This window comes from Bos javanicus, chromosome 3 (genome assembly GCF_032452875.1).
Source record: "Bos javanicus breed banteng chromosome 3, ARS-OSU_banteng_1.0, whole genome shotgun sequence".
Lineage (NCBI taxonomy): Eukaryota > Metazoa > Chordata > Mammalia > Artiodactyla > Bovidae > Bos > Bos javanicus.
In genome coordinates, this window is record NC_083870.1 from 102,987,758 (window position 1) to 103,124,637 (window position 136,880).

Consider the following 136,880-nt stretch of genomic DNA (forward strand, 5'->3'; position numbering starts at 1 on the left):
GTGCCTGTTTTGCTAACCGTGGTGACCTCAGCAGCCAGCACTGTGCCTGGCACCTGGGAAGTAATCAGTAAACACTTGCTGAATGAATGAATGTGCGAACTGCCGGATGTGGAGTTTTTACGCAGGGAGCTTGTAAGATGAAGCTGGAAAGACAAGTTTGGCTCAGGGGCACAAAGCCTTGAATGCCCTGGCGAGGCATTTGGACTTACTCGAGGTACTCACAGAGGGTTCTGAAGTATAACAAGAACTTTGGCAGGGCTCTGCTTCTGATGGGCGAATCTGGCACCACACACCACATAATGGGTGAGGGGGGCTGGTTGGAAGTGGCTTTAGACTGGATTGAACCCCCTGTAATACCTTCCGCTCTCTCTTCCTTCTGGTGTGTATGAAACACACAAGAAAGACAAAATCAACATTTTCTTTCCATCATCAGCTCACAAAGTCATTATGCTGGACCCGTCCATTGCTTTGTCTGTAGAGATCATTGGGGCCTGGTCATAACTATACAGCAGCATCGTCCAGTAGAAATATAACACAAGCCACATATGTAATTTAAAATTATCTAGTAACCACGTGAAAAAATTAAAAAGAAACAGGTGAAATGAACACATTAAAATTTTTATTAAAGCCCCAGATATTTTCATTTTACTACACAAGTGATTGAGCTATTTTAATCTTTTGTCTGTGTATTTTATACTTAGAGTGCACCTCAGCTCAGACTAGCCATCTGTCTAAAGCTTTCCAGGTATGGCTTGCAGATATTTTACTGGATGACTTCCCTTCAAGGAAAAAGGGGAAGGGGCAGGCTGAACCTTGGGACAAATATGTGGTTTTACTACTTCGCAAAACATTACAGAGTTTCCTGCCCTGGGGTGGGCATGCAGCAAGGGCCTGGCAGGGCTCAGTGGCTGTGTATTCCTCTTGTTCCTCTGACATTCCTTTTCTTCCTGGTTCCAGGGAGGGGCCAGTTCCAGCCAGACCCATGGTCTAGCTGTCCTGAATAGAGCTAGACAGGGTAAGTCATGAGATTCGCCCCCTGCCCAACACCCTCCCCCCCGCCCCTGCCCTGCTTCCTCTGGGGATTTGAAGGGAATTTTTCTGGGCGGAGGGAGCAAAGCCTAAAAGCTTCTTCAGTTTAAACATTGGTCAAGTGACACTCTGTTCTCATTATGGGTCTATCGAATAACTTGGAGTTAAGGTGGATAGGCAGGCTCCTCGCAGGGCTGTTGAACTCTGTCCCCAAAGCAGAGGCCGCTGGGACAGCTCAGATGGGTGGTAACTGAAGGCAGGGGAAGGAGGTGACAGTGGGCAGAGAGTGCAGGTGTAGATCCTAACTGATCCCTTAGCCAGTGGGAGGACCCAGGAGAAGGCAGAGGCCCTGCAGCCCAGCCTCCCTGCTTGGGCCAAGCTCCCACCTCAGACTATTCTTCACCAGTAAGCTGCAGTGATACTGTTATGGTTCGAGCAGATAATGTCACTGGTGTGCCTCCAATGTCACCCCCTCCAATGGCCTATCTTACCCAGAGAAATAGCCAGAGTGATGACTTCCCTTCAAGGAAAAAGGGGAGAGGCAGGCTGGACCTTGGGACCATCTCTAACACCTTCTCTGACTTCATCCCCTGCTGTCTCTCTTCTGCCTGTGCTTGCTCAGAGCCTTTGCACTGACTGTTCCCTCTGCCTGGAACACTTTCCTCCTTTGGGCTCCCTCCCTCACCTTTCTTCAGGAAGGTGCTCAAATGCTCCTTCTCAGGGAGCTTTCCCCCCCTGCTATCCTGTCTAACAGCACAGCCTTCCCACCTGGGGACTGTGGTACTGAGGGAAGTAAGACAGAGAAGGAGAAATATTGTATGACACCCCTTAAATGGGGAATCTAAAAAGTGATACAAATAACTTATTTACAAAACAGATACAGACTCACAGACTTAGAGGAGGAACTTATGGTTGCCAGGGGAAAAAGATGGAGGGAAGGGATAGTGAGGGAGTTATGCACCTTATGAACAGTTATATTTAAAGTGGATGATCAACAAGGACCTACTATATAGCACAGGGACCTCTGTTCAATGTCAGGTGGCAGCCAGGATGGGAGGGGAGTTTGGGGGAGAATGGACACATGTACATGTTTGGTTGAGTCCCTTTGCTGTTCACTTGAAACGATCACAATATTGTTAATTGGCTATATTCCAATACAAAATTAAAAATTAAAAAAAAAAAAAGAAATCACAGCCTTTCACATACTTCCTATCTCCCTGCCCTTAGTTCTCTGATTTCCTTTATTCTCTCATGTTTCTCCTTAGCTTTTTGCTGTCTAATATGCCATATATTCTTCTTATCTGTCTGGAATATTGTCTGTCTACCCCACTAGAAGATAAGTTTCATGAAGAGAGAGATTTGTGTAGAGAGATCCTAGCCCCTAGAACAGGCCTGGCAAATATAGGTGTTTAGAAAACACATGGACAGTAGAGAAAATTCTGGTTTCAAAATTAGATTGACCTTGAAGGTCCCAGTCCCAGCGCTAGTTGTGCAACCTTAGAAAAATGGCTTAACCTCCGTGTGTCCCAATCTCTTCATTTACAAGACTGCAAAAAGCGGACAATAGTACTTAGTCTAAACAGCTGCGGGTGAGACTGAAGAATATAATTCATCCAGCAAACATTTACTGTTTCCCTTCTCTGGATCAGGGATTGTGTAGGTGCTGGAGCCAGCAGTGAGCAAAAGCAGTCCTGTCCCTGTTACCCTGAAAGGCGGTGGGAGGACGAGGGGCTCAAAGCACAGGTCCAACAGTAGGTCTTTGATGGCTCCATCCCCTCTGCCCTTACTCCAGATGCCATGACTGACAGTTGCCCCAGATAGACATTTTTTGGAGTATGTACCCTGCTCACAATGACCAACTTCACTCTGGGAATGAACCCCGGTAACCAGGATTCCATTCTGTGACCCAGCACTACGGGTACAGTTGATTGGATAGAAGTGAACTCCAGACTCAAGCTGTGTGTGTGCGCTAAATCGCTTCAGTTGGGTCCAATTCTTTTCGACCCTATGGACATTTGCAACCCCATGGACTGTATCCTGCCAGGCTCCTCTGTCCATGGGATTCTCCAGGCAAGAATACTAGAGTGGGTTGCCAGTCCTCCTCCAGGGGATCTTCCCGGCCCAGGGATCAAACACTAGTCTCTTGCGTCTCCTGCACTGGCAGGTGGGCTCTTTACCACTAGTGCCACCTGGGAAGCCAAACAGTCTCCTTTGGCAATTTGAAGTCAGAGTAGAGACTCCATGTCAGCTTTATGGCATGTACTCACAGGATGCTAAGGGTTCCCTTCTGCCAGCTGAACTGGCAATACGAGGCTGGTCTGCAGAGAGCCGAGAATAAGAGAGGGGGTGATTTTAGCTACGTCCTAGGTCTTAGTTCAAGTCCTTCTCGAGACCTGGCTGTATTTCAGCCCTGAGATTCCATGACACACCCCCAGGGCTAGACAATAAACTCTCCTTTTTGCTTAAACTGGCTAGAGTTGGTTTCTGTTTTTTGTGAACAAAGAAGTGCACCCATAAGTTCTCTGTTCCGAACTATAATCTCATGGTCCCAATTTTACTACGTTTAATACATTAGGGCATACATTTTAATACATTAGCAATACTAGTCTACACATGCTGCCCCACCAAATCCCACCATGTGACGTATACTAGATGAGCAATAAATACAGATTCTTTTACGTGACTGGTCATCATAGGTGATCAAGAATGCTAGCCCTTCCTGCTGCCTGGCACACAGCACATTTCCTTCCTTGAGAATCTGCTCCCCAGTTTTGCTCAGCTGTGGGGAGTCTGATGGCATCTCAGACATGCCCTGAGCATAAGCAGGCCCCAGAACCTCCAAGGCCTAAGGAAGCTCACCCCAACAGAGCTCAGGGAGAATGAGCCCCAGAACCCTTGGGGTTCATTCATGTTCAACCCTGAAATGCCTCCTCTCTCATCTCTCACTCCAGATCCTGAACAGTGAATGTTGGGGGTCCAAGCTGAACATGCAGATATTCCCAGGCTCCCCAGTCCCCCTTCCACACTTGCTGGGACCTGCTGGTTGGTAATGGCTTGTTACACTTTGTAAGAAGCAGTGGAGAGTCTGTGCCTCCTCTCTTTGGATCTGAGTGGGTCTTTGGCCACTTTGACCACTTTGATCAACAACATGGAAGAAGTTATAATAATGCCAGTTTCCAAGCCCAGGACTAAAAAGAAATAAAATGTACATTTCTTAGGTGTTGAAACCATCTTCCATTATGAGAAGGTCCACACATTTCAGCGCAGAGGTCCTTGAGTTTCCCAAATGAGCTTGGGGCTGACAGACAACATTGTAAGTCCTCTACATGCCAACATCAAGTTGCAAACTTTCAAAGATGCAAACGTGCATTTGGTTTCAGCAAGGAACCAGAACCTGTGCCATCAACGTCACCCGTGAGTGAAAGTGCGGTTTGCCCTCTGTCTCCCATTGCTGACCATCCTTCAGCTTTACTATCGCCCACCGCCTCTCCCTCCTCCAGTCAGTAACTCTTCTTGCCTATTGACTCAATGCCAGCCTCTGTATGCCAGCTGTTATACTGTACTACTGTACTTTTCAAGGTATTGTAGATTCAGTTCAGTTCAGTCGCTCAGTCATGTCTGACTCTTCGCAACCCCATGGACCGCAGCACGCCAGGCCTCCCTGTCCATCACCCTCCCAGAGTTTACCCAAACTCATGTCCACTGAGTCAGTGATGCCATCCAACCATCTCATCCTCTGTCATCCCCTTCTCCTCCCACCTCCAATCTTTCCTAGCATCGGGGTCTTTTCAAATAAGTCAGCTCTTCGCATCAGGTGACCAAAGTATTGGAGTTTCAGCTTCAACATCAGTTCTTCCAATGAACACTCAGGACTGATGTCCTTTAGGATGGACTGATTGGATCTCCTTGCAATCCAAGGGACTCTCAAGAGTCTTCTCCAACACCACAGTTCAAGAGCATCAATTCTTTGGCACTCAGCTTTCTTCACAGTCCAACTCTCACATCCATACATGACTACTAGAAAAGCCATAGCCTTCACTAGACAGACCTTTGTTGGCAAAGTAATGTCTCTGCTTTTCAATATGCTATCTAGGTAGGTCATAGCTTTTCTTCCAAGGACCAAACGTCTTTTAATTTCATGGCTGCAGTCACCATCTCCAGTGATTTTCGAGCTCCCCAAAATGAAGTCAGCCACTGTTTCCCCATCTATTTGCCATGAAGTGATGGGACCAGATGCCATGATCTTCGTTTTCTGAATGTTGAGCTTTAAGCCAACTTTTTCACTCTCCTCTTTCACTTTCATCAAGAGGGTCTTTCTTCTTCATTTCCTGCCATAAGGGTGGTGTCATCTGCATATCTGAGGTTATTGATATTTCTCCCAGCAATCTTGATTCTAGCTTGTGCTTCATTTAGCCTAGTGTTTCTCATGATGTACTCTGCATAGAAGTTAAATAAGCAGGGTGACAATATACAGCCTTGACGTACTCCTTTTCCTATTTGGAACCAGTCTGTTGTTCCATGTCCAGTTCTAACTGTTGCTTCCTGACCTGCATACAGATTTCTCAAGAGGCAGGTCAGGTGGTCTGGTATTCTCATCTCTTTCAGAATTTTCCACAGTTGATTGTGATCCACACAGTCAAAGGCTTTGGCATAGTCAATAAAGCAGAAATAGATGTTTTTCTGGAACTCTCTTGCTTTTTCCATGATCCAGCGGATGTTGGCAGTTTGATCTCTGGTTCCTCTGCCTTTTCTAAAACCAGCTTGAACATCTGAAATTTCACAGTCCATGTATTGTTGAAGCCTGGCTTGGAGAATTTTGAGCATTACTTTGCTAGCATGTGAGATGACTGCAATTGTGGGGTAGTTTGTGCATTCTTTGGCATTGTCTTTCTTAGGGATTGGAATGAAAACTGACCTTTTCCAGTCCTGTGGCCACTGGTGAGTTTTCCACATTTGTTGGCATATTGAGTGCAGCACTTTCACAGCATCATCTTTCAGGATTTGAAATAGTTCAACTGGAATTCCATCACCTCCACTATTGTAGATTAAAAATATTTATTTTTAATTTTTTCTGTATTATTTGTGTGAAAACTATTATAAACCTATTAAAGTACAGTACTGGATAGTTGATTGTGTTAGTTGGATACCTAGGCTAACTTTGTAGGACTTACAAACAAATCGGACTTATGAACCTGCTCTCAGAATGGAACTTGTCTATATGAAGGGGACTTACTGTACAAACACTTGCCAGCCATGTAAGTGAGCCATATTCCAGCCTCAGTCACCTTTCCTAGCTGATACCACTTAGAGCAGAGATAAGATATCAAGGGAAGTCCTTCTTGAACTTCTGACCCATAAAGTGATAAACAAAATAAAGCTGTTGCTTTAAGCTGCAAAGTTTTGGTGTAGCTTTAGATATAACAATAAATAACCAAAACAATTGATGATCCACAATTTTCTAAATAAGGTGAGGGGATTTCATTCTCGCAAAGGAAGGGACTGTTGAAAAGAGGGAAAAAAAATCAGACTAGAAAACTATTCTAGGCTTAAAACCAGTCACACTACTCTCAAACACCTGCAAATATTTTCATAGCATAGTACTTGCTGTGAAATATTGATGATATTTATTAATAATTGATAAGCAATAATGACCATAAATATCTAATATAATGCAACTTTTATGATTTTGGGAGTAATAATTTTAGAATATTTAATCCTACATTATAAGAGACAAATACAAGTAATTTAAATCTCATTCTTGTAAATTGGTTAAAAATTTTAACATGGCAAGTAGTAAACGGAAGCAATAACCTATGACTATTTGCATCGCTGAGATGAATTTTAATAGAAGAGCAAAATAATAAATATTATCTTTGAGGGAAAGTGGGAGGTTAAATTCAGCAAATCCTCATATTTTCCTACAGAAAAACCTTTTAGAAAACAGGTTTTTAATCACCAAAAATAAATGTATTCCTTGAGTGGGTAATATGTAGGAGGTCAGCTATTCCTTAATCACACTGGTTTTTTTAATTTTGAGAATAACAACAGGGATTCTGAGAAGCCCATCCTTTCCCTTTTTTCTAAAGCAACATTTGGTTTCTGTGATGACTCCATCCTTAATGGCAATCTTCCTCTCTCTGACTCTGCAAGAGTGACCCTCAGGTTTTTCCATTTTTCTCAAATATGTTTTTCTAGCAACTCCATGTTACTGAAATATTTTTATGCCTCTAGGGTTGCATTTCCATTAATTGCCATGTTTGTGTGTCTTCTCACAAGACCAGGTTCAGTGAATATAGAAGTGCCTATGAATGCTGCAGTGTGTCTCTTGCCCCATCCCCATGCTGCCTGAGACTCTAATAAAACCTAATGTTAATTTGTAAAACAAGCAAATGAAGCAGTAGGGAGAGGTAGACACCGATGTATGAGCTCCTACAGGGCAGTGTCTTCAGTGTTGGGAGAAGAGGATGGCAGAGGTGTCTCAGCTGAGCAGCTCACCCTGTCTGGCCACCACTGATGCTAAGACTCCAGATGAAGGGGAGGAGAGCCAAAGGATGTCTGGGATCCAGAAAGAGGGTAACCCCCAAAGGCACAGCTGTCACACCAGCATTGAGTGGATCCCCAGTAGACTGTAACCAGAAGAACAAAAGCAGAGTCCATATGCTAATGCCTAGGCGCTTGGGTGACCAGCAGAGGTGACTGCCAGGCCCATTCCATCAGTGAGAGCTCAACTGGCTCAAGGGAGCCTGTGAAGGAGAAGGTGGCACCAGTGGGGTGGGAACCTCCCCATGGAGTCAGCTTAGGCAAAGTGAAGGGAAGTCTCAGCAGCAGCAGCAGCCACTCAGCAATGCCACCTAACCAATGCCACCCAACAGTCTGGTATAGAAACATGGAAGACAGAACAGAGAGACGTTGGAAACAACGTCTGCCAACAGACGAAAGGATAAAGAAGATGTAGTATGTGTATATACACAATAGAATACTACTTAATCATAAAAAAGAATGAAATAATGCAGTTTGCAGCCACATGGATGGAGCTAGAGGTTATCATACTAAGTGAAGTATTTCAGGAAGAGAAAGAAGTATCATGTGATATCATTTATAGGTGGAATATAAAATATGACACAGATGAACTTATTTACAAAATAGAAGTAGACTCACAGGCATAGAAAACAAACTTATGGTTACCAAAGGGGAAAGAGGCTGGGGGAGGAATAAATTAGGAGTTTGAGACTGGTTGATATGAACTGTTATATATAAAACAGATAAACAATGAGGTCCTACTGTATAGCACTGGAAATTATATTTAATATCCTGTAATAAACTATAATGGAAAAGAATAAGAAGAAGAATATGTATATATATGGCTTCCCAGGTAGTACTAGTGGTAAAGAACATAACTGCCAATGCAGGAGACTTAAGAGACGTGGGTTTGATCCCTGGGTCGGGAATATCCCCTGAAGGAGGGCATGGCAACCCACTCCAGTATTCTTGCCTGGAGAATCCTGTGGACAGAGGAGCCTGGCGGGCTATGGTCCATGGGGTCGCAAAGAGTCGGACACGACTCAAGTGGCTTGGCAGGCACACACACATGTATAACTAAATCATTATGTTATACAGTGGAAACCAACGCAACACTTTAAATCAACTATACATCGATCAGAGAACAACATGGAGACATAAACAAGATTGTCCTTTTGGTCCCAAATTTGCCAGCAGGAAGCTGTGCTCACCCCTGTGCGGCTGAGAAAGTGCCCTGCTGACTTGGTGGCCGAGGTGCCAGGCTCTGCGTGTGGGTGGGGCTCTCCCTCGGCCTGGGATTTCCCCACCTCTTCCTTCCCCAGTGGACCACAGCCAGCCATGGGCTTAGGTGAGTTTAGCGTCGGAGTCGTCTGCTCCTTTGACTTCCGCGTTAGACGCTATGGGCCTCAAACTCTGTAACCTCCACCGCTTGGCCCAGTGTTCTGTTTGGGCACCTCTCCAGTCCCAGGTTGAGAGCATGGGATGTGGATGCCTCTGGACAAACCAGGCTGTAATCCTGACCCTGTGCCAGCTACTTCATCAGTAACATAAGACCCATCTTGTAGGTGAAATGTGACATCTTCATCCTAAGCCATTTTTAAGGTGAAAAAATTGTCACCTGAACGTTGGGACACTCTAGCCAGTGACTTTCCTTCTGGCCCTCAGAAGAGCCCCAGTTACCCCTGCAGGGTCCTTCTCCCTCCTGCTTTGCCTGGATAACTCCCTTTAGTCCTCAAGTCAAAAGAACTCTCTTCTCTGAATGTCCATGGTCACCATCTTGGTCCCAGCAGTTGTCCTCTCGGTTGGTCATGGAGCCCACCTAATGGTCCCTGCCACCACAGTTGGGTCCCTTAGCCAAAGCTCTGCTCTGGAGTGAACTTTGAAAACAGACAGCCCCTGCCCCATGAAATGGAGAGCCTGGGGAGGCAGCATCACACTGAAGGGATATGTCATAGGGAGGGCTAGGGGGCCTTCCCTAGCGGCTCAGATGATCAAGAGTCTGTCTGCAATGCAAGAGACTGGGGTTGGATCCCTGGAGGAGGGCATGGCAATGCACTGCAGTATTCTTGCCTAAAGAATCCCATGGACAGAGGAGCCTGGTGAGCTACAGTCCATGGGGTCACAAAGAGGGCACATTGGAAGAGGACACAACTGAGCAACTAACACTTTTCTCACTTTCACTAGGAGGGAAGACAATGGAGCGGGGGAGGAAGGGATCAGGGAAGGTCTTTCTCAGGTGGTGACATTTCAGCTATGACCTGATAGATGAGGAGAGGCTCACTGAGCGAGGGGTGGAGGTGGCAAGATATCAGGCAGAGCAAACAGTATGTGGAAAGACCCAGAGGCAAGAAAGAATTTGGCAGGGACTGAAAGGAGGCCTATTTGGCAAAGCTTGGGAAGCAGTGGGGAGTGACTCTCAGTGGCTCAGCGGTGGCCTCTGGATGGTCCCCGACCTGTAAGGTGCCTTCATGATCCCCACCATCTGGCCCTACTGACCTCCCCAACCTCATTCCGAGTCAGTTTCTTTGGAAGAGGGTAAAGCTAGTTTGGGATGGAGAAGTCTGAGTTCCCAGAAGAGCCCGTCTACTCGGCATGATAATGTTCTGGGCCTGGTCTCCCTGTGGGCAGGGGACATTGCTGGGTGAACCCTGGTCTGGAGGGAATAAGCTGGCCCCTGCAAAACGGTGTGGGCTAGGGGTGGGGGTGGGGAGTCGCTCAGGAGAGAGAGAGATCCATGCAGACTTTGCTTTGGGGCCTCTGCTCTGCATCTCCTTTTGTTGTTCTCAACCTTCGGGAGAGCCTCGGCAAGCTTCACAGTTCTGTCTCAGCTCTTACTTAGGAAACTAACTCAAGAGCAGTGCCCAGAGTTGGGGTAAAGCAGATTGGGAAAGATGGGGAGATGCCTTGGAGATGCCAGATTTAAGACAACCAGTGGGGCAGCAGAGACTGGGGGCTTAATATTTGTTATTTGGGTATTAGAAGGGTGTCTTCTCCAGGTGGGAGAAGACATATGGGTTCTTAGTGCACAAAAACCCACCTTTCCTGGTGCGTGCGGCTGGACCAGCCAGTGTAGGGTTGTGGGGAAAAGGCATCCCCCAGAAATGGAGGAGCGGGGCAGGGCCCTGCAGACTGAGGATGACAAGTGCAGAGAGGCATGGGGGGTAAGAGAAGGAAGGGCAGAGCTCTGCGTATGGTCCTACCACCGGGGTCTGCAGGTGATGGAAGACGTCGGGGAACGCTACCAACGGCGCCGTGCTCCTAATGCTACTCTTTCACACAGATGTGAAAATCCTCAGAAAACCTCGATAAGTTTCATAAGTGAGAAGAAAACATAGGAAGGTTTGTCTGACCCTGATGCATCTGGCAGAGGAAAAAGCAGGTCAGAAGTAACAGATAGCCCTGCCCTTGAGGCGTGGTGCGGGGAGGGGCATGGGATCTCTGCAGGGGTGGGCAGCCAGGTGCCTGGACAGGGGTTGGCAGCGGCAGCTTTGGGTGAGCAGAAGCCCCCTGGGCCTCAGGGTCCCTCTTTCCCTTCCCCCCTCCCTGGCTCCGTGGCTAAGCGGAGAGTTGGACGTGCTTGTGGGCCAACACCTTTATTCTGCCTTGTCCCAGATTCCCCAGGGCCTGGGGAAGAGGCTCGTGTGGTCTGGGTTGCAGCCCAGAGTCAGTCCAGGACAGGCACATGGAGCACCTTCTGGAGAGGCTGGAGACGTCTCACCAGAGGGTGTCACTTGGTCTGGGCCTTTAAATCTGCTTCTCCACTGAGGGACGGCAGCTGCATCCAGGCCAAGGGGTGGAAGCCGGGGACCTGCTCTTGCTCTTGGATCTGGTCTCTCAGGCGCTGGATCTCCAGGCGCTGCATCTCGATGATTCTCCCAGTTTCTTCCTGCACATTCAACCTCATGGTGGGAGGGACACTGGGCAAGTCCTCGCTGGACACTGCAGGGGACAGGGCAGGGTTAAGGTTGGGAGGTCTGTCCCCGGACTGCTGTAAAGGTTTTCAGACACAGCTTATCCTTCCTTCCCCCACCAGCCCCGACCCCCACCCCTGTACTTGTTCATGGAGCACCTATTATGGGGTAGACACACCATCCCAGACACTAGGAATAAAGAGAGGAGCCATTTCACCCTCTAGCAGTGGAGAAGTGAAGAGACATGCTTTGGAGTGATACGGCAAATGAGGAGCCTGACCTCAGCCCGGCCCCTCTTCTGATCCCCCCAGTCTGCCTGCTCTGAGGTCCCTCCATGCGCGCTGCTCATCCCCCACACCCCCACAGAGAGAGGGTGCTGCTCTCCTTGTTGACACAGCTTGGCCTCGAAGCTGCCCGTCCTCATGTAAACCTGCTCCTGGAGATGCCTCCTGCTGTGGTCACCCACGCATGTTCCCTGAGGACATCCCCGGAGACCCTCAGCCCTCCTCCTGCCTCTGTGCTGCCATCCTCCTGAGCAATGCCGGTGTCCATGGCTCATCCTACTGCCGGGCCTCACAAGGTCCAACTCTCACCATTAATGTGCTTGGCCTGCCCGCCAGCTCTGTGCCTTCCCTTCCCTCGCCACGTCCAGGGTGTTTCAGTCCAGTGCTCCATTCACCTCTTCTTTGGCTGAATTTAGAGCTCATCTTCTTGGACAGCTCCATGTTTTACCCACCAAATGGGCGCCTCTTAGATTCACTCCCTTTTCTGTCCAGTTAGACCCACGGTGAGTTTCTTCTGTCATCATGACAGCAACTTTGGTATACTAGATGCCTTGTTGCTCTGCTCCCAGGTACCCTGCCTAGCACAAACCCGAGATAACCCGACCATCCAGGGTCTCCACTTTCACATCTGGCCTGCTGCACACTACCTGTAAAAGTAACATGTGAGATTCGAATTCTTGGTTTCCAAAAGATGGACTTTATGTACATCAGCAAACTCTCATATCCTACAGTAGCACTCAGGAACTTCAATCCCTACTCTAACTCCTTTCTCCCACTTAGAAAGAAAATTGTGATAAAGTCTATATGACATCACATTTACTCTCTTAACCATTCCTAAATGTACTGTTTAGTAGTGTTAAGTACATCCACACTGTTGTGCAACAAGTCTCTAAAATTCTTCTCATCTTGAAAAACTCAAACCTCATACCCATTATATAGCTCCGCGACTTCCTTGCTTGCAGCCTCAGCAGCTACCATGCTGCTTCCTGTCTTTCTGAATCTGACGACCCTAGGTACCTCAGATCAGTGGAATCATGTGGTACTTGTTCTTTAGGGTCTGGCTTAGCATAATGTCCTCAGCTTCATCTATATTACATGTCAGAATTTCCTTCCTTCTTAAGGCTGAATAATATTTCATTGCATTCTATACCACATTTTGGGAGAAGGCGATGGCACCCCACTCCAGTACTCTTGCCTGGAAAATCCCATAGACGGAGGAGCCTCGTAGGCTGTAGTCCATGGGGTCACTAAGAGTTGGACACAACTGAGCGACTTCACTTTCACTTTTCACTTTCATGCATTGGAGAAGGAAATGGCAACCCACTCCAGTGTTCTTGCCTGGAGAATCCCAGGGACGGGGGAGCCTGGTGGGCTGCCGTCTATGGGGTCACACAGAGTCGGACACGACTGAAGCGACTTAGCAGCAGCAGCAGCAGCAGTATACCACATTTTAGGGCTTCCCCAATGGATTAGCAGTAAAGAATCTGCCTGCAGTGTAGGAGCCATAGGAGACTCGGGTTCGATCCCTGGGTTGGGAAGATCCCCTGGAGGAGGGCATGGCAACCCACTCCAGTATTTTTGTCTGGAGAATCCCATGGACAGAGGAGCCTGGTGGGCTACAGTCAAAAGGGTTGCACTGAGTCGGACACGAGTGAAGCGACTTAGCATGCACGCACCATATTTATTTATCCATTCCATCTATTGATGGAAATTTGGGCCGCTTCCACCTTTTGGCAGTGAATAACACCACTGTGAACTTGAGTTTACAAATATCTCTTTGAGACCCTGCTTTCACTTCTTTTGGGTATAAACCCAGAAGTGCAATTTCTGGTTCAGATGGTAGTTCTATTTTTAATTTTCTGAGGAAAACACCTTACTGTTTCCTATGGTGGCTGTACTGCTTTACGTTCAGATCAACAGTACACCAGTGTTTCGGGTTCTCTAGACCCTTGTCAGCACTTAGTCTTTTCCAGGTTTTTTTGTTTGTTTGTTTGGTTCTTTCTTTTTGGTTTGGTTTGGTTGACAGTAGCCATCCAAGTGAGTGTGAGGCAGTATCTCACTGTGGCTTTGATTTCATTTCCCCGATTGTTAATGATACGGAGCATTTTTCATGTGCTTGTTGGCCATCTGTGTATCTTCTTTGGGGAAAAAAGTGTCTGTTTAAATCCTTTGCCCATTTTTCAGTCAGGTGATTTTTTTTTTTTTTTTTGAGTTGTAGGGGTTCTTTATATATCCTGGACATTGACCCCTTATTAGACTTATGATTTGTAATGTTTTCTCTCACGCCATAGGTTGCCTATTCACTCTGTTGATTGTGTCCTCTGATGCCCAGAAGTTTTAAATTTTGACAGTCTCGTTTATTATATTTTTCTCTTTTGTTGCCTGTGCTTTTGGCATCATATCCAAGAAATTACTGTCAAATCCACCCTCTCCTCTGCCCTTAACGAATGACTTTGCCACCTTCTTAACTGAGAAATGATGTCTCCAGCTCCCGTACCGCAGTCAAGCTTCTCCCTCTCAGTGGGAGAGGGGTCTCCTTCCTATCCACTGCCGACCCCTTCCCTGGAGGAAAAACTAGAAATGAACAGATGATGATGGCCAAGGAAGAGAGAGATTGCTAACCAAAGAGGAAGTGGTTGGCAATGGCCAGTGGGCAGCCTTGCCTTGGACCTCTAATTGGTCTGATGGGGCCAGCATTCGGCATTCATCCTTTCCAGGTGAAGTCTGGCTGCTTCTCTTTCTGCCGCTGCTCCTTCTGTCTTCTCTTTGCTGCAGTTCTTAGGTTCTTGATCTTTCTAGGCTCTCTATTTCTTCTAGACTCTTGACCTTTTATCCTCCCTGTGTTACTCAGCGTTCCTGGTAACCATTTCCTCAGTCAAGCCCTGGACCCTGGGGAGAGTAGCAACCCTGTGAAGGTACCGCACACAAAGGCCTATCAGCCTATCCACCTTCTTGGGCCTGCACCGCTTGCCTTTGCCTAGTTTAAAACTATTAATAAATGAACTGGTTAATTTTAAACAACTTGGGAATGTGTATTTGGGGCTAACTTGTTTTGCTGGCCTCATGTTCAAAATCAGAAGCCAGCCTTCTTCATTTCAAGGCAGACAATTGGTAATACCTGTCTTCAACTAGGAGAGATGAAATCTCCCTTGAGTAAAGCTCTATGAAACAAGTGACATGATGTTTGATTTGCTCCAGAAAAACCTACTGTGGAAAAGGCAGGAAATAAGTGGGTTGGGGCTGGAGAGACCAAGGAAGCAAGAGTGACAGGAGCTGACCCTTGTTTGAGTTGGGGAATGGATTTGTGGAAATCCATTAGACTTTTCTCTCAATTTCTGTCTATGTCTGACAGTTTCTACTGTATTGGGTTCGCCAAAATTTTGTTAAGAGTTTTCTGAAGCGCTTATGGAAAAACCCCCGAAAAACGTTTTGGCCAACCCAGCAGCAATAAGAAGAACCTGGCTGTATCATACAGCATCCTGAGGAGGTCTCAAGTGGTTATTTGCTAGACTGCGCGGGCATATTTGAAATATTTTTTAAAAGAGAAGTTTTGCAATTATTCACAGACGCATCTATGCATCACTTCTAACTGAAGATGGGTTCACCTCCAAGAAGTCAGGTTCTCAGCCATGTTGACACATGTGGTACGCTCATGTCAGTTCTTTACAGTTGATACTGTTCTTCCGGTACTACTCACAGAGTTGACCCTCTCAACTTCTCTCCAACTCGAACAAAAATGGCATGTGAGACAAGTCTATATATATGATCATATATATGGGCTTCCCTGGTGGCTCAATGGTAGAGAATCTGCCTGCAATGCAGGACCTGTGGGAGACGTAGGTTCGATCCCTGGGTAGGGAAGATTCCCCAGAGGAGGGCATGGCAATCCACTCCAGTATTTTTGCCTGGAGAATCCCATGGACAGAGGAGCCTGGCAGGCTATACAGTCCATAGGCTCACAAAGAGTCGTCATGACTGAAGTGACTTAGCATGCACACACAATTTTATATCTATTATAAGGCTTATGTATTATATATAAGGCTTATGTATTATATAAAATACATAAGGCTCCATGTATTAAGTTTCTCATAGAATTTTGTACCAGAGAAAGGTTTGCTTCTCCATAAAAAATGTCCTTTCTCCATACAAGAGGTATATAAACTATTATATTTTTCCCCTTTTTGTCTTGGCTATCAGAAATTCAGAGGAACTTTATAACTGCAATAACTAACTTGTTTAACATTTCTAGGGTCATTCTTCCTGCTCTACCTTTAAATAGTTTCTGGTCCTTCTTTTTGCCTTTATTTTCTTTGTACAGGTCCACAATCCCTTACCCACAATTGTAAAATGCTAAAAACTTTAAAAATGGAAAGCATTAAAGATTCATGAACTTGAGTGTGAATATTCATATGTTTCTCTACAGAAAGACTAATATGTTTGATTTCAGGGCACTGCCCCAGACTCCTCTAGGGATGTTATATAATGTATAGTATACTCACGTATAGTATATATAGTACATTCTTCCTAAGATCTCAAAGATCCTGAATTCTGAAACCTTATCTAACCCCAAGGATTTTGGGTTTGTGAGTGTTTGAATGCAGTAGGGTCCTCACAAAGCCTTTGGGGAGCAGGCACGTGGCAGAGGTGCCCAGAAGGCCGTGGGGTGGATGTGGCCTGATGCAGGAGGAAGCTTGGGAGAGGCAGCTTTGGAAGCCAAGAGGAGACCTGTTTGTGGCTGCCTCTGTCCCCTGGATCCCAGTGCCTGTCTTTCTTGGCCACTGATGATATTACCTGTCTCTGAAACCTCTGGTCGAATTTTCTTGGTCAGTTTCAGAGCTGCTTCAAGGTCATAGACTTGGGAGCGGGTGAACTTCAGCTCTCTGCGGAGCTCATTAATCTCCTTGATCAGGGAGACATTTTCCTATTGAAAAGGAGGAGGAGAGAGTGAGTATAGATGGATAAGTGATCAGTGGGCACAGGAGCTCCCCTGGCCTGGGGCTGAGGGTGTAGGGGAAGGTCAGGGTTGGTCCTGGCTCTAGATTACATCTCTGGTTCCTCTGGTGGCATGAGTCTTTATTCTGGCTCGTGGATTGGTCTCTTGAGGTTATCAGTTGACTCACCTTCAGGTGGACTCTGGCAGTGTAAGATACAGACAGTATGCACCATTCCCATCCATCCAGGCTCTTCCCATCAGTAGCGACAACAATGCTTTTCATGGGTTCGATGCACTGAAGTTTCATAATAACCCAATGCATAGATTCTGTTATGACCACAGAATGCCGAGAAAACCAAGGCACAGGGAGGTGCTATAATTTACCCAAACTATATAGATAATATGTGGCAGAGCCAGGATTCTGACCCAGTTTGGCCCCAGAGCTCAGAGCTCTTCAGTGCTGTACTACACTTTGCTTTTTTCCATTCATTACTTGAAGAGCTTAGGGTCTGGTGAGGGGTCTGGGCACACTTTAGTGAGGTGGCCACCTTACTGGGATGGAGTAGCGGGACGCAGCAAAGGCACTTAGCCCTGCCTGAGTGACCAGGATGGATTCCTAGGAACTGAACTGAACTGACGCAGCAAACACTGGCCAAATCTACCTAGGATGGACCAGTTCTGGAAATGCTCTGTGCTTCAGCTGGGGAGTCCATCTTCAGAGTGGCGAGTGGGGAGTCCGAGCCCAGAGGACAGGGTGATCCTGAGCCAGTGGGATAAGCCTTCTCTGTTAGGAGGATGTGAACGGCAGACACCCTGGCAGGCCCTCCCTCCAGCGCCTCTTCATCTAAGCAGGTCAGATCTGCCTTCAGAGTTATAGTATATCACTTAATTTCACTATTCCTCATTTAAAAAAAAAATGTTCTTTCTCTTGGATGAAATGCCCAATTATTGCCACTTCTTTGTTCTCTCAGGCTCAGCTTTGTGCCTATTTTTCGATAAAGTCAGCAGGTTTTCTCCTCATTTTTAACCCCTTTAAACAGCCCAAACCTTGAAGATGCACAGCCCACATTTTCTTTCAGATGCTCTGTTTCTTCCCTGCTGACTTTATATCATGACATAATGAATTAAATATGTATTCATTGGATTCTAAGACCTTGGACTCTGCCTGACCCATAAGGGGTTCTTAATAAATATTTGTGGAAGGGATAAGCAAATGAATAACTAATGCAAGATGCCAAGTTGAATAAGATGAATGTTCCTAATGAGGAAATTACAAATCAAGGGGTAAAGTCAGGGGAGACCAGGTAGAAAGGAGTCTTCAGAGAGCCCCAGGGAACCCCTGGGGACACCAGCCTGCTCAGGGGCTCTCTCCACACCTCCTCTTAGTTGAGGTCACTTAGTTTCACGTCCTCTGCCTCATTCAATAAAGTAATAGTTATCAGAATAAAGATCAGAGACTAAAAGTGCCATTTCCACAGTTCTCTTCAGAAACATTTTAAGGTACTTCTTCCCAGGCAATCTCTATTCATTATGTCACTCAATCCTGATGACTTTGTGTTTGAACTGAATTTCGTGTTCATTCATCACCAGCTCTCAGCATGTCTCCTCTGCCACTGTGGTGGCCCCACATGGAGCCCCTGCCAATTCCTCCACCCCGACAACCTTGTGGCCATGACTGGGACCTCTGGCTGCAACCTTTTGATATACGCATTTCTGACCCCACTGCCATCCCTGGACAGCTCTATGGCCTCCTAGACGGGTCTCCAGAACATGGCTCAGTCCTCACTAGAGCATCACTGAGGCCCAGGACTCAGCGCAACCTGATTCCTCTGCTCTGTTCATTCATTCACAAAAATGGGAAGCCTATTAGGTGCTTATTATGCCAGATGCGGGGGTCCAGCGTGGACCAATGTAGAGAAGTGAGGGGGGGGTCACCAGTGTAAGGAAGCCTCCTTGTGGAGGCAGGGGATAGGGAAGAGTATTTCAGGCCCAGAGCTAAGAGGGAGCAAGCACTGAGCCACCCAATTCTTTACCAGCTGAGCCACGAGGGAAGCCCAAGAATACTGGAGTGGGTAGCACATGCCTTCTCCAGCAGATCCTCCCGACCCAGGAATCGAACTTGGGTCTCCTGCATTGAAGGTGGATTCTTTGCCAACTGAGCTATCAGAGAAGCCCTTGATGATGATAACAACAAGATAATAACTTCAGGGCTGACTAGATTCCTGCACCATATCAGATACTTTGCATACATGACATCATTTGATCTATCTAACCACCTTCAGAGAAAGTTGTAATGAGATTCAGTTTCAGAAGAGGAATCCAAGGCTGTGCATGGAGGGCAGAGCTGGGATTCAGATTTGGTTGTGTCTGCCCACAGGCGCCTCCCAGGCTCTGCTGCTCTCACCACTGATGTACATCACCTCCAGCCACACCTCACACAGGATGATGGCCAAGGAAGCTCACAAAAGTACAAGTGGGGCTGTCTTAGTATAAAAGTACCAGAGGGCTTTCTGGTGTGGCCCATGTTCTGAGGAGTCCAGAGGTCACACTGAGGTCAACTGTATATACCTTGAGTAGTTTTGTGAAATTACAATGTGAATGCAACAGACTTCCTGAGCCTTCTGTTCCGGATCCCTCCTTGGTCAGGATGGTCTATAAAAACTCCTATAATCCTTCAGAGCTTCCCCCCTCCCCCACCTCCCACAGCTCCTCTGGCAGGGAAAATCTAACCCTGATCCCCTGAGCACCAGGATTTGGGCTATGTGAAAGAGACACACTCAGGGATGCCAAGGTCTGTTTAGATAGAAAGCCTTCTGAACGAAGAGGCTATGCCAAGCTGTCCAGGACTGCCTTTGGTTGAGGACAATGCCAGAAAGCTCCAGATGGGAATGACATTGAACTCCAGACTCCCAGGAAGAAGGGCATGGAGAGGAAATACCTAGAGCACCCCCTACTGGCCTACCTTGGGTTGACATCTTTAAGAATACAGCAGCGTCTGGTTAGCGTGCAAAAAGTAGGCAACAGATTTATTCCAGAAACTTGGGAGCCCCGCATCCAGTGGTGTCCTTCCTGAGCCCACAGACTGGTGGGGTCACCACTTGCCTAAATGCACAAGTGAACCATTTCTTTGTTTCTCTTTCAGCCTTCCTCTCATATCCAACCTGACATTTCTACGCATCATCTCTACTCTGAAATGTCTTCTGACATCACAACCTTCCCTCCCAAGGCCTGGCATCTCTCTTTAACATGAGAGTCATCTTCTTAAGGGTTTTCCTGCCACCTGCCTTTCCCTACCGGTATTTCCCTTCTGCCCATAGAGGTAACATTTCCAGAACAGATAACACCCCTACCTACTTAATAAAACTTGGGTGGCACCAGCTTATAAGATAAACTGCGTGCTTCTTGGTGTGACACAAAAAGCCCCTTCAACGTGACCCTAAGCTACCTACCATTCCAGGAGGCCCCCATGCTCTAGTATAAAGTTAGGTCAGAGAATTCCAGGGTCCCCAAACACCCCAAAGGTCTCATTCTTCTCTGACTGTTCTCAGGTTGTATCCTTGGCCTGGAAGGTTCTTCCTCCATTGCTCCCTGACCCCCTCTACTCACCATTCAAGGCCTAGCTCAAATGCCACACCCCCTAGCTGAAGCCCGCTTCTCCAGTGCGCTGGCCAGACTACATGCCTGGTGTGGAGCAGTGATTGCTTGTGTCGGGCTCCACTCCCCTAGGTGAGCCCCATGAGAGTAGGCAAGTCTTCACATTCATCTGGGAATCCTCCATGGTCAGCTTGTAGCTTGGCATGTGAGAAGCTCGCAAAACATGTGCCCTGAATGAATAAAGTATGTTTCCTAGATATTTGTTTTCTATTGCAAATCCTATTTTCATATCTGCAAGCATGCATGAGAATAAGTGACAAGTGCTCCTGTCTGAACATACAGATGAAACAGCGACTTCATTCTCCGTGTCTTCTAACAAGTTTCTCTCAGATGCCATATCTGCCCCAGCCTTCCTCGGCCCTTTGAGACTTCAGTGTCAGGGCCTTGGTTCCTGTAGATGCAGTTCCTTACAAACATGTATCAAGGCAGCGGGTGCCCCAGGCCACCAGCTGGGAGGTCTGGAATTGACTGCACCATCCTATCTCCATGTCCCCAGCTCACAGGTACCCCCAGTCCATGCTGTGATGGACTCCTAGGCTCTCCTACTGGATTTTGCCTTGGTTTTTGAGTAAGTCTTTTGCTCAGGAGAAGGGAAGGAAAACTGCCTTTTTAGAACCCCTGTTCTGTACAGGGCCAGTGCCTGATGCTTTACGTTAGTTAGCTCATTCAATCCTTGCAGTCACTGGCTGAGGTTGGCATCTTCTCCTCTTTGTACAGATAGAAAGGTGGTTCCTGGAGAATTTGAAGTCATCTCCCCTCCCCCGAACCTGCCAGCAAGAGTGGCTAGCAGGAGGATAAACGGGCTCTGAACTCAGGCAAAGCTATGCTTCGCCGCCCCAACACCTTGCCTGGCCCTTAAGATCAAAGAAGGAAACAATTTTTATCATCTAGAATAGAGGTTTTCAAAGTTTCTTTTATGTCCTCCAAACAAAATCCTACACAGAGCCCACTGAAATAAGCAAGGCGTCTTCCTGGTTGAGGGGATGGTGGGGCCCCAGAGCCTTGTATCCTGACCCCTCTCTTGCCCCCTGTGGTTGTCTGCAGCACTTCTATGCATCTGCAGGGCTCTGCAGCACGCAGGTTTACGATGCCGCTGCAGCAAACACTCTCCAAGGAGCTCCTTGTTGACGGCTTCTTCTGCCTGCTGTCAGAGTCCCCTGCTTGGGTCAACTCTGCTTCTGCTCCCCTGACTCTCACCCTGGCTCAGCAGGAGTGGGCAGGCAGTCCCTGGGGGATGGGGGAGCCAAAGGGGGACCTTCTGCCAGCCCTGAGCAGCCTCCTGCTGATACTTTTACTCTTATCTATCCTGTAGTCTCCGCCCTCTTTCCTTTTCCTTCTTCTCCTGGGATTGATACTTGCTTTGGGGGCCTGGTTGGCACAGAGAGAGGAACACAGCCCCTGGAGGACCCCTTAGGCCTGTGCTCTGGTGGTAAATCACAGATGAGAGTTCAGCAGTGTCTCTAGCTGACAACCTCTCCTGTAGTCACCTGGTCCCCCTGCCCTGCATGCTGCATTGCAGCATCCACGGGGCCTCTCCACGCTAGGGAATACTCAAGACCCCTAGCAATGGCTCCTACCCCTAGCAATGGCTCAATACCCCTAGTGTATCAGCTGCTGTGAAGAGTCCCATCTGTTGGATCCGCTTCCATCTCTGGGCCTCTGGCTGCTTTCAGGACTCAGGAGCTGGGCCATGGGCAGGGGCATGGTGGCATGAGGCCCACCATGCCTGGGTCTGGCCTAGATGGCACCGTGCTCTTCCCAGCTGTGTTCGGAACTGATTTGTTATAGTCCAACTGCAGTTCATTCCCATTCTGGTATTTAAATTATAGCATTAAGGAAATACAAATGTTAAAAGATATGTGCCTTATAAACGTAATTCTGATGTTTTCTCTTACTATTAATTCACATTAACTGCCTCAGATGATACTGATACCCAGATAGAAATTGGCAGCAGAATCCTGCCTGGCAGTCCTGATAGTGTACTTGAGTGGAAGCAGTAGTAATGGGGTTAGGCTCTCTGAATAGCCAGAGGAAGGGTCCTGGGAGGCCTCATTAAATCAGGGGGAGGACAACCCTTAGGGTTGGTGTAGTTGGCTCCGGACCCAAGAGAAGAGTTGGGACCTGAGGCATCAGAAAAGCCAGAGGAGATGGGAGGCGACAGGCATGCTCCCGGGAGAGGACAAAAGACTTGGCCATGCTCCCGGGAGAGGACTTGGCCAGCAGGGATCATATGATACAGGTAGCAGACTAAAAACAGCAAGGCAAAGTAAGGTGAAACAAGAGTTGGAAGCAGAAAAGAGGAGATGGAAGGGAGTGACTTGGAGAGCTAAAGTCATGTGGATGCAGGTCCAGGGGAAACGGGGTCAAGGAGAGGCCTGAGGCAGGGTGCAGGAGTGCTCTGCATGAAGATGAGGGGGTTGAAAAAGGAAACAGGTGCCTGGTGAAGAGAGATGGGGCAGAAACGAATGGGCCTTGGAAGTGCAGGAGTAGGCATGAAAATGCTGAGAAAACCTCCTTGGGCGGGGTTCTGGGCCATGGTCACCGCCAGGATGAGCTCTGGGAGGTTCGAGGAGATGAGTCAAAGAAGGAACTTTGGAGAAAGCTAGTGGCTCCCTCGGACACTGGGGGAGCCCTGAGGACAGTGGTCTCGGAGGGGCCCTTGGCAGACTTTCTCATCTCTGATGGCTTGGTCTCCAAGGGCGCGTGTGGGTACCTGCATGATGCGGACATAATCTGTGCGGTGCAGCTCACTCTCCTTGACCACCTTCTTCTTGAGAGTGGCCAGGTTCCTCTCCAGGTGTTCCCGCTGACGGGCGTACTCCTGCTGCAGGTCTGAGTTCAGCCCCGCGATCTCCACCTGACAGGGCAGAAGGGGTTAGCCACGAGGGAGGGGAGAGCCCAGAGGACAGGGGAGGGCAGGGGTGGGAGGCAGAGCTCACCATATCTGCCCGCTGCACGTACTTCTCAAAGAGAGCGCGGACCTTCTCCTTCAGCTGCCGCGGTTCCTGGATGTAGGCCACGCAGTTGTGGAGGTCCGTCTTGAACCGTTTGACCAGCGCCTCCAAGTCCCACTCCTGCGAGCAGAGGCATTTACTTCTGGCCCTGCAGGGACTCTCCAGGGACAGGGGCTGCAGCCTCGTGGCTGCTTAAAGGGACAAGAAACAGCTCATCTGGGACTCATCACTGACTGCCAGGGGCCACATGGGGCCCAGAGATCAGGAGGGGCACACGAGCCCGCGGGGAGGCACTGAACTCCCATGCCCCTGGCCTGAATAGTTTCGCATCTTTAAGAGGCTGCACACATGGATTTCTTTATTGGCTCTGGATTTCTTCCAGGACCACAGGCCTTAAAAGACTAAAGGAGATACCACTGGTCACCTACTCCTTTCAGAGCCAGGATGGCGAGCACTGATTCCCTCATGCAGATCCCAGGCCAGGGCTTCCCTGCCCCCTAGTTAGCTCATCCAGTGCTTCTCCTTCCTAAGGGTTGCTATGAATGAGTGGGTAGGGAAGAGAATGACAAAATTGGGCAGAATGGTTCATCTGGAAATTTGGGCTCTTCCACCATACTGTCTCAGGTACCCATCTTCCCCTACCCATGACCTAGAGAGCCTCTTTTCTCTCTTTGCTCCTACAGCCCATTTAATCATGCTCCATAATTTTCTACCTTGCACAGTTAATTATTATGCACACATCATAAATCACCTGTTAACCTCTTCAGTTTGGAAAGGGCAGGATCTGTGTCAGTTCACGGTGATAGCTCTGCAGCTTCTAGTATTATCAAGTCCAGAGTCAAGGCTTGATGTGGGAGATGGAAAAGTTCCATCTGATTCTACCAACACTATGAGGTGCTCTATGCCGGGGGTGAAAGTGAAGTGAAAGTGAAGTCGCTCAGTTAGGTCCGACTCTTTGCGACCCAATGGACTGTAGCCTACCAGGTTCCACCATCCATGGGATTTTCCAGGCAAGAATACTGGAGTGGGTTGCCATTTCCTTCTCCAGGAGATCTTCCCAACCCAGGGATTGAACCCAGGTCTCCCTCATTGTAAGCAGACGCTTTACCGTCTGAACCACGAGGGGGTAGGGGTGCAGCCAAGTCCTGGCCTAGGACCAGAAGACTGGGTTTCCAGCACTGGCCTCTATGTGCTAAATAGCTATGAGTTCTGGGTGAAGTTTCTAATCTCATAATCTCTCTGACCTTGCTTTCCTTGTTTATTACAGAGAGACCAGAATAGGTGATCTCTGAGGTCCCTTGAACTCACACTGTTTTGGTAGTCAAGCCTTTAAAAACCTACTACAGAGGACCTCTCTGAGCATGCTCCTTCCCAGGATGCACAAGCCAGTGTTGTAAGCATCCTTATAACCCTGCCTTCCACCTCCTTGATTGCTCTACCCAAAGCTATTTTATAGTCTCAGATGGATTCAGTCACGTAAATTTACATGAGCCTCAAATAGGCCAGGGTTGTGAGCAAGTAAAGAATGCAAGTTAAAATGGGAATGTATCTTAGCGATGGGCTGGCTCTGTCTCTTGGAAGCCAGCTGCCCATTGCAGACAGGTGCCAGCTCTTGCATCCAAGAGCTGCCAGACTCTGAAAATCCTCATACCTTCTGTCTCTCTCTGCGCATCTCCTGATCAGTGGCTCTTAATTTCTGCCACAGTTCTGTGATGTTCAGCTCTAGTTGTGTGTTCTGTTTATGGAAACGCTCCAGTTCAGCTTCCATCTATAGAAAGCAGTGGGGAAAGAGTCAAGAATAAGAAAGTAAGCCACAGAAGACATACAGATGGCCAATGAGCATGGTAAAAGATGTTCAACACCACTAATTGTTCAGTTCAATTCAGTTCAGTTCAGTCGCTCAGTCGTGTCCAACTCTTTGCGACCCCATGAATTGCAGCACGCCAGGCCTCCCTGTCCACCACCAACTCCCGGAGTTCACCCAAACTCTTGTCCATCGAGTCAGTGATGCCATCCAGCCATCTCATCCTCTGTCGTCCCCTTCTCCTCCTGCCCCCAATCCCTCCCAGCATCAGAGTCTTTTCCAATGAGCCAACTCTTCGCATGAAGTGGCCAAAGTATTGGAGTTTCAGCTTTAGCATCAGTCCTTCCAAAGAACACCCAGGACTGATCACTAATTGTTAGGGAAATGCAAATCAAAACCACAATGAGATATCACCTCATGCCTGTTAGAATGCTTATTATCAAAAAGGCAAGAAACTATAAGGATTAACAAAGATGTGGAGAAAAGGAACTTCTTGCGCAGTATTCATTGGAATGTAAATTGGTACAGCCGCTATGCAACACGGTATGGAGATCCCTCAAAAAATTAAGAATAGAAGTATTAAAAGAGGGCCCAGCTATCCTACTTCTGGGTACTCATCCAAAAAATACCAAAACAGTAATTAGAAAAGATATGCATCCCTATGTTTACTGTAGCATTATTTATAATAGCCAAGATATGGAAGCAATCTAAGTGTTCATCAACAGATGAATGGATAAAGAAGATATATATATTATATATATATATATACACACATATACACACACACACACATATACACACACACACACACACACACACACACAATGGAATACTATTCAGCCATAAAAAGAATGAAAATTTGCCACTTGCAATAACATGGATGGACCTTTAGGGTATTATGCTAAGTGAAACAAGTCTGACAGAGGAAGACAAATACTGTATGATTTCACTCGTCTTTGGAATATAAAAGACATGGACGCAACTTAAATGTCTATTGACAGATGAATGGATAAGGAAGATGTGGTGCATATGTAAAATGGAATATTAGCCATAAAAAAGAATGAAGTAATGTCATTTGTAGCAACATGGATGGACATAGAGATTATCGTGTTAAGTGAAGTAAGTCAAACACAAATACCGTATGATATTGCTTATATGTGGGATCTAAAAAGAATGATACACATGAACTTACTTATAAAACAGAAATAGACTCACAGACATAAAAAACTTACGGTTACCAGAGGGGATATTAAGGGTTGGGGGGGGATAAATTAGGAGTTTGGGCTTAACACATAAACACCACTATGTATAAAATAGGTAAACAAGTATGTATTGTGTAGCACGAGCAGTTATACTCAGTATCTTATACTGTGCTGTGCTCAGTCGTGTCCAATTCTTTATGATGCTATGGACTGTAGCCCACCAGGCTTCACTGTCCATGGGATTTTCCAGGCAAGAATACTGGAGTGGGTAGCCTATCCCTTCTCCAGAGGATCTTCCCAACCCAGGGATTGAACCCAGGTCCTCCACATGGCAGGCAGATTCTTTACCATCTGAGCCACCAGGGAAGCCCAAGAATACTGGAGTGGGTAACCTATCCCTTCTCCAGAGGATTTTCCTGACCCAGGAATTGAACCAGGGTTTCCTGCATTGCAGGTAGATTCTTTACCAGTTGAGCTACCAGGGAAACCCATGCATGTGTGTGTGTGTGTACACACACACACACACACACATCACTGAATGACTTAAAGTATACACTTGAAACTAATAGAACATTGTAAATTAACTATTCTTCAATTGAAAAAAAGCAAAAAACAAAGTAAATGGACAAACCAAGCACAGGATACAGAAAGCAGAGGCGTGGTTACCAGAGGGGGAAGGACAGGGGAGGGCAACATGAATAAAGGGGAGCAGCTGTGTGCTGATGGGTGGAAACCAAGTCTACATGCTGTAGTGCACGCAGAGGTAGAGATACAGTGTGGTAACATGAAACTTACATGACGTTACAAACCAACGGTGCCTCCACGAAGAAAGTAAGGGAATGAAAATTATATTTGAGAACTGAAGTCTTTCAGTGGGAGTATTTCCCCTACTACCAGGGCACCTCCCTTCTAGTTCCCTTTTTGGAACGAACCTTTCCTTTTATTCCTGGCCATCCTCGAAGCCCCCGACCCCCTTGGCTGATACGGTAGCCCAGATCATGTGTTTCTATAGCCAGGCTATGAATTTTTTTTTTTTTTTTGAGATTCGAGTTTTATTTACAAGTAAATGAAGACTGTCCCCTGTAGCTGCTCATTTGGGGTGAGAAGAGCAATGTAAAGAAGTAGCTGTTGGCTCCACAGTGATGAGTGAGAGGAGTCCATGCCACTATTTCTTTAAATGATGATTTTGTAATTAAAATGAAAACAAAAACAAAAACAAAAACAGAACACATGATTTCTTCATGTTGCATCTGTGAAAGAATTAAAAATAAAAATGACTTTTCAAAACTCTATAGAGTTTCTCATCACATGTGTGAGGTGACCAGGCTGTCACTTCGTTTAGTGACAGCCCTGCTCCCCAAGAGCGACAGTCTCTGTGCAGAAGACTTAATACTCCTCGAGAGTTTCTGCCCAAGGGATGGACAGGCCTCGATCCTTTAGGGCCTGGACTTTCAGCTTCTCGGCTTCCAGCTTGGTCTGCTGTTCCACCCTCTGTTCTTCTAAGATTTCTTCAATAGACACTTGCTGGAGAGGTGTGTCACTCTCCTTTTCTAAGTCTATTTTTCCTAGCAGGACCACATTTTCTCCTCTGACCACAAAAATCCCTCGAGGAATATCACCGTATTTTTTGCCCACATGAATACGCTCCACAGTCTGATGTAGCACTAAGTTAGCAAATTGATCAATGTTTCTCAAAAAGCCTGTAAGTGTCCTTCCATCTCGAAGCAGGACCAAGTGCTTTTTCACTGTCGATGTCCTCGATGAGGCTGGCAGTGCCAGGCATATAGTTCATTTTGAGTCGAGATGGAGCTGCAGCGTATAGCGGCGGTGGGCCAGCGCGTCCCACACCTCCTTCCTCCCACCGCGGTCGCCGCCTCTGCGGGACCGGGACAGGAACCCGGACCCGGACCAACGCCGCCCCCGCGGCTTTCAGCAGCCGGGGCCTCTGGGCTATGAATTTTTTTCCCCTTAGTTTCTCTGTTCCTTCAACCTTCTTTTCTTGAGTTCCTTATAAATTGATGACTCCTGACTACTGGAACCTGGAGCCTGAGGCAAGGTTCTGCAGACAAGCCCCTTCCTTGTCTACTCTGTGAAGTCGCGTGAGTGAATCTTGACTCTGCGGCCACAGGTCAGCAGGGCCGACTGTAAGGCAGAAAGTTTTGACGGGACCAGCAGGCAGGCATCCCCAGTCTAAAGCATCAAATAGGAAAGAGGAGGCTGAGAAGGCACCTTCCCTCATCCTTCTGTTGAAAAGTTCTTGAAAAGTACAACTCAAGAGTGTCTTATTTTCAAAAGAAAAAGAAGCTATCCGCATGCTTCTGAAAGACTATTCACTGTTGCGTTGCTATTAACCAAAGACCTGTGAGTGACGATCAGACCTAATTAGGAGGAGACCAGCTGTAGGTGAGCGCTTCACGGATTTAATTCCTGCCAAAAGCAATGGAGTGCAGTCTGATTGACAGGCCAAATCTGATGGACACCAGCATTCCTGTCAGAGAAGGAAATGGCAACCCACTCCAGTATTCTTGCCTGGAGAATCCTGTGGACAGAGGAGCCTGGAGGGCTGCTGTCCATAGCGTCGCACAGAGTCGGACACGACTGAAGTTACTTAGCAGCAGCAGCAGCATTCCTGTTATTAGAGAGGTTTGCTAACTATTATTTTTGGAGGGGGGAGGTTGGGGGAGTTTACAGGGTTTTTTCATGACTGAATGGAGTAGCCCCTTTCCTCTAACCCAGGCCCTTTGGTCAGATTTCAAGGCTCCCCAGTCATGTTCTAGAGTACCAGCAAGCCCTAAGGAACCACATCCTGGACAGGGAGGGGCAACGTTTAGAAGAATGTCAGCCTAATTACTGGAAGCATTTTGTATGGACAGAGGAGCCCTTTGACCCAATGCCTGGCATAAAGGTGGTACTCGGTAAATATTCATGTGAATGAATGAATGCATCGCAGATGTAGAAGGGCAAAGGGGAGCGAAAGAAGGGGAAGGGAGGGGGGCCTGAAACAACCTGCCTCTGGAAGAAGAATGATAAGATAAACATTCAATGTTTGCAGAGCTCTGTGGAGCTGCCTCATGGAGGACACAGAGCAAGTGTGGTTATTTGCACAGCTAACCAAAGAATGTATCTGTTAGAAAGGACTGGCCGGCTGTCAAGGGCATAGGGGATACGGACCTGATTGAGAGGCAGTTTCTGTCTTCAAGAAGCCCTGGGTCTAGGGGGATTAGTGGGAAGTCAATGAGAAGTTCAGGTGGAGCAGGATAAACATCGTCTGCAGTCAGGATAGAAAGAGCCCTGTGTGTGCACAGTGGAGAGTGGGGGTGGCCCCCAGGGAAGGGATGCTCAGTCGGGCTTTGTAGGAGGAATAGGGTTTAGAGGGCAAGTTGGGAAGGAGAAGGTCAGGCAGGGAGAACAGCCGTGCACAGAAAGGACCTAAAGCATGGGAGTCTGGCCCATCTCTGCAGGCTGCGAGTGGTTCAGACACCCTTGGACCTTGGAGGGGTGCATGTGAGGAAGGGAGAGAGGGGGCTGGACAGGTCAGCTGAGCTGGGTCATCCAGGGCTCTAGGGCTCAGGCTCGAATGGCGAGAAGCTCAGACTCTATCCTGGCCGGAAGTTTAAACTGGTCAGAAGCATGGCCTCTATCCTGAGAGTTCAGGGAGCTGCTGACAGGTCTCACCCAAGGTGTGGCATGGCCTGATGTGTACCTTAGAAGGTTTGATGGCGAGAGCTAGACTGGAACCAGGCAGCCAGTCAGGAGGCCGCCACTGTGGCCCAGGTGGGAGGCTGCTGCCCCAGACCAAGGAGATGGCCGCTGCGGGAGTGAAAGGGGACGCTTCCCTGGTGGGCCAGTGGTTAAGAGTCTGCCCTGCCATGCAAGGGACAGAGTTCAATCCCTAGTCAAGGAACTAAGATCCCACATGCCTCAGGGCAACTAAGCCCATATGCCCCGACTACTGAGCCTACACCCTGCACCTGAGACCCGACATAGCTAAATAAATACTTTTTAAAAAGAGAGAGAGAAAGGGGCTTCTCCAAGGTCTATCTGAGTGCCTGTAGCTGGCTGTGCCTCTTTCTCTACAATCTTAAAGTCAGCAATGGCAGATTAGGTTAGAAAGGAAGTGATATGAGCAAAGCCTCAAACCACGCTGAGAAAAAAAATATAGCGCACGGAAAAATTGTGAAATATGTTAAATTTGAGTCACTGGCTGGACAGCCAGGAGACTAGCTGGTATAGCGGAGCAAGCATCCTGTTCCTGGTGGGGAAATTCCATCTCCTTGTCCTGTGTTACTCATCCAGTTCAGAGATTCTCAATGGGGTGGGGCGCTGGGGAGAGGCAGCTTGCCTCCTCAGGGGACATGTGGCAAAACATCTAGAGACATTTTTGGTGTCACGTCTTGGGGGGGGGGGGCGTGTGGGCTGCTACTTGTATCTAGCTGCTAAATATCCTACGAGGCACAGGATAGCCCCCTTCCCCCCCAACAAAGACTTATCCACCCCAGAGTGTAATTAGTGCCGAGGAGAAAAAACCCTGCACTAGATGAAGAAACAAATATATGAAGGAAAATAAGGTTCTGGAAACTCCTGCCCTAGGAAGGAGATAGTCATGACTCATCAAAGAGAAGCTGGAAAAGCATTTGGGGTGGAGGAGGGGTAGTATTCTCCTTCCATGCACAGGTCTCAGCTCTACAAAGGCACCAAGGACTTGCAGCTTCCTTCTTGCAGGGAAAGGAACTTCCAGGCAGGGCTGCAGCAGGTGGGCCAGAGGTATCTGACCCCCGGATGGAAGCCCCTGGGTCATAGGGCCCTGGGGAAGGAACTGGGCCCAGATATCAGCCGTGGCAGAGACTGGCACCTGTGGTGGGGCTGAAGGGGTCCTGTTTGACTCATTCCCAAAGTGAGGGGGGCATATTCCCTGCTGAGGATCAAAGTCATGGTTGGTCCAGGTACTGAAGGGAAAGTGAATAATCTTTCAGGTGTGTGGCAGTGCAAGACAACTGACCCAACCTGAAATGCACTTAACAAATGTCAGATGAAGTGGGGGGAGAAGGGAGGCAGTGATGGTCTGGGGCCTGCGGCACATCGACCTTCCAGGCAGGTGGGGCCCCTGCTCTGTCTTATCTGCTCAGGCTGCCATTCTTGGGGCCTGAGGTCATTCAAGAATGACAGGAGGGCACCAGGAAGCCGCTCTGTGGCCAGCTGGGAACACTCTTCCTTATCCCGGAGGCCAGGGAGAAAGTCACCGTCACAAGGACAAGTCCTCTCTGGATGCATCAGCCCTGGACCTGTCACACCATCTGGCCTCTTTTCTGGGCCTCCTGGAGAAGAGGCTTTGCTTTGCTCCACCACAGCTATTGTGGAGCCAGTCCTAATGGGGCTGTCGGTACATCCTATACCTTTTACGTTTAGCTTTGCTCAGCACAGTTAGAGAAGACGGAGGGGGAGCAGGAGGCTGTTTTGGATAGGATGGTCAGGGAAGGCCTCCTTGAGGAGGTGACACAGGAGCCGAGATGTGAACAACTCAAAGCGGCCAGTTAGGTGATGGTCATCCTGAGAGCCTTCCGGGCAGGGGGAACAGATCTGCAAAGGTTCTGGATGGGGAAAGTGTGGCTCGTCCGCGGAACCGCCAGAAAGCCTGCAGGCTGGAGCTGGAGAAGGAGCCTGGAGATACGGCTGGAGGGGCAGGTAGAGAGGGGATCACGCGGGGCCTCAGGGGCCTCGGCAGAGTCTGAATTTTATTCTAGGTGGGATGGGATACCACTGGGAGTTTGCTGTGGTGTCGATGCAGGGACCAGACTGGAGGCTGGGGTCAAGTCCGGAAGAGAGGAGGGAGGTGTGGACTGGAGTGGTGGGTGGCAGCAGAGGGCAAGGAGGGTTGGATCTGAAATATCATTTGGAGATCAATCAGACAGGCATCAGTGATTTGGATACGGGGGTTAACAAGGGAAGACCTTAGAAAGTGCCCAGAGTTCTACCTTAAGCACCTTGGTGTGGGTCTTGGTGCCACTGACTGAGAAATGGGGGAACTGGACTGGGGGGATGTTGCTGCTGCTGCTGCTGCTGCTAAGTCGCTTCAGTCGTGTCCGACTCTGTGCGACCCCATAGACGGCAGCCCACCAGGCTCCCCCGCCCCTGGGATTCTCCAGGCAAGAACACTGGAGTGGGTTGCCATTTCCTTCTCCAGTGCATGAAAGTGGGAAATGAAAGTGAAGTCGTTCAGTCGTGTCCGACTCTTCGCGACCCCATGGACTGCAGCCCACCAGGCTCCTCCATCCATGGGATTTTCCAGGCAAAAGTACTGGAGTGGGGTGCCATCACCTTCTCCTAGGGGGATGTTAGGAGTTCAGTTTCAGATCAGCCATGGACCCCAGGCAGCTGCTCTCTGCCCAGCATGGGCAGGCTTCCGGGTAAACACTGCCATAAGGAAAGGCAGAGGGGCTGAAGGGGAATACTTGTACCCCACTGGACTCTCAGAAGCCCTCTCTTTTCTCTGCCTTCATCCTGTTTGTTTCCCAGAACACACACTTCATTTTGCCATTCTCTTGCTCAAGAGCCTCTGAGGATTTCCTGCTCCTTATCAGATGAAGTCCAAACACCGCCGCCTCCCGTAGGGCCCCCACCAACATGTTTAGTCCAAGAAAAAAATGTTGAATCCAGAGGGATGTACTTTCTGGTGGACAAGCTGGTTGCTGAGTTGACATCGCCCCCTGGTGGCTGAAGCCTCAAAGGCTGCGGTTTCCCTTTGAGGGCTCAGAACAAGGGCACAGAAGGGAGTCGGGGGAGGAGCAGGGTTAAATCCCACCCAAGGGCCCGGGGAAGCCAAATCTCAAAGCATTTTGCTTCTGCACCACTGGACCCCTCCTCAGGCCTTCCCTTTGACTTCCTGTGCAGAGTGGAGGCTGGTGTGGACCTTGGGAGCAGAGAGAGGCTGTGAGGAGAGCTTGCTTTCACCTTCGCAACACCAACCCCAGCCAGGAATGGTCGGGACAAAGGCCAGGGTGTCCAGATGGCCTCTCACCTCTTGAATCTGTTCCTTCATCACCTTGATCTCATTCTCTCGAGGTTCTATTTGCTTCTTCAGCTCCTTTATCTTGTAGTCGAGCACAAACTTGAATTTCTCTAGTTCCTGATTTTTCTTTTTCAGATCATAGATTCGCTTCTCCTGTGGGTGAGAGCAGGGAGGCGTGAAACAGCTATCCGGAGGCCCTGGTATGGAATCCCTGTAGGCACAGAACACAAATCCTGTGACCTCCTGAGGGGACACAAACAGGGGCTCCCCCACCAGGGGCACCACTGACTCCCCAGCTTCTGTGCCAGACTTCAGTCATTTACTCACCCATCCGGACAGGTTGTGGTCGATTGCGTGGAAGAAAGCTCACCTGGACAGCACCTCTCATCCTAAGCGTTCTTTTACAATATGACCTTATGCTTCTCCATCAGGAGGCAGGGTCTAATCCCTTCCCTTTGCATCTGGCTGGATTTATGGTCTCCTTGTAACCCAAAGAATGCAGCTCAAGTGATGCCGTGTGGCTTCCCAGGCTATCTCGGAAAAGACCGAGCGGCTTCCACCTGGTTCTCTTGGAACACGTGCTCTGGGGGAGGACACCTGTTATGTCAAAAGTCCCACCACTCTGAGACCTGTAGGCTGGACAGCTGCTCTGTCAACAGTCCCAGCTAAGCCCAGCATTCCAGTCATGCTGGCCAAGGGGCTGGATAGGGGGCTAAAGAAGCCACATTGGCTGTTGGTCTTCAAGCCCACTGCTGCTGGAGTCACCCAACTGAGGGCCCACTAGGACCCAGACATCAAGGACAAGGACAAGCCATCCCATTGTACCCTGTCCGGATTCTAGACCTACACAACTTGCAAGCATAATAAAACGGTTGTTTTTCACCACTAAGTCTTGGGGCGATGTGTTGCAAGGCAATGACAACTGGAGTGTAGATCTATCTGTTATTGCTAAACAGAGATCTTTTGCCAAGGTTACAAATTCCAAATAGAAATATGCACAGTCCCTACCCTTAAGAGAAAATATACTAGCTGGGAGAGCAGATGTGCCAACAAGTGTAAAGCTACACTGTGACAGGTGTCATAGAAGAGGTTGGCACACAGAAGGCATGGTGTGTACTGAGGGTGCTGGGAAGAACTCACATGAGTTAGGGTGGTGGTACATGGAGGGAGTGAGAAATAGGGCTGGAGGGGAAGCGGGGAGGAAGGCAAGGGTCTAAATAGTTGAGAATTTATCCAGGAGGCCAGGAGCTGGTTAGCTATAGCCCTCAGGTCAAATCTGACCTTCTGCATATTTTCATAAAGTTTTATTGGAACATAGCCAAGCCCATTCATTGATGTCTTGTCTATGACTGATTTTATGCTACTGGAGCGGAACTGAGCAACTGTGGCAGAGAGACCACACTGCCAGCAAAGACAAAAATACTTACTACCTTGCCCTTCGCAGAAAAAAAGGTTGCTGACCCTTGCCACATGCAGTTGAGAGTTGTGAAAGAATTTAAAGTGGGAGACTGAAATGATTACAGAGTGTGGAGGCAGGGAGCCTGGATGGGAAGTGGGATGGAAGGCTGTTAGACCCGTTAGGCTGGTGCAATTTTCTAGAGGTCTTAACCTCTTTCTTGTCAAACCCCCCTTTAAATAGTGGGGGGGGGGGGACAAAAAATCAGTAGATTGGGGTTAATATATATACACCACTCTATGTAAAAATAGCTAACTAGTAAGGACCTACTTATGGCACAGGGAATTTTACTCAATACTCTGTAATGACCTATATGTGAAAAGGATCTAAAAAAGAGTGGATACACACATATAGATAACTGATTCACTTTGCTGCACACATGAAACTAACACAACATTGTACATCAACTATACACCAATAAAAATTAATAAAAAAAAACACTTTAAGAATCTGCAGAGAGCTTTGGCTCCTACCTAAAAAAATGCCCAGATATAAATGCAAATGCTCACCTGCAGAAATGACATGTAGGCACGGTCTCATTTTGTCTTTGTCAGACCCCCTGAGCGCCCCATTCACAGGTGAGAAAACAAGGCTTGGATCAGTTGCCGGAGGCTGCCATGTGGCCAGCGGAAGAGGCTGCCCGGGAACCTAGCTCACTAGGCGGAAACCCAGGTCCTCAACCACCTGGGAGTTGCATCCAGCTAAGGCAACAAGGGCAGAGGGGACGAGAGGAGGGCGAGGAGCCTGGATTTGCTCAGGAGGAGGACATGCGATGTTGGATACGGAGGTGGTGTACCTCACAACAGGTGATGTGTCTCTTACTGTTTTGTGAGAAAGCTATCCAGAAAAGTGATTTCACTTTCTGCGGTCCCCAGTGGTTACAGGGCTCACCGCAGGGGAGTTCCTCTCTGATCAGGGGGACCACACGGGCGATGCGCTGGGCGAGCTGCCCCCAGTCCATGAGATGGTCACCCTGGGATGCCTGGCACAGAGGCGAGCCGGGGCCTGGCAGTCAGCACTCAGGTTCTTACCACAAATCTGTCACCTATAAACTGTTACGACCCTGGGTGAGACACTTCACCCTGGGAACCAGCTTCCTGAGCTATATAACTGGGTTGCTCACGGTCCCTGGCGTTTTGAGGGGAATTGAATGGGATGAATTGACAGCACTTAGCTCCGTGCCACCCACACAGTAGGCACTTCACTGACAGCTCATCCCCCATTGAGGTCAAAAGGCAGGGAGTCTGCCTTGAGCTTTGTCCTCATGGCCTGTGTCCAGCTGGGCTGGAGTTGAGGAGGGACAGAGGATGTGCCTTTACCTTATCTTGAATCGTCTCGTCTCTCTCCTGGATCTCCCGCTTGAGGCCCATGATGTCCTTCTCCAGGGACTTGATGACCCCTTGCAGCTTCACCTGCTCCCCCTTCAGGAGCTCAATGTCATTGGTTCGCTCTTCAATCTCCTTCTGCAGGCTGCTGAACTAGGGGAACAAACAGCAACAGCAGAGAACCCCAGAGCCTGTGAACGCACCTCCATTCCCCCCCACTGCCTGAGGATTTTAGGAGTGCCTCATCGGAATTTGGGACTATCAGGAATTTCCCAGGCCAAATGGGCGATGTGGGCTTCTGGGCAAGAAGATCCAGTCCCATCCCTTATGTGAGGAAGGACCAGCTGCCGTGAGAGCCTCCAGAGACCAGTTCCCCTGGCGGATCCAGAGTTTTCCATGACTGCACAGACTTCGAAAGGTTGGGCTCCATGCTCCATCAAGGTCACAGATGAGTGACCTAAGTGATGAGCCATCTTAGTCATGTCCAAGAAGGGAAGGCATGACTGCCCCTGGATTGGGTAGTAGTGTGATTTCTAATAGTAAAGAATGTGAACTGGCTTTGCATTTGGCTTCTTTCGAACTGTGGTGCTGGAGAAGACTTTTGAGAGTCCCTTGGACTGTGAGGAGATCAAAGAAGTCAATCCTAAAGAAAGTCAACCCTGAATATTCATTGGAAGGATTGATGCTGAAGCTGAAGCTCCAATACTTTGGCCACCTGATGCAAAGAGCTGACTCACTGGAAAAGACCCTGATGCTGGGAAAGACTGAGGGCAGAAGAAGGGGATGACAGAGGATGAGATGGTTGGATGGCATCACCAACTCAATGGACATGAGTTTGAGCAAACTCTGGGAGATAGTGAAGGACAGGGAATCCTGGCATGCTGCAGTCCCTGGGGTCGAAAAGAGTCAGACATGATTGAGCAACTGAACGACAACAAAGGCTAAATGTTTGGGGGGGGAATTGGCAATTCTGTAAGGATCTGTGAACTGAATGCCTCCTTGCCTGGCCGTCAGTGACTACAAACATCTCCCCCGCCTTGTAAACTAAGTACTCTCTACTCCCAATCCTTCTCCCACCCCCAGTGTGCGACCAGGAGCACCCCTGACTCCCTACACTGAGAGCCTGAGGACACCTCCACGTCTATCTCACGTCCAAAGACCTCATTTCCACTTTAAGGTTTAACTCTGAAAACTCTAAATCCCACTTGCCAATAAAGGGAAGCCCAAAGGGTTCACCAGGGCCATGGTGAACCTCCCTGTCTCCTGTAAACAGGAGAGAGGAGGACGAGCCCCAGTGGTTACCCCATCAGAGGGTGTGGTAAGGATCTGTCTGCCTGTCTGTGCAGGGGGAACCTTCACACTGGCTGGCGTTGCTTTCCAAACCCACTTGCTGGAGATGAGGACATTCAGGTGGGAATTCTGCCAGTCGCCCCACTCCCCACCAGCCCCTACCCTGGGCAGAGCCACTGTTCGCTGACTCCACGTCCGTCCACCCACCCCATGCTTTCTCTGCAGTGCGGTCCAGGCCTGCCCCCCACACCTCTCAGAGACCAGCCCGGTACCTTCTTCCTCATGATGCCTGTTTCTCCTTTGAGTCTCAGGTTTGATTCCTTTTCATCCCGAAGCTTCTTCTCATATTTAGTCTTGATGTCTTGGATCTCACGGTCTTCATCTTCTTCAATCTGCTTCTTGGTCTCTTCAAACTCCCGCAGCTGCTGCCTGACATCCTCCTGTGCCTGGCATGGAAAGAAGAGAAGAAGAGTGTGAGCCTGGGGAGGTGGGGACAGGTGGCACTTTGGAGCTCAGAGAGCCCAGGGCAAGGTGAGCATCGAAGGCCATCATGGGGATGAAAGACCGAGTGTTAGCACAGAAATGGAAAACAAGGCCATGGGTCCCTTGGCCCTTCCACTTTCTTCCTGTCCTGTCTGTCCCTCTCTCCCTACCAGATCAGGCCTCACGCTCCATTGCTTTGATCACTGTCCCATCAGAACACTCGCCATTCCACCTCTGGCTTTCTTCACACTGACACCAGCACCCCCCTCTATCTTCCTTTCACTAAACTTGTGATACTTACAACTTTATATTTATTTCTAGAATTACTTGATTGTCTCTCCCATTAGATGTTAAGTTCCCTGAGGGTAAAAACCTAGCCTATCATGCCCACCATGAGTTCCCAGTGTACAATGCACACTGGCCCACAGCAGGTACTCAAATACTGAATGAATGAGTGGCTCTTTAATTTCTCCCCCTTCCCTAATCCAATCAGTACCACCCTTTCCACCTCTTGAATCCAGCCACTTCTCTATGCCTCTGCCTCTGCCCAGGCCATTATCTCTTGCCTGGACTGTTCTCAGCCTCCTAGCTGGCCTCCTGCCTCTGGTCATGCTTCCCTCCAGTCTGATCTCATCCTCTAGTCTAGGGGAGCTTTCGAAACCACACACCTGGTCATGCCGCCCCTAACTTGAGAGCCTTCTCTGCCTCACCCTTGTCCTCAGGGTAGAGCCTGGACTCTTGAACCCGGTCCACAGACCCTCAGGAGGCAGGCCTGGCTCACCTCTCCAGCCTCAGCCATCACTCCCGCCCTGAGCTCTTGCCAGTGTGAACTAACTGCAGTTCCCCCAGTGTGCCTGGTCCTCAGCTACAGGTGGTACTCACTGTACCTCTGGTTCTAGCCTCTTCCCGTGGCTTTCTCTGACATTTCCTCCAGCTCTTGGTTGAGGTATCATTTCCTGTGTGAAGCCTGTATATCCCCCATCACATAATAAATGCCTGTTTGACATGGAGGCTCCATGATGGCAGGGCCACATCTCTCTACCGCAGTGAATACCCAGCACAGTATATGGTATAGAGTTGGTGCTGAATGAGTAAAAGCCTAGAGCTCAGATGCTGGGAGAACAAGCTCTGCCTGGTGGAGCATGGGGTAGGACCCCTCCTTGCTCACTGCTGCCTGGGGGTGGACACTGTAGATCTCAGCAGAATCAGTGGCTTTCTTCCGATTCTGACCCTGGCATTCTCCCAGGTTGCATATACCATCCCTTGACCGAGTGTTTTGGAGATTGAGAGAGGCAGGTGTTTTAAAACTGAGCTCAATGACTTCCTGACAAAGGCTTCTCTTTGCCAGACTCTTGCTGGATGGAAGTCTGCCCAGTGGACTCCGTCTGTAACCTAGAGGGGCCCACAAGCCCCTGCTCTTGATCTAAGAGATGTTGCTAAAAAGTAGAAGAATCCCAGTCAGCTTAGTAAGATGACATTTGGGAGGCATCTCTCTAGCAAAGTTCTGAGTTGAAATCCTGCTGACTCAAAAGAAAAAAAGCCTTGTCATCACTATGAGAGGTCTGGGGAGGAAGGCTGGCCTTGCACTACTCTGGGAGGATCCATTCACCCTAAAAGCAGAGCCCGGCAGACTGAGATGTTGTTGTATAAGCCACAAGGACAAAAGGGGTCTGGGGGCCTTGAGAACACAGAGGGATGCTTAGCCCTGTAAAAGGGGGAGGACGGTGAGTGGTTGGGGAAAAATTGTCAAGGAGTTGGCTCTTGTCCTGAGTCCCTGAGGGTGCACACCAGCAGCCAAGTGAAGAAGCATCATCCTGAGCAGGGGCTCAGAGGTTGGTATAGAAGAATTCCAGAGGCTCCACATCACTGGATGTGGGAAGCTGGATGGGGCAACCGGAAATGGGGCTGGGCAGGTAGGCAGGGCAGCTGTAGAAATGGAATCAGGTGGGCTTGGGTCGGGGTGGAATTCTCTTGGCTCTCTGCTCTCTGAGCTCAGCCTCTGCCGAGTAGAGGGCCTCCACCCTCTACTTCCCACTGAGTCCACCCCCACCACCTGGGCAGTGTCCCAGTTCACCGAGGACTTCTGGATGCCGACTCAGCAGCTTCCCTGCCATCATCAGGGTGGTTACAGAGGACCCTAGGATGTCTCCTGGTGCTGTGACCCTTATCTTCCTGCATCCACTCTCAGGCCCACCCCCTGGAACGGTGCCACCTCTGAGTCTTAAAATACAGGCCCTGTTCCCTGAGCACAGGTGACTTTTCTGTTAGATCCCAGGTATGCCACCCTGGCTCTCAACCTCACCACGTTCCCTGGCCCAGTCTTGATTCATCCACTGTCTCTTGGTTCCTTACTGACTTTCTCTGGCCTGGACCCAGTGGCTGGTTCCCAGCCGACCATTATTTTCACCAGTTGGTAAAGCCCTGGCTCTGGGTCAGGGCTGCCCTGTGCCTTCCTTGTTCACACATTTTCTTGCAGAGCCCTGCTGTGGAAAAGCACACAGCCTGGTGGGTCACTGCAGCCAGAATTAGCCTCAGGCAGCTAGGCCTTCAGCTACAGACCTGCCCATCCTCTTCTTGGTCATTCCCTTCAAAAATCACTCCATATGGGACTTCCCTGGTGGTCCAGTGGTTAAGAATGGGCCTTCCAAAGTGGGTTCGATCCCTGGTTGGTGAACTAAGATCCCATATGCTATGAGGCAACTAAGATCAGGCACCATAATGAAGATCCAGAGCAGCCAAAAAAACACAAAAAACAAAAACTAAAATCACTCCACACCTTCATGACTCTCCTGCCCCGTCACTCTCAGAAGAACACCATCTGCCAGAATTTTGTGCCAAAAAGGAGACCATCTGGCCTCCTCTCAATTTTCTCTTCATCTCAGGAAATGAGATATTGCGGCAACCCCATCTGCTGGAACATTCTATGACTTTGCTCTGCCTGGATGCTCTCTCTTAACCTCCTGCATTTCCCTGTCTCCTGGTTAATTCCAGCTTCCATGCCTCCAGGATCTCTGTAGCTCCTACCAGTCTTTCCCGACCTTGCAGGCCAGTGGCAGGGGATGTGGGGGGCGGGTGGTGGGTTAGCAGGTGGAGGGGGCAGGTGCTCTGTGTCTGCGCCCCACTGTCCCGTCTACATTTTGATGAACATTAGTCTGTGTGACCGCCTCTCTCACCCAACCGAGAACCTGGCCCCACATTCACTTTGCTTGATCACCCAGCACTTATGCTGCTAAACCTGTAAGGCAGGTCTGCTTGTTCAGTCCGTGAAGGAATGATTTCATCTTGTGAGACATGAGAAGCTACGAAGGGTTTCAGGCAACCACCTTCCCCATGGCTCAGGTACCTTGTTCGTCTCCAGGTTCTACAGGCTTCTGCTAGAAAGCTCTCCCCAGAGAAGATACAGTTAGAAGAGAACAATGGGGATGAACTTAGTCAAGCCAAGGAACTTCGGTCTGAAAAGCTGAGCACCTCCGCCCTCAGGGAGGCCCCTAGCTGCCAGGGACACAAACACAGAAACAGCACAAAACAAGGCCACGAAACACACTCAGGAAGGAAGGTGGGGAAGGAAAAGGAGGCCAAGCGGGGCTCCCCACGGCTCTCAGCGCTGTTCCCAGGCCAGGGCTGCAGGATGGCACTGTCAACAGGAGGCACAGCTCGGCTTCCTGTGAGTACCTCTTCCAGGAGGGTGGTTTTCTCCTGCAGTTTGGCCTCGTAAAACTCAGTCAGCTCCTCCAGGGCCTGGCTCTTGGTCTCATCGTTATCCCGAAGCTGCTTCTCGTACTCCTCTTGCATCCTCTGGGACTTGAGCTGCAACTCCTGGTACTTCTCATATTCCAGAAGCAACTTTTGGTTGTTGCAACATTCTGGAGAGAAGCAAGAAAGGTTACTTCAGGAGAGACGGTAGCACCAGCCCCGGGGACACTCAGGAGCCTTGGCTGCTTTTCTGTTCCCTTCCAGCACCAGCTAGAGCCTCTGCTTCGACAGGCCAGATTCAAATGCACACCCATCTTCCTTACAGGGCCCCCACGCTATCGTCTTATAAGGCAACCTGATTCCCTCCCTTCGATGTTAGGCAGAAAGGTTTCCAGGAAAGTGCAGAGGGATGTTTGGAGGTTCAGGGCCAAGAAGAATGTCCTGAGTATGCAAAACAGGTGCCAGTACCCCCATCTTATGGAAGAGTAAAGTAAGGCTGGGGGAGGTTTGGTGACTCCCTAGCGCACCCAGCAAGTCAGGGTGAGTCTGGAACTCAATGCAGTCTGTTAGGTTCCAGACCCACACTTTTTTGTATCTCCTACTGGCATGCAGTAGGTATTTAACCTGTGTTTAAAGAATGAGTAAATACACAGGAATAAAAACCACAGTGAGCTCCAGGGGATAAAGGCAGGCTGTTTATAGACAGGGTTGAATCCAGAGGGCTGTCGGACTTTGCCCCCAACCAACGGCCCTCTGCCCAGGGCCCTGCACGGGTGGCCTCACCTAGGTCCTGCAGTTCCCGGCTCTGTTTGTCCAGGAGGTCGTCCATGCGTTCGCGATGGAGTACATCCTGCTTTTCTTTTTCCGTTTTTAAAACCTAAGACACAGAGTCAAATATTCGCATTTCTACACGTCTGCTGAAAGCACCACTGTGAGAGCACCCATTGTATAAGTAATAGCCTCCTTCACTCACAAACATTTCCCAAGCCCTTACTTTGCACTCTTACTTTGTTCTATGAACAACATTCAAGCTATCATTTTTATTTGTATGATAGTCTGCTCTGAGAGTTCTATATTATCTCTATACAGATCCCTTCTGTGAAATGGATCTTGTCAATCATGAGTTCAGTTTCGGACAGGCACCAAATGGATTTTTGGGTGGAAAAGGTAAGGATTGATTTGAATCCTCTGTTGTTAGCACGTTGCTCTCAAAGGAAATCCTTGGATATGTTAATGTGTCAGCTTCCGAGAAAGTGTTTTCTTTAATGAAGCAGCAAAGCTCTTTGCAGACAGGGGAGGGACCTACCTGTGTACTCTGTGTACAGAGGGCACCGATGTTTGTTGATTAAATGAATGAAATACTAAAATTAACTGCCAGGGTGTTTTTAGACCCATAGAGATAACATAAAAGAACCAAATATCACTTGAGCAAAAAATTGGCAGCATTGAAAGAAGGACCAGGCAGGTTTGTACGGAATAGAGGAATCATTCCAGGAGAATCTTGGACCAATGTTAATGACTAATTTTACTTAACTTACTGACAATCTGGAGATCAATATTCTGTACGCTTTCTCTTTACATACTTTATTTTTCTTGTTACTTTTCATTTTGCTATTAAGTAAGTTTCTCTTGATCAGAAAGGTAATATATTCTCCTCGTGGAGAATCTGGAAATTATAGAAAAGCCTAAAGAACTAAATTCAAACTATCCACAATTTCAACTTCCAGAGATGGTCATATCATTATCTATTTTCTTAAAAATTGTTCTAGGTGTGTCTGTTTTACCTCATTAGTAGCATTCACCATAAAGAGTTTTTTATATTCTGCTTTTTTCTCTTTTTTCACTTAGCACTTTGCTGTAAGCATTTATGGTGTTATCAACATGATCATATGTCTTATTGTTTGAGCGAGTGCTGGTTGTTTTGAGTGAATAGGAAATTTCTTATTTGCGGCTGTTGATTCAACAGACCTGGTTTTTTGTTTTCAAGGACTCCATTTCCTGGAGGAACTTGTCTGTTAGCTCCTTAATCTTCTCAGAATAGTTCATATCCTTTAGTCGAAGCTGATACTCATTCTCCATTTTTAATTCTTCCACACGAGTCTTCAGCTCCAACATAACCTGAGCCTTTGAAAGGAGGACACAGAATCAAGAACATTCACAGTGCGGCTGAATCGGACTATTTAAACCCCGTGGCCTTGAGCTCTCTGGGGCCTGCAGCTCTGCTCAGAGCATGCGTCATCTTTCCACATAAGACACAGATCAGACACTTGGAGACACATGAGCTTCTTCCTCTATCTCCAAAACACCTATTCAGTGTGGCGCTCCACTGAGCGACAGGCATTATGCTGATAACTCACATCTCTCCCGCAGATACGCCTAAAGGTCACCTGCTCAGTCAGGTCTACATGGACCTGATTTTCCTTCCCCTTGCTGTTCCCATTCCCAGCACTCTGACTCCCCACCTCTTACCCTGCTCTATTTTTCATTATCCCCTTAGATCTTGGCACTTTTAAATGTTATGTATTATTTTGTTTATTGCCTTTTGGCTTCATCCCCGCCCCAGAATTCAATCTCCAAGAAGGCTGAGATCTTTGTTGGTCTTGTACACTGATGTATTTCAGGTACCTAGAATGGTGCTGAACACACAGTAGGCACTCGAAAAGTATTTCTTGAATCAGGATTCCTGCCTCCATGGAACTTACAGCCTACTGAATCAGCCAGGTAGACACATCATTACCAATTGTGAGAAGTGCCCAAAGACAGGCAGTGTGCACCCAGGCTGGGTCAGAGAAGGACTGAGGGCAGATGCATTGGTTGAGGGGCCCTGCATGGTCCTGCTGCGGGATGGTAAGAGCCTGGCCAGAGGTCGGGGAGCAGAGCGAGTGGAAAGATGTCGGAGAGGTTTTAGGGAATGGTACCTGATGTGGTGAAGATGAGTGAGAGGACTATGGGTGAAGCTCACCTCCCCTGACCGGACCTTCCCTGAGGGTTGCCCTGGCCTGGCTTGCTTCCCTGCATGATCCTGGGAGCCCAGCACAGGACCAGCAACAGAGTCAGCACCAAATAAACACTTATCAGATGAACACATGGCCCTGGCGGTCTGCCGGGGACGAGTGGGATATGTTTATTGGCCGGAACCCCCGGTTCTGACGCGCTGCACTGGAAGCATTTGCTCATCCTCCTGCCTCTGTCCTACTCCACGTGGCTGCTGCAGAGAAGTCTCTCCAGATGCAAGTCTACCAAGTCACTGCCTAACTCAGATCATCAATGGGGCCTTAGGAACCGTCTCCAAAGTCTGAAACCTGCTATAGAAGCCCCCTCAGCACCTTTCTCTCCTTCACCTCCAAACTTTCTCTCCAGCACCCCCTCCACTCCAGCCCCACTAGCTAGGGGCATCCTCCTCAGAGCACCTTCCCTCACCCATCTGCACACACTCATGTTCTGGAGGCTCTGTTCAAGGCTCACTTCCTCAGACACCAGTCTGCCTGGGTCAGGGTCCCTTCCCTGGGCTCCCACAGCACCGTTTCCTTCATAACACTCACTACACATTTGATTCCCTTTAAGATTTTACCTAGGGAATCCCCTGGCTGTCTAGTGACTAGGACTCCATGCTTTCACTGCCAAGGGTGTGGGTGCAATTGCTGGCTGGAGAACTAAGTTCCTGCAAGCCATGTGGCAGGGCCAAATAAATAAATAAAATTTTAACCACACCTTCTCCTGTGATATAAACTCCAGGACTGTCTATGTCCTTCATTTCTGTAATCCCAGATCTAGCACAGTGTCTGGCACGTGGCAGATCCCTCTGCAAGTACTAGTTGGATGCATGAATAAATGAATGACTAAGTGGCTGGGTGAATCACAGAGTTACATACAATGTCATAAAGAGTATAAAGACAAAGAAAGAGTTGGGAATTCTGGGCAATGTGACTTTTAAGGCCGGGTGAAGGAAGGGCCAGGAAGGTTGCTGGGGAGGAACAGTCAGTGGCTTACAGGCAATGATAAGAGTGTGGGCGCATGGAGCCGAGAAACAAGGGAATTTCAAGAAGCGAGGGGAACACACACTGGTCACTTCCGGTTGGCAGCAGCGCTGTCAGGCCTAGCTGGGGGCGGGGTCAGGAGGCAGCCCAGACACCTCAGGCTTCGGTGCAGCCTGGTGTATTCTGCTCGGGGAAGAAGAGAGAAGAGGGAGGAGGAGGAGACACAGGTGCCTGCCTGCAGGAGGTTAGACCCCAACTGTCACAGGCTCTCCCTCAGCCTTTCCTCCCACTTCCCTTTCCTGCAGGAAGTTCCAGGGAGCTCGCGGAGTGATCTCCGGGAATCCCCTGGGGACTATCATCCTACTACGGGGCCCTTCTGGCATTGCGGTCCCGCTGCTTTCACTTGTCGCTGTTCCTTGCGTGACCGTGAGTTTCCTGATCACAGGGCCCCGCCTGTCTTTCCACACATGCAGCCCCAGTGACCAGCAAACAGCAGGTACTCAGCGAATGCACAGTAAACTCTGCATGAACGGCAGTGAGTGCATAGCTGTGCATGCTCTGTACGCCCTGAGAGAATACCACCCACTGGGCTTCTTCCTCGGGGAGCACAGGGCTCAGAGCTCTCCAAACACATGTGATTGGACTCTTGGCTGCCTCAACAGGAGGAAAGGTGCTCTGAGGTCATGATGATGGAGTGGGCTGTGGACGAAGTCTGGATTGGTGCTCTGGGCCTTCTCCTAACTAATACTCTATGTGTAGTAGCACTATGGACATGCCACTCGACCTCTCCAAAAGTACTTCCTGAAACATGGGGGAAAACAATAGTATCTTCTCCAGTTGTGAGATTCAAATGAGAAAATACTTATAAAGTAATTAGCACAGTGTTTGATTTGTGGCAAACCTAAAAAAAAGGTTTGCTGTTGTTTAGTTGTGAAGTCGTGTCCACCTCTTTTGCAATGCCATGGACTGTAGCCCACAAGGCTCCTCTGTCCATTGAATTTCTCCAAGGCAAAAATATTGGAGTGGGTGCCATTTCCTCCTCCAGGGGATCTTCCCAACCCACGGACCAAACCTGTGTCTCCTGTATTGGTAATTAGCACAGTGTTTGGTTTGTGACAAACCTCAATAAAAGGTTTGTTGTTGTTTAGTCACTCAGTTGTATCCAACTCTTTTGTGACCCCAAGGACTGTAGCTACCAGGCTCCTCTGTTCATGGGATTCTCCCAGCAAGAATACTGGAGTAGGTTGCCATTTCCTCCTCCAGGGGATCTTCCTGATCCAGGGATCGAACTTATGATTCCTGCATTGGTAGGCCACTTCTTTACCACTGAGCCACCAGGGAAGTCCACCCCTCCCCCCCCCAAAAAAACGGTTGGTTACTGGATATTATTACTTTAATTGTTTTATTATTGAAAGCAGTGAATTTCAGGACTGTTTTATAAATATCTTTTTCTTTTTTTTTAAAAAAAAAAGGTTCCAGATACCAGCTGTTATTTAAGTTTCACAGATACAACTGGAATACTCAGTGTGTCACATTAATTTTGTAAGTATTTACTGACTGTCTCCCGCAGGCCTGGCATGTGCTGGAAACTGCTGGTCATTAAGTATGTCACAATAATTATGCGAATTATTTCACAGTCCCTGCTTTTAAGGAGAAGGCAATGGCACCCCACTCTAGTACTCTTGCCTGGAAAATCCCATGGATGGAGGAGCCTGGTGGGCTGCAGTCCATGGGGTCTCGAAGAGTTGGACACAACTGAGTGACTTCACTTTCACTTTTCACTTTCATGCACTGGAGAAGGAAATGGCAACCCACTCCAATGTTCTTGCCTGGAGAATCCCAAGGACGGGGGAGCCTGGTGGGCTGCCGTCTATGAGGTTGCACAGAGTTGGACACGACTGAAGCGACTTAGCAGCAGCCGCACCTGCTTGCAAAGAGTAGGAGAGGAGAACTAGGTCACAGGCTGAGAGCACAGCTCAGTGTAAGTCAGAATGACTACATGGCAGAAGCGCAGGCGGGTGGGAAGGACACAGGATGCAGTGGAGGTAGGGGGTGGTCTGCACTGGGCACAGGTGAAACCAGGCTGGGGAGGGGCTTTATGCTGGTCCCAGGACACTGGACGTGGCCTGACAGGCAATTTCCCTGTTGCTCTTCATCAGGTCCAATTCTTACCTTCTCTTCCATGTCTGTCTTGGTAACGAGCACCTCTTCAGCAAAGCCCACCTCCCTCTCTCGCTTGATTCCCCGACCATCCTTATCAAAGACCTTCCAGGTGAACAGGCAGCCATCCTCGGCAACGCTCAGCAGGAACTGGTCGTCAAAGGTGAGCGACATCTGAGGAGAACGAGCATGGTGAGGAGGCTTTCATTCTCAGGCCGTGCAGACCAGGACTGAGTCAGTGGTTGTGCAAGATCCCCACCCCACGCAAGCCCGGGCACAGCCTCCCTGGGAGGAAAATTTGATCTTAGAAAACAGTGAGACAGAAACCCTCACGGGCTTCTGGGAATGAATGAAAAGACAAGGCTATATATATGTTCTCTGTGGATTTGGAATATTTAGAGTCAATTATTAGGTACACAAAAGTATCAACAGTTAAAAAAAAAAACAAACCAATAATCCAGTTACGAAGTGGGCAAAAGATACAGAGACATCTCATTGGAGAAGTAATACAGATGGCAAATAAGCACATGAAAAGATATTCAACATTATTAGTCATTCAGTTCAGTTCAGTTCAGTTCAGTAGCTCAGTCATATCCAACTCTTTGTGACCCCATGAACTGCCGCACGCCAGGCCTCCCTGTCCATCACCAACTCCCGGAGTTCACTCAGACTCACGTCCATCGAGTCAGTGATGCCATCCAGCCATCTCATCCTCTGTCGTCCCCTTCTCCTCCTGCCCCCAATCCCTCCCAGCATCAGAGTCTTTTCCAATGAGTCAACTCTTCGCACGAGGTGGCCAAAGTATTGGAGTTTCAGCCTTAGCATCATTCCTTCCAAAGAACACCCGGGACTGATCTCCTTTAGAATGGACTGGTTGGATCTCCTTGCAGTCCAAGGGATGCTCAAGAGTCTTCTCCAGCACCACAGTTCAAAAGCATCAATTCTTCGGCGCTCAGCTTTCTTCACAGTCCAACTCTCACATCCATACATGACTACTGGAAAAACCATAGCCTTGACTAGATGGACCTTTGTTGGCAAAGTAATGTCTCTGCTTTTTAATATGCTGTCTAGGTTGGTCGTAACTTTCCTTCAAGGAAATGCAAATGAAGACTATGATGAGATGTCACTATATACCTATTAGAACAGCTAAAATAAAAAAAATAGTGATAATACTAAATGCTGGCAATGATGCAGAGAAACTGGATCTTTTGTGTATTGCTGAAAGGAATAGAAAAGAACCTGGCAGTTTCTTGAAAAACTAAATAAATATACTTGCAGTATATGATTCAGCAACAGTATTCCTGGGCATTTACCCCAGAGAAATGAACTTATGTTAACATAAAAGCCAGTATGGAATTGTTCATAGCAGTTTTATTTGTAGCAGCCCAAAACCTATGGGGAAAAATCAAATATCTTACAAGGGGTAGACAGTTAAACAAATCACGGCACACCCTTACCGTGGAATTCTACTCAGAGAAAACAGAATAAAGTATTGATATATGAAATAACTGACATGGAGATCAAAGGTATTACACTGAGTGAAAAAAAGCTCCTCTCAAATGGTCATATGCTGTATGACTGTGTGTTAGTCACTTAGTCGTGTCTGACTCTTTGTGACCCCATGGACTGTAGCCCGCCACGCTCCTCTGTCCATGGAATTCTCCAGGCAAGAATACTGGAGTGGGTCACCATTTCCTTCTCCAGGTACTGTATGATTATTTTCCACTTCTATAACTTTGACATTTTGATAATTTCATATTCATACTGTTAGGATTATTTACATAAAATGATCAAGATGTCAAAGTTATAGAAAAGGAAGATAAATTAGCGGTTGCCGAGGACTAGGCATGGTGGTGGGACTGTGATGGGGGCAGGAGGGAGCTCTTTGTGGTGCTGGACTGGTTCTGCGCCTTGCGTGCAGTGGTGGCCACACACATCTGCGCATGAGAAACAGTGACGTAGGGCCCCCCTCGTGTGCCACTGTCAGTGTTCTGGTTTGACGCTGTGCATCAGATATAACTACTGGGGGAAGCTGAGTGAGGAGCACCAGGACCTTGCTGCTATCTTTTAGATTTCTTGTGAATCTATAGTTACTTCAAAGTAAAAAATGAAAACTGAAGTATGAACTATGGAAACTCTCTTCTCACAATCACCAAAATGTGTCAAGAACTTTAAAAATGGCCATTCTCTTTCCCTCAGGATTCACTCTCTGTCTAGACATTTAGTCTTAGGAAATAATCAGAGATGCTCATAGCAATCTGCAGACGAGGATATTCATGAGCTCATGGGATAATTTAAATGCCCAGTTGTAAGAGATGAGTTAAATAAGTTATGATCCATCATTATCATAGGATATTTGAATAGCTACTAAAATCATGCTTTTGAGGAATATTTAATTGTACAAAAAATGCCTACAATAGCACAAATTAAAAAAAAAACAGCCAACAAAACAGTACATATAGTATGATCTTAATTTATTTAAAGCATATGCACAAAAATGTAGAAGAAAATGCATCAGCATATTAATGATGCATAGTCAAGGCTATGGTTTTTCCTGTGGTCATGTATGGATTTGAGAGTTGGACTGTGAAGAAAGCTGAGCGCCGAAGAATTGATGCTTTTGAACTGTGGTGTTGGAGAAGACTCTTGAGAGTCCCTTGGACTGCAAGGAGATCCAACCAGTCCATTCTAAAGGAGATAAGCCCTGGGTGTTCTTTGGAAGGAATGATGCTAAAGCTGAAACTCCAGTACTTTGGCCACCTCATGTGAAGAGTTGACTCATTGGAAAAGACTCTGATGCTGGGAGGGATTGGGGGCAGGAGGAGAAGGGGACGACAGAGGATGAGATGGCTGGATGGCATCACCAACTCGATGGACATGAGTCTGAGTGAACTCCGGGAGTTGGTGATGGACCAGGAGGCTTGGTGTGCTGCAATTCATGGGGTCGCAAAGAGTTGGACACAACTGAACGACTGAACTGAACTGAACTGAACTGATTAGGATTTTTATTCCTAAAATAAACATGTCCTGCTTTTATAATCAGAAAAGTAAACATCCACAAAATTTAGTGGTTCTAAAGCAAAGCGGGGAGATATGTGATAGTAATTTACTTTGGACCCAAGACTCAGGTTCAGTACAGGAATGTTCTGGTTTATAATGAAAAAATCCTTTCCTAATAAGGATGTGTCTGCAGGCAAGCCAATTTAAAGTTTGGGACTTAATGAGAAACCTCAGGGGCTGGTATTGTTCAATTGGAGTTGAGAGAGGGAGGAGGGAGAGAGAACACATTTCCCAGAGGCTGTTCTTCAGGATCCCATTGTAAACAGGGACACTGCTTTTTTAGAAGGGGGGATGGAAGGACAGTTTACAAAAGTGTGCTCAGGTTATTGCCCCTGGGGAGGGATGGGGGCTCATCTCCCAGGCTGTCTCCTTTTAGTCCAGAACAACCCTGTGGAGAAGGACAGCTGTGAGCCATTAGCAGCTGGGACAGGAGGGTGCTGGCCTGTAGAGAACAGCTGAGCAGGGCCCTTCAGCATCTCTCAAATGGCCCATGTTATTATGCAAAATAATATGATGAACAACCTTGTACATACATCTTCAGGAGCACCTCTGACCACTTCCTAGGACAAATTCCTGGGAGTAGTTCAAACAAAGAGCATTAAGAGCCAGTGAGTGTTTACTAAATGCTTGGCTGGATTAATAAATAAGGGGAGAGACAAGGTGCTGGGAGGGGGAAGGGATGAACCAGGTATGCCACAGGCAGGACCAGGTGGATCGCTCAAGACCTGAATCTGGGACTGAACCCCAGGGAAAGTCCCCCTCACCTTGGTGACAGGACCTGCGTGGGCCTGGTACTCATTGAATTCTTTCTGCAGAGGGAGCGGGTACTTCATCGCACGGATGGTCCCCACTGAGGTGCCCACAAACATCATGCGCCCGGAGTGGGAGATGACGACGGCCGTGTAGGTGACGTCAAATGCTGACATCTCTCGAATTACCTGAAACACAGCCAGCTCTGTTCAGGGCGAGGGGCTGAAGCGCGTCCCCAGTGTCCCCAGATCACTCTCCTTGCTTTTAATAGCAACATTAGGGCAACTTCTGGATTTTTAAAATGTGTGTTTTCCATCCCTTTTAGCATCTGGCTTAGTGTCTAGCACATAAAAGGGCACAAACTAAATATTTCTTGGCGGCTTGACTGGTGAGCAAACAGTTCTAGGAGTTAGGAGTAACACTAGGGAAAGTTTCCTAAGATACCCAGAAGCGCTCTCCCGCTTTTACAGGTTGTGACTCATTTAACCCTCACAAAACCCCTTAAGGTAGTTACTGCCATCCTTATTTTAAAGATGATGAAACACAGGCACAGAGACACAGGGAGGCTAGGTCAGTTACCTCAACTCACCCACTGCACTCAGGCTCCCGAGAGTATGCTCTCAACTGCTACTCTTATCGTGTATCTCAAACTAATAATGGGATGTGGATCATAAATCTATCCAGCAAATAGTTATTAATGTCCATTATAGGAACAAAACTACACTCTCAGGGAATTACTTCATTCCTTCACTCTTTAATTCACTCATCCACCCACCCATCCACCTAGCCACCAATTATTACTGGGTGTTTTCTGTGGGCCATGTGTTGTGCCACCTAGTAGGGATACCGTGAGATGTGAACCATGGCCCTCCCCTTAAGAAGCTTTGTTCTGGTGCAGCACCGTGGAAACCACCACGCTGGGGGCTACCTGGGGGTATACTGGAGAGATACCCTCCTCTCGGTTGGACTCGTGGAGGAGGACACTGCTCCTTTTCCAGGAAGTGTCCTTGCCAAGCTCTTCTTTCCTCCCTTAACTATTTGGGAGCCAAGGTGCATAATTTTAAAATTTCAGAGTTTGGGGATTTCCAAACAATTATGGAGGCAAGCTTAGGTGATAGCAATAACTACGGTTCTGTTTTTAGCCCACGGAAGTACATGCAAATCACGGGTTAGAGCGCCATTTAGAGATGCTGCTGACCTCCTTCCCTCCAGGGTGAGAGACAAGTTACAGTCAGCAAGCAAAGGAGGAATGGAAAAGAGCCCCACAACTTAAGCGAGTCAGGTGGGCACTGAGCAGGAAATTCCAGAAGTAACAACTACTGAGCTGATCCTTTAGGGATGAGGAGGCAGGTGTTCTCCCAAGAAGAAGGGCCCTGTTCTCAGAGAAGCCCTTTCTGCTGTAAACACAGGAAGCTGTCTTCTGCAGATCGAGGCAGCAGCCCAGAGGAGGGACAGGGGCAGACTCACTGAGGAATCTGCAATCTCCTTGAGAGTCTGGTCTGACCCAACAGCAAAGATGATTTTGCCGTCAGGGGAGATGGTGACGCAGTTGTAGCTGCAGGACTTGAGCACGCACTCGGTCTCTCTCTTTCCTGTGGACAGACTCCATTCGTACACAGCACCGTCTGTGCCACAGGAAATCAGCTTGCTGTCATCGGTATTCCACGCAACTGAACGAATCTACGGGGGAGGAAGATGCGCCCAGTTGGGAGTGCGCATGTACATTCTCACACACACACACACACACACACCTTTCAAGGAGAGGAGGAGAACCCCTTATGTGATTCACTATGCTGAGGCAGAGTGTCCTTTCCTGGAACATACCCTTCAGTAAACACAAATCATAGCTTTGTAGGAAAGTTAGCATTCTATTTCCTCAGACGTTTGCAAAATACTGAAGATTAAATATTCTCATTTCTGTCTCGCTTTATGAATGTAAAGACTGAATCATAATAATTCCTATAATGCTGCAATCAATCACTGCTATGTTTTACAAAAGTTTTTTATTTTGAAATAATTATACATATATATATATATATATATATATATATATATATATATATATATTCAAAGGGAGTTGCAAAAATTGCATAGAGAGAGTACTTCCAAATGGCAGAGTAAGAACTTCAGCTGGCCTATCCCTTACATAATAGGTAACTTAAAAATCATAAAAACAGTTATTTAGGGACTTCCCTGGTAGTCCTGAGAATCCACGCTTTCACTGCAGGGGGTGCAGGTTTGATCGTTGGTTGGGGAACTAAGATCCTGCACGCCTCGTGGTGTGGCCAAAAAGTTTATAAAAACAGTTATTTAAAGTCTCTGGCAATTGTCTTAAGGGCATAGAGAAAATGCAGAAACATTCACTCAAGAAAATCTACTCAATCTCAGGAGGAACAGAGACTGGGGGAGATAAGCACTGATCTGCTGCTTTACCCTCCTCATCTTCAAACACTTTATTCCAGTGTACTCTGGGCAGCTGTAGCCAAAAGGTGGGGCTCCCTCTCTCCCCCAGAGCTTAGTCATTGGCTATGGTTTCATCCTGGGAAACCTGCTGGCATTTCTTATCCCCACCCAGAAGCTCTATTCCAGGCAAGTGTGGCCAAGAGGGCCTCATCTCCCTTCCCCTAGCCGGTCCCCACCTGCTGGGGAAGCTCTACTCCAAGTGCAGAAGCCTGAGAATACTGGTACCCCAGTTGCCCCTGCCCCAGTTAACTCAATGGGTGGGGGTTCTACACCATGAGGGGAGAGCTGAAGAGACGAGGGATCCCACCCCCTTTCCACGCACAGAGTAGGGAGGTCACTCTTGGGAAAGAAAGTCGATACCCCTCACCCTCCACTCTGGTGCAGTGGAGCAGAACTTCTTCCCAGGGGGATGTTGGTCATAAGACAATGAGCTCCACAGCTCTGCTGGAGGAGACTGACTTATTTGGAACAGAGCATGGAGAATTTCATCCTATGGACATCATCTAAATTGGTGGAGATCTAGGTGGAGGGCAGTTAAGAGAAGGCTGGAAACTCCCTGATAGAAGCAAAATGGCAGAGCAGTAACAGAATTAGAACAGGAAGAAGAAGGGAAGGGGACAGTTGAGAGAGCCCTTCCGGGATGAGAGGCAACTGTGGGGATCGGGAAGGCTGATGTGTGTGCTGTGCTGCACACACTCAGGAGAAATCAGAGCAGGATGTGGGGACACTTGAAAGCATCTCCTGTGCTGTACAAAACCCCACTGACACAGGGTGGAAGCTTCACAGGCACGAAGGGTTTAAATACAACATCTGACCAACACCAACTGAATAATAAGCTTCTGACCCAGGGGCATTTCCCAGGAAGTCAGGCTTAGAAATAACATCATGCTTATGCCTGGCAGCCTGGAAGGTGGGGTGCATGGCTGAGGCTGCACCCTCTCAGGTATAGTCAGAGAGGGAACCTCAAAACTACTAGTTTCTGGCTAAACATGGAGCAAAAGCATAAACTCCATGAACTGTGACAGGAAAATCACAGTTTTCTGTTTTCTAAACAAAAATCCAACAGTGAAGGGTGAAAATATAACTGGGGAAGGGGGCTTAAGCATAATCTATGACTAATTAAGTGGCTTAGGTCAACCCAGGGACAAGCCCTAGGTAACCAGGCTAAAAGATCAAGAAAGAAAAACATCTGAGCAGCGACATCTGAGGCTGCCCACTGCAGGAGAAAAAAAGACTTCTCAGAATTAGGTTACCAAGTCACTGAACAAAACTGCCAAATAACAACATTCTAACTTTTTCCCTTTTCCATATTTGTAACTCCGTTCTCCAGTAGAGCGACTGGCTCCCATAATCTCCAATACATTAATATCTCCGACACATTTTCTCAATCTCCTCCTATGTAGCCAACCTCCTGACCAACTGGACACCTTTTTGGGTGTTCCCATGACTCCAGTTCTTCCAGCCACATCCTTAGCCATGTCTTAGCCCGAGCTCTACCTTTTAAATGACATTTTTTGATCGTTTGTCACTATTATGTAAAAAGGGACTTAAATATAATAATTTCCAACAATATTCCCAGATTCACGAATTTTAATAGTTTATCTGCAAATTCTCTAAATTTTCTACAAACTCAGTTATGCTGTCCGTGGCAATAGCTTTATTTCTTCCTTTCCAACCCTCATGCCTCTTATTTTGCTATGGTCTGAATGTTTCTGTCTCTCATCAGCCCCACCTCAATTCATGTTGAAATCCTGACATCCCAAGGTGATGGTATTAGGAAGTGGTGCCTTTGGGAAGTGATTAGGTCCTGAGTTCTCCCCTCACGAATGGGATGAGCGCTCTTAGGAAAGGCCCCTGAGTGCTAGCTCGCCCCTTCCACCATGGGAGGCTACAGGAAGTCTGAAACCAGGAAGAGGGCCCTCTTCTAATTGTGCTGGCACTTTGATCTTGGACTCCCCACCCTCCGAACTGTGAGGAAAAATTTCTGCTCTTCATAAGCCATCCAGTCTGGGCTATTTTGTTATGGCAGCCCCATGGACCAATGTTGGGCTTCCCTGGTGTCTCAGGTGGTAAAGAATCTGCCGGTAATGTGGGAGACCTGGGTTCGATCCCTGGGTTGGGAAGATCCTTTGGAGGAGGGCATGGCAACCCACTCCAGTATTCTTGCCTGGAGAATTCCCATGGGCAGATGAGCCTGGCAGGCTACAGTCAATGAGGTCGCAAAGAGCTGGACATGACTGAGGAGCCAACTAAGCATGGACTAATGTATATTTCCGTTTCGTACCTTATTGCACTGGATAGAACTCAGTACAAGGCTAACAGAAGGCATCATGTTTTGCTCTCTTTCACAATTTCATAATCAAGTGTGCTGATTGTTGTAGGTTTTTAAAATAAATGTCTTATATAAGATTTTTTTATAATGTACATTCCCCATTATTTTAAGTGCTTTTTAAATCTGTTATGTTATTGATACACTGTCAATGTTATTGATTATTATATTTGGATTTATAGAGATAAGCATATGCTTTTTAATCCTTACTATATTAATGTTGTATACACTAATGATTTCAAAATCTAAAACAATGTTGTATCTATGGGGTCGTACAGAGTCGGACACGACTGAAGTGACTTAGCAGTAGCAGCAGCAGAATGAATCAACATGGTCATGTTGTATTATCCTTTTAACATATTGATGGATTGGTTTGATGACAATTTATTTAGGACATCTTTATATTCACACACAAGACTGGCTTGCCATTTTCCTTTCTTGTGATGTCTTTGATAGGTTTTGGTATCACAACTATGCTGGCCTCCTAGAACAATGTTGGAAGTATTTACTTTACTTTTTAAAAAAAATTCTCTAGAATTTCCCCCCCTCCCCAAGATTAGTGTCATGCTTTCCTTAAAATTCGATCTACTTCTCCAGTGATAGTTTTCCTTGTCAGGTTTTAAATTACAGATTCAATTTTTCTAGGAATTTGTCAGTTCATATATGGGAATACCAGACTACCTGATCTGCCTCTTGAGAAATTTGTGTGTTGGTCAGGAAGCAACAGTTAGAACTGGACATGGAACAACAGACTGGTTACAAATAGGAAAAGGAGTTCGTCAAGGCCGTATATTGTCACCCTGTTTATTTAACTTCTATGCAGAGTACATCATGAGAAACGCTGGACTGGAAGAAACACAAGCTGGAATCAAGATTGCCGGGAGAAATATCAGTAACCTCAGATATGCAGATGACACCACTTTATGGCAGAAAGTGAAGAGGAACTAAAAAGCCTCTTGATGAAAGTGAAAGTGGAGAGTGAGAAAGTTGGCTTAAAGCTCAACATTCAGAAAACGAAGATCATGGCATCCAGTCCCATTGCTTCATGGGAAATAGATGGAGAAACAGTGGAAACAGTGTCAGACTTTATTTTTCTGGGCTCCAAAATCACTACAGATGGTGACTGCAGCCATGAAATGAAAAGACGCTTACTCCTTGGAAGGGAAGTTATGACCAACCTAGATAGCATATTCAAAAGCAGAGACATTACTCTGCCAACAAAGGTTTGTCTAGTCAAGGCTATGGTTTTTCCTGTGGTCATGTATGGATGTGAGAGTTGGACTGTGAAGAAGGCTGAGCGCCAAAGAATTGATGCTTTTGAACTGTCGTGTTGGAGAAGACTCTTTGAGAGTCCCCTGGACTGCAAGGAGATCCAATCAGTCCATTCTGAAGATCGGCCCTGGGATTTCTTTGGAAGGAATGATGCTAAAGCTGAAACTCCAGTACTTTGGCCACCTCATGTGACGAGCTGACTCATTGGAAAAGACTCTGATGCTGGGAGGGATTGGGGGCAGGCGGAGAAGGGGACGACAGAGGATGAGATGGCTGGATGGCATCACTGACTCGATGGACGTGAGTCTCAGTGAACTCCGGGAGTTGGTGATGGACAGGGAGGCCTGGCATGCTGCAATTCATGGGGTCGCAAAGAGTTGGACACAACTGAGCGACTGATCTGATCTGATATTTATTCAAATTTATTTACATAAAGTTGTTCATAATACTCTCTTATAATCTTTTAAAATGTCTATCAGACCTGTAGTGATAACGCCTTTTTGTTACTCATGTTGGTTACTTGTATCTTCTCTCTCTCTTTTTTCCCTTAAACAATTGTGCTAAAGGTTTGTCCATTTTGGGCTTTCAAAAAACAAAGTTTGGGTTTGATGATCTTCTATCGTGTAAATGTTCTCTGTTCCATCCTGCTCTTATCCTTATGATGTCTTTCAATTTGTTTTCTTCGAATTAATTTGCTGTTCTACTTCTTATCTTTTTCAATGGATGGTTGTATCACTGATTTTCATCTTTATCATTTTTCCAATACATGTTTAATGTTAAAAATTTCCCTATATGCATGGTTTTGGCTGCATGCTCCATCTATATTTTTTGTTTGTTTTTGTATTTTCTTTTAATAGCACACCTGTAAACCTAACATATATCCCTGATTAGAGACAAGTGTTATAGATTCTGGTAAAGTGATGGAACAAATGGCTGCTCCCCGGGTTGGTGAGGTGGGGCTTCCTATGGGGATGTGCACGGGTCTAGAAAGAGCATCACATTCACCTGGTATGCTTTCCTCTAAATTTCTGCAACACACTGTTGGAGTGGAGGACGCTCAGTAGCTCTCAATACACTTGTTCTTAATAGCACGTACACTTATGACCTGTTAGTTGCTGAAGTCAATGGTCACTGACTTCTTTATCTGTCTGGAAACTAGTTCCCTGGCTGCTTTGATACAATTCCTTGATTCCAGGTTCTCTCTGCACCTTCATTTGCAGTCTCTCTCTTCTTACCAGTCCCTTACATGTTGCTCACCTGTCTCCTGACCATGATCTCAGATTCTGCACGAGTGCTTAGTGATCTAATCTACGCCTCTGACTTCCACTAACTACCACCTAATTCCCTGAATTGAAATTTTTAGCCCAGACTTCTTTCTGACGTCTACTCTCACATACCACACTCCTGGACACAGCAAACATAACAAGTCCAAAATAGAGCGTAATAGGTTTCTTCTCTCTGTCCCTACTATGAAAGCCATGGTTTAGTTCCTAGTTCCTCGCTCACCCTCACTTTCTAGCTGACCTCTTTCATTCCAGCTTCCCTTCCCTCTAAACCATTTTCAGTACTGTCTGGAAAATTCTCTTTCTGATCCCATTACTTGTTTTCTTAAATCCTTTCAGTTATTTCTCATCCCCTACAGACTAATGTCCAATTCCTTGGCACGGCACACACACACTCCATGATGCAACAAACTTCTCCAGCTCCTCTTTGTATCACTTCTCAGATGTGCTCAGTGTTCCAGCCTATAAACCACAGACCACCGTCCTGTTCCATACTCCCATCCCCTTACCTGTAACATGTCCTGCTGCCTAGAATGCCTTTCTTTTCCCACTGCTTTTTCTATCTAAATTCATCTGCTGACTTCTTACCCTTTCAGTCTTTGGTGTCTCCCTTTTCTTCATGCTCCATATCCACTTTACCTTCAGGTGCTACTGGTTTAATTTCCTAAATATCTTTTGAATGCATACATTTCTTCCTATTGGTACCAGCCCCATCCTGCTCCAAAATACTATCATTACGTAGACAACAATCTCCTTACCACTTCTACCCTCATCCCTTTCAATACAGTCTTTACTCTGAAGCCAAAGTAATCTTGTAAAATGCAAATATGGTCATATCATTTCTTGGTCTGAGAGTCTTCAGTGATTTCAAGGAAAAAGGAGGATAAAGTATATGCTGTGCTTAGTCGCTCAGTGGTGTCTGACTCTTTGTGATCCCACTGATTGGAACCCTCCAGGCTCCTCGGTCCATGGGGATTCTCCAGGCAAGAATACTGGAATGGGTTGCCATGCCCTCCTCCAGGGGATCTTCCCAATCCAGGGATCCTGCATTACAGGTGGATTCTTTACTGACTTAGCCACTGGGGAAGCCCAAGAATACTGGAGGTGGGTAGCCTATCTCTTCTCCAGGGGATCTTCCCGACCCAGGAATGGAACCAGGGTCTCCTGCATTGCAGGTGGATTCTTTACCAGCTGAGCTACCAGGGCCTATAAGGTTCCATGAACAAGATTTCAAGAACTCAGGCCCTGCTAACCTCACCAATCTTAGCTCACGCCAAGTTTCATTCTTGATACCTATGTTTCAGTACCACAGATAGTTCCTCCTCTACCCCTAGCCATCTCCATCTCAGGGTCTTTGGATCCCTGTCGGCAATTACTTGACCTATTAGGTCTGTCTGGTTAATTCTGACTCACTCCTTAGGACCATGCCTTTGTGAACATCCCAATCTCCATCATGTCAACTCCTCATCACTTCCTCTTCTAACAACCCATATTTTTCTTTCATTGAGTTTTCTGCAGTTAGTACTTAAATCTGTATGTGCATTTGTTTTATTGTCTTTTCCCTCAACTAGACAGGGACCTCCGAGAAGAAAAGAATCACCTCTCTTTGGTTCTCTTTTATCCCATTGGCCAGCAGGATGTTTGACTCTGTGCCCTTGTTTCCCTGGACACTGCTCACTCACTCACCTTCCCTGTGTGTCCTTTAAGGTTTGAGATATTCTCTAGGCTTGTGGTGGAAAAAATGTGAATCACGTTCCCATTGACTGCAGCAAACAGGTGACCTCCATTGCTAAAGGAACACTGCAAAGAAATATAGGGAGAGCCCAATAGTGAAAGAAAGAGCGGTTTACCTGGAGGTTGTAGTTGAGAGCTTCTTTTCCCAAAGAGTTCATGCTGATACCACGTGCAGGACTGGGAATTGGGGGAAGGTGTAAATAGGACTCAGAATTGGCCTATTTGATGTCACTATTCCTATAGCTCATACTGGCCAAGATGCTGACACTACCATGCGCATGAATCATGAAGCTGTTTGGATTAGAGAATAGAATACTCATTTTGCCTGTAGAAGTTTCAGAGTGGGACAGTGATCTTTAAAACTCTGTCTTGTTTCTGTAAGTCATCTTCGGGATGGGGATGGGGGAAATCAGATAGGCTGCTACTGTCTTTTTGGAGAAGGCAATGGCACCCCACTCCAGTACTCTTGCCTGGAAAATTCCATGGATGGAGGAGCCTGGAAGGCTGCAGTCCATGGGGTCGCTGAGGGTCAGACACGACTGAGCGACTTCACTTTCACGCATTGGAGAAGGAAATGGCAACCCACTCCAGTGTTATTGCCTGGAGAATCCCAGGGATGGGGGAGCCTGGTGAGCTGCCATCTATGGGGTCACACAGAGTCGGACATGACTGAAGCTACTTAGCAGCAGCAGCAGCTACTGTCTTTCACTGTTGCTCATTTTCCCTGATCCCTCCCAATTGCCAACCCTGTCCTCCCAACTGTGACTCTGAATATGTGATAACTTTCTTTTCAATGCTTAAAAAAAATTACTCCACAGTCACAGAGAGGACAGATTGCAGGTGGGATCTCACACGGTTTGGTTCAAAGGTGAGCAAAAAAGAAAAGGGACAGGACCAATACACTCAGTAACTTTGGTGGAAAAATTGGATTTTTTTAAGCCACTAAAATTCTCTAAGACATTCTCTGGTCTACCTCTTCAGCTGTGTTAGTTCATGATATTTCAACTCTGACTTTCCAAGATACTTACCTCCAGAAGCTCTTACCTCTTTGCACCCTCTGACGGAGTATTCCTTGAAAGAACGTATATCATCAATAAGTAGGTTCATAATGCGTAGTTTGTCAGCAAACCCTACTACAATGTAGTGTCCAGATGGGTGAAGGCTGATTGTATAAGCTTCTTCTTGGTATTCCTTAAATAGTTCCAAAGAACTGTGAAAAAGATACATTACTGAATAAAAGTCTAGCCCACTAAGTCCCTTGAGCATTCCATTGTATCTGGTATGTATTTTTATAACGGCATTTGAGATACTTTATTACTTGTAATTACTGGTACCTCTTTTTCTAGATTTTTGTTATTTGAGGATAGTGTTCAGCAATGAGTATGGCATGTGAAGGGACTGATCAAGGGGTGTTTAGGGATGTGGAAGATACAGCTCCATTCAGATCTCCAACTCAGAAGTATTGCACAGTTTTTTCCCTAGCAGCCCCAGCAGCTATATGTAAAAGCAAAGAAGTTATGTTCTGGGGCCAATCGAGGCTGGAGATTCTCAGGGATTCTGTGCCCGGAGGATAAAATCACTGGAAGTTGAGGGTTGTTGGGGCAGTGATCAGGATTGAAAGGAGGAAACAATGATCTGGACAGCTCCATGAAACAAAGAACTGATCCAGTGGTGGGGCAGTGGTGGTGAGGGGACAGGAAAGGCCGAAGGACACAGGAGGGTATGGAAGGAGGTGAGATATTGGTTCCTTTCTGTCCCCAGGGCCAAGCATAGTGTATGGCACATGGTAAACACTTAATAAAGTACAAAGTGATTTTCTAGCTCATGCAAGAGTGAAAAGAGAAAAAGGAAGTCTGACGGACTTGATTTTTTTATAAACGGTTTCCAGCTGAAAGCTTCTAAGTAATTAAAATTGAAAACTCTCTAAAATAATTTGCATGGAAAAATTTAACAACCAGAATCTTGCATACCGCAGTAGCAAAGCCTTTCATTTCTTACTTTGATTCGTAATTCCAGATGCGGACGGACCGATCCACAGAGCAGGTGGCAATGAGGGGTTTGCGGATGCAAGTATCTAGACCAGTGATAGATGCCGAGTGTAACGGGTACATCAGATACTCAAAGTGGGCAGGCTCCCCCTAGAGAAGTCACACAGAATCAGACTGAGCAGAGGAAGCAAAAGACTGGCCAGGCACGCCAGCTCTCATTACTGCTTATGGATGTTAATTAGCCCAGATGCACAGAAATCAGGCTGTGGGCAAGTTGTTTTAACATAATGCATATTTTCCCATGCTATTATTATTTTAAAACATTTTAATGGCAATAAAATATTTTACTCTATAAATATACCAGGATTTACTTTATCCATTCTTCTACTGTGGGAACATTTAGGTGGTCTCCAATTTTTTGCTATCAAGGCGTTACATGGACTAAATATTCTTGCAAGTAAGTCTGTGTACCTCTCTGATTACTTCTTTAGATATTGTAGAGTAAGTGCCTGACAGTAAGTTTTTGAATCTCAAGGCATCTATCTCAAAGGACCTCCAGCTTGAATAAACATATTGCAGTTGTATGACGCAGTTACCAGCAAAACAACCAGCTAAAGAATTGTTGCTCCCACCCTTGAAGATCCCTTTCGTAGAAAGTCCCGGATACTTAAATAACTGACTTCATGAATGATCCCACTCTTTCTGTACCCTAATTCCCACACTCATGGCTAAATGAGCATTAAATAGTGAACTCTCAAAACCCTGACACCCCATCCTCAAACACTGATAAAGGCAGAGCCCCCAGTCCACCTCTCTCTTTACGCACGGCCTCACTGCATATGGCCCTTGGGCAGCTATGTGCCCTCCAGGACCTGTGAGTAAGAAATCTTGTTCCTCAAAGTTGCCTGATGGATTTTGCTCAAGTGCATCCTTCAATTGTAATAAGAACCAAAAGGGCCTATCTGGCCCCAGCACTGGCCCTGGTCGGGGAAAGTGTGTGTGGGGCTTGCTGGGAGAGACGCAGCTGTGGGTGAGTGCCTCCAGCGTTCCTAGCTGATGGCTTCACTACCAATAGTTTGGGCCCCACACAACAGATACATTTCTAGAAATAGAATACAGGGCAAAATGATCTGAATGGTGTTAAGGATCTTAATGAGTACTCCCAAATTTCTCTGCAGAGAGACTGTATGACTCTGTCAGCTGCAGCTAGGAGAACTGGGTGAATGATTTAAGTTAAAATGTATCCTATTGCACTGGTCTGCATGTTATGTGTAGATTTCAGGTGTTTGTCATCAGAAGCATTATACCTGGGACTTCTGCATGAGAAGTGATGATTGGGAAACTCAATGAGGTGTATATACTTTGCTCACAAGCCAAGACAAAGGCTGAACTGTCAACTCCCTCAAATTCAGACCCTTCCCCACTTAGAAACTACCTGCATATTCTACCCGCCTCTGCTATATCAGAAAGAGGTGCTGGGCTGTCAGAAAGAGGGGGTGAAAAGTGAAAGTGAAAGTCACTCAGTTGTGTCCAACTCTGCGATCCCCATGGACTGTAGCCTGACAGGCTCCTCTGTCCATGGGATTTCCCAGGCAAGAATACTGGAGTGGGTAGCCATTTCCTTCTCCAGAGGAATCTTCTCGACCCAGGGATCGAACCGAGGTCTCCCGCATAGCAGGCAGATTCTTTACCGTCTGAGCCAACAGGGAGTAGGCACAGATTATTCCCATTCTCCGCTTGCTTCCCATACTTTCTCTAATATCTTCAACGACCCTGTCTCTACTAGCACATTCCTGGTAGCTTTCTTCCCCCTCGAAGGCTGAGCAAGAACTAACAAGAACTAATGTTGGGGAGAGGAGGGTACGAGTGTCCCAGGCAGAGGCAGGAGCGCTGATGCCTTTTGGCAGAAGGAACATGCAGACTCCCAGTGATCAAAGGGCCCATTCTATCGGATGGAGTGATGGGACGGAGCTGCAGAGAGCAGCCCGGGCCAGACATCACCCAGCCCCGTGCTCCTAGCTCAGTTCTTCTCAGAGCACCCGAGGGTCACCGAGGGGTTGAGGCTGTGACAATGGTGGAGGTGGTGGAACATGTGAATTTTGTGACAACCACATCTGGGTTTTGAAAAGATCACTCTGGCGGTCGAACCGAGTATAATTCGGGGGCCTAAGGGCAGAGTGTACATGTGGAGACAGGCAGGGGACTTACACATCCTGGAAGTGAGAGTGAAAACACCCCACTCTACGGAAGATCCTGCTCTCTGGTCTGGTTCTCTCCTTTCCAGGCAACCTTCCCTCTGAGAGGCACGCCTAACAGCAGGGAGAGAAGCTCTATGCAGTGAACTCACCCCTCTCCATGGAGAAAGAGGACAGACTGGAGATCCAGCCATCAAATAAGTCCTTTCTGAGTCCTTGTGAATGAGGTCCCCCCACGTGAAATGATAAAAATGTCTTAGTCTGGGGTATATGACAGAATGATTTACATATTAGCCTACAAGCTTTTAAATACACTCAAATCTCCCTTGTGTTGAAACAAAAGCAACTCTCTCTTTTCCACCTTATCTCTTCACCTCATTCTGTGAGGTCAGTATTACCCCAATACCAAATGCATCACAAGAAAACTACAGACCAACCGCTGTTATGAATGTAAATTTAAAATCAGATAAGAATAAGTGCTGACAAAAATACGGAGAGATTCGAACACTCGTACACAGCTGATGGGAATATAAAACAGTTCAGCACTTTGGGAAAGCTATCTGGCTGTTCCTTAAGTGGTTAAATATGGAGTTCCTACTTGACTCAGGAATTCCACTCCTAGATACATACCCAAGAAGAATAAAAACATATTTCCACACAAAAACTTGTACATAGATGTTTATAGCAGCAGTATTTAAAATATTCAAAAGGTGGAAGCAACCCAAATGTTCATTAACTGATAATTAGACCAACAAAAATGGTATATCCATGCAATGGACTATTATTTGGTTATGAAAAGGAATGGAGTACTGATACAAGCTCGAACATGAATGAAACTTGAAAACATTGTGCTAAGTGAGGGAAGCCAGTCACAAGAGTCTACATATTGCTATGAAACATTCAGAAAAGGCAAATCTATAGAGACACAGACATTAGTGACTGGCTAGAGCTGGGGGGTAGAGAAGGCAATGGCACCCCACTCCAGTACTCTTGCCTGGAGAATCCCATGGACGGAGGAACCTGGTAGGCTTCAGTCTTTGGGGTTGCTAAAAGTTGGACACAACTGAGAGACTTCACTTTCACTATTCACTTTCATGCATTGGAGGAGGAAATGGCAACCCACTCCAGTGTTCCTGCCTGGAGAATCCAAGGGATGGGGGAGCCTGGTGGGCTGCCGTCTATGGGGTCACACAGAGTCGGACACAACTGAAGCAACTTAGCAGCAGCAGCAGCAGAGCTGGGGGGAGGCAGATGGGATGATGGGAGCATAATAGCAGGTTTTTTTTTTTTTTTTTTTGAGTGAAGAAATGCTCTAAAATTGATGGTGGTAATGGCTGCATAACTCTATGAATATACTAAAAAACATTGAATTGTACACCTTAAGTAGGTGAATTGTATAGTGTATGAATAACTCAATAGTGTTATTATTTTAAAAACCATCATTGCTGAGAAAGATATATTAAAACCTCCTGTGATTGTAGGTGGTTTATTTTCCTTGTTGTTCTGCCAAAGTTTGCAGGCTATATTTTGAGTCCATGCTATTATCTGCATACAAATTTAAAACTGTAATGTCTGCTTGATAAAATGAACCTTTTCTAAGTACAAAGTGCTTTTTTTTAATCCTTTTTGCTGCAATATCTACAGTGTATTCATACTGGCTTTCTTTATTATTTAAAAACAAAAGCAATGATAAATCTTTACACATAAACATCTTTGTGCACAGGAGCAGGTACTGCAGTACATTAAATACCTGAAGTACACTTGCTTGCTGAGGAAAAGATAGGTACAATTTAAATCTGAGAGAGACCTTCAAGGTGTTCTTCAAAGAGGCTCAGTTCAGTCATTCAGTCGTGTCTGACTCTGCGACCCCATGGACTGTAGCACGCCAGGCTTCCCTGTCCATCACCAACTTCTGGAGCTTGCTCAAACTCATGTCCATTGAGTCGGTGATGCCATCCAAAGAAGCTACAACAATCAGATTCTGGTGTCCCCCACCCTGGCCCCCTGCAGGTGTTGGAGTGCTCCTACAAGGACAACTTGAAATCAGAGTTTCTTTTGCTTTATTATGAAGGGGTGCATGGGCCTATTCTCAGGAATTGGATTAAAATTTGCCCAGTGGTGACCCGTCCCCAGGCTGGCAGGAAGCGCTGCTGGCGAGACTCACCTTGCTGATCTCCGTCAGGGACATGGTGATGCTGTAGAGCTGGTTCTTGCTGGTGCTGGCGATCAGCGTCTCCTCGGAGGGGCTGAAGCACATGCAAAGCACGTCCTGTTTGTCCGACTGACTTGGGTCATTGCTCTGTGGATCCACAGGAATCTGCCCGAGACACAGGACAGCGGTCAGCAGGCCTCTGCATTGTCAGGTGTCCTTGGGCTTTAAGATGCTTTTGGATACTTGCAGCTTCCAGACTCCTGATCAGCCTGCGTCCTGGATCTCCTCAGATGCAGAGAAGGGAGGGCTTGAGGTGTCTCAGTTTCTGTGGGTTTCCTATGCACCTTTAAGTGACTAGCGGCTGAATAATAAGCAGCGGCACAGGTGAAACTGATCCATCTGTACATCTGCTTGAGATCCCCCCTCAGAACAAGCATTAGTCTAGCCCCACGCTCGCCCAGCGGGTGGGAGCTCAGTGCAGGCGCCTATCTGCACCAGGTACACAGCGCTTCAGGGCAGCGGAGGGGAAGGTTGAGGTCTTTCTATCACGTGGGGTGGGTGACAGGGCAGAGAGAAGAGAAGGGGTCCCGCAGCTCCTGCAGCAGTCTCAGGGGCCTGGAGTTCCCAGTGGACAGTATTAAATGAGGTTTCCTCCTCCCTGTTTTTCCTCTCCTTCCACGAACAACCAAACTTACTGAAATCTGGTCTGCATATACCACCTTTGCATCCTCACTACCCACTCAGTTCTTAATTCCTTATAACGTGGCTTCCACTGCCTCATTTACTGAAACTGTCCTCCTGAACATCAGAACTTCCCTTATCACCAAAGCCCGACGCCCTGCTCAGCCTCATCTTCTGGGCTTTCCTAGAGCCTTCAGCCATGACCTGGGCACCTTCCTCCTCTGAACATCCTGGAATCTTGTGCTGCCCTCCCACTGCGTGGAGTTGTCTTCCTCGGCACCTTCTAGCCCGTCCTCATGAAGTCTACTCCCTCTGCTCTCTCTGGGCAGCGAGGACTCTGGGAAGCCTTCCCTGACTGCCCTGGGCTGAGTGGGCCCTGACAGTCCCTCAATGTGCCCACAGTACCCAGGACTTCCCTCTGTTGTCCCAGGTGTCACACTGCATAAAGGGGAACAGGAGCCTGCGGACTGGGGACCTTGTCTGTGTCCCCTGGTGCTTGGAGCAGGGCCTGGCACATGGCAGGTGCTCAGTGACTGCGTGGTGTGGCCTCACACCCTCCCCCAGGCAGTGAGGTCCGTGGGGGAAGCGCCACATCCGATGTGCCCACCGCAGGTCCCACCCTGGAGCCTGGCCCCTGACAGGTGACCGACAGACATTGGTTGACTGAATGAGTGAACGACCTCGCCTTCTCAGTGTCCTGCTGGGCTGTCATCCTGTCTCAGTCTTGAAATTGGGAAACACTAAGTAGTCATGTATGGATGTGAGAGTTGGACCATAAAGAAAGCTGAGCGCTGAAGAATTGATACTTTTGAACTGTGGTGTTGGAGAAGACTCTTCAGAGTCCTTTGGACTGTAAGGAGATCCAACCAGTCAATCCTAAAGGAAATCAGTCCTGACTATTCATTGGAAGGACTGATACTGAAACTGAAGCTCCAATCCTTTGGCCACCTGATGTGAAGAGCTGACTCATTGGAAAAGACCCTGATGCTGGGAAAGATTGAAGGTGGGAGGAAAAGGGGACAACAGAGGATGAGATGGTTGGATGCCATCACCAACGTGATAGAACATGAGTTTGAGTAAACTCCAGGAGTTGGTGATGGACAGGGAAGCCTGGCATGCTGCAATCCATGGGGTAGCAAAGAGTTGGACACAACTGAGCAACTGAACTGAACTGAACTGAACTGCATCCAGTGATCACACAGATGTTTAATCTTTTCGATAACCACCAGGGTGAGCTGTTTCCTTAATGAAGAGACACAGGTTTGTTACATTCAGCAACTCATGTGAAGTCACTCAGCCAGGAAACCTTAAGAGTCAAGTCTCATTTAATGTGTGTTTACCACTCCATATCCAATGACTTCAAATTGCCCACACTGTGTATTAATATCACAGGCAGATCACTTTTCTGAAGCATAGTGCTTCTCCACTGAAAACAGGATGCCTTGCCCGTTTACATACTCACTCTTCAGGCTGGCGTTTGCCATCTTTTCACCAGCCTTAGTCTTCTCGTTCCCTTCAAGTGACTTAAGGCCCCTCCACTGGGGAACAGATATCTCCCCAAAACACCACTGCTCCCTGTCAGCGGTACCTTTGCTTAATTTCCTCCCTTCACCTGGACTTCCTGATCTGTTTCTTCCTGTCTAATGTTATCCATCCTCTATAACCCTTCTTCAGTGATGACCTTCAAACACTTTGAAACCTTCCTGGTTATTCCCCAACCAGGTGAAATCTCTCTCCACTAAAGTCTGTATCATTTCTTCCCCAAATATTTACTGAATGCCTGCTGCATACCAGGTGAAAGTGAAAGTGAAGTTGCTCAGTTGTGTCTGACTCTTTGCAACCCCATGGACTGTAGCCTACCAGACTTCTCTGTCCATAGGATTTTCCAAGCAAGAGTACTGGAGTGGGTTGCCTTTTCCTTCTCCAGGGGATCTTCCTGACCCAAGGATCGAACCCAGGTCTCCCGAATTGCAGGCAGACGCTTTAACCTCTGAGCCACCAGGGAAGCCCAGGTAGTTTTCTTTCCTTTTTTTTAAAAAAAGATGTTTATTTACCTATTTGGCTGTGCCGGGTCTTAGTTGTGGCCCACGAGATCTTAGCTGTAGCATGCAAACTCTTAGCTGTGGCAAGTGGGATCTAGTTCTCTGACGAAGGATCTAGAAGCCAGGTCCCCTGTATTGGAAGTGCTGCTGCTGCTGCTGTGTCGCTTCAGTCGGGGGCCAACTCTGTGTGACCCTATAGACGGCAGCCCACCAGGCTCCCCTGTCCCTGGGATTCTCCAGGCAAGAACAATGGAGTGGGTTGCCATTTCCTTCTTCAATGCATGAAAGTGAAGTCACTCAGTCATGTCTAACTCTTAGCGACCCCATGGACTGCAGCCCACCAGGCTCCTCCGTCCATGGGATTCTCCAGGCAAGAGTACTGGAGTGGGGTGCCACTGCCTTCTCCATTGGAAGTGCAGAGGCTAGCAACTGGGCCACCTGAGAAGTCCCATATCAGGTGGTGTTCTTGATGTTAAAATATCCATATACATTATGGGAACACTGAACTTGAAGAGAAAACAATTTGCCCAAGTTCTCCCCCAGGATTCAGATCCTGAGCTCCCTATTTCTATACCACAACTCTGTCCAATCCATCCTAAAACTGCCCTCAGGACAAATGGCTCGAGTGCCTTTGTGCTCTGCGCTCAGCCCCCTTCCCTGGTCGAACATTGCGTCAGTGCTCTGCTCCTGGAGGATAGTTGCCAGTTGGACCCCAGCATTGCTGCTTCCTCCCCTCCTTACCCGGATCTCCCTGCTCTCACGGTAAAACTCCTTGTCTTCCATCTTCTCAAACAGCAGAACTCTCCCTGGCCCAGCAGAACAGGCAAATCCCTTTGAATAGGCTGCGATGGCAAACACCTGGGGCAGCGACAGCTGGCTGTGGCTGCTGGTCATCATGACCTGCTCGTAGGAAGGGACTGGGGAAGTGACTGCTGGAAATTCGATCAGGCTGGAAAAGAAAATAGCACATACAGATAACAGAGATGATTCCAAGGAGATGAACTGTGCCAGGGATGAGAAAGAAGGACTGTCCTTGGGCATGGGAGTGTGGCTCAGATGGTAAAGAACCTGCCTGCAATTCGGGAGACCCAGGTTCCATCCCTGGGTCAGGAAGATCCCCTGGAGAAGGGCATGGCAACCCACTCCTGTATTCTTGCCCGAGAATCCCATGGACAGAGGAGCCTGGCAGGCTATAGTCAATGGTGTCACAAAGAGTTGGACACAACCGAAGTGACTTAGCATGCATGCACATGGGAGAAACCACTCAGTGTGAGCCCCTTCCCATGGCCTAAATGTGCCCCTTTGGCTGGGAGTGCTACTGGGGCTCCATGGGAGATGGAAGGTTATACACTTATATGGAAATCTGTAATCCTCTGTGGTCACTGTTTTTATTATCATACTCATTTTGTTGTTTAGAAAAAAGTGGCTCAGAGGGGTTGTTTCCAAGATCACACAATTAGTAAGGGGAAGAGCTGAGATTTAAATCCAGGTTTCTGCTTCCTTCCCTCTCTTCCATCCCTTTCCCTTTCTTTCCTTCCTTCCTTCTCTTCTTCTTCCCCTTCCCCCTCCCTTCCTTTCTTTCTCTTTCATTCATTTATGCATATTTGCATTCACTCATTCATTTATACAACATTTACCAGAGTTATGTTAACGACTCTGTGAAACAATGATAAATAAGTTGACCCAGTTCCTAAGCTGATGGTCTAGGGGGCGTGTGATAAGGACTATCAGGGACTGCTGAGTAGGATGGCAGTGGCCAGTTATCAGCTAACAAGAAAACCTAAGGACAGATATAGAAGAACACCTGTCTGAGATGAGCAGAGCCTGGGGGCTCCCAGCTGAGACCGGAAGGACAAAGAGGGATGTGGCAGTGTCCAGAGGAGTGGGGTCAGTGTAGGGGCAGACTGAGCCCAGAAGTAGGAGAGTGCATGAGGGATATGCGGTAGACAGAGGCAAGAGCTGCTGCTGCAGATATAGAGAAGTGTCAGAGTAGCAAGGACATGTGGGCCAAGTTCGAGAGTCTGAGCTTTATCCTTGGAGTCCTGGACTCACTCAAAGATGGTGAACACAGCAAACTGGAGGGAAATGGCCTTATTAGGAAGTTCTCAACATAATCATGACAAAAAGGAAATGCCATTGGCATGGGGGTGGTACAAAGGGGTGAATCCAAGGACATTGAAGAAGAGGAATCTACAGGGTGCTGTTTTGATTGCAGGCTCAGGTATTGGGATCAGACATCTGGCTTTGAATCCTGGCCCGTTACTTAACAGTGCTGTGATCCTGGGTGAGGCATTTAACCTCTTAGAGTCTACGATATGGGTGTGATAATAATATGTACTATGTAGGGTGGGTAAGGCTCAAACGAGGTTATACACAGAGTGTTTAAGGCAGTGTCTAGACCACACAATGGTACTGTCCAATATGAGTGAGATGACTATGATTGGCTGCAATAGAGGTAAAATCGGCAGCTTCACCCTGAGCCCCTTCTCCGGTCCATACACTTCTGTCACCCTGACTGACATTTCCTTGTATTTCCTTATTAGTCTGCTGCTTCCTATCGAATTATAAGGTCCTGAGGATGGTGTCCCCAGCATTTAGCAAGATGCCTTGCACACTGCAAAGGCTTGGTGGACATTTATTTAATTGATTTAGTAAACTGGGAAGCCATATTTTCGAAAATAGGTAGTTTTGAAGACTAAGTCATACCAGTCTGTGAAACTGTTAGTTGTTCAATTGTGTCTGACTTTTTGTGACCCTCATGGACTCTAGCCCACCAGGATCCTCTGTCCATGGAATTCTCCAAGCAAGGATACTGGAGTGGGTAGTCATTCCCTTCTCCAGGGGATCTTCCTGGAAATTGAACCTGGGTCTCCTGCATTGCAGATGGATTCTTTACTGTCTGAGCCACCAGGGAAACACTTATAAAATGAGGTTAGGTATAAAAATAAAAATAGTTGTACCTAGGTTATGGTTATAAACATCAAATTTGACCCTGCATATGGATGAACACTAGAAAAGATAAAGGAATGATTTTTAAAGAGTGCTGTTTTAGGGGTGTTGCTATTGGCAAGATGAGTGTGTTTGTCTAAGAACTCCAGCCCAGATGGCATTGTTACCTCTCTGATTCCTGGATCACCCCCAGGTTCTTTGTCTCGCTGGTGGGCTCCTTGACCACGATACTTGTCTCCCAGCGTTGATCTCCAGATTCAAAGAGGAAGAGTCTGCCTGTATCAGTGCCAGCAATAATCTTGTCATCGGACACCCAGGTGTGGGCGAGATAGTTTTGGGGTTCTCCCCTCTGAAAATTAGTTTGCTTCAGGGTTCCCTCAGCAAAACGGAGAAGCTTAAACATCCCATTTCCAGTGATACAAATCTGAGTGTTATCCTGGGGATTGAAGCTCACCTGTAAAATATGAAAGAATGAAAGAAAAAGAGACATAAAACTAAACTTGATGGAATTATTTCCCATTTAACTAATTATTAGTTAGTCCAAGTAGTTCACAGGATCCTTTAAACATCACTAAATCATATAATTTTAAGACATATTTGATAAGAGGACAGATCTATGTCCATTATATTTGTAGGGTCCATGAGTCAAATTAGGAAACCTTCAAAAGTCATCTGATGAAGACCAAAAAGCAGGATGAGCAGGTCTTGACAATCACCAAACTCTGTGTTAGCAAAACAGAATGAAAGCTCAGCTAAAAACAGACAAACGAGGGTCAGGCAGGTTTATGTGGCCTGTCCAGGGAGAAGGAGCCACATGTCAGGGACTAGCCTCCGTTACCTTTACCCTCATCCCCATTTGCAGTCACAGTCAATCTGGCACCCACACTGGATGGTGGGCACCTGGAGGGGCTGCGGCTTTATCTCTGTATCCCCAGGGGCAGGTTCAGAGCAGGCATCCGGTGAACGCTTCCTGAATCTGTTTGAGACAAGGTGCTCCCTGCTCCGAATAGGATGTAGCATGCCTTACTATGACCTGGATGAAATAATCCTCAGGCTCTACTTGTCTTGGCTCTGATTCTGTAATCACCAAGCAACCTGTTGATTAACAATTTCACTTCTCAAGGGAGGAAACACACTGGATAGATGATGTGTGTTCTGGTTGTGACATGCTGGTTCACACACCAGCCTCTTGTGAGAATAACAGAGTCTGTGCCCAAGATGCTGATTAGCCAGTATCTCTGAACCTGAACAGAATTGTGCGTGGACCTGTAAAACTGAGCATTAGATCTCAGACCAGGTTGACTGCTCCAAGCAAAGTCTCCTTGGGACCCGACCAGCCTCCTGACACGGCCTCTGCATTTTACCCTCAAAGCACAATAGAAACTTCTGCTCCTCACATAACGGCAATTTCATGGATAGCTTCCTAAACATTTACGACCTCACACCACTTTCCTGAAGTCTTCCCACTGCCCAGAAACGCTTCCCAGTAGAGGCCAGGTCTGGGGAGAGAGCAAATTGATCAAACTGCCTCTGAACCTGACTTGTGACCAGCAAGCAGTTCTGGGCCAAAATAAAGAACATAAGCCCTGGGGTCAGGGAGTCCTGGTTCTGCTAAATTGTTGGAGCCTCAGTTCCTTCATCTTTAAAACAGAGACAATAATTATGTATACTTTATATAGTGTTGTGTGGCAAATTTCCAAATGCATTTTAAGAAATCAGCACTATTCCTGGCATATAGAAAGTATTCAATGAGGGACAGCTTGTACTATTTTTTAATAATTTGCATAATATTTGTTATTCCGGGCAGTACCTGGAAGACAGCATTGTTCTGAGTGTCGATTCTAACAATGGCCATGACTTTCTGTTTTTCCCACAGCCAATAGACAAGGTTTGATTCTGGAGGTGAAGTCTGAGTCAAGAGGTATTTGGAGTCTGGAGAAAAAGCCATGCAAATAAACTTCTGAACTGGGAAGTCAAAATTATTAAGGATTTTGCGCTTCCGGCAGGGGATGGCTGACAGTTCATAAATGGTGATGACAGGTTTATCTTGCACAGTCTCCGAGACAGCGAGGTAGCGCCGGTTGGGACTGATGGCCAAGGCCAACATGCCCTGACTCTTGTCTGAGCCTGCAAACAGAGGAGAGGGGCTGATGAGGGGTGACCATGCATTCACCAAGATTCAGCACAAACCAGGCACCGTGGTGGGTGCTGCCAAGGCAACAGGAGAAAAGTGCAGAAACAGATAACCGCTGATCCTTGTATCCTTCAGTACAACTGTGCCTTGGCTATTTTGAAAATAACTAGGATGGGCCCCTCACTGAGGTCGTGGTGGGAGAAGTCAGGGAAGGATTCCTAAATGAGGACAAAGTGAGAACAGGATGGGGGTGGGGCAGGTCAGGAAGGGCAAAGGTGTGGACGTGAGAAAGGGTGTAGATGGTGGGGGAACTACACACAGTAGGCAATGGCTGAGCATCCTCTGTGAGCCAGGGATGACCTAGATGGGTCTGGAAGGTGCAGCAGGGTCAGATAACAGGCCATTATGCCCTAAACAGCCAGCACTCCATACTCTTCCTCCACTTTTCGCTCAGTCGTGTCCGACTCTTTGCGACCCTATGGACTGTAGCCTCCCAGGCTTCTCTGTCCATGGGATTTTCCAGGCAAGAATACTGGAGTGGGTTGCCATGAGTTTGGGTAAACTGCAGGAGTTGGTGATGGACAGGGAGGCCTGGTGTGCTGCGGTTCATGGGGTCGCAAAGAGTCAGATACGACTGAGCGACTGAACTGAACTGAAACTCATTTATGTATTTCTTTATCCACTGTATTTATTTATTTGTGTATTATTGGGTTTCTGAGATATTTATACTAGGACTAGCTTATTTTTGTAATCATATCTTCATCATGTGTTTGAATACCTTGCAAAGTAGAGTCTCAAGGAAAGAGGGAGAAAAAAGGAAATGATAAATTCCATTCTGGATATATTGTGTGTGAGATACGTACTGTGGAACTTTCAAGTAAAGAGGTCTTAGCAGGCAGCTTGATATGATGAAAGCTAGAGGAGATGTTTGGACTGAAATACAGATTGGAGGTAAAAGTCATGGTGGGGCGTTGAAAGTGTGAGTGTAGACAAGACTGCCAGGAGAAGGCAAAGGACAACAGGTGACTCCCCTCCTCTGTGCTTCTGTACCAGGGCTGTGCCTGGCCTAGCAGGTGTCCTGCTCGTTTACACAGTCCCAGTGCTCATTTGAATACACACCTGTCCCCATTACAATGCTCAGAGCTCCTGGAGGCCAGGGGCCCTGGCTTTCTGGCTTATTCATTCTTTTAATCACTAGTGCCTGACTCCCAGTGGGTGCTTAACATGTGCTGACTGATCGCAGTTTGTAAATACTTTCCTGTTGTTTTAACCTAGTTGATGACTGACTTCTCCTTGAAATATGTTCACCTCCTATATGGATTTCCTCTTTTTGGCTACTCCTCCAAAGACTCTTTTCCAGGTTCTTCCTCATTTCCTGGCACTAAATGTAGGAAGGCCCCGTAGCCCAATCTTTATCCTTCTTTTCTTTCACAAACACATTTACTCCCTGGGTGATCTAATCCATTCAAAGGATTTTTTTTTTTAAATTATTTTTTGGCCATGCTGCAAGCATGTAGGATCTTAAGTTCCCTGACCGGGGGTTGAACCCATGTCCCCAGCATTGAACGTGCAGAATTAACCACTAGACCACCAGGGAAGTCCTCATACTAAGGACTTTGTATTTCACCTCTATGCTGCTGCTGCTAAGTCACTTCAGTCGTGTCCGACTCTGTGCGACCCCATAGACGGCAACCCACCAGGCTCCCCCGTCCCTCGGATTAAGAACACTGGAGTGGATTGCCATTTCCTTCTCCAATGCATGAAAGTGAAAAGTGAAAGTGAATTCGCTCAGTCGTGTCCGATTCTTCGTGACCCCATGGACTGCAGCCTACCAGGCTCCTCCATCCATGGGATTTTCCAGGCAAGAGTACTGGAGTGGGGTGCCATTGCCTTCTCCCACCTCTATGCTAACAACCTTCAAATTTTTGTCACCAGCCAGGGCATCTTTCTCTTGAATCCACAATCGACATCAATTGAAATTGAAAAAGTGCTAGTTGCTGAGTCGAGTCTGACTCTTTGCTACCCCATGGACTGTAGCCTGCCAGGCTCCTCTGTCCATGGAACTCTCCAGGCAAGAATTGACATCAAAGTGCTCACTTAAGATCCTATTTGCATCTCTAGCAGGCATCTCAGTCTTTCCATGTCAAACACTAACATTCCACACAAAACCTGCTCCTTCTGTAGTCTTTCCTGTCTCTATTAGCAGCAACTCCATCCTTTCAGTTGCTCAGGCCAGAACCCTTGCTTCTTCCTTTTCTCTCCCAACTACATCAGGTCGATGAGGAAACCTGTCACCCTCACCTTCAAAATAGAGCCAGGCTTTGATCTCTTTTCACCATCCCTGTTACCTGCTACCTGCTCCATGCCACTATGTTCTCCCAGCTGGATTACAGCAATAGTCCTTCAGCTGGTCTCCTATTTCTTCTCTTGTCCCTCCTTAAATCTATTTTCTGAACAGTAGCCAGAAAGAACCTTTTGAAACATAAGTCAGATCATGTCACTCTGCTCAGAATCCTCCATCCCAGCTTCTCATTTTCCTCAGAGTAGGAGCCCTTGATCTCAAAGCCCATGTGATGTTGCTCTGCTTACTTCTCTGCTTCACCTTTCGCTCCTGCTCCTCTATTCACTCTGCTCCAGGCATACTGGATTCCTCACTATTCCCCTAACACACTCAGCACCCTCCTAACCCAGAGCCTAAAAGACGAAAGGTAAATGTGGAGCGCATCAAAGAGATAATATAGGAGAATATATTAATAAGCTTGAGTAAGGTTGATAAATTTGACTTCATTAAAACCAAGAATTTCTGTCCATCAAGATACCATAAGGAGGAAGAGAACACAAGCCCCAAACTGGGAGAAATTATTTGTAGTATGTATACGTCTGACAGAGGATTAGCATACAGAAAATATAAGAAAGAAAGAAAGTGAAGTCGCTCAGTCGTGTCCGACTCTTTGTGACCCCATGGACTGTAGCCTACCAGGCTTCTCTGTCCATGGGATTTTCCAGGTAAGAATACTGGAGCGGGTTGCCATTTCCTTCTCCAGGGGATTGTCCCAACTCAGGGATTGAACCTGGGTCTCCCACATTGCAGGCAGACGCTTTACCATCTGAGCCACCAGGGAAGCTGGCTTCCCTGGCTGACAGAAAATATAGTGTGACCATAAATCAGTAAGAAAATTACCCCCCAAAACATAGAAAATGGATAAAAGATTTAAACAAGACATTTCACAGAAGATTAAACAGGAGTAGCCCCTTAATCATGTGAAAAGATATTCATCCTCATTGTGAAGTGAAGTCGCTCAGTTGTATCCGACTCTTTGTGACCCCATGGACAGTAGCCTGCACCAGGCTCCTCCGTCCATGGGATTTTCTGGGCAAGAGTACTGGAGTGTGTTGCCATTTCTTTCTCTAGGGAATTTTTCCGACCCAGGGATCGAACCCAGGTCTCCCACATTGTAGACAGACGCTTTACCATCTGAGCCACCAGGGAAGTCATCCTCATTAGTAGTAGGTAAATGCACAAAACATTAGAAGTAGAACAATAGCAAGGGGTGGTGAGGTTGTTGGGTAACAGCAGTGTGAACTAGTACTGCCACACTACTGTTTTGGTGTGTGCCCTGGAGAATCTCTGCACAAGTAGATGAGAACACTTGAATGCAAGAATGCTTATAGCAGCATGGTTTGAAATAGCAAAAAAAAAAAAAAAATGAAAGTGAAAGTCACTCGGTTGTGTTCAATTCTTTGCAACCCCATGGACTGTAGCCTGCCAGGCTCCTCTGTCCATGGAATTCTCCGGGCCAGAACACTGGATTGGGTAGTTGTTCCCTTCTCCACGGGATCTTCCCAACCCAGGGGTCAAACCCAAGTCGAACCCAATGTGATTGAACCCTCATTGCAGGCGGATCCTTTACCATTTGAGCCAACAGAGAAGCAAAAAAAAAAAAAATGTTGGTTCTCAAATATCCATCAACACTAGAATGGATAAATATATTTGAGACATTAGAGTCATATGAGGGAATACTGCATAGTAATAAAAAGAACTCAGTTAACATGTACAAAATGCATGAATCTCAGAGTATGTTGTTAAACAAGAGAAGCACGTCACAGAATATATACACTACCATTACATTTATACAAAGTTGGAAAGCAGCACAAACAAAAACAATATCTTACGTAAGGCCACACAGATAAATATGTGGTAAAACTATATAGAGAAATAAGGGAATAATTACAAATTCCAGGATGGAGTGAGAGTGGGCACATGTGAGATGAATTAAGTCAGGGAGAAACACTGGAACGGGTAATGTACTATTTGCTCTCCTTTTGGCAGACTTTCAAAGCTTCATTATACTATAGTTCTTTAAATACTACACATATGTAGTATACAGTCTTTTGTATGCATGTCACAATAAAACAGATTGAGCGTAGAAAACAGTGGGAAAGAGTGGCTAAGGTGTGAAAATCATGTATATCATTAGCAGGACCAATGTGAACAAAACCAAATGTTACAGTATACAAATGGTTATTTCTGACCTGGGGTAAAATCTCTAGTGTCTTCGTCATAAATGGATTCAAAAGGTCTGTAATGAAAGTGGTGTACTCTAGAAAACTGTTAGAGAAGTCAAAAAGCAGCCCTGGTGATGACAAAGAGAGTGATACTGAAGATGCATGAAACTCTTCAAAAGAATTTTTTTCCATTAGATCACAGTGAAAATAAGTACCTTTGAATTAACAGGATTTACATGTGACTTTATGTATGATTCATTAATCTATACATTAAAATAAGGCAAGTAGACATGTATTTCTTCTACATTTATAAAACTATACGTATATTCAAGTTGTCCAAAAAAGTTTTCTTTCAATCGTCGTATTGGGATTATGGTGTTATATTTGGTTCACATGGTTACCTAGGTGTCAAGACTGGAAACAGTTTTACCTGGAATGAATTTTTGCCATTTCTGATCCACATTGTACTTCACACAGTGATTTCCTGAAGGAAACATAATGATCTGTTCATCGAAGAAGAAGACATTGTTGGACACGTGGGATCGAAGACCAAAAACATGCAGCGACTGAGCTACCACAGTGGACATGGTCCCGGTAGTTCCGCTAAAGATGCAACGCAGCTGGTGAGCACCGAGAAGCGCGAAACCCCGCCCACTCTGCCGCACCCGCCCCGCGACACGCCCGTGGCTCCGCCTCCGAACTGCTCCTTAGCCCCCTCTCCTTAGCAATCTCCTCCGGTGCCCCAGACCCAGCTCCTGCGTCTGCTCGTTCCTTTCGCCCTTGCGGCTTCCTGCTCCTCTGGACGACCCCCAGGGATCTCTCCCACCTGTAAGCTTCTGCTCTCTGGATCACCAGACCACGCGTGTGTCCAGGGTACTACCCCTACGAATCCGAAGCAACCCGGCACTCACCGACGCCGGAGCGGTTCCTATAGCAACGGCAAACCGGAAGTATGTCAGCACCCGGAAGCGGAAGTCCTTTGCTCAGAGAGCTAAGGAGCAGCTGTTTGCTTCAGTGCGGTTCGAGTCCACGTGGGTCCGCTGCAGGAGGACAGGGGGCTGCAAACCGGCAGCGGCGAGGGGCGCCCTTTTCCAGGCGCTGGGGGTCTCGGGCTACTCCGCTTCCTCCGGTAGGTGTGGACTCGCGCGCGGTGAGATGGACACCCCCCCGCTCTCAGGTTCGGACTCCGATTCTGATGACTCTCTTGTCACAGATAGAGAGGTAGGTATCATCCGAGCTCGCGGGGCTGCGCGAGGGAGAGGGTTCCTCACTCTCCCGTTCTTACCGCGGAACGTGCCCTGTAGTTGCAGGAGGCGTTTTCCCGAGGGCTTCTGAAGCCAGGCCTCAACGTGGTGCTAGAGGGGCCGAAGAAGGCCGTGAACGACGTGGTGAGTTCGGGCGCCCGGTCGGAGGATGCTAGACTTGGGATGCGCGCGAGGCACTGTTGTGCTCCAGAGACTGCATTCTAGTTCTAGGAAAGACACAACCCGAGCATTGCCAAGAGTGTCAACTACCTGTCGGGGTTTTGGAGGCTGGCTCTTCGTTTGTTGGTCTGTTACCTTTTTGTGAGCTTGGTGTCTGAATTTCCTAGAATGGCCTGAAGCAGTGTTTGGCTGAATTCAAGCGGGATCTGGAATGGGTTGAAAGGCTTGATGTGACCCTGGGTCCGGTACCAGCAATCAGTGGACCTCAGTCAACATCTCAGAACCAGGATCCGAAAGCTGTTGATCCAGAAGATGACTTTAAGCGTGAGATGAGCTTGTATGTATGTTTTTAAGTGTGGGAAAAGTTGTAGGTCCCTGTGCTAGAGAGTGGGGAGAGGGTGGAAGCTGTGAGCATGTGTTCCTCCGAGGTGTCCTGAGCCTGGGAGTAGGGAGGAAAGCTTCTTTGGACTAAAGAGTAGGAGATGCTCCGTGGTTGAGAGAAAGGCCCCGTGGTCCAGCAGTCACAATTTAAAGTCCAGTTTATTTTCAAATATTAAGTTTTAAATTTTTTTGTGCAGTTGATTATGAGAACAAAAAGTTGCTTATGTGGGATCCTTATATGGACTTTTTTTAGTGACTAAGTAAGAATGTGTAATTGGCATTTGTAAGCTAGTGAGCACTTCTAAAGTGGTCATTCTATTAAACTACTAATTCATTTTAAGCAATACTCCCCACCCCTTTTAAAAGCGTGTACATCTAAATTTCTCCTGAGTTAATGAGGTTTTATTACCATTTTGTTTGTGTGTGTGTTCTTGCTGGTGGAGGTCAGGTGTTGCGGGCTCTTCCGACCTTGGATACCTTATGAGAGGCAATCAGAAGAATGTAATAAGACCTCTCTGCCTTAGCTTATTTCACACTTTGTCCTACTTCCGCAGCTACCGTCAAGCCCAGGCAGCAGTGCTTGCAGTCTTGCCCCGCCTCCATCAGCTCAAAGTGCCTACCAAGCGGCCTACGGATTATTTTGCAGAGATGGCCAAGTCTGATCAGCAGATGCAGAAGGTAAGAAATGGAAAAGGTTTTCTATGGAAGACTGACGCTTTGGACTTAAGTCTATACAGCTGGCTTGTCTCCCTTAATGTTCAAACAAACAAAGGCATAAGCACATTAAAAGGGAGCCAGTTGTCAGAGGAAAATTATTATCTCAGTTATCTATGTCAGATTCATGCTAATCAACACCAGGTGGACAAATGTAAGGTTGACTTTTTCCTAATATAAACAGTTAAGGGAGGAAGATAATGTAAGAAGTGTGGTCCCTAAGGTAAAGATGATCTTTATGCATCTTCTAGCCGGCATGGTCATGGCATGGTGTGTGGAAGAGAGAACAGTTCTTTACTGCCATTGCCTGGGCAGCATTATAACTTGTAGACAGTTACCTTTCTCTGAGCCTCAGTTTTTCTCTGCTGTAAAATGAAGGATTAATATATGGCTCAGATTTGGCATAATTTACAGTTAGGTAAGTTAAGGCTAGTCAAGGCTGTGGTTTTTCCAGTAGTCATGTATGGATGTGAGAGTTGGACTACAAAGAAAACAGAGCACTGAAGAATTGATGCTTTTGAACTGTGGTGTTGGAGAAGACTCTTGAGAGTCCCTCGGACTGCAGGAAGATCCAACCAGTCCATCCTAAAGGAAATCAGTCCTGAATATTCATTGGAAGGACTGATGCTGAAGCTGAAACTCCAATCCTTTGGCCACCTGATGTGAAGAGCTGACTCATTGGAAAAGACCCTGATGCTGGGAAAGATTGAAGGCGGGAGGAGAAGGGGATGACAGAGGATGAGATGGTTGGATGGCATCACCGACTCAATGGACATGAATTTGAGTAAACTCCAGGAGTTGGTGATGGACAGGGAGGCCTGGTGTGCTGCAGTCCATGGGGTCACAAAGAGTTGGACACGACTGAGTGATTGAACTGAACTGAACTGAACAGTTAGGTAGAATTTGGTCCTTATTCAACTTTGGGAGGCAGAGAATTACTAATGTCTAATGCAAGATATACCTAAATAGTTCCCTTGGGTCTCAAGCTGGATTTTCTCGTCTCAGTGGTACTCAAGGAAGCTAATCTAGAGATGAACCCAGACCCATTTCTGCACATTCAAATTCATAACTGTTCATTCTTTAATGGAAATGTATATGTTTAATGCCAACGGCTAGGTACCTGATATCTGTTTGAGTTTTTATAGTGCAGATGGTATACTGGAGAAGGAGGCTAAAGCTGCATACTGGTTTCACCACAGTCTGCAGATGGTATGGATGGAGAGAAGTTAGTCTTTTCTCCTGATTCAGTGGCAAGCAAGCTGTTTTGTTTATCAGAGCAAATAGCACACTGGGAATAAGGTCACCCTGATGTTGTGGTTCCAAGGCTGAGACTTTTGGTGTCTTGGATAAAGGTGTTAGCCTTTGGGCCTTATTATCCTTGTGTGTGAAACACAGGGCTTGGAGTAGATGATTCACAAGGTTCCTCTGAGCTCCAGAGTATGTCCGCTCCCTGCTGCAGTGCACCCTAAGCAGCTTCCATGCCATTTTCAATTAACGTAAGCTGACAACATTTTGTGTTTTAGATTCGACAGAAACTGCAGGCTAAACAGGCCGCCATGGAGAAGTCGGAAAAGGCTAAGCAGCTGCGAGCACTTAGAAAATATGGAAAGAAGGTGGGAAGGACAACAGACAGGGATGGGGCCAAGGGTGTTTGTCCATAGATTGCCTGGTCTGGGTTGGTTCTGTGCCTGGTGTGTGTTCCATTGTGTGTTTACTATCTCATAGCAGTGTGGGTTGCTAGTGTCCACAAACACAGTCCCTCCTGGACACCTCTGTGTCACCAGAAGTAGTATGGTCACTACAAGCGAGTCAGGCACTTCTCTGGGCTGTACTTTACACACCTGTACAGTGAAGCGCTGGGTCCAGATCAGTGGTTTCCAAACCCGACCTCCCAGCACAGTCTGATGGGGGGTAATTTTGTTTGACCAGGGAACATTTGGCAATGTCTGGAGGCATTTTTGGTTGTCACACCTTGGTGGGGAGTGTGCAGTTGGCAGCTTGTGGGTGGAGAGCAGGGAGGCTTCTAAACATCCTGCAGTGCGTAGGACAGGCCATGCTCCCCTCTGACAAAGGATGATCCTGTCCAAACTGTCATAGTGCTGGGATGCAGAAACCCTGCCTTAGAGTTTAAGCATCTCTTGTTATCCTTAAAGGTTGTTTTGGTTTGTGTTTTGGGGAGATTGTTTTCTCTGTTGGTATTTTCATGCCTAGCAACAGTGGTTTAGGTATTTAATCTGCCCAGATATAATCAGGGAGAGAATTGGATGTTGACATAAACATGATTTGTGCAGTTTTGTAGCAGGTTGTGTCATAGGTAAGAATGCAGACTGCTTGGGTGTGAATCTCAGGTCCACGCTTGTTGTGTGACTTCGGCAAATTATAGCGTCTCTCTGTGCTTCGTTTTGGGGTCATAAGAATTTCTGCTTCACTGGGTTGTTGGGATGAGAAATTGAGAATATACTTAGGGCCTTAACGTGGTTGTGGCACACAGTCAGTGTTCAAGGATGGTCACAGCCTGGTCACTGAGAGACACTTAGACATTTGGAGTGCTGGTTTGGAGTAGGTGTAACAGTCCTGTGTCCATATCCAGGTGCAAACAGAGGTTCTTCAGAAGCGGCAGAAGGAGAAGTCACACATGATGAGTGCCATTAAGAAATATCAGAAAGGTGAGTGTGTTCTCTCATAAGGCTGCAGGGGAGCAGGGGTACCTGCTGATTCCATCAAACACATCTGAAGGCTTGATTGATTTGGAACTATTGGACCTCACATTTGGGAATGGCATGGGGAGCAAGATGTGCCTCTTAATACCAATTCCATAAGTAACATCCTTCTTTTGAAGTTGAATCTTTTTTTTTAAAGCACTGTGGTGCTGATCAAAGTGCTTCACTCCCAGGTTTCTCTGATAAACTGGACTTCCTTGAGGGAGATCAGAAGCCTGCTGCACGGAGCACAAAAGAAGGAGCCAAAGGCCAGCAAATGAGGAAGGGGTGAGTGCTGCGTTCATTTTGGTGGTGGTGCATGCAGGGCCGCAGTTCCTGGTGTGGCCTCGGTGCATGGAGTGCGGCTGTGCTGCGGCCAGAACTGTGGGCCACGTGATGGGCCTGTTCAACCACATCGGTCTTTGAAGGTTCAAGTGAGGTGATTTCAGTGAATACGCAGTAGAAGTTGATTCCTCGCGTGTGAGGGTTGTGTGCAGACCTAGGGTTCTGGTTTGGTTTCTGTCTCATTAGGAGGGTAGTTTTGAGCAAGTTACTTCACCTTCCTAAATGTTAATTTCCTCATCTGTGAAAATGAAAAAAAATTGTAAGTACCTTTTATATTAGAAAGATTAAAAGGGATAATGTTGGATATTATTATTGGTTCTTTTTGTTCATCTTTATGCATTCCTGGACACCCATCCTGAGGAGAATGATCATATCTGTATAATATAGTCCATGCTGTGATAGAGGCATTGAGGGAGAAGTCTGGAAGCCCATGTTAGAAATATGTGACATGATCCAGGGGTCAGAGTCTGGGGATGGCTTCCTGGAGAAGTGTTCACCAGAGCTTAGTCTGAAAGATGAGTAGGAATTAACCAGGAGAACAGGAGAGACATGGATTTGGGGAAGATGGAAGAACATGAATGAGCAGAAGTGTAGAGATGAGAACAGCAGGTTTGTGTGTGAGGAACAGCCAGCATTTGGTGTCATGGGGGTTACCATGAGGCAAGAAGTGGTGAGGTATAGCTGGGAGGACCTGGGCTGATTGCAGGGCAGTGTTGTGAGGAGCTTGGGCTATTTCCAGTAGTCAGTAGGGAGGTGCTCATGGGCTTTACTCAAAGTGGTGAGCAGGTCATGTTCATGTTTTCAATATTACAGTGGTACTTGTGTAAGTGAGGGAGGCAGGGGAATTGATCAGGGGACCGTTAAAGTCCAGAGAACAAGGATAATGACCTGAAAGTGGTAATAGGGGTAAAGAAGAGAAAATTGGTTGAAGAAATACTCAAGAGGTCAAATTAGCAGGGCTCAGTAATTGAGCTGGGTGCAGAAAATGAAAGAAGGAATTATAATCCACTCTAGGTTCATAGCGTGGACAGCTGAGTATATGGTAGGACCACCAACCTCAAGTTAGGCTGTAGATACAGGAGGTGAAACCAGTCTAGGAGGGAGGTGACTATGACTTCGGATATGGTGAATTGAGATTCCTGTGGGATGATCAGTTTTAACATGTATTACACTCAAACATTAACTGCATTTAATATCCTTGAGAGGACTAGGAACAACTGAGGGTGATTTAATAAGATTTAGTTTAAAAATGGGGCTTCCCAGGTGGCTCAAATGGTAAAGAGTCTGCCTGAAATGCAGAAGACCTGGGTTTGATCCCTGAGTGCAGAAGATCCCTTGGAGAAGGGAATGGCAACCCACTCCAGTATTCTTGCCTGGAAAATTCCATGGACAGAGGAGCCTGGTGGGCTACAGTCCATGGGCTCTGAAGATAAATGATGAGCCACATTGATAGATCTTTTCCTGATTCTCACTTTGTTTTCCTGCTTTGGTGGTTAAGGCTGTAGGTAGATGATCTTGTCTGGGGAGTTTATAGAGTAGAAATATTGGGTCAAGGATGAGATTTTGGGTACAGTAGTATCTACAGGCTTCGTTTACAGAGAGGAAACAGGGTATGGTTGGATCGTAACATTCGTCAGGATTTGCAGTGTTGAAGGTAACCTGTAAGACTGCTTTTTTCCAGGCCTAATGCCAAGCGACGCTATAAAAACCAGAAGTTTGGTTATGGTGGGAAGAAGAAAGGCTCCAAGTGGAACACTCGTGAGAGCTATGATGATGTATCCAGCTTCCGGGCCAAGACAGCTCATGGCAGGGGCCTCAAGAGGCCTGGAAAGAAAGGATCGAATGTGAGTATGGAGTGAGGGGGCTGGAGCAGCCTCCACTGCCACCCCTCCCTTCTCCCTCCCTTTCTTTCCTTGTGTCCGGATCCTGGGGCAGAAGGCCAACTGCTGTGTGAACACATGTCATATTTCCTTTTCTGCAGAAAAGACCTGGAAAACGGACAAGAGAGAAAATGAAGAGCAGAAGACACTAAACAAGCCACATCTTTGTATACAAACACCAGGAAAAAGAGATGGAGACTTGGGATTTCACAAGGCAGTTGGATCCCTTCTGTTAGCTTCTTTTTGTAAAAATTCTTTCAATAAACTAAAGAAAAAATTTCAGAGAAATATATATTCTTGGTTAAAAACTCAGGACTAAAAGATTTAGAAGTTACTTTTACATATTAAATAATATTGCCATTTATTGATAATAAATAAACGAGCCCTGTGGAGGTTAAAAGCATGGACTCTAGGGCCAGACTGCCAGGTTTGACACCTGGCTCTGCTGTGTACTTGCTGTTTGACCCTGGGCACGTTGACTTTTCTGTGCTCTGTCATCTCTATATAGACATGATAATAGAATCTACCAAAGACGGTTCCTGTCAGCAGTGAGTTAATATGTGCAAAACGCTTAGCACACTGCCTGCCGTATAATGAAGCGTACATGCCTTGGTGGGATGATTTTGCTGGGTGAGGTGGTTCTCCATAATGTGTGCTGAGCCGTGTGGTGTGTGTGTATTTGAAGTTCTCCCGTGCCGGCTTGGAGCTGCGTGCAGGTTGAACATTGTGAGCAGGCCGTGTTTCGTGTTGGGATTTTCTCTGTCTTGAGAGGTAGGAAGGGAAGACAGCTTCCCCCACCGCACCACACCCACCCCCGCCCCCATTCCAGTTTAGAAATTTTGAGTCTACAAATATCTGAGAACTCTAGATGCTTAAGCAGAAAAAACAACTCACTTTTGCATGGTTTTCTTATAGCATCATTGGTACCTAAAAGATCTCTCTGGTTTCCTATGATACTGTTTCTAGAACAAAAAGAATGAATTTAGTTTGTGTGAACTAATTTCAATGAACAAAAGTCTAAGCACATGGGTCATATTCTCAGAAGACCACAATGTTTTACCCCAGCCTATTTTGACAATTTGTACAATAGTAGTGAATAGGGTAACGAATAGTAATTCCAGTTAGGAGCCTTAGCTTAAGAAACTTTGAATTATGAGTGGAACATAGGAGAGTTTTAAGATTGATAGAGTTTACCCTAGTAGGGACAAAAGTAACTTACTGACTTGAATACTTCTGTAGGGTTTGGATGATGTACCTTCTTTCCTTTTTTTTTCTTTTTATAGCTAATAGAATCACTTAATTTCAGAGATATACTTTATAGAGCTTATTTATATCACTTTATCATCCCACTCTTAAAGTATAATTGGGCTACATTCAGTATTAGCTCTCACATTGCTTTAAAATGTAATTCCGTGCATTGAAGGATGGGTAGGATGCTAGTAGTTGCCATGACCAAGTCCAGGCTGTTCTTGCTTTGTACCGATATGTGTGGACTTCAGCTGTCAAGGTGCCTGGACAACACTGTTCACCTTTCAGTTACCAAAGTATTGTTAACCGAGTAACTGTGGAAAGTAGAGATTTTGCTGCTGGCTCTTCAGTCCATAAAACCACTGCCTAAAAGATACATAATGGTTACTGACCCCAAATTGCTTCTTTCAAAGTCTGTGGGTGATTGGTCACTGCATGTGTTACTTAGTTCACGTGCAGGTGGCAAAGAGTGCAGTTGTGTTGCCTCCTCATCTTCAGCAATAAACCCACATGGCATTTTATGAAAGTAAATAACTGAAAGAGGGAATTGACCAAAGAAATGGAAAGTGATAAAATTGGAAGTAAAATTGAATAGGATGCAAATGGAGTTACGGGAGGAATATGTTGCCAGGGAATGGAGACATGGCTGCTGTTCTAGGACTAAAAAGAGATGCAGCTAGAGAGCTAGTGAACGTGAACTGAAACAGAATGAGGGAAATGGTGGAGAGGATGGTGTCCCAGAGGAAGTCACCCTGGCAGAAAACTTCACAGTAAAGGGACTCTTGGAGGTATTTTGTGACATTGAAAGTACAAATGATACAATGTTGAAAGCGAATCTGATAGGCATAGAGTAGGATAATTAGTTTAGAAATCCCACTAGATATTAAAAATAGGTAATTTTAAAGGAGTTTGGGAGATTTGTAAGTTAATGACCACTGAAAAAAATCCAGGGATCTAGCAACAATCTGTCCTTTATTGTGCCTATCTTTGCATGAAATGCAATAAAGGACAGAACTGGTGTGGATCTAACAGAAGCAGAAGATGCTAAGAAGAGGTGGGAAAAATACACAGAAGAACTGTACAGAAAAGATCTTCATGACCCAGATAACCATGATGGTGTGATCACTCACCTAGAGTCAGACATCCTGGAATGCCTTAGTCAAGTGGGCCTTATGAAGCATCACTAAGAACAAAGCTAGTGGAGGTGATGGAATTCCAGTTGAGCTATTTCAAACCCTAAAAGATAATGCTGTTAAAGTGCTGCACTCAATATGCCAGCAAATTTGGAAAACTCAGCAGTGGCCACAGAACTGGAAAATGTCAGTTTTCATTCCAATCCCAAAGAAGGGCAATGCCAAAGAATGTTCAAACTTGTGCTTATTTCAGATGCTAGCAAGAAAATGTTCAAAATTCTCCAAGCCAGGCTTCAGCAATATGTGAACCGTGAACTTCCAGATGTTCAAGCTGGATTTAGAAAAGGCAGAGGAACCAGAGATCAAATTGCCAGCATCTGTTGGAGTGTCGAAAAAGCAAGAGAATTCCATAAAAATGTCTACTTCTGCTTTATTGATTATGCCAAAGCCTTTGAATGTGTAGATCACAACAAACTGTGAAAAATTTTTCCAAAGATGGGAATACCAGACTACCTTACCTCCCTCCTGAGAAATCTGTATGCAGGTCAAGAAGCAACAGTTAGAACCAGACATAGAACAAAAGACTGGTTCCAAATAGGGAAAGGAGTACATCAAGGCTGTATATTGTCACCCTGCTTATTTAACTTCTATGCACAGTACATCATGTGAAATGCTGGGATGGATGAAGCACAAGCTGGAATCAAGATTGCTGGGAGAAATATCAATAACCTCAGATATGCAGATGATACCACCCTTATGGCAGAAAGTGAAGAGGAACTAAAAGCCTCTTAACGAAAGTGAAAGAGGAAAGTGAAAAAGTTGGCTTAAAACTCAACATACAGAAAACTAAGATCATGGCATCTAGTCCCATCACTTCATGGCAACTAGAAGGGGAAACAATGGAAACAGTGACAGACTATTTTCTCGGGCTCCAGAATCACTGCAGATGGTGACTGCAGCCATGAAATTGAAAGATGCTTGCTTCTAGGAAGAAAAGCTATGACCAACCTAGATAGCATATTAAAAAGCAGAAATATTACTTTGCCGACAAAGGCCCGTCTAGTCAAGGCTATGGTTTTTCCAGTAGTCATGTATGGATGTGAGAGTTGGACTACAGAGAAAGCTGAGCATTGAAGAATTGATTCTTTTGAACTGTGATGTTAAAGAAGACTCTTGAGAGTCCCTTGGACTTCAAGGAGATCAAACCAGTCAATCCTAAAGGAAATCAGTCCTGAATATTCATTGGAAGGGCTGATGCTGAAGCTGAAACTCCAGTCTTTTGGCCACCTGATGCAAAGAACTGACTCATTTGAAAAGACCCTGATGTTGGGAAAGATTGAAGGCGGGAGAAGTAGGTGACAGAGGATGAGATGGTTGGATGGCATCAGCAACTTGATGGACATGAGTTTGAGCAAGCTCTGGGAATTGGTGATGAACAGGAAAACCTGGCATGCTGCAGTCCATGGGGTCACAAAGAATTGGACACAACTGAGTGACTGAAAGGAACTGAGCAACAATCTACACTACCTTGAAGGAAGACCAGGTGCATCCAAGTGCCAGGCACACTCAAGCCAAGCCCTGATAGTTAAATCTCTGCCCCTTTCCCCCACCAGTGCCTTAATGTGTACCTACCTGGAAGCTCCCTAAACCTTATGACCTACCTAGATAGCATATTAAAAAGCAGAGATGTTACTTTGCCAACAGAGGTCCGTCTGGTCAAGGCTATGGTTTTTCCAGTGGTCATGTATGGATGTGAGAGTTGGGCTGTGAAGAAAGCTGAGCACTGAAGAATTGATGCTTTTGAACTGTGGTGTTGGAGAAGACTCTTGAGAGTCCCTTGGACTGCAAGGAGATCCAACAAGTCCATTCTAAAGGAGATCAGTCCTGGGTTCTCATTGGAAGGACTGATGCCGAAGCTGAAACTCCAATACTTTGGCCACCTCATGCGAAGAGTTGACTCATTGGAAAAGACCCTGATGCTGGGAGGCATTGGGGGCAGGAGGAGAAGGGGATGACAGAGGATGAGATGGCTGGATGGCACCACCAACTCGATAGACATGAGTTTGAGTAAACTCCAGGAGTTGGTGATGGACAGGGAGGCCTGGCGTGCTGCGATTCATGGGGTCACAAAGAGTCGGACACGACTATGCGACTGAATTGAACTGAACCTGGAAGCTCCCTAAACCCTGCAGTCTAGGGGCTTTATGGAGATTTCACCATGTGGGCATTATTGATGAAATCATGGGCCATCAGTAATTAGTTCAATCTTGAGCTCCTCCTCCCTCCCCAGATTTTGGGTGGTGGGGCTGGAAGTTTTAAGTTTCTAACCAAGGTTTGGTGTTCCTGGGGAGCAGCCCCCATCCTGAAACTATCAAGAAGCTGCCAAGACTCACTTCATTAGAACAAAAGACCCTTCTACCACCTCTATCACTTAAATTTCAAAGGATTTAGGAGTTCTGTGTTAGGAACCATGACAAAGACCAAATCTCTTTCTATGATATCACAAGTCACCCCCTGGTCATTGACCATGGATTCCTTACAGCAGATGCACTGTAACAGTCATGAGATACTGGCACACTTCTAGATCCCCATGTAGTCACTAATAATTTATCTGGGCCATCCTTGGATGAAAATGTCCATCAGGGTGGGGCCACTCAGGACTGCAGCTTCCATTCAGTCTTGGCAATTTCAAAAACAGGAGTGACCTCAGCAGTATATGGCTTCACTCTTCAAGGTATAAGTCAGGAACAGCCAGATGGAAGATACACAGAGAGCAAGGTATTGGGCAGGTGTGGGGGAAGTGATGAGGTGTGGTGCACAGAATGTCCGTGCACTCCTTGGGTGAGTGACTCTCCCAGCACTTCTGTGTGTTCAGCTGCCTGGATGGTCCCTGGTTCTTTCTTCCCAGAACCTTCAAATGGTACCATGTGGGGGTCTTTGGGGGGCAGTTCTTTAGAGCTGGCTCATTTTCCCAAAAAGAAGCCCTCTAGCATCAAACCCAGGGTAAAAATGCAGCCTGGTGGGCGAGGGGTTCATCCCTCCTTTCACAGATGTTCATTGATTGTTTTCAGGCTCACACCTACTCCTAGCCCACGTCTTAGTGTCTCCGAGCCCTGGCCTTTGCCCATTCCCGCAAGAGTAAACCTCCAGTGTGGGAGCTGTTAAGCATCTGGCGCTGGGGTGTGCGACGGGACTCCCAGCAGACTCCCTCCCTCCTTCAGTTCCCTGCCTTACACCCATTCTGTCCAGAATCCTGACCCCTCTCCAGAGACCTGGGGGGACCGGGCTCTGTGCTCAGAGGTGTCCCACTCAGCTCACATTTTGTGGTTTCCTCCACCCTCTTCCACCAGCTTTCCATCTTCTAAGCACTGGCTTCAGTTTTCTTGGTTGCTAATGTTTCTCATTTATCTTTTAAAAAATCAATTTGTTGTCTTTTATCGGGGTCTAGAAGGCAGAGGAGATATTGTATACATTTAGTTTGCCATCTTTAACTGGAATTCTCTCGCTGGTTTATAAGATTAAGGATGTGGACTGGTGCACTTGGGCAGAAGGGAGAAACGTGAGACTCTGGACACAGAAATAGTCAGATCAAGGCTTAAAAGTGTCTTTATTTACCCGGGCAGCACACGCTTTGGGCATTAATGACAAGGATTGCCAGGGCTGAGGGATTACTACTTGTGGCGATCGTCTTCTCCCAAGCTCCACATTTTAGCCTTGTACAGAGTGATGTCTTTGTAGACCCTGAAGTGGTTCAGCCTGCGGTCGTCACGTTGTGCGTTGACCTAGAGAGGAGCAGGCAGATGTCAGAAAGAAGCCTGTGGGGAAGGGGGAAGACCTTGTCTTGTAGGGACCTGGACTTGACTCAGGTCCCAGTCTCCTGATGTGTGGCCCCTGGTGCTTTTTCTTGCTAAACCCTGTTTGTGAAATGAAGATGACATAATCAGAATTAAAAGACAAGTGCGACAGGAAGTTCTTCAAGTCTATTCAAAATCCTGTGTTTCTTTCTTAGGAACAGAAGCCCTATATCATTTAGGGAGATCATACTTTGCCAACAAAGGTCTGTCTAATCAAGGCTATAGTTTTTCCAGTGGTCATGTATGGATGTAAGAGTTGGACTATAAAGAAAGCTGAGCGCCAAAGAATTGATGCTTTTGAACTGTGGTGTTGGAGAAGACTCTTGAGAGTCCCTTGGACTGCAAGGAGATCCAACCAGTCCATCCTAAAGGAAATCAGTCCTGGGTGTTCATTGGAAGGACTGATGTTGAAGCTGAAACTCCAATACTTTGGCTACCTTATGTGAAGAGCTGACTCATTTGAAAAGACCCTGATGCTGGGAAAGGTTGAGGGCAGGAGGAGAAGGGGATGACAGAGGATGAGATGGTTAGATGGCATCACCGACTTGATGGACATGGGTTTGAGTGAACTCTGGGAGTTGGTGATGGACAGGGAGGCCTGGCGTGCTGCGGTTCATGAGGTCGCAAAGATTCGGACATGACTGAGTGACTGAACTGAACTGAACCGATGCTAAAGACTGCATTTCCCAGGCTCCTTGCACTTAGTGGTGCTTTTCCAATCAATGACACAAATATGTTACTAGCATTCACATTTTCCAGAGAAGGGGACAGAACTTGGAGATGTAGGTGACATGCCCGAGACCCCTCTACTAACAGCTGGGAGAGCAAACTCAGGCCATCTGTCATCAGCAAGCTTTGTTTAATCCACACTTGGCGGTATTCACTTTGTACCAGGCACTGTGTTCTAAGCACTGTCTTATCTAATCCTTGGAACAATTTTATGAGAGACATACTGGATTATCTCCATTGTACTAGGAGGAATCTTAGTCACAAAAGAGCTTAGTCACTTCCCAGGGTCACACAGCTAGTACATGGTAGCCAGAAAAGTCCAGGCATCTGGCTCCAAACTCTGTTTCCTTAACCACCGCTGGATTACCGCTGACCTTCCAAGTAAAGGAGACCCACTTACCAAAGGCTCAGAATCCCATCCAATCTCTTGACCTTCAGTCTGTGTCTCTGGGTATTTCTTTCTGGGTCCCTGGGCAGCGTGGTGGATAAGATTTAGAAACCTGGCTGGGAGATGAGGCAGGGGTGACAAAGGAGTCAGGTTTGGGGACCAATGAGAGATGCTGTGCCCTTGACTCTGGCACATCCTCCTGGCAGGCAGAGCACCAGCCTCAGAGGCTTGCCTAGACAAGACACAGGCATCTGGTTCTTCCACGCATCTCTCAACAAACATCTGTTGAGAACAAACTCTGTGCCAGGCACTGTTTGGGTCCTGGAGGCAGAGCAGAGTGAGATAGACATGGTTCCTGGTCTCCTGGTAATGTAGACTGGGTGAGGGGGTCAGGGGATGCAATATACAAGTATAAAAACAAACCCGACATGTACTCACTGCTGTATTTAAAGTGGGTAACCAACAAGGACCTACTGTATAGCACAGGGAACTCTGCTCAATGTCAGGTGACAGCCTGGGTGGGAGGGGAGTTTGGGGGATAATGGATACATGTATATGTGTGGCTGAGTTGCTCTGCTGTGCACCTGAAATACCACATTATTAATTGGTTATACTCCAATATAAAATGGAAAGTTAGAAATAAAAAGAAAAACAAACCGCGTAGAGGCAGGCAGTGATGGACACTGTGAAGAGGGGAGTAGGCTGGGGGCAGGGGGAGGCAGGGCTGGCTACTTAGGATGACGAGGGGAGGCCTCTCTGGATGCCTTGCCGGTGCCAGCCCTGAGAGAGGCAGAGGAGGAGCACATCACAGGCAGAAAGAACAAAGGCCCTGGGGCATGAGCAAGTTTGGGCAATGAAGCTGCAGAAGAGACAGTGAGGAGCTGGACTATAAGAAGTGAGGTCAGATCCTTCTGGATTGAAATCAGCATGGCTGTCAACACCAGGTATATTTCTAACTCTACACCTTAAGGACTTAAGTAGATTTCATTTTCTACCTTATCCAGTCTCTGTTTGAGGGAGGTAGTCTGACAAGGGGAGGAAGCTGGCTTGTAGTCAGACATTCATGGCCCTTCTACTACTAGCTTGACAGGTGGTTTAACTTCTCTGGGCCTCACTTTGCTCATCTGTAAAATGGGAGGAAGATATCTACCTCAGCAAGATGTTCGAGAATGGAATTAAAAAATAAAGGACTGGGCACTGGGCCGATCTAATCCTGAATACAAGGCGGCTTGTAATGAAGTCCTTACCACCTGCTTTTTTCCTTATTGCTACAAGTCCCCAGCTGGTATACTTTGCTCTAGCCAGGCTGGTGTCTCCACTACAGATGGAAATCTCACTTCCTTGTTCTCTATCAGTCTATTTCCTTGTCTGTCTCCACGATGCTGTGAAATCCTCACTCCTTCTGCCCACCCCCATTTCCCAACCCTTCCTCCATCAAACTCCACCCTAAGAAGGTAGAGGGGAAGGAGAAAAGCTTGTCAGCAGAGTTAGGCTTCCTATCAAGTATCTTCTTCCCCTATTCTTAAATGTGGCCCCACTTACCTGTATTATCACAGCCATGCCAAATACTCCCAGTTCTTGGCCATGCTGGTGTCTCATTTCTGTGCTTTCTCGTGTAACCAGAATGTCCTTCCACATTCTTCTGCACCTAACATACTCCACCTCACCTTCTCCAGGAGTACTTTCCAGAACTTTACTGTCTGAGGTGGGCACCTATTTCCCATGCTGCTGCCATCCCAATCTAGCTCTCTGTTTACCTGGGTATTTACATGTCTGTCTCTTTGCCTATGGTATGACATTCCCAGCCCCATTCTAGTGACTATCACCAGGTAATAATGAAAATAATATTAATAACATGTCCCGATCACTATGTACTACTTTTTTTTTAACGTAATACTATTTAACTTCAAAAACATTTCAGCATTCTAAACATACAAAAAAACAAACAAAAAACAGAACGTTGCAGATTGTGTTTAGTATAGAAGGTTCTTGAACTTTCACTGGTGCTGTGGCTCTTGGCTTTGCTGACAAGAGTTCTACGGTTTTTTTTTTTTTTTTTAAAAAACAGTTTAAAACTACCGCACTTCAACTAAAAAGGATCCAAAACACTTCTCATGCCAGCTGACCCCCGCCCCCTTTTCCACAGCTAAGAATGGCAGCAGGATGCTATGTCACTATATACAAAAACAAGCCAACCTGAAGCTAAACGGATGCCCACTGCGGTGTTCACAGGTCCAGCCCCACAGTGCACGCCCTGAGCCTGCCCCTCCAGAAGGCATCACCCCCACAGCCTCCACACCAAGCAAGGAGCTTGACGTCAAGAGTGTGCCTTGGTTGCTTCTTTTTACAAACTATAGATATGTACAGTTGAGAACTCGGGATTTCTAGCCAATGACCATAGAATTAACACACCACCTTACAGATTAAAAAAAAAAAAGTGCGAGAAACATCTTTAAGCCTTGTCACACCAACAGCAAAGTGCACAGAGTGAGGAGAACATGAGAGCCTTTTTGTTTTAAAAATGTTTGGATATATGTACAACTTTGATACAGTTTCCAGGTGCTCCAGATACCCACGGCCACTTCCTGTAAACTGCTGGCAATTACTAGAGCACTTGGAGAGACTACGATAGATCATGATCCAATCGGGTAGTTAAACCTAATGAGGGCAACAGACACGTCTTGGATGAGAGGTGTGTCAATCACAGCACTCCCTGCTCTAAGGTATTCACAAGGAGACAGATCAACAGCTTTTAAAATTTATCCTCCTCCTCCCCTTCTTCCTTCTCCTCCTCTTTGTCTTCCTTTTCCACTTTTTTCCAGGCAACTTTATCAGGACCTTTGGCGCCATCAACTTCCATTTAGACCTAGTCTGCGACATCCTTCTCATACTTCTCCTCCAGTTTTGCTGCCTGGTTGATGTATGGCTGCTTCTCCCTGTCACTTAAGTTATTCCACATCTCGCCTAGCTTCCTTGCCACGTCTCTAATAGAGATGCCAGGGTTTATAGACTTGATCTTGGGGCAGAATTCAGAGCAGAATAGGAAAAATCCAGATGGTGGTCTCTTGGAGGCATTAGGGTCCCTCTTCTTCTTGCCTCCCTTAGCTGGTCCGTAATCCTTCATTTATCGATCATAGCACATTTTATCCACCTCTGCCATTTCATTGAATTTAGACTTCTCTTACCTCTCGGAGCATTTCTTGGAAAACACAGCAAATTTGACAGGGACCTCAAAACAGGGACAGGGTTTTTCTTATGTTCCTCTCTGCGCGTCTGCACAAAGAAGACATAAGCAGTCATCTTGCCCTTTGATTTCTTGGGATCACCTTTAGCCATCTTGACTGTATTGTTTGCTAGTCTGGGCAGCGTGGGGCCCTAGATACTGTTTTAAACACTTGCAATATATTGTTTAATTCTCACAACATCTCTAAGAAATAGGTTCAGAAATGTTAAAAAAAAAAAAAAAGTGCCCAAAGTCACACAGTTAATGAATGGCAGAACCAGGATTTGAACTCAGTTAGTAGAACTCCAGAACCTGTGCTTGTTATCAGCTAAGTATTGGATGGATGAACAAATGTAATGTCAGGGCCATGAGGAGCATGTTTTTTGGCTTGACAGTTAATAAACTGGCAGTTTTGAAAATGCTGGTTTCTCGTGAGTTTTGTCAGTATGAGTTCAGCTTTCAGATGATCAAACAGAGGACTGAGGCCTGCCCTAAGGAACCACTACCCTGAGAGTCTCCCAGCCAGCTGCCTCGGTCTCTGTCTCAACATCATTCTCAAATCCTGGACTTACCATCTGCAGGTTCTTCCAGGTTATCATGCCAAGACATGGGCTTTCTGGCGATTGTGTGAACTGGAGAAAAACAGCATCATAGGTTTAAGTTAAAAAAGTTTCTCCCTGGCCTTTCTAAGACACTCCCTATGCTGGGTACCCATTTAGCATTTTTTGAGTGTCTGTCCAATGTCAGATATTACGCTGGGCACTAGGGCATAGGATCTTCAAGGACCTCACAATCTGAGAGGCACTGTCCTGATGATGGCCACCAGCTATGTGTGGAGACTTGAATTTGAGTAATTTAAATTTAATACAATTAAAAATCAGTCCCACAGCTGCATTTCAAGTGATCAACAGCCACATATGGCTACTGGCTGCCATTCAGATCAGCACAGACAGAGAACATTTCCATTATCTCGGAATGGTCTCTTGGACAGACTGATCTATGGAGCTGCAGATGTATCAGGCAGCCAGAGATAGTGATATATACCCAGGAGGCCATGTGGTACCAGGTGGAGGATGCACAGACATCTATTCAGCTCATAATTACTGATGCAGTGGAGGTAGGGCTGTGAACAAGACAGAGAAGGTCCCTGTTCTCCCCGAGCTTTCACTCTACTTGTGGTGATGCTCAATAAACAGATGTATAATATCAGGCAAATATAAGTAAGATGTGCAACCACATAGAGCACATTATATGGATAAACCCATGTTGATGGTGGGGCACAGTGTGGGTGATGTGTCTCTAAAGACAGACAGAGGAGCAGAGTCCTGAATAAACTTGCTGTGTGAGATACATGGGGAAGATCCAAGAGTGAGCTTGGTGAGTTAGAGAAATATCAAGAAGCAGAGTAATTCTGGTGGAGGGAGCTAGGTGGAATGGAGTAGTAAGTGAGCAGAGGCAAGAAGGAACCAGTGGTCTCCATGTGTTTTATCCCTATCTCCTACCAGTAAAAAAACACAAAAACTTCCACATGTGTATATTGATATAGTCTCTATGCACTATTGTCCTATATTAACAAAGCATCATTTCTTTCTTTATACATAAGTATAATGATAAGTAAAAATTCTAATATTTCCTCACTTAATCCCAATGGATCATATTAATCATGTGCCTGACGATTGTGAGCTGAGAGACCAAGCACCTTTCCTAGGAAGCCTGGACACTGCTGGAAGGGATTATGAAAATTGTTGAAATGGGCCAAGCTTAAACAGAATTGGATGTTAAGTGGTTTTCTTGAAATTAGTAGTTGGAGGATCCAGAGGAAAACCAGGTTATCATAAGCAAAATGAAGATATACATTTTCTGTACTCTCATCCCCCACCCCCAACCCCCAAAGGTAAGTATGTGAGGAGGTGGTTATGCTTAAATAAATGACTGTCCTAATTATTTCACTGTATAAATGTATATTTAAATGTCACATGGTATGCATTGGAGGAGGAAATGGCAACCCACCCCAGTATTCTTGCCTGGAGAATCCCAGGGATGGGGGAGCCTGGTGGGCTGCCTTCTACAGGGTTGCACAGAGTCTGACACGACTGAAGCGACTTAGCAGCAGCAGCAGCAGCATACCTTAACTATATGCAAATCTTATTTTAAAATAATGACAATCCATTTCTTCTACACAGCTGGGCTGCAGTGGACTACAGCTAATCAGGTCCAGGACTGGGAGGTCTTTTCCCATTGGAAAAGACCCTGATGCTAGGAAAGATTGAAGGCAGGAGGAGAAGGGGATGACAGAGGATAAGATGGTTGGATGGCATCCCTGACTCCACGGACATGAGTTTGAGCAAGCTCCAGGAGTTGGTGAAGGACAAGGAGGCCTGGTGTCGCAAAGATTCGGACATGACTGAATGACAAATGACAAGGGCTGGAGGAGAATTCAGAAAGAAGAGAAAGTGAAGAGATGGGGGAATAGCATGGTGATTTAGGAATTCCACGCATTCAGATATGGTGGGACAGAAAAGAGCCTGTGGATGCTGCAGAATAGACACTAAAATGTTTATTAAAGGAACAGGGTGCGGGTAAAGGGGAGTTGGGATAAAGCTGAGTGAGCAGCAGAACCACATCCACAGGGGCCTTACGTTCTGATCAGGGTAAACCTCAGCTCAGAAGCTGTGGGGCCTCTGAGACAGCTCTCACCAGCCATGGTATAGGGGAGGGTTGGAGGGTTGGGCCTGGAGGGAGAAAGAGAGTTAGGAAAGCATCAGATCAATGCAGGCAGGAGTGAGGAGGGCCCTGCTGAGGCTTCAGAGGCCAGATGGAGAGAGGGCGGAGCTAAGTGAGGATTCGCAGTCTTGCGCGATGGCGTCTCCCATTGAGGCAGGAACGTGGGAACCCTCCTGTGAGAGAAACGCTAAGGAAAGGAACAGTACGGTGCCTACTGAGCTGTGTGGAGTGAGAGAGAGAGAGACTGCGGATGACTCCCGGCTTCTAACTAGGGAGAGAAGAGTGGCTGTGGTGCCTTGTGCTTAAAACAAGATCTTCTGGAGCAGCCACAGGTGGGAGAGGGGTGCGGGATGAACCAGGGAAAGGGAGCTGGGAGGTGGTTGTGGACGTGGGTCTGGGTCTCCATTTGAGACTCTGTGGCCTTTAGAGGGAGCTGATGTTACAGGACCAGATGAAACTGGCCCAGGAATGTGCAAAGGGAGAAGAGTTGGGGTGGGGCCATTTAATTAGGGGGCATTTAATTAATTGGGCCTTGAGTCTGTGCCCCTTAAATTTTCTGAAGGTCCTCAGACAATATAAGAAGATGGAAAGAAATCCTTTAACTTATCAACAACAAACCAAAACACACGCAAAACACAAAACCCTGCAAAATATTTCAAAAGCAAATTTATAAAGAACCTTTCAAATTCGTTACAATAAAATATTTAATCAGGATGTGGATGCATTTTAATACATCTGTTTGATGTGATGGGGAATGAGACCCCCTCCCCAACCCCAAAGTCATAGTTCTGAAATGTTGAGAATAGGGGCGAGGTCAGAGGAGGTGTCTCTTACTGGGCTCCACCCTGCACCCCCTGCCCCGCACACCTGCCGGCTCCTTCCCTCTTTTCCTCCCTCTGTCCGGTAGCGCCCCTCACCCTTGCGGAGTGGATTCACGTGATACTGCGTGTAGAGTTTCTGGGTTCGTAGCTCTTTGAGGTACAGTTCCCGCAGGATCTGGTTCTGGTGGACCTCATCTGCGATCGCTTTCTCCTTCTGGTGTCCAGCCATGGCCTTGGCTCTGCTGTGTCCGGTCAGTACAGCGCCGCCTCACCTCGCCAGACGCTCACCAGGTGCCAGGCCAAAGGCTGTTTCCAGGCAACAGAGTCCCAAGCCGGCTCCAGGCAACCGGTCCTAGCTCACCCGCCTCCCTTAGACCTCGCTCCTGCTCGCCCATCCCCCAGCCCCAAATCTTAGAACGCCCTCTTTGGGCGCTCAACCCACCTCCCCCAGCTTCTCAGGACATATCTAGCCTGGTTACAGAACCGCTGCCCGACACTTGCAGAAAACAGACTCGCCATGAAGTGACCAGTCAATCCTAGAGGAAATCAGTCCTGAGTATTCATTGGAAGGACTGATTCTGAAGCTGAAACTCCAATCCTTTGGCCACCTGATGCCAGGAACTGACTCACTGGAAAAAACCCTGATGCTGGGAAGGATTGAAGGCAGGAGGAGAAGGGGATGACAGAGGATGAGATGGTTGGATGACATCACCGACTCAACAGACTTGAGTTTGAGGAAGCTCTGGGAGTTGATGATGGACAAGGAAGCCTGGCTGCTGCAGTCCATGGGGTTGCAAACAGCTGGACACAATGAGCGACTGAACTGAATGATAAAGTGACAGACCCAAGATGTAATGGGCTTAGGATTCAGCCTCACCTTGACTAGTCATTTCCTGAAAAATATTTTGGAAGGAGTAAGAAACCTCTCTACATTAAAGCACATGTCCAAAATTGAGACCCTCTATGTTTATCTCTGCATATAAGTTAAATAAGCAGGGTGACAATATACAGCCTTGACGTACTCCTTTTCCTATTTGGAACCAGTCTGTTGTTCCATGTCCAGTTCTAACTGTTGCTTCCTGACCTGCATATAGGTTTCTCAAGAGGCAGGTCAGGTGGTCTGCTATTCCCATCTCTTTCAGAATTTTCCACAGTTTACTGTGATCCACACAGTCAAAGTCTTTGGCATAGTCAATAAAGCAGAAATATGTTTTTCTGGAACTCTCTTGCTTTTTCTATGATCCCGTGGATGTTGGCAATTTGATCTCTGGTTCCTCTGCCTTTTCTAAAACCAGCTTGAACATCAGGAAGTTCACGGTTCATGTATTGCTGAAGCCTGGCTTGGAGAATTTTGAGCATTACTTTACTAGCATGTGAGATGAGTGCAATTGTGCAGTAGTTTGAGCATTCTTTGGCATTGCCTTTCTTTGGGATTGGAATGAAAACTGACCTTTTCCAGTCCTGTGGCCACTGCTGAGTTTTCCAAATTTGCTGGCATATTGAGTGCAGTGCATGATGCTTTCACAGCATCATCTTTCAGGATTTGAAATAGCTCAACTGGAATTCCATCACCTCCACTAGCTTTATTCATAGTGATGCTTTCTAAGGCCCAACTGACTTCACATTCCAGGATGTCTGGCTCTAGGTGAGTGATCACACCATTGTGATTATCTGGGTCGTGAAGATCTTTTTTGTACAGTTCTTCTGTGTATTCTTGCCACCTCTTCTTAACATCTTCTGCTTCTGTTAGGTCCTTACCATTTCTGTCCTTTATCGAGCCCATCTTTGCATGAAATATTCCCTTGGTATCTCTGATTTTCTTGAAGAGATCTCTAGTCTTTCCCATTCTGTTGTTTTCCTCTATTTCTTTGCACTGATCCCTGAGGAAGGCTTTCTTATCTCCCCTTGCTATTCTTTGGAACTCTGCATTCAAATGGGAATATCTTTCATTTTCTCCTTTGCTTTTCACTTCTCTTCTTTTCACAGCTATTTGTAAGGCCTCCTCAGATAGCCATTTTGCTTTTTTGCATGTCTTTTCCATCAAGACAGGGTCTTGATCCCTGTCTCCTGTACAATGTCACGAACCTCCGTCCATAGTTCATCAGGCACTCTGTCTATCAGATCTAGTTCCTTAAATCTATTTCTCACTTGCACTGTATAATCATAAGGGATTTGATTTAGGTCATACCTGAATGGTCTAGTGGTTTTCCCTACTTTCTTCAATTTAAGTCTGAATTTGGCAACAAGGAGTTCATGATCTGAGCCACAGTCAGCTCCTGGTCGGACACGACTGAGCGACTGAACTAAACTGAACTGATGTTTATCTAAGAAACATGGAGAGGTTTCCCATGCATAAAGACATTCCTCCCCATATCACCCCTATGATAAATAACATAGACAGGATAACCCTTTCTTAACCCTAAAAGTAACTTAGGAACTTTACAGTTTATTTATTTAAATTTTTAAAGTTGTGGTAAAATACACATAGAATTTGCCATCTGAACCACTTTTAAGTATTGTAGTTCACCACTGTGAAGTATAGTCACACTGTGTGAAACTCATCTCCAGAAAGTTTTTATATCCATTAAACAACTCCCCATTGCCTCCTCCCTTTAGCCCTTGGTGGCCATCATTTTACTTTTTCTATGAATTTTACTCCTCTAGATACCTTATTTAATACAGTTTATATTAAAAAAAAAAGACTAAAAGTAGCCCTAGCATAAAGAAAGGAGCCACCCCTGGTTTTAGGAAGCACCTAAATGCTGACTCCAGAGCCTGTGGTCTTCCCCCCAAGTACATTCCATCTATCCACTCATCCATCCCTCCATCCAGAACGGTGTGTTCCCGGTAAATTTAGGTTTGGAGACACAGTGCTGAACATGACAGATGGGTGGACATGTCTGCAGTTTCCTAAGCTCAGCAAGCAACATCATGATCCTTGCTTTAGCTCCTGTTGCTCCATCTCCTTGGCCTGGAAGGCTCTTTTCCCTGTTGTCTGTCTGGGGAACAATTGCCTAATGTTTATAATGAGCTCACATGTAATTTTCTTTCAAAAACTTTTCCAAACTGTATAGCCCCTAGTCCAATTTTTCTTCGTGCCATGCTCAACTTCAACTCTGTAGTTCTAGAATACTAAACTTATTTTATAGATCTAAGTTACTTGAGAATAAGAAATGTGTCTGGCCATCTCTGAATTACCAGTACCTGGCACAGTATGTACAGATGCAGGCTTTTGGTAAATGTTTGCTGGCTGACTGGATGTCCAACCAGATGGCACTGTGATTTTCTTTGCTTACACCATTATATAAACCTTTACATCATGCTGAAATGCAAACAGATTTCATTGTACCTGGCTGAGTTGGAGAAGAACCTCTGTTACTTGTCACTGTGATTCATGCCTGGGTCCCTTTTTCTATCAAGAGTCTAACAACTTCCTGAGGTCTTCAGTTCAGGTCAGTTCAGTCGCTCAGTTGTGTCTGACTCTTTGTGACCCCATGGACTGCAGCACGCCAGGCTTCCCTGTTCATCACCAACTCCCAGAGCTTGCTCAAACTCATGTCCTTCGAGTCGGTGATGCCATCTAACCACCTCATCCTCAGTCATCCCCTTCTCCTCCTGCCTTCAATCTTTCCCAGCATCAGGGTCTTTTCCAATGAGTCAGCTCTTCACATCAGGTGGCCAAAGGATTGGAGTTTCAGCTTCAGCATCAGCCCTTCCAATGAATATTCAGGATTGATTTCCTGAATATTGACTGGTATTTAGTATTGACTGGTTTGATCTCCTTGCAGTCCAAGGGACTCTCAAGAGTCTTCTCCAACACCACAGTTCAAAAGCATCAATTCTTCGGTGCTCAGCTTTCTTTATAGTCCAACTCTCACATCCATATGTGACTACTGGAAAAACCAGAGCTTTGACTAGATGGACCTTTGTTGGCAAAGTAATGTCTCTGTTTTTTAATATGCTGTCTAGGTTGGTCATAGCTTTTCTTCCAAGGAGCAAGCATCTTTTAATTTCATGGCTGCAGTCACCATATGCAGTGATTTTGGAGCTCAGAAAAATAGTCTGTCACTGTTTCCATTGTTTCCTCATCTATTTACTATGAAGTGATAGGACCGGATGCCATAATCTTAGTTTTCTGAATGTTGAGTTTTAAGCCAGCTTTTTCATTCTCTTTCACTTTCATCAAGAAACTCTTTAGTTCCTCTCTTCACTTTCTGCCATAAGGGTAGTATCATCTGTGTATCTGATGTATATTTCTCCCAGCAATCTTGATTCTAGCTTGTGCTTCATCCAACCTGGCATTTAGCATGATGTACTCTGAATATAAGTTAAATAAGCAGGGTGATAATATACACCCTTGACATACTCCTTTCCCAATTTGGAACCAGTCTGTTTTTGTTAGGATTTTTATTGGTGTCTAAAGAGTATTGATTAAATTACAATGAAGGCAAAACACAGATAATAGTAAGATAACCAGAGTCTGCTCATGGCTAAAAACATCATCATAGAAAAGGACTTCTGCAAAGAACTGAACTTACTTTCAAGCTGAATATTGTTTGGCCATCATCTTGAATTCACTAGATCCACCAGGTTAAGCCTTCTGGGAATCCACAATCCTGGCAATTCTGAACTGTATCAGGTCTGTCCTGGTAGTAGAGAAATAATCTCTCCAGGATAAGATCTGTGAGTCAGCAGGTCTGGTTGAGATTGGCTGGAGTGTTGGTGAAGACCAGAGTCCAAAGGACTAAAAGAAGGGGCAGTAGGGGCAGTAGGGGCACAGATAAAGGAGTAACAGGAAAGGGGAGCAAGACGAACAGGGTGGTAAGCAGTTGATATGAAAGAGACAGGGAAAGAGTTGGGCGTGGATGTCATTAAGGTGGGGTGGCAGGAAGGGGTGACGCTAGTCAGAGAAGGGAGATGGGTAGGCCTGAAGTGTGAAGGGGGTGGATGGGGCTGCGCAGTAGGCTGAGGGCTAAAAGACTGAGGATACAGGGAGGAAGGAGCTTTGGGTAATGAGAGCAAGAAGGAACAGAAAGAGGAGGTGGAAGCTGAGCGTGAGATGGGGAAACTGGAGGTAGAAAAAATGACAAATGACTGCTTTTTTGTCATTGTTTCAATGGCATATTTCTAGTTATTCATCTTGTGAAAATAAACTGGCAGAAGCTCACACCTGCTCCAGAACCTATCTGATACACTACCACTGGCACCACCCCATGTTGGAATGCCCATTATGAAGCGTACATACTCCTCCCTTTGGAGCCAATAAGAAGAGTCCGCCAACCAGAGCAATGGTCTCAGTTTCTAGGTTGAAGAGTGGTTATGGGAAATGGCAAAGAGGATAAATGGAGTTATAATATTAGCCCCTATTTCTTGGGATAACATACAGTTTTGCCCTCAGTAGGCAGAGATTGATCCAAGGGCTAGGATAGACTTGGGAGTTGGGAGAATGGATCTAAAGCAGAAATGGTCAAAGTGGGGGAGACGTCAATGCCCCCATGTATTTAACTTACTACATTTTACAAAGCCTTCTCACATCATTTATATCACTCCGTGAAGATGAGGTAATCAGAGTAGGTGACAAAGCAGGTATAAACTAGAATATGGGGCAAACGTCAGGAGGTAGGGGGCATGCAAGAGGGAGCACGGAATGACACAGAATACTGACAGTCAGCATGACCCCTTCCCATGTTTCAGGACAGAATCTTGTAGGGGTGCTTTCAAGCAGAACTTTACAATATAGCTTGCCTCTTGGTCCTTGTGGTTCCTTGGTGTTTTGCCTGACTCTCATATGGAATCAGAGACACAGGGGCAAAGCTGACAGGATGACTGCCCAGTCCTGAGTGCCTAATGACTAGGTTTGGACTTTCCTGTTCACTGCCCAAGGCACCTAAATCAGGTGATTTAGGAGGCTGCTGCAACTCCCATTTTCATCTGTCTAATTTAGCAGTTCTCTCTGCTTAGCAGTCCTGGTTTCTTTGATCACCGTCCAGATCATAATTCCATTTGGTCACCTATTCTCTTTTATAACACTGTATTCTGAGTGTTCTCTCTGACCCAATATCCTTGCCTCCCATGTTTCACACAACTTTTCATTGTCCTCTCTGGAAATCTAGCTACAGGACTGGGAAACTTCCCTATTTCCTCGACTGTTTCTTCATTGTTCGCATCTGCCAGCTTTAACTGTCACCTGGATCTCCCTTGAGGACATTGTTTCCCTTGTATATCTCTTAGGTAGAGATGGCTCATTCTCTCAGACTCTTAAGATGCTTCAGGGTGGGAATGAGGTGTATTCTCCTTGTTCCTTTTGACTCCTTCTAAACCATTATTCCTCTCTTCCAATTAGAACATCCCTTGCTCTTTAGAAACTGGTGCTACCCAGCAGCATTTCCCTGGTACTTTCACCTTCAGATCTCCTGGATACTCTTTTTCTATGAAAATTTTGTACTTGTTGTAAAGTCAGTTTTGAGTCCATCGTCCTTAAGGACTCTAGTGTCTATGTAGATGACCCCACTCAAAGCTCTGGCCTCTCTTTCCTTTGATTTATTTATCATTAAAGTTCATAACCAACACTCTACTTTCAGCCACCCGTGGTCATACCTGATCTTTTCCATTACTCAAGAATTATCTGGGGACTCTCCTGGTGGTCCAGTGGTTAAGAATCCACCGTCCAATGCAGGAGACATGAGTTTGATTCCTGGTCAAGGAACTGAGATCCCACATGCTGCAGGACAACTAAGCCTGTGCGCTGCAACTACTGAGGAGGTGGGCCTCCAAATACAGAGGCCGCGTGCTCTGGAGCCTGGCTGCCACCACAAGAGAGAAGCCTGCACACCTCCTCAACAAAGATCCCCATGTTGCAACTAAGACCAAACACAGCCAAAAATAAATAAATATTTTTTTAAAAAGTAAACAATTATCCCACTTTTGAAATCACTTGTTCGGACATTGTATTCTCTGACACTGCTTCCTGCTCTTACATTGTAATCATTCCATTTTTCCCACTTCCCTGGGGCCAGTGATTCACTGACTCTTACTTTGTTTTAATCTGTGAACTCTGATTTCCCTGATTTTATTTCTCTCCTTACCCACTTCAGAATCTATGATTCAAAATGTCAATGACTTTCTTACCCTAGTTCTAAACTCTCCTGCCAGAATATCTTTTTATTGCATTTTCTTGAGTGGGGTACCCCTACCTGAGTGATTCCAACTATTTGACTTGCTTGTGTTGCTGAATGCTACTGGAAAAAATTTTTATACAACCTGGAATATTGGTACTAAATTAATAGTCTGACTTCAACTGTATGCTAAACAATATCCACAAAAACCAATACCCATGAGAATGTTCATGTTGAGAATGTTTGCTTATTAGAGTAAACAAATGGAAAACAGCACATATAAGTATAAATAAGGATTTAAATAAATTATACCACAGTCACACCATGGGGTATGAAAAGGAAATATCCAGAGGCAAAAAATAAAGAGATGTAAAGCCTTTAGGTGTTAGTATGGCAGTCTAAAATAGAATGGGTGGTGGAATAGTGAATTTTGAGAAGTACTAGGGCCTTGGTAACACCTATCTGGGTGGAACTTAAAAATCTGTTTACATCACAGGGAAATGATAACGTGTCTGACTGGCATCTTAGTGTTAAAAAGTTTCTCTTGAGATATTAAAATCCCATGTCTACCTCTTGCACTGGTTTTGAGTCCAGAATTTAAACTACATTATGTAGAAACCTATAGCCAATAATTACATTAGTGGCAGGTCAACATTACCTCCAAGGTATTAGGAAGCTGCAAAGCTTTTCACTCTGTAGGAACACTACAGGCTGCTGTAGTGTGGTCTGTAACTCAGGCCGCAAGTTCTCCCAATAGGAAAATTCCTCTGAAGATGAGTTCACAATCCAAAATTACAAGACACATGAGTAAGCAATTCATGTGAGCGGTAGTCAGCAGATACAACAGGGAGAATATTTATACATACTTCACAAGAAACTTGTAATTAAAGTCATAAAATAAGGACTTGAAATTCTAAAAAATGAATAAGATACTAAAGAGCAGATGACAGAAAAAAAATCAAGAATGAATGATACAGCCATTGATACAAAAGACTCAATGGATAGGGTGAACTTTAGATGGCATGCCACTCTCTAATGCCAGAATGAAAGCTATGGTCATTGAAACAATAATAAGAAAATCTCAGTGAATAGGATAAATTTGACATTGACATTAGATGTCACTGAAGAGCAAAAGAGAGGATAAATGTGAGGGAATGTGTACATTCTGCCTGTTGGTATAATGCTTTGAAACTTGACTTGGCCTTTGTGAATATTATACTCTGAGGGAGAGGCAGACAGAATAAAAGAGTTATGCAAATAAATATAAACCCCAATTGTCAGAAGTACTAAACTGGAAAGATGCATGGTGCTACAAGGGCATTAATAGGTACATTTAGTCTATCTGGGTCTGGGAAAGTTTCCTTGTGGAAGTGAAGTGTGAGATCCTAAATTAGGAGTTAACCGGGTCAGGAAGATCCCCTGGAGGGAGTCATGGAAACCCACTCCAGTATTTTTGCCTGGAGAATCCAATGGACAGAGGAGCCTGGTGGGCTACAGTCTATGGAGTCACAAAGAATTGGACATGACTGAAGTGATTTAGTATGTAGAGGAAATTAATGGGAGGAGGGAATAATATAACAAGTTCCTACAGTCAGAAGGAACATGGCATGTACAAGGAACAGAAAGGTCAGTTAGGCAGAAAGCAAAGGAGACACATGTGGAGAATTAACCGAGTCAAATCATGGGCTTTGGAGGCCACCTTAGAACTTTGTTCTTTATTTTAAAAACACTGGAAAGTTAATAAAGTATTTAAAACTGAGGATGGTGTTCTAAAACACATTTTTAATGGATCATTCTAGCTTCAGTGTGGAGAACAGATTATCAGGTGAATATATGAAGGTATAGACTTCTTTTTTAAAAAATATTTATTTGACTGCACCAGGTCTCAGTTTTGGCGCTCAGGCTCTTTAGTTGCAGCACGTGGGATTTTTAGTTGTGGCGTATGGTGAATGATAGTGCAGTAAAGAAAGGATATTTTGGGGTGATTGTGAAAATGATAATGATAATACTAATGAGGTGATGAAGTTAGATGATGATGTAACGTGTGATGAAAATAGCAGGGCAGTGGTGGTGGTGAAAGTTAAGGTACCTTGGGTGTGTGAGTAACTAAGGTACACACTTGGGAAAAAGTTAGGTAAAAGTTTCAAAAAGTTTCTTGAGGTGCCTCTGAGGGACACGGAATCATTCCTGCTTTTTCTGCTTAGCTGCAGCTGTTGGCCCAGAGGTTTAATAAGCTGAAGTTCTTAATGATGCTTCTCCCATATTCTTAAGCACTGAATTTAACAAGCCTCCCAGGGCTTGTTACCTCAGAGCAACTCAGCTGTGGATTAATTGGGCCGCAGCCAGGAAGTTGCACTCCTGGGGCAGAAGGACCCAGGAGTGGCTCCCAGTAACTGGGGAATAGACTTAAAGACATAGCAGGAGGGGAGAAAGAGGAAGAGTGATCAATGCATTATTTTTAGCTTAATTGGGATTAGAAAAGCGTAGTTTTCTATAATTGACAGTTCTTGCATCCTCCTGGGAAGTATCAAGCTAATGCAGAGCTTCTGGGGAATTCTCAGTAGCTCAAAGTCTGGGGTCTTTGATTTTCCTTGGGAAGCCACATCACTAACCTAAGGCAGCCCCCTAAATTCAGGTAGCACATCCTTGCTGAGAAGCTTTCACCACCTTGAGATAACCTTGCCACGCTATTCAGTTACTGAAGACCAGAGCTATCAGAAGCCTGAAAGGTGGCAGTGATAGCCATGAGAAACCATTGCAGTGTTTTTTAATAGCTGCTATTTTAATTTCTTTTATTTTGTCTCTAATTATACAAGTTAACATTAATACACTCATTGTAAACATTCAAACAATACAGATAAGTAAAAGTCTCCTTTGATCTTTACTTCAATATTAGTCTCCACATCAGAGGTTAAGTCTGCTTCCAGATTTTAAGAAAATTTGCTTTAGCATTGTGTGTGTGTGTATATATATATATATATATATATATATATGAACATATAGAAATATAATTTTGTTTTTTTTTTAAAGGTGAGGGACATACTGATATCATAACATAATAATGATACAAATGACATACTGTTTTTACTGCTGGGTCAAAAGATGCATGGGTGCTGTCACTTCAGTCATGTCCAGCTCTTTGCAACCCTATGGACCGTGTAGTCCATCAGGCTCCTCTTGTCCATGGGATTCTCCAGGCAAGAATACTGGAGTGGGTTGCCATACCCTCATCCAGGGGATCTTCCTGACCCAGGGATCAAACTTACGTCTCTTACATGCATTGTCTCCTGCATTGGTAGGCAGATTCTTTACCACTAGCACCACCTGGGAAGCCCAGATCAAAAGATACGCATATTTAAAATTTTTTCAGCTTTACTGAAGTATAATCGACTTGTAAATTTTTAAGATATTTAAAGCATATACCATGGTAGTTGGATAAATGTATACATTATGAAGGGATTCCTCCATCTACTAACTCATGTATTTATCTATTTTGTATGTGTGTGTGGCATTTAAGTTGTACTCTCTTAGCAAATTTCAATTATATAATACTGTGCTAGCAACTATAGTCATCATTAAAAAAAGTCATGATTTCTATTAGATCTTCAGACTTTATTCATCTTACAGTTGAAAGTTTGTATTTACCAAACTCTCCCTATTTTCCCCTTTCCACAGCTCCTGTAACAGGTTTTCTACTCTCATTTCTGTGAGTTTAATATTTTAAAAATGAAATATATATGGTACTATCCAGGATTTGTCTTATTTCACTTAACATGATGCCCCAAGGTCCATCTGTATTATTGCAGATGGCAAGATTGCCTTCTTTCTCATGGAGGAATAATACATATCCCTATGTATCTATCTACCTATCTATATCACACCATCTTTGCCATTTAGGTTGTTTCTATATCTTGGCTATTGAGAATAATGCTTCAATGAGTATGGAAGTGCAGATATCTTTTTGACATCCTCTTTTTATTTCCTCTGGATATATACCCAGAAGTATGATTGCTGGATCATATGGTAGCTCTTTCTAAAAAAATTTTGAGAACTCTCTGTACAGTCTTCTGTAGTGGCTATACCAGCTTACATTCCTGCCAACAGTGCACCAGGGATCCCTTTTATCCACATCCTTGTCAACACTTGTTGTCACATGTCTGTTTGATGATAATCACTCTAACAGGTATGAGGTGATACCTCATTATAGCTTTGATTCGCCTTTTCCTGATGATTAGTAATGCTGAATCAATATACAAGTAACTATTGGGCATTTGTATGTTTTCTTTGGAAGAATGTCTATTCATTTCCTCTATCCATTTTTAAATCAGATTCATTTTTACCCCTTTTTTGCTATTGAGCTGTATGATTTCATTATGTATTTGGAAAATACTTCCTTATCAGATGAAAGTGTTCGTCGCTCAGCCGTATCTGATTCTTTGCGACCCGCATGACTGTAACCCGACAGTAACCTGCCAGGATCCTCTGTCCATGACATTTTCCAGGCAAGAATACTGGAGTGGGTTGCTGTTTCCTTCTCCAGGGAATCTTCCCAGAGAGAGAACCCAGGCAGATTCTTTACTGCCTGAGCCACAGGCCTGCAATTCCTTATCAGATATGTGATTTGCAAATATTTTCTCCCATTATGAAGGTTACCTTTACATTTTGCTGATGGTTTCCTTTGCAGTGGAGATTTTTAGTTTGACATAGTCCCACTTTTTAATTTTTTTGCTTGTGCTTTAGGTCATATCCAAAAAAATCCTTGCCAAGACCCATGTCAAGGAGCTTTTTTTTTTCCTTCTAGGATTTCTATGGTTTCAGGTCTTACATTTAAGTCTTTAATCCATTTTGAGTTCATTTTTGTGAGTGGTATAAGATAGGAGTCTAATTTTACTCTTATATGTGAATATCCAATTTTCCTAGCATCTTTTATTGAAGAGATTGTTTTTGAGGATTGCCATTGAGTGTTTTTGGCTCCTTTGTCAAGTAACTGTATGTGCATGGGTTTATTTTTGGGCTCTCAATGCCTTTCCGTTGGTCTTTGTGTCTGCTTTTAAGCCAGTAACATGCTGTTTCAGTTACCATAGTTCTTTTTTTTTTTTTTTTAATATATAGCTTAAAATCCCTGGAGGAGGGCATGGCAACCACTTCAACATTGTTGTCTGGTGAATCCCAAGGACAGAGGAACCTGGCGGGCTGCAGTCCATAGGGTCACAGAGTCGTACATGACTGAAATGACTTAGCATATGCACATAGCTTAAAATCAGGAAGTGTGATAATCCATTCTTTGTCTTCAGGATTACTTTGGGTATTTGGGATGTTTTGTGATTCCATACAATTTTAAGATTGTTTTTCTATTTCTGTAAAAATGCCATTGGGATCTTTATAGAGATTGCATTAAATCTTTGGTAGTATTGAGATTTTAACAATATTAATTTTTCCAGTCCATGAATACAGGACATTTTACATTTATTTGTGTCTTTTTCAACTTCTGTCATCAATGTCTTGTAGTTTTCAGAGTTCACCTCTTTGATTAGATTTATTCCTAATTTTTTTTTGTTTTTTTCTTTGATGCTATTGTAAACAGAATAATTTCTTTTTCAGAATATTAGTTGTTAGTGTAAAGAAATGCTACTCTTTTTTTTTTTTTTGTCTATTAATTTTGTATTTGCACTTAACCTAATTCCCTGATTAGATCGAACAGCTTTTTGATGGAATCTTTAGGATTTCTCTATATAAAATTATGTCATCCACAAACAGATTCAGTTTTACTTCTTTCTTTCTGATTCCGATGTCTTTTATTTCTTTTTCTCGCCTGATTGCTCTGGCTAAGAATTCCAGTATTATGTTTAATAGGAGTGGTAAGAGAGGGCACCCTTGTCTTTTTTACCAATTACTTAAAACTTTTTTTTTGGCCAACTTCATGAGTGAATTGACATCTTGTTTAATTTGAATGTCACTAATTACTAATGAGATGGACATTTAAAAATTATTGACTATGTTATTTTTATTTTTTATAAATTACTTATCATATAATTGGTACACTTTTTAAAATTAGTTTTGTTTTTAAATGTATATATTCTGAGAATATATTGTTTATGCATTGTGTATATTGTATATACTCTTACTTGTTATGCATATATATATCTCTTTTCTGTATTAAATATGTTATAAGTATGTGTGTTAGTCACTCAGTCATGTCCAGCTCTTTGCAACCCCATGAATTGTAGCCTGACAGGCTCTTCTGTCCATAGAATTCTCCAGGTAAGAATACTAGAGTGGGTTGCCAATTCCCTTCTCCAGGGGATCTTCCTGACCCAGGGATTGAACCCAGATCTCCTGCATTGCAGGCAGATTCTTTACTGTCTGAACCACCAGGGAAACCCATGTTATAATTATTCTCTCCCATTTTATTCATTTTTTCTTTTGAGGTTTTTGGTATTTTTTTGTTGTCAAATCAATCAGTCTTTTTCCTTATGGCTGTGTATGAGATCTTACTTAGGAATTAATCTACATCTTAAAACTATAAGAAATATTTTACAATTTTCTTATATACTTTTAGTTCTTTAATTTATCAAGAATTATTTTTTTGTTGTGGGATGGGAAAGAGATCTAATATTTTCTCCAGGTTGAGAGCTAATTGTACAAATAATGTTTATTGAATAGTATATTCTTTACCCAAGTGATCTGAAATTCCATCATTACTATATTCTAATGATCTAAGAAATTATGACTTTAATTTGAACTCTACTGTTTTATTGATTAATTAGTATGTTTTCCTATCTTTCCTAGCAGGACAAGTTTTATTTTGTCATTTTCTCTTTTTGCTATTTTTACCTATTTTATGTTCCACAGGACCTTTAGAATCAGCTGATTTCCATAAATACATTTTTGGGACTTAGTCTGGGTTTTGAGTTAATAAATTGCAGAAGTGACATATTTACAATATTGAAGTTTCCCATTCATATATATTCTGCATTTATTTATTAGTAAAATTATATAGCTTTCTTATATATATCTTGAATAAATTTCTTAAATTTAAATTCTTAATATCTTAAATAAATTTTTAAAAAACTATAATTTTATAGCAATTATAAATATTATTTTCCTTTACATTGGTAATAATTGGAAGGTATTTTATCTTTGTTTTCTTTGTTCGTCTTATACGTGGTCTTATTTCTTAAATCTAAAAACATAGGACATGCATTAGTATATTTTTAAATTTGGAATCATTTTGCATTCAATAGGTAAACCCTACTTGGTTATGATACATTATTATTTTAATATACTGCTACATTTCAGTTAATATTTGTTTAAGTTTATTTATATCTATTTGTAAGGGAAAGATTGGCCTTTAACTTTCACATTTTGTATGATCCTTCTTTCTTTGCCTATTACAGTAACAGTCTTGTAATCTAGGAAGCAGCCATCTTTTCCTACACTCAGAGACAGTTTGTATTAACATGGGAAGAATCTGTTCTGTAAAAGGATTAGTAGCATTCATTTACAAAACATCTGCTCCCCAAAACTTTTTAGAAAGTATATATACTTGATTAACATACTAACTTGCTTTCTTGGTCTATTCTGAGATCTTACTTCTTGAGAGATTTGATCAGTTAAATTGTTCTAAAAAACTGCTCAGTGAATCTATATTTTAAAATTTATCGGTTTGAAATTTTATACAGTACTTAATTGTACTGAATTAGTTCTAACAGATTTTTGGGTCAAGTCTTTAGTTTTATAGATAAAGATATAGATTATACCTGCACTATATACATATAATCTGCAAACAGATACAATTTTTACTTTTTCTTTCCTGATTTTCTGGTCTTTTATTTCCTTATTTCTTTTTCTTGCCTAATTGTTCAGGCTAAAACTTCTAGTACTCTGTTGAATAGGAGTAGTGAGAGTAGGCACACTTGTCCTGATCTTAGAGGAGAAATCTTTCAGCTTCTTACCATTGAGTATATTAGCTGTGGGCTTATCCTGTATGGCCTTTGTTATACTGAGGTATATTCCATCTAACACCTACTTTATTGAGAATTTTTATCATGGAAGATGTTGAATTTTGTCAAAAGCTTTTTATACATCTATTGAAATGATCGTATGATTTTTATCATTCATTCTGTTAATGTGATATATCACATTTATTAATTTGTGTATATTGAACTATTCTTGCATCCTGGAATAAATCTAACTTGGTTATGGTATATGATCCTTACAATATGCTGTTAAATTTGATTTGCTAGTATTTTTGCATCTATGTTCATCATCTGTAATCTTTTCTTGTGGCATCCTTATCTGGTTTTGGCAAGGTATTGGAGACCTCATAAAGGGTTTGGAAGTGTTTCCTACTCTTCTGTTTTTGTTTTTTAAAGAGATTGTGAAGGGTTGGTATTAATCCTTCTTTGATATTTGGTATTATTCACCCAAGAGGCCATCTGGTCCTGGGATTTTCTGTTTGTAAATGTTTGATACTGATTCAACATACTCTTCTTATTGGTCTGTTTGGATTTCCTATTTCTTCATGACTAATTCTTGGCAGGTTATATGTTGTTAGGAATTTATCCATTTCTTTTAGGTTATCTAGTTTCTTGGGGTATAATTGCTTATAGTAGTTTCTTCTAATCCTTTGTATATTTGTTCTACTAGTTGAAATGTCTTCTCATTAATTTATCATTTTGTCTTCTCTCTTTTTTCTTAATTTAGCTAAAGTTTGGTCATTTCTGTCTATCTTTAAAAACAGCCATTAGTTCTGTTAATCTTTCCTATTGTTTTTCTGATATGTGTTTCATTTATTTCTGCTCTAATCTTTTTTATTTCCCTCCTTCTGTTCCACTTTGGGCTTACTTTGTTCCTTAGACTGTAAATTTAAGTTGTTTATTTCAGGTTGTTTTCTTTATGTAGGCATTTGTTATTGCTATAAACTTTCTTTTTAGAACTGCCTTCTCTGTAGCCTATAAGTTTTTGTATGTTGTGTTTCCATTTCACTTGTTTCAATATATTAAAAATTTTTTTTTCCATTTGATTTCTTCTTCAGTCCATTGGTTGTTCAGAAATATGTTGTTTAATTTTCACATATTTGTGAATTTTCCAGATTTTTGCTTGTTATAAATCTCTAGTTTCATATCACTGTGATTGGAAAGGTATTTGGTATCATTTCAATCTTATTAATTTTGTTAAGACTTACTTTGTGACCTAATATATGATCTATCCTAGAAAATGGTTCATGTGTGCTTGAGAAGGATGCATATTCTGTTGCTGTTGAATTGAGTGTTCTCTTAATATCTGTTAGGTTCATTTGGCAAAAAGTGTTAAAATGTAGTTCTAGTCAAATATCTCCTTACTAATTAGAGTCTGGATGTTCTAGCCATTGTTGAAAATGAGGTATTGAAGTCTCTTATTATTATTATATTGCTATCTATTTCTGACTTTGGATCTTTCAATATTTCCTTTATATATTTAGATGCTCTGATGTTGAGTGAATATATATTTATAATTGTTATATCTTTTTTCTTTTTTTAAATTGAAGGATAGTTGATTTACAATGTTGTGTTAGTTTCAATCATACAGCAAAGTGATTCAGATGTATCATGTGGTAACTCTAGTTTTAGTTTTTTTTTTTTTTTTTTAAGGAACACCCATATTACTCTCCATGGTCACTGCACCAATTTACATTCCCACCAATAGTGTACCAAGGTTCTTTTTTCTCCACACCCTCTCCAATGTTTATTATTTGTAGGCTTTTTGATGATGGACATTCTGAGCAGTGTGAGGAGATACCTCCTTGTAGTTTTGATTTGCATTTCTCTAATAATTAGTGATATTGAGCATTTTTACATGTGCTTGTTGGTGATCTGTATGTCTTCTTTGGAGAAATGTCTGTTTAGATCTTCCCCCATTTTTTGATTTGGTTGTTTGTTTGTTTTTTTATATTGAGCTGTATGAGCTCTTCATATATTTTGGAAATTAACACCTTGTCAGTCACAGTGTATGCAAATATTTTCTTCCATTCTGTAGATTATCTTTTTATTTTATTTATGGTATCCTTTACTGTGCAAACGCTCTTAAGTTTAATTGGGTCCCATTTGTTTATTTTTGCTTTTATTTCTATTATTTTAGGAAATAGATCCAAAAAGATATTGCTATGGTTTATGTAAAAAAGTGTTATATGTTTTCCTCTAGGAGTCTTATAGTATCCAGTCTTACATTTAGGTCTTTAATCCATTTGGAGCTTATTTTTGTATATAGTGTTAAAGAATGTTGCAATTTCATTTTTTTACAAGTAGCTGTCCAGTTTTTCCAGCACCACTTATTGAAGAGACTGTCCTTTCTCCATTGTATATTCTTGCCTCCTTTGTCATAGATTAATTCACCATAGGTGTGTGGGTTTATTTATGGGCCTTCTATCCTGTTCCATTGATCTATATTTCTATTTGTTTGTCAGTTCCATACTCTTGTGTTTACTGTAGCTTTGCAGTATAGTCTGAAGTTAAGGATCCTAATTCCTTCAGCTCTGTTTTCCTTTATCAGGAGTGCTTTGGCTATTCAGGGTCTTTTGTGTTTCTGTAAAAATTGTAAATTTTTTTTTCTAGCTCTGTAAAAAATACCATTGGTAATTTGATAGTAATTGCATTGAATCTGTAGATTGACTTGAGTAGTATACTCATTTTGACAATATTGATTCTTCTAATCCAATAATATGGTATAGCTTTCCATCTGTTTGTGTCATCTTTGATTTTTTTAACAGTCTTATGGTTTTCAGAGTACAGGTTTTTTGTCACCTGGATAGGTTTATTCCTAGGCATTTTGTTCTTTTTGATATGACGGTAAATGGGATTGTTTCCTTAATTTCCCTTTCTGATCTTTTGTTGTTAGTGTATGGAAATGCAAGAGATTTCTATGTATTAATTTTGTATCCTGCAAGTTTAGTGAATTCATTGGAGTTCTACTAGTTTTCTGATAGTATCTTGTGTGTGCATGTTTTAGAACCATTTTAATATAATTATACATATCTGCCAAATCCAGGAAGCAAGATTTATACACATATAACTTTTCCAGTTAACATCTGCAAGTCAAAAATTCATCAAGATTAGAGAACTGTCCAATGTTTATTTACTGCTGTGCTTGCCAACAGTAAATTACGGATGAATTAGTGTCTTGTGTTTCTTTTCTCTCACTCTCCATGCCCAGAGAAAGTTTGTTGTGAAGTTTCAGTGCAGCTCACCTCCAGACAAAGGTAATCTTTTTAGATAAGAACTCAATTACTCTGAATTTACTTATAATTATAGCCTATTTAATCACAGAAGAACCCCTGCAGAATTGGAGTTCAAGGTTGCATACAATAACAGGAGATCACAGTTTTGAAGTCTAGTACAGATTAAAAACCACAGATATACCATTTATATAAGATGATTGTCTCTTAAATTACGTGTTGACTCCTTATGAACTTTGTGTTTTACATAAAGTCATGCATCTAGAACAATCAGTTGCACAATTCCAGCCCTAGAAAGTTTTTCAGTACCAATTACAATTTGGTCATGAAATGGGAGTGAGTTTAAGACATTGTCCCTTCCTAAGATTCAACCAAGTGTTGGCTAAAACATTGGAACACCTCTGCTAAAGAAAACTATGTCCTTCCCTCCTTTCCCTCACAATTTAGTTTTACTTGTTTATTTTTGGTGATATTTGGTTGCTCTCTGGTAATGTCTTTAGGATAAGAGATGGGAATACCAGACCACCTGATCTGCCTCTTGAGAAATTTGTATGCAGGTCAGGAAGCAACAGTTAGAACTGGACATGGAACAACAGACTGGTTCCAAATAGAAAAAGGAGTACGTCAAGGCTGTATATTGTCACCCTGTTTATTTAACTTCTATGCAGAGTACATCATGAGAAACGCTGGACTGGAAGAAACACAAGCTGGAATCAAGATTGCCGGGAGAAATATCAATAACCTCAGATATGCAGATGACACCACCCTTATGGCAGAAAGTGAAGAGGAACTAAAAAGCCTCTTGATGAAAGTGAAAGTGGAGAGTGAAAAAGTTGGCTTAAAGCTCAACATTCAGAAAATGAAGATCATGGCATCGGGTCCCATCACTTCATGGGAAATAGATGGGGAAACAGTGTAAACAGTGTCAGACTTTATTTTTCTGGGCTCCAAAATCACTGCAGATGGTGACTGCAGCCATGAAATGAAAAGACGCTTACTCCTTGGAAGGAAAGTTATGACCAACCTAGATAGTGTATTCAAAAGCAGAGACATTGCTTTGCCAACAAAGATTCATCTAGTCAAGGCTATGGTTTTTCCTGTGGTCATGTTTGGATGTGAGAGTTGGACTGTGAAGAAGGCTGAGCACTGAAGAATTGATGCTTTTGAACTGTGATATTGGAGAAGACTCTTGAGAGTCCCTTGGACTGCAAGGAGATCCAACCAGTCCATTCTGAAGGAGATCAGCCCTGGGATTTCTTTGGAAGGAATGATGCTAAAGCTTAAACTCCAGAACTTTGGCCACCTCATGCGAAGAGTTGACTCACTGGAAAAGACTCTGATGCTGGGAGGGGTTGGGGGCAGGAGGAGAAGGGGACGACAGAGGATGAGATGGCTGGATGGCATCACTGACTCGACGGACATGAGTCTCAGTGAACTCCAGAAGTTGGTGATGGACAGGGAGGCTTGGCGTGCTGCGATTCATGGGGTCGCAAAGAATCAGACACGACTGAGTGACTGATCTGATCTGATCTGATCTGATGTAGAAGATTATGTCATCTGCAAACAGTGACAGTTTTACTTCTTTTCCAGTTTGAATGCCAGCTTTTCACTGTTAGCCATGATGTTAGCTGTAGCTTTGTCATATATGACCTTTATTATGTTGAGGTATATTCCCTCTATACCTGCTTTCTGGGGAGTTTTATCATAAGTGGGTATTGACTTTTGTCAAAAATTTTTTCTGCATCTATTGAGAAGATTCTTCAATTTGCTAATGTGGTGTATCACACAGATTTATTTGCAGATATTAAAATATCCCTGCATCCATGGGGTGACTCTCACTTGATCATGGTGTATGATCCTTTTAATGTGCTTTTGGATTTTATTTGCTAGCATTTTGTTGAGGATTTTCACATCTATGTTTGTCAGTGATATTAGCCTGTAATTTTCTCTTTTTTGTGTGTGTGATATCTTTGTCTATTTTTGGTATCAGGGGATTGTGGTCTCATAGAATGAGTTCAGAAGTGTTCCTTCCTCTGCAGTTTTTAGCAATGATTTCAGAAAGTTATGCATTAACTCTTCTGTAAATGTTTGGATTCCCTGAAAGTTATAATTGATAACTTATAGCCATCTAGTCTACTGAAACTTAATTCTAAGAGTACACAAAAACTTTGCTCTTGTTTGTCTTCATTCCCTCCTGTATATTTGTTTTCCTATTGTCATACAGATTGCATCTTTATATGTTGTGCACCCATTAACACAGATTTATAATTATTATTTTATGCAGTTGTCTTCTAAATTACATGAGAAATAATTACTAACAAAAATACATATAGTCTCTTTTATATTTACTTCTATAATTATCTCTACCAGTACTCTTTATTATTTCATGATGATTTGATTTACTAATAGCTTCTTATTTCAGCCTTAAAGTCTCCCTTAATATTTCATATAGTGCTTGCTAGCAACAGATTCTTTCAGTTCTTATTTGTTTGTGAATGACTCAATTTATTTTTCATTTTTGGATGATAGTTTTACTGGACACAGTGGGACTCCTGGGCACAAAGATTTTCTGTCTCCCCCATTTTTTTGGTTACTGGAAATAGCCTTTGTTCAGCCTCTATGACATTTCCTGAGTTCCAACTTGGAACTTCCAACTTGGAAATTTCCAAGGTGGAACTTTCCTGAATTCCAATGGGCAGATCAAGCAGTTGCTATTTAGGAAAGGGAAGGGATGCAAGACCAGGAAGAAACAGTCAGGAGAAACAATAGAGCAGCCTTGGTGCAAAGTCCTGTTTCTCCATCAAGGGACACACACAAAAGTATCTTTAAGTTGTTTTGCAGATACTGAAACACCCTCCAGGAGGGAGAAGTTACTAATCAACAGTGGTATGCTGCCCACAAGCTTGTCGACCACAGACCAGGTGGAACCTGAATGTTGCTGATGCTTGACTCCTACTTACCTCAGAAGAATGTCCGTGAGCCAATCACTTCCTCTTTGGACCATGACTATAAAACCTCTCACAATCCTCTCTAAGTTGAGATAAATGTACTTTCAAGTCAAGAGCCCACTATATCCCCCTTTGCCTGGCAAAATAATAAAGCTAGCCTTTTATACTTCATCCAAAGTTCTGTTTTCCAGATATGATTTGGTACTGGTGTACAAAAAAACTGAGCTTTGGCATCATAAAAAAAACAGAAAAAGGAAGACTTTTAGGGAGTGGTAAGGACTCAGACTGGGGGGGTCAGGGAGCTGGCTAATCAGTCTTGAGCACTAGATGTTGGAGTTTGAAGTTGATGTTCACACCTTGGGGCACAGAGAGCTCATTAGTAAGGCACTGGGTTTTCCTCATAGGAATTAAGGCCCCCAGGAGGAGCGCTTCAAAGGAAATATCCTCAGACTCCTGACCCATCCCTCACACAGAGCCCAACAGCAGGTAAAGAATGGCGGGGGTGCAACAGCAGGGCCCAAGGTTTGGGGCATCCCGTCTTCTGCCTGCCCTAGTTTTCTCTACTGTTCACAAATCTTCACACCTGCATGTCCTTTCATATCTGTGCGTCTTGCTCTATCCTTTGCTTCTCTGTACATCTCTTCTTCCCTCTCTGACTTGCTTTTTTGTTTTCTTCTCTCTGTCCAACTGCCCTTTCACTCTCTGTCTTTATCTGAGTTGCACAACTCCTTCAAGGCTTCCTGCTGCCAATAGCAACAAAGAGGAGGAGGAGGAAGTGTTGTTGGGGAGACTGAAGCAATTAGGATTTTTAGGATATGGGAAAGAAGGAAGGGAGCTGCAAGGAGATCTCAGGGGAGTCAGGGATTTGGGGACCACCTTGAAATTGGATGTTTCTCTAAGGATCTCTCATTGAGGAGTGGGGAGCAAGACAGGCACCTACCACAAGATAGCTGCAGTCCACTGATGCTCTCTGTCATACTCAGCAGGGATTGGGGACTGAGTGGGCTTTTGGAACCTGTTTATCTATCCTCTATCCCCACTCCCCTTGTTTCTTCTCCTCTAAGTACCCAGTGGTCTTTCCTGCACATATTCTGCACCATACTTAAAGAGACTTGAAGAGAACGGAGGTCACAGTGAGTGAAAAATTGCTTCTAGCAAATGCTGTAGGAATAGGGGGTGAAAGTCACAAGTGAGAATTTACTGCAGTGCTCCAGGAAGTAGGCATTAGGAACAAAGTTGTATAACAAAGAGAACAGAGAAGATGGGAAAGTTCTTAACTCTTCCACGTGGAATGAACAGCAAGAGTCTGCCTGTCCCACATTTCTCTAAGTCTGGGTTGATCCCAGAGCATCCCAGACATTCAGTCAGCTAGGTTCAGCCTGAACTGCTCAACCCACAATAGGGAGCTCATTGCTTTTCAGGACAATTCTTCGTCTGTGGACGATTCTGAGAGCCAGAACATTTTCTCTAGTCAAATTGAAACTTGTTATCCTGGTAAAATTCACACATAATTCTAAAACTGGGGCTATGCAGAGCAATCTTATTAACCTTTCCTAACACATCCTTTTGGATACTTCTGTAGACAGCATCCTCCCTTGCTTAAATTTTTGCAGAGAAAATATTATCACTTGCTTAGATTTATTTTTTCACCATTACCATATATCTTCCTACATGCAGCAACTTGTCCACACACCCCACTAGGGCAGGGGTCATGGGAGTAAATTCTACATACCCACATGTTTTTGCTCCACAGGAGAGGATAGATGTCAATCATGTCTTATCTTACCAACACAACATTTGGGATGGAGTGCAAAACTAGCATCCTTGATTTAATAACTTAATAAATATTATTTAAGTTCCTACCATGTGCCAGGCATAATGATTGCCACAGGAGTCATAGTAGTGAGTAGTCTTTGCTTTAACAGTCTATTTGGAGGCAACATACAACAATTAGATAAATAATAGATACATTTTTTTAGAGAAGTGAGATACAATGAAGAAAAGTGAAGCAGGCTAAAAAGACAGTGAAGGATAGTTGTACTTTACATAGGATGGTGAAGAAAGAGCTCTCTGGTGAAGTGACAATTGGACAGAAAAGCAAAGGAGGTGAAAGAGCTTACCCTGAAAATATCTGGTAAAAGAGCATGTAAGTACTGGATATCGTGGCAAAAGAAATCTGAGTTGACTGGAGATTATGATTTCATATCAAATTCACTCTGTCATTAGGGATGTCTTTGACAAGTTAGTCCAACTACTTAGCTCATGTTATAAATGAAGGAAAAGATTTTAAAATTCACACTGAGACCAGATGGCTGATCTTGATCTAAACCATTGCAAAGAACTGAATCTCATACTAGATCATCCAGTTCACAAATGATGACATTGGAACAAGTGGATCCTCACCTGAAATAACTTTATATGTAAAGATTAAGAACAGCATTGCAAGCAGACATCCCTAAGTTTAAATCCTAGGTAGCCACAAGCTGTGTGATCTTAGTTAAGTTACTTAACTTCTCTGAACCTTAATTTTCATGTCTGTAAAACTGGAATAATGCTGTGTGTCTCAGTATTATTGTAGGAATTATATAAGGTAAAATAGAGCACCTGATATGTATTCAACACATGACAGGTTCAATAAATGATAACAGCTATTATAAAAAAAAAAAAGAATTTAGGTGAAAGCCAAGTTGGCAGAATAGAAGTTACAATGTTGTTTTGGTGAACTGAGCAAAGGAGACAGTAATAGGAGATGAGATGCAAGAGCTAGATCATATAGTGAAAATTAGGAGTCCAGTTTTAGATATGAGTTTCAGGTGCCCATTAAACATTCAAGGCAGAGTTCAGGTAGTCAGTCAGCTGGATATGTGGAGTTCAGGGAAGGGTCTGGGCAAAGTGATGAAAATATGAAGATGTATTTAAGACACAGACTCGTTGGTTTCAGACTGTTTGTCTTGTTGGGTGAGATGGGTTTGTATCCTGATTCTGTGACTAATTCTGATAGATCATACCTTGGGTATGAGGTATGTTAAAAAGGAAAAAATCCTTGATATTATCCAGCAGAACTGACACAGACATGCTTCAGAATTTCTGCTACCTTTCAAATATTCTGTGTCCACAAAATTTTTTTTAAATATAAATTTATTTATTTTAATTGGAGGCTAATTACTTTACAATATTGTATTGGTTTTGCCATACATCAACATGAATCCACTACGGGTGTACACATGTCCCCCAACCTGAACTCCCCTCCCTCCTCCCTCCCCGTACCATCCCTCTGGGTCGTCCCAGTGCACCAGCCCCAAGCATCCTGTATCATGTATCAAACATGGACTGGCGATTTGTTTCATATATGATATTATACATGTTTCAATGCCATTCTCCCAAATCATTCCACCCTCTCCCTCTCCCACAGAGTCCAAAAGACTGTTCTATACATCTGTGTCTCTTTTGCTGTCTCGCATACAGGGTTATTATTACCATCTTTCTAAATTCCATATATATGCATTAATATACTGTATTGGTGTTTTTCTTTCTGGCTTACTTCACTCTGTATAATAGGCTCCAGTTTTATCCACCTCATTAGAACTGATTCAAATGTATTCTTTTTAATGGCTGAGTAATACTCCATTGTGTATATGTACCACAGCTTTCTTATCCATTCATCTGCTGATGGACATCTAGGTTGCTTCCATGTCCTGGCTATTATAAACAGTGCTGTGATGAACACTGGGGTACACGTGTCTCTTTCAATTCTGGTTTCCTCAGTGTGTATGCCCAGCAGTGGGATTGCTGGGTCATAAGGCAGTTCTATTTCCAATTTTTTAAGGAATCTCCACACTGTTCTCCATAGTGGCTGTACTAGTTTGCATTCCCACCAACAGAGGGTTCCCTTTTCTCCACACCCTCTCCAGCATTTATTGCTTGTAGACTTTTGGATAGCAGCCATTCTGACTGGTGTGAAATGGTACCTCATTGTGGTTTTGATTTGCATTTCTCTGATAATGAGTGATGTTAAGCATCTTTTCAAGTGTTTGTTAGCCATCTGTATGTCTTCTTTGGAGAAATGTCTGTTTAGTTCTTTGGCCCATTTTTTGATTGGGTCGTTTATTTTTCTGGAATTGAGTTGCAGGAGTTGCTTGTATATTTTTGAGATTAATTTTTTCTCAGTTGCTTCATTTGGTATTATTTTCTCCCATTCTGAAGGCTGTCTTTTCACCTTGCTTATAGTTTCCTTTGTTGTGCAGAAGCTTTTAATTTTAATTGGGTCCCATTTATTTTTGCTTTTATTTCCAATATTCTGGGAGGTGTGTCATAGAGGATCCTGCTGTGATTTATGTCAGAGAGTGTTTTGCCTATGTTCTCCTCTAGCAGTTTTATAGTTTCTGGTCTTACGTTTAGATCTTTAATCCATTTTGAGTTTATTTTTGTGTATGGTGTTAGAAAGTGTTCTAGTTTAATTCTTCCACAAGTGGTTGACCAGTTTTCCCAGCACCACTTGTTAAAGAGATTGTCTTTTCTCCATTGTATATTCTTGCCTCCTTTGTCATATACAATGGAGATTGTCTTTTCTCCATTGTATATTCTTTGCCTCCTTTGACACTCCTAAGGTATCCATAGGTGCGTGGATTTATCTCTGGGCTTTCTATTTTGTTCCATTGATCTATATTTCTGTCTTTGTGCCAGTACCATACTGTCTTGATGACTGTGGCTTTGTAGTAGAGCCTGAAGTCAGGCAGGTTGATTCCTCCAGTTCCATTCTTCTTTCTCAAGATTGCTTTGGCTATTCGAGGTTTTTTGTATTTCCATACAAATTGTGAAATTATTTGTTCTAGCTCCGTGAAAAATACTGTTGGTAGCTTGTTAGGGATTGCATGGAATCTATAGATTGCTTTGGGTAATATACTAATTTTCACTATATTGATTCTTCCAATCCATGAACATGGTATATTTCTCCATCTATTAGTGTCCTCTTTGATTTCTTTCACCAGTGTTTTATAGTTTTCTATATATAGGTCTTTAGTTTCTTTAGATAGATATATTCCTAAGTATTTTATTCTTTTCGTTGCAATGGTGAATGGAATTGTTTCCTTAATTTCTCTATTTTCTCATTATTAGTGTATGGGAATGCAAGGGATTTTTGTGTGTTGATTTTATATCCTGCAACTTTACTATATTCGTTGATTAGCTCTAGTAATTTTCTGGTGGAGTCTTTAGGGTTTTCTATGTAGAGGATCATGTCATCTGCAAACAGTGAGTTTTACTTATTCTTTTCCAATTTGGATTCCTTTTATTTCTTTTTCTGCTCTGATTCCTGTGGCCAAAACTTCCAAAACTATGCTGAATAGTAGTGGTGAAAGTGGGCACCCTTGTCTTGTTCCTGACTTAGGGGAAATGCTTTCAATTTTTTTACCATTGAGGATAATGTTTGCTGTCGGTTTGTCATATATAGCTTTTATTATGTTGGGGTATGTTCCTTCTGTTTCTGCTTTCTGGAGAGTTTTTTTTTTTTTTTATCATAAATGGATGTTGAATTTTGTCAAAGGCTTTCTCTGCATCTATTGAGATAATCATATGGCTTTTATTTTTCAATTTGTTAATGTGGTGTATTACATTGATTTGCAGATATTGAAGAATCCTTACATCCCTGGGATAAAGCCCACTTGGTCATGGTGTATGATCTTTTTAATGTGTTGTTGGATTCTGATTGCTAGAATTTTGTTAAGGATTTTTGCATCTATGTTCATCAGTGATATTGGCCTGTAGTTTTCTTTTTTTGTGGAATCTTTGTCAGGTATTGGTATTAGGGTGATGGTGGACTCATAGAATGAGTTTGGAAGTTTACCTTCTTCTGCAATTTTCTGGAAGAGTTTGAGTAGGATAGGTGTTAGCTCCTCTCTAAATTTTTGGTAAAATTCAGCTGTGAAGCCATCTGGACCTGGGCTTTTGTTTGCTGGAAGATTTCTGATTACAGTTTCAATTTCTGTGCTTGTGATGGGTCTGTTAAGATTTTCTATTTCTTCCTGGTCCAGTTTTGGAAAGTTGTACTTTTCTAAGAATTTGTCCATTTCTTCCACGTTGTTCATTTTATTGGCATATAATTGCTGATAGTCATCTCTTGTGATCCTTTGTATTTTTGTGTTGTCTGTTGTGATTTCTCCATTTTCATTTCTAATTTTATTGATTTGACTTTTCTCCCTTTGTTTCTTGATGAGTCTGGCTAGTGGTTTGTCAATTTTATTTATCCTTTCAAAGAACCAGCTTTTGGCTTTGTTGATTTTTGTTATGGTCTCTTTTGTTTCTTTTGCATTTATTTCTGCCCTAATTTTTAAGATTTCTTTCCTTCTACTAACCCTGGGGTTCTTCATTTCTTCCTTTTCTAGTTGCTTTAGGTGTAGAGTTAGGTTATTTATTTGACTTTTTTCTTGTTTCTTGAGGTATGCTTGTATTGCTATGAACTTTCCCCTTAGTACTGCTTTTACAGTGTCCCACAGGTTTTGGGTTGTTGTGTTTTCATTTTCATTCATTTATATGCATATTTTGATTTCTTTTTTGATTTCTTCTGTGATTTGTTAGTTATTCAGCAGCGTGTTGTTCAGCCTCCATATGTTGTAATTTTAAATAGTTTTTATCCTGTAATTGAGATCTAATCTTACTGCATTGTGGTCAGAAAAGATGCTTGGAATGATTTCTATTTTTTTTTAATTTACCAAGGCTAGATTTATGGCCCAGGATGTGATCTATCCTGGAGAAGTTTCCGTGTGGGCTTGAGAAAAAGGTGAAATTCATTGTTTTGGGGTGAAATGTCCTTTAGATATCAATTAGGTCTAACTGGTCTATTGTCTCATTTAAAGTTTGTGTTTCCTTGTTAATTTTCTGTTTATTTGATCTATCCATAGGTGTGAGTGGGGTATTAAAGTCTCCTACCATTATTGTGTTATTGTTAATTTCTCCTTTCATACTTGTTAGCATTTGTCTTACATATTGTGGTGCTCCTATGTTGGGTGCATATATATTTATAATTGTTATATCTTCTTCTTGGATTGATCCTTTGGTCATTATATAGTGTCCTTCTTTGTCTCTTTTCACAGCCTTTGTTTTAAAGTCTATTTTATCTGATATAAATATTGCTACTCCTGCTTTCTTTTGGTCTCTATTTGCATGGAATATCTTTTTCCAGCCCTTCACTTTCAGTCTGTATGTGTCCCCTGTTTTGAGGTGGGTCTCTTGTAGACAACATATATAGGGGTCTTGTTTTTGTATCCATTCAGCCAGTCTTTGTCTTTTGGTTGGGGCATTCAACCCATTTACATTTAAAGTAATTATTGATAAGTATGATCCCATTGCCATTCACTTTATTGTTTTGGGTTAGAGTTTATACACCCTTTCTGTGTTTCCTGTCTAGAGAAGATCCTTTAGCATTTGTTGGAGAGCTGGTTTGGTAGTGCTGAATTCTCTCAGCTCTTGCTTGTCTGTAAAGCTTTTGATTTCTCCTTCTTATCTGAATGAGATCCTTGCTGGGTACAGTAATCCGGGCTGTAGGTTATTTTCTTTCATCGCTTTAAGTATGTCCTGCCATTCCCTCCTGGCCTGAAGAGTTTCTATTGAAAGATCAGCTGTTATCCTTATGGGAATCCCCTTGTGTGTTATTTGCTGTTCTCCCCTTGCTGCTTTTAATATTTGTTCTTTGAGTTTGATCTTTGTTAATTTGATTAATATGTGTCTTGGGGTGTTTCGCCTTGGGTTCATCCTGTTTGGGGCTCTCTGGGTTTCTTGGACTTGAGTGATTATTTCCTTCCCCATTTTAGGGAAATTTTCAACTATTATCTCCTCAAGTATTTCTCATGGTCTTTCTTTTTGTCTTCTTCTTCTGGGACTCCTATGATTCAAATATTGGGGCATTTAACATTGTCCTGGAGGTCTCTCAGATTGTCCTCATTTCTTTTAATTCGTTTTTCTCTTTTCCTCTCTGATTCATTTATTTCTACCATTTTATCTTCTACTTCACTAATCCTATCTTCTTCCTCCTTTATTCTACTATTTGTTCCCTCCAGAGTGTTTTTGATCTCATTTATTGCATTATTCATTATACACTGACTCTTTTTATTTCTTCTAGGTCCTTGTTAAACCTTTCTTGCATCTTCTCAATCTTTGTCTCCAGGCTATTTATCTGTGATTCCATTTTGATTTCAAGATTTTGGATCATTTTCACTGTCATTTGGAATTCTTTATCAGGTAGATTCCCTATCTCTTCCTCTTTTGTTTGGTTTGGTGGGCATTTATCCTGTTCCTTTACCTGCTGGGTATTCCTCTGTCTCTTCATCCTGTTTATATTGCTGTGTTTGGGGTGGCCTTTCTGTATTCTGGCAGTTTGTGGAGTTCTCTTTATTGTGGAGTTTCCTCGCTGTGAGTGGGGTTGTATGGGTGGCTTGTCAAGGTTTCCTGGTTAGGGAAGCTTGTGTCGGTGTTCTGGTGGGTGGAGCTGGATTTCTTCTCTCTGGCATGCAATGAAGTGTCCAGTAATGAGTTATGAGATGTCAGTGGGTTTGGAGTGACTTTGGGCAGCCTGTATATTGAAGCTCAGGGCTGTGTTCCTATGTTGCTGGAGAATTTGGGTGGTATGTCTTGCTCTGGAACTTGTTGGGCCTTGGGTGGTGCTTGGTTTCGGTGTAGGTATGGAGGCGTTTGATGAACTCCTGTCGATTAATGTTCCCTGAAGTCAGGAGTTCTCTTGTGTTCTCAGGATTTGGACTTAAGCCTCCTGCTTCTGGTTTTCAGTCTTATTTTTACAGTAGCCTCAAGACTTCTCCATCTGTACAGCACCATTGACAAAACATCTAGGTTAAAGATGAAAAGTTTCTCCACAGTGAGGGACACCCAGAGAGGTTCACAGAGTTACATGGAGAAGAGAAGAGGGAGGAGGGAATTAGAAGTGACCCGAATGAGATGAGGTGGAATCAAAAGAGGAGAGAGCAAGCTAGCCAATAATCACTTCCTTATGTGTGCTCCACAGTCTGGACCGCTCAGAGATGTTCATGGAGTTATACAGAGAGGAGAAGAGGCAGGAAGGAGACAGAGGTAGCCAGGAGGATAAAGAGGGGAATCAAAAGGAGAGAGACAGATCCAGCCCGTAATCTGTTCCCTAAGTGTTCTCCACCGTCTGGAACCCACAAAGAGATTCACAGAGTTGGGTAGAGAAGAGAAGGGGAGGGAGGAGATAGAGGTGACCTGGTAGAGAAAAAGGAGCGGGAGAGAGCAGTCAAGTCAGTAATCTCACTCCCAAGAAAAAATGGGTACTGAAGATTGGGTTCTTAAAGGTACAAAATTGATAACAAATACCAAAAAGCAAAGATTAAAAATCCAGAGTAGAGGTTGGATTTTCAAAAATACAATATTAAAGAAAAGAAAAAAAAGGAAAAAAAAAAACAAAGTCACAAAAATTATAAAAAAAAATATATATGAAGTTTCCTTTAAAAAATAGGGTCTCTTTTTTTTTTTTTGCAAAGTAATAGTAGGTTATAAAAATGAAAATTAAAGGAGTAATAGAGGATTTAAATTTAAAAAAAAATAATAAAAAGAATGATAGTAAAATTAGTAAAAATACATCTAGGACTTTCTCTGGTGTTTTTGTGGGCAGTTTGGGGTCAGTTCATTTTCAGATAGTTCCTTGGTCCGGCTTATATTTCTCCAGATCTATAGGCCCCTTCCTATGTAGTTGGTACTGACTACAGTGTTTTAATCTATTGCACCTGTCACTTCCAAGGCTGTTCCCTCTGTTTTAGCTTCTTCTGTTTGCTGGTCTCTTTAGCGTCTGATTTTGGCCCTGACACAAGGGGGCGATGGGACACTTTTTTAGGCTCACTTGTTCAGTCATGCTGTGGGGAGGAAGGGACCCTCCTTTTGAAGACAATCAGCTGCTTTTCTGGGTGCCTGATGTCCTCTGCCGGCATTCAGAAGTTGTTTTGTGGAATTTACTCAGCGTTTAAATGTTCTTTTGACGAATTTGTGGGGGAGAAAGTGGTCTCCCTGTCCTATTCCTCTGCCATCTTAGGACCGCCCCCCCACCACATAAATTCTTAACTCCATCCCGCCAACCACAACAGAAAGGGGATCACTCCCTCAAATTGAGCCCAATCCTTCCTTTTGTAGCTTGGACACCACATTTTCCTGTTTCATTAAACACTTGGTCCATGATTTAGTTTGTCATAGCCCTGTAATTTTAGATTTCTCTATTAACTAGCCATTTCCTTTACCATATGAACAAGCCAAAATCCTTACAAGGTAAAATACTGTATTTCACCATCTAGTTCATGACTTACACCTCCTTTCCACCTGGTTCAAAAATCTTAGAAATCCCGCCTACACTTGGCTTCTTTTAACCTACTTCATGTATTAATAGACGTCTGTTGCAACTATTCTCCCAAAGCCTCTTTGTTGCTAAAAGTGATAGATGACTTTTAAGATTCTTGTCTTACTTGATATTCTCACACATTTGACCACAAAGACCACCTTCTCCTTACAGACCTTGTCTCATCTTGGGTTTCTGTGTTGTATCATCCCTCTTTGGTCACTTAGTACTGCCTTCTCTGGATTCTCCTCTAAGCCTGTCCTTAAATACTGGAGCTTTTCAGGGTTCTGGTGTTAGTGTTCTTCTAGGCACTGTCTTTGAGTGGTCTCATCCCTTCTGATGGCTTCAGTTCCTCCAGAAGTGCTGATGACATGCAGATTCCTATCTCCAGAGTATTTTCTTTAGCTTTTGATCCCTCAGTCCAACAGATACTAGGAGTCCCACAAGCTCCTTGAATCCAAGGCTAGACTTATCATGTTTCCTCCTCAGCTCCTTTCCCAAACTTCCCTCTCCCATTTCCTTCTCTTTTCTTCTTTTAATCTTCGTGCCTCCTCTGCCTCTCCCTATCTGTCTCCTATGTGACCCACCTGTGGCTAACTGGAAAACATGACTTTGACTCTCCATAGGGCACAGTTTATTTCCAAATAACAGTTCTTTTCTTGATACTACAGACTTAAGTCAGATACCTAACAACTGTGTTTCTAAAGTTCTAGTGTATTCAAGTGTTTCTGCTGAAGCCCATTTTTGGGGAAGCTTCAAAGGAAGGGCAGACATCCCCATTTGATATGAAACAGAGCAAATGCTATATCCACAGATATCTAATTCTTTGCTTGGCCACTGTAAAATATTTTATAAGTTGCATGAACTACACATGTTCATGAAGTAAAACAAATAGGTTTATATGCTCCTTTTGCAAGTTCTACATTTTGAAGAGCAGAGTTTGTTATTTGGGATCTCAAGATAAATTAGGATTAAATAATACAATATTGACATGCTGTTTCATATCAAGTGGAAATTCTTTCAAAAATTTGGCTTTGCAATCGTCCTGGCATGCACTTACTTTGCTACTGGTATGTATCTGGCACTCCTGATTCGAATACCAGCAGAATTTCAATCTGGAGATTCCACTTTATGGATCATGACTCTGTTATTTCTCTACACCAGGAGAAGGATGCAGGACTTCCTTTTGGGAAACCACAGCTCTCTTACTGAGTTTATTCTTTTAGGATTCTCTGGCAACACTAAGATAAATGTTATTCTGTTCAGCGTTTTCCTTTTCCTCTACCTCGTCACCCTTCTGGGAAATGGGCTCATTATCACCTTGATATGCAAGGATTCCCGCCTCCACACACCCATGTATTTTTTCCTCAGTGTCCTATCCATTCTGGATATGGGGTATGTCACCACCACAGTGCCCCAGATGCTGGTACATCTGGTTTCCAAGAAAAAGACCATTTCTTACGTTGGATGTGTGGCCCAGATGTACATCTTTCTGATGCTAGGTATCACTGAGTCTTGGCTTTTTGCAATCATGGCTTATGACAGGTATGTAGCCATTTGCCACTCCCTGAGGTATAATGTCATCATGAGCCCTTTGCTGTGTGGGTTAATGGTGACCTTCTGTGGATTCTGGGGTACTAGTTGTGCCCTGATATACACCGTCTCTGCTATGATTCTTCCCTATTGTGGACCCAATGAGATAAATCACTTCTTCTGTGAAGTACCTGCAGTCTTGAAGTTAGCCTGTGCAGACACATCTCTAAATGACCAGGTGGACTTCATCTTGGGCTTCATACTTCTTTTGGTCCCACTATCCCTCATCATCATTGTCTACATCAATATATTTGCTGCCATCTTGAGAATCCGCTCATCCCAAGGGCGACTCAAGGCCTTTTCCACCTGTGCCTCCCATATCACTGTGGTCACCATGTTCTCAATTCCATGTATGGTTATGTACATGAGACCTGGATCGAAGGCCTCCCCAGAAGAGGACAAGAAGCTGGCCCTGTTCTACAACGTCATCTCTGCCTTCCTCAACCCCATCATCTACAGCCTCCGAAACAAAGATGTGAAGAGGGCTTTCCTCAAAGTGACAGGGTGGGGCAATGCACCCAAATAAAGTCACAGCAGCTGGGGCACCAGCAACAAACCCAGGACACAGCCTACATGACCTCTCCATCCAAATCCTTTTGAACGTCCCTGGGCACACCTGATATATCAGTTGGCTAGATTCAGTAGGACTGCATATCAGAACACCTGAAGGGCTAAAGCAGTGGGTGTCCCTCAAGCACAAAGACACCAGACAGCGTCTCCATGTAAGCAAGTCCCATGTTTGATTCATCTCTGTATCACCAGTTTATAAGATCTAGCAAAGAACTGGAATCAATTTTTATTTTTAATAAGATGCTATTTTATTAAAATAATAAAAATATTATTATTTTTATTTTTATTACTAAATGAACACAAAACTGGGTGCTTGAGCTCTGGACTCATGAAATAAGTTCAAATTGATGGGGACAAGATGACTTCCAGATTCCCAGATCAGTGACCCAACTATAGCTTAATCAGGGACAAGTTCTGAAGTAAGACTAATTAAAGAGAAATAGATGGTTGTCCTATAAAATAGAGTTCAGGGACGTAATAAAGGTCAGTTTTCATTTAGTACTATCAAGAGAGAATGAATTTAGGGCACAGTAAACCTCATGTCACTAAAGAAAGGAACTCTGTTTTAGTGAGGGGATATTTGTAGAGGGGAATAGAATCTCCTAGTAATTGGGTGCAAATCTCCTCCCACCCAGACACTTTTTAATGTATTTTCAACTTTATTGAAGTACACTGACATATAATGAGCTGTAGATATTAAAAGTAAATATTCTGGTGAGTTCTGAAGCATGAATACAGCTGTGAAACCATCGCCATAATCAAAATCACCATAACCACCATCCCCCCAAGTTTTCTTGTGATCTTTGCGATTCCTCTGTATTAGTTATTTATCTATTGCTGTGTAACAAATCACCTCCCCCCAATTTTGTGTCTTAAAAAACCAAACATTTATTTTATTTTTTAACACTCTCTGTGGGTCAAGAATTTGAATGAAAGTTTGCTGAGTCCTCTGGATTAGGGGCTCTCAGGAGACTGCAATAAAGGTATCAGCTGGAAGAGTAGATCTTCTAAAGTTCAACTGGTGAAGAATCTATTTCTAAGCACACATGACTGTTTGCAGAGTTAAGTCCTGCCAGGCTACTGGGTTGAGGGTCTCATTTTCTTTTTGACTGTTGTTCAGTTCATTCATCACTTCCTTTCATGTGGACCTCTCCCTACAGCAGCTCTCCATGTGGCAGTTGGCTTTATCTGAGCAAACAAGAAAGAGAGCAAGAGAGAGACCGTGAAAAATTTGGAAGCCAGGGTCTTTTGCAGCCTAATCTTGAATGTGACTTCCAATCACTTTTGGGATATTCATGAATAGCAAACTAATGGGCTTAGCCCAGACTCAAGGGGAGGGGATTACCTTAGACACGAATACCAGAATACAGGTATTCAGAACTTGGTTCATGCAAACTTCTCCCCTGTGACTCAGACTCTTGCTGCTACTCAAGGAGGGGTCAATGTTTGAATGTCACCAGGATCATCTAGGAGTTGTTAAGAAGTACAGAATCTTGGCACCCTACACACCTTTGGGATCAGAATTTCACTTGAAAAGATATTTCAGGTGATTCTTATGCACATTTGAGTTTGATAACAATGATTTAGCCAACACTGCAAGGACAGTATCACACAACCTGTGTCAGTAGACCTGTAGTGTAACTACAGCTTTTTTGTTGTTGTTGTTGTTAAAAAATGTTTGTGAAAATTTAAGCTCAGAAGTGAATAAAGCTTTTTAAAAACTAAGAGGAGAAACCTAAACTTCCTTGACACAGGTTTGGCTCCAGGGTTTCAGGTAAGACTGATCTTACATTCTCTTGTCTCTGAGATTTTATTTGTCATTTATATTGAGTCAGTTATCTGACACTGTAATTATCTTGAGAAAAACCTGAATTTGACTTCTGTCCACCTTGGTTGTAACTCTCACTTTATTTTGTTGAGAAGAATAAAAAAGAGCAGCATATGGTTATCTGGAATTGGCAGAAAGAAAGGGGCTAGAGTATTGACATTTTATTATCTTATCTCAAAGAAAGGCACTTTTTTTTTGTCCTATTTCCCTGCCAGCTACCATCCATATCTTCATTTTCCTCGGGAAAAAATTTTTTAGAAAGAGTTGTCTATACTCTAATTCCTGTCCTACAATCTTCTCTGAAACACACTGGTTAGGTTTGACTCTTATTCACACCATTAACACTTCCTTCACCACTACCTCAGTTCAGTTCAGTTTGGTTGCTCAGTCGTATCTGACTATTTGCGAATCCATGGACTGCAACACACCGGGCCTCCCTGTCTATCACCAACTCCCAGAGTTCACTCAAACTCATGTCCACTGAGTTG

General features: G+C 44.6%; 4 protein-coding genes and 1 pseudogene across 10 annotated transcripts; 2 read left to right on the forward strand and 3 right to left on the reverse strand.

The window, feature by feature from the left end:
• Positions 1 to 11,125: 11,125 nt before the first annotated feature.
• CFAP57 (cilia and flagella associated protein 57) lies at positions 11,126 to 80,216 on the reverse strand. Of its 5 annotated transcripts, none has more exons than XM_061412255.1 (23): positions 80,130 to 80,216; positions 79,649 to 79,821; positions 74,389 to 74,705; positions 72,746 to 73,032; positions 70,371 to 70,578; positions 66,919 to 67,071; positions 62,570 to 62,709; positions 61,616 to 61,781; positions 60,524 to 60,637; positions 52,958 to 53,170; positions 51,505 to 51,678; positions 47,693 to 47,854; positions 43,512 to 43,667; positions 42,327 to 42,420; positions 41,523 to 41,713; positions 37,640 to 37,813; positions 36,072 to 36,230; positions 33,306 to 33,449; positions 24,936 to 25,052; positions 23,270 to 23,404; positions 23,044 to 23,187; positions 16,535 to 16,664; positions 11,126 to 11,487 (listed from the first exon to the last, which is right to left on the reverse strand). In XM_061412255.1, the coding sequence occupies exons 2-23, from the start codon at positions 79,803 to 79,805 to the stop codon at positions 11,276 to 11,278; spliced, it is 3,747 nt and encodes a 1,248-aa protein (XP_061268239.1). In that variant the 5' UTR covers positions 79,806 to 79,821; positions 80,130 to 80,216; the 3' UTR covers positions 11,126 to 11,275. The 5 variants fall into 5 exon arrangements, with proteins under 5 accessions (XP_061268239.1, XP_061268238.1, XP_061268241.1 ...); XM_061412254.1 differs by having other exon boundaries at positions 80,045 to 80,150; XM_061412257.1 differs by lacking the exon at positions 66,919 to 67,071 and having other exon boundaries at positions 80,045 to 80,150.
• On the reverse strand, positions 27,230 to 28,427 carry LOC133244713 (U6 snRNA-associated Sm-like protein LSm1; annotated as a pseudogene).
• Positions 79,977 to 86,949, forward strand: EBNA1BP2 (EBNA1 binding protein 2). Its single transcript, XM_061412259.1, has 9 exons — positions 79,977 to 80,439; positions 80,523 to 80,606; positions 80,810 to 80,979; positions 81,578 to 81,701; positions 83,261 to 83,350; positions 84,328 to 84,403; positions 84,631 to 84,724; positions 86,463 to 86,625; positions 86,763 to 86,949. Exons 1-9 carry the CDS (start codon positions 80,374 to 80,376, stop codon positions 86,811 to 86,813), a joined length of 918 nt encoding a protein of 305 aa, XP_061268243.1. The 5' UTR covers positions 79,977 to 80,373; the 3' UTR covers positions 86,814 to 86,949.
• A 5,683-nt stretch (positions 86,950 to 92,632) lies between these two features.
• On the reverse strand, positions 92,633 to 105,974 carry CFAP144 (cilia and flagella associated protein 144). 3 transcript variants are annotated; one of them, XM_061412263.1, is made up of 5 exons: positions 105,320 to 105,974; positions 100,878 to 101,087; positions 97,809 to 97,868; positions 94,026 to 94,129; positions 92,633 to 92,956 (listed from the first exon to the last, which is right to left on the reverse strand). In XM_061412263.1, exons 2-5 carry the CDS (start codon positions 101,008 to 101,010, stop codon positions 92,846 to 92,848), a joined length of 408 nt encoding a protein of 135 aa, XP_061268247.1. In that variant the 5' UTR covers positions 101,011 to 101,087; positions 105,320 to 105,974; the 3' UTR covers positions 92,633 to 92,845. The 3 variants fall into 3 exon arrangements, with proteins under 3 accessions (XP_061268247.1, XP_061268245.1, XP_061268246.1); XM_061412261.1 differs by having other exon boundaries at positions 92,633 to 92,824; positions 105,320 to 105,968; XM_061412262.1 differs by lacking the exon at positions 105,320 to 105,974 and adding an exon at positions 104,131 to 104,222 and having other exon boundaries at positions 92,633 to 92,824.
• Positions 105,975 to 133,508: 27,534 nt separating this feature from the next.
• LOC133245362 (olfactory receptor 2A12-like) lies at positions 133,509 to 134,520 on the forward strand. Its single transcript, XM_061413247.1, has one exon. It carries the CDS (start codon positions 133,540 to 133,542, stop codon positions 134,518 to 134,520), a length of 981 nt encoding a protein of 326 aa, XP_061269231.1. The 5' UTR covers positions 133,509 to 133,539.
• The last annotated feature ends 2,360 nt before the right edge of the window (positions 134,521 to 136,880 follow it).

Excerpts from the sequence above, each read along its gene's own strand:
- CFAP57 (XM_061412255.1), bottom strand. The coding sequence starts at position 79,805 with ATGTCCACTGTGGTAGCTCAGTCGCTGCATGTTTTTGGTCTTCGATCC. Across the intron at positions 61,782-62,569 it reads ATCTGGAATTACGAATCAAA|TTCTTTGGAACTATTTAAGG; the intron begins GTAAGAAATGAA and ends TCTTTTTCACAG. Across the intron at positions 33,450-36,071 it reads ACGAGACGATTCAAGATAAG|GAGAAGCGAATCTATGATCT; the intron begins GTAAAGGCACAT and ends TCTCACCCACAG.
- EBNA1BP2 (XM_061412259.1), top strand. The coding sequence starts at position 80,374 with ATGGACACCCCCCCGCTCTCAGGTTCGGACTCCGATTCTGATGACTCT. Across the intron at positions 80,980-81,577 it reads TTTAAGCGTGAGATGAGCTT|CTACCGTCAAGCCCAGGCAG; the intron begins GTATGTATGTTT and ends CTACTTCCGCAG. Across the intron at positions 86,626-86,762 it reads CTGGAAAGAAAGGATCGAAT|AAAAGACCTGGAAAACGGAC; the intron begins GTGAGTATGGAG and ends CCTTTTCTGCAG.
- CFAP144 (XM_061412263.1), bottom strand. The coding sequence starts at position 101,010 with ATGGCTGGACACCAGAAGGAGAAAGCGATCGCAGATGAGGTCCACCAG. Across the intron at positions 97,869-100,877 it reads CGTGAATCCACTCCGCAAGG|TTCACACAATCGCCAGAAAG; the intron begins GTGAGGGGCGCT and ends GTTTTTCTCCAG. Across the intron at positions 94,130-97,808 it reads CCTGGAAGAACCTGCAGATG|CCAGGTTTCTAAATCTTATC; the intron begins GTAAGTCCAGGA and ends CTCATCTCCCAG.
- LOC133245362 (XM_061413247.1), top strand. The coding sequence starts at position 133,540 with ATGACTCTGTTATTTCTCTACACCAGGAGAAGGATGCAGGACTTCCTT.